The following is a 104,308-nucleotide window of genomic DNA, read 5'->3' on the forward strand; positions in this document are numbered from 1 at the left end:
ATGGATCACATATATCAGGGAAATAAATACTACTATTTTTATTATTAAGATCTCTTATTGGTTATACTGGCAGTGGCCTTGTCCTTATGCATTAAGCACAACCTATATTAATGTTCATGTTCTCCTCATTTGTACAGCAGCTAGTTTGGAGGCAAGCATAGCCATGAACGTACTGATGGCACCTTGATCATTCACTGGTCCTGTTGAGCCTGGATTATAACCGCTGCCTTTGTTTCTCCTCACGACTTATTAATGCTTTGTATTAGCTGTGCTGATTATTAATGGAGGAGTTAATTTGTCACACTGTTATTAAATAGCCTGGCTTCCTTGATGTGCTAATGAATCAGATACTTTCCCCCAGTCTACTTTACTATACAAAAGTCAAATTTCAGCAGTGCAAAGGTTTTGTTCCTGGAAAAGCACAGTATTTATTTTAAACTTTCTCCTGTTAGCCCAGCACCCAGGTCCCCACCACCTGAATTCACGGCTCATTTTCATAAATCCACGAAATCACAGCTGAGCTGAGCTTCCGCCAAGCAGCCGAGGGATGAATGCTCTGTCAGACGTGCCCGAGGAGAAGCGCCAGCCGAGCGGACGGACAGGGCATAGCCCCGGCGGCATCCACCCGTTAAGGTTGTCTTCGGGCGGGTGCTGAGCGGGCCCGCGGCGGCTTTTTGCCCCCCTCGACCGCACCCCTAAGACCTCCCTTCACCCGCGCCCCCCCGCGGCCCAGCCTCACAACTGCGGAGCCGAGCGGCCGGGACAGGTTTGTCCCCCGGCGACTCCCATCCCGCGGCGACGTCAGGCGCGGCTGCAGCGTACGCTTAACGACTGCTGCGCAACCACCCTTGAGGGGAGGAGGGCGGGTGCGCGGACATGCTGCCTGATTGGTCAGACGCTCTGTCCTTTCTGCTCTGGAAGAGGCAGCGGCGAGCCGGCTGCAGCAGGTGATTGGCCAGAGCGGCGGGCCGGGGGGCGGAGCATTGGAAGGCTGCTCGGGTTGGTTGCGCCTGCTTGTGGCGGGTGCGAGAGAGTGCGGGGGGAGGGGTGGGGGGGTCCTGAGGCGCCGCTGTCACTGTCGTCTTCCCGCCCAGGCCCGCGCAGCCAGGCCAGACCGGCCCAGCCCTGTCCGCCCGCGGCGCGGCGCGGCAGGACCATGTCGGCCACAGACGAGCGGGCCAAGGAGATCCTCCGAGGCTTCAAGCTGTATCCTCCCGGCGGGGCCGTGAGGCGGGAGGGAGGGGCCCGGACGGGAAGGTGTGGGGGGGAGGGTTATGGGGATCGTCGCCCCTCTGTGGAGAGGGTGAATATAGAGATCCCGGGGCGGGAAGGGGGTTGTCATGGAAACGCCTCCTTATGGCGTCCTCCCCTCCGGTGGCGGGAGGAGGGAGAGGTCCTCCCCCCGGGCTGGCACCGGCCCGGGGAGCGGGGGACGGGACGGAGCCCCCTTAGCGCTGGGGCCTGGCTCTCGGCCCTGCTCCGCTGTGAGGTTCTGGTGGGTGGATGTCCGTGTCGCGGCGGTGGCAGGGGGCCAAAGCCTCCATCAGCGTGGCGGCCGCAGCCGCTTCCCCTGCCCCTACCCCGGCTTGCCGGAGCTGTCCGCTGGGCGGCTGCTGACGGGCGGCCCGTGGAGAGGTGCAGGTTGGGAAGGCGGTGGCCGCTGAGCGGAGGGACTCCCTTGCCTCGGCGGCGGGGACGGCTTTAGAGAGGGCAGGTGAAGTAGCTCGGCGGCCGGTGCCTTCGGTCCCAGGAGGGACCTTCCCCTCTGGCCTGCACTATCTCTACTCGGAAAGGAAATACCTGGTCTTCAGGTCCGGAGGCAACTAAATACCTTGTTCCTTTTCATAGGTACTTGCTAGGTACTGGCACATCTCATGTCAGTCATACAATATTTTTTTATCACTACTGCTTACATACGCTAGGCGTTAATGCCTTTCCGTACAGTTAATTTCAAAACTTCATATTGTGCCTTTCAAAAAACACTCTTAATTTCTTGTCTGCATTGTCTGAATATAATTTAATGCTGATGGAATGAAAGACCTGAGTTTGGAAGAGAAGCAAGATCTGTGTGCACCCTTCTAACCCAGGATTTCAGCAAAGTAGAGAAAGGCTCAAGCCAAAAGCCCATGTTCAGACTGGGCTGGAAAAATATAAAGCTCCTATGTTTCACTGTAGTTGATTCTTCTAAGCTTGGAAGACAAATGTGAGCTTGCTAGTTTGACCTTTAGATACCAAAAGATTGTTGGTGGTGTGTTTGTTTTTTTCCTTTTTTACAATGAAGACGACAGAAGTGAGCAGAATACCCTCTTGATCTAATACTGTTATTTCGAAACATCTTTTTTCCCCAGCAAAATGTTTGGAATCTCTATGCCAGATGTAGCAGGATCTAATTTTCTAAGTTGGATTTAGACAGATAGCTACTATCAGAATATAAGCAGATGCTTTTCTTGACTTTTGAATCATTGTTCTCTCCCACAGCTGTTAGTACCACATCTGGTTCCTTTGCTTCTGCACTAGTGTTATTGACAGTTCTTTTTATTTATGAAGATTAGTATTTTAGCTGTCAAAACATGATTTAAAACCTTTTGTGCTGGTAGTTAGAAGAATAAGTTTCTGACAAGACCAGACATGGCTATTGGTTGAAGTGAGAAGTGCCTGGCAAGTTAAGCCTAGAAAACAAACTTCTAAGTGCTTATTGCATGTGTTTGTGTATAGTCTTTACTGGATAGCAGAATTTACATTAAGGCCTTTGTCCAGCTTTGGATTAAATCACCCATTTTGTTGTTTGTTGGCTTAAGCAGAAAATGCTTTTTTTGCTCTTTGAGAGGGAATGATGTTAGACAAACCTGAAGTAAACTTCTGTTATCTCAAGCAGCCATAGCATGGACAAAACGCCATAATAGAAATACCCTGCAGTTCCATGTTGAAGTACCTCAAGTTTAGTCTTCCCTTGCTTGTTATTGGAAAACAAACAAAACCCCAAAAGAAAAAAACACTGATTTTATTTCTGACAGAACAGTTTTAAGTAAAACCTTACTGTGCTTCTCCACAAACATGCTAGAATACTTTGATGGTTGCCACAGGGGCCAGGTATTATAAAGTCTAAGAAACAGGAATCTGTGCATTCCTTTAATAAGCCAGAAGAGCAGCTGAACAGATACTCCTCATTTATGAGAGGAAGCCTTGAGACACTGCACCATCCACACAGGAAGCTGCTCATGCCCACATGTGACCATTCTCTGTGCAAGGCAGCCATCAGCTCAGACTTCCACTTCCTTTTCTGAGCGCGAGCATGTATTCCAGAAAGCATTACATTTAAAAGAGATGCTTTATCTTCGACCCACTCTGCTGCTGTATGTGCTGATTTACTTTATTTACTAGTAAGAAAAACATATTCTAAAAGGCCATTAAGTTTAGACTTTGAGTACTTAAAGTTTTCCTTCTGCTCCCAGGAGGAAGCGAGTTCAACTCCACCAGCTTAAGCACACCCTGCAAACTTGGCACTTCAAACTGAACTTGCTTTTAGAGCAAGAAACCAGCACAATATTACACCTAGGGTCTGCATGTATTAGATTCCTTGTGTGGCAAGATCGGTTGATGAGGCAGAAAGCCTTGTTGAGGAAGCAGACTTTCAAAATACTTGCTTGATAATTTAACATAGGAACAGGCACTTTAGCTGAAAATTCATCTCACACTGAATTATCAAAGTTTCCTCAAACAAATTCTGTTTACTTGTGGTTCCTAAGAGGAGGTTAATTACAGGCTTTCCAACTGATTGGGGTATGCTGCTGTGGAAATTAAATTACAGCCCACATCCACCCTCCAACTTGAATGCAGAGATACGCTTTCCTTCCTCTATGACACTAGTGCAGAAATATGCTGTGGTTAGTGTCCCAAAACTCAAGCCAGAAATATTTACTCCCCCCCTTTCATGGACTTTGTTATTTTGAAAGACTGAAACCAAAGGAAAAATATTTTATGCTTGCCAGCAAATGAGGATATTCATTCTACCTTATTACACTTGTCCAAAGAATTTTTATGGCACCAGTTAAAAATTGAAGATTGACAGTCTGGTAAGTATAGTGTAGCAAAAGATCAAAAGCAGCCAGCAAAAGCTTCTATAGCTTGTTATTTCTTCAGAGACAACAGTTGTTAACAGAGCTTGTATGTTCATCAACTTGCCATTTTGAAGGCACTCACCTGACCAGCAGTTGTTGTACTTAATATCTAAAGGTAGTCTAGCACTAAGGAAATGGAAATTTGTTGTTTGACTGATAAGCAATATCAGTTCAGTTGGAACTGAAGATTATTTTCCCTGGAAAATTAGCAGTCTTATTTCTGCAAGTGTTTATGCACAGCTGGTTCTATAATCTCAAATGCATGAAATCTGATAATGCCTGTTTCTCCAGAAGATGGGACAGTTATTCTGTCAAGCCACAGAACAGCATTTTACTTGACGCTGATTTACCCTTTCAAGATATTCTTCAGGCTTCATTTTGTCATTATCTTTAGAGTTAGTGTGTACTATTAAATGTATTTTACATCCTTTTTCAGATAAAAGTAGCACTGATAACATATTTCCCTAACAGTCAAAATTCAGTGGGGTTTTCTTGATGGCTTCTCCCACTATTCCCCTTGATAATTTGTGGGTTGCCTGCTTATCTTTGTTCCAATATGAACTAGCATAGTTTTAGGCTTTTTTTCAATGAACTATGTTCACTAGAAGGAGGAGAGTTACCCTTACCCTATTTAGTTTGGTTTGCCGGCATTTGGAAAGCATACATGCTTTGATTTTTTTACATAGCATACATGCTGTAGATTAGAAATATAGTCATAGTTTGCAACAGCAGATTCACATCCAGCTTGAGGGACAACAGTTTAGCTTCTTTATGCAGTTCCTTCTGTAATGTTTCAGCCAGAACAGCAAGGAAGAGAAAACCCAAACAAGTCAGTTGGGTCTCATAGCATAGTTAAGGTGCTAAGTCTCACCTCTTAACATATGAGTAAGCACATCTGTTTTCCACTTTAGATGTTACAAGTCAAACAAGGTATCACTTGTTTTATTTGCTTTAGTACAGAGGAAGCTCATCAGAATCAGATCTCCATAGCGTTAATTGCTTTATGGATATTTATCAGTTTAGGATAATGGACTTCCATTTAAGGCTATGCAGTATATCTTACTGTACTTCAGAATTAATGATGAGCATTAGCATGAAGAGACATTAACTATAGGTCACAGTAATTATGGAGTTATGAAATTAGTATTTGTGGTCAGTATAAACAAATGCCTGTAGCTCAGGCACTCCAACATCTATAGGCAAAACTTCAGGTTAAAAGCTGTCCTACTTTGTGGAATCCTCAAAGTTCTCTGTGCAACATTTTCCTAGCTCCCAGAGTTTCTTCCAATCCGCACCACTGTTTTTCTGTCTAGGAAATAATTCTAGTAAAGCATTAACCTCTTAGAAAGATGGATAGAGCTGTAGTGTAAATATACCAGGAACCATTAAGAGCTTCTCTGAATTTTATTTTAATCTGCAGACAAACTTCTACTTCCACCTTCTACCTGTTTTCTCCTGTACAAACAGGAAGTATAGCCAATGGCAATCTTGCGTATCATTCCTAAGAACAGCCACTGAAGTTTTGAACTAGTTTGATGCAGCAATCAAAAGTTGAGAAATCCAAATGGAAGCTCCATCAAATTGAGTTTCCAATTTGTTAGTCCAGTAGGTCTTTAGCTGCTTATTTACTTACATTACTTATCTGTTGCAGTGTCTACAAAACTAACAAGGTTGCAGCTTTAATTGGCTTAAAAAAAAAAGAAAAAATCCCCCTTGTTTTAAGGTTTCCTCAGATTTCAGTTTGTTTAGACTTCTCATGATGGAATAAAAATATGAATCGCCAAATGAATGGGTTAAAAGGAGACACTGTCCAGCTAAAAGTGGGAACAGGGCTGCCCAGAAGCTGAGCAATATACTCTGTAGAGAGCCAATGGACTTTTAAAACACTCTAGAAAACATGAGTTTGTGCTCCCTTATCCATCTTTCTGATTTGTAAAAACTGTAACGTTCTTCCATCTATGATTCTACGATCTAATGCATATAGTTCCTTATTATATCATATGAAAATAAATGGTCTTTTGTTCTTGAACTTTACAACTTTCCTGTCTACAAACCTTAGAGTTACAAGTGAGAGTTCTCCACATTCCCAGTTAGTCTGACTGTAGAATAGGTTCCCACTCTGGCAGTATCAAGAAGTCTTTGTTTCAAAGCAGCCAGATTTTCACATAGAAGATTTAGCCAGGTTGTACTGGGTAGTTAAGTGTCACTGTGGTCAAGGTACCTTTACTATATCAGTATTTCCAGCATTGATAGAAGTTCTGCAGTACACGATAATCTATATAGGTCTAGTATGTCACGTCCCTTACGCATAAGTCATGAGCCACATACCTGCAAACAAAACAGGAACAATTTTACCAGGTTAGGTTTTACCTGCCTGGTTCTTCAGTGAGAACTAAAAACTTCATGCCCTCTACTTGTGAACTTTAATTGAAAAAAGTTTCAGTATTTAATTGTTTAAACAATGATTTGCATCATATATATGAATAATATATATGATATATATATGATTGAATGAGCTACAGTCAGTTTTCTGCATTTCAAGTTTAATGCAGTCCCCTGTCAGTGTTGGAAATGGTGCTGTGTGCCCTTGGCAGTGAAAGGGGAATCAAGGACTCCACCATCACAGGAAACAAGTGAGCTGCCAGGTGCTGTAGAAAATAGATCTAACTAACACTGATTTAAAAGTGTAGGTTCACACTGAAGTTCTGGTTTTTTATTTTAGTCAGCAGTATTATCTTAGCACCTTGTGGTTAGAGTTTTATTCTAAGACTTGTCCTTTCATCTCTCCAAGGCTTACCCATCCAGCATTTCACTAGAATTATGGTTTTAGTATTTTTAATTGCTTGCATAGTGCTGACCTAATAAGGTACCTAAAATAATGCAGAATAATTAGCAAAATTATTTCCCTTTATTTCCTTTATAACATATTAAGATAATGCGAGCTACTCTTTGAATCCTTGGAAGTCATTGGTGCCTTATGCCTCAGCTGTTGTGACAGAAATCAAGTTTCCACACAGCAGAACGCAGTAACAATCCATCAAGTGAGAATTGAAAGAGCTTCCCCACCATGTATCTTCACAGCCAACGTGCAGGAAAAAGCCAAGTTTACACAGATGTAGGCAAGCTGAGGAGGCATCTAAAAAACCTCAAAAGATACTCTTCTGAGTAGTCTTTTTTTCTTATACAGACATCTGATGTGTCACTGCAAAAACAATATTCTGTTAGCTAAAGCAGTCTCAGCGTGCAAGCTGATTCAACTTGCTCTTCTATGTTTATCCCTGAATTTGAGTTGATCCACCTGGCAATATTAATTTTGTCTTTTTCTGCATACTAGTGTAGCAGGATTTATCACAAGTTAGTTCTGTAAGCACATGAAAGGTGACTTTGTTGCTCACACATCTTAAGGAGCAGGTCTTGTGTTTACATTTGATGTGAAGGAAACTACAGTAGTGAGCACTGAATACAAAAGAAACCCTATAGCACCATTCTCAGGGCTGCTTTTCTATCCTGAGCCTGCATCAGTAGCACCCATAGAAACAAGAGCTTTAGCATCTGGGTAGCATCACTCTCAGATCACTGTTAAGAACAGATGAGTTTTTTGAGGGAACACTTATTGGGCCTTAGTATGAAGCTTCCAAAGCAGTTTCATTTGATATCATGTCCAAGTACATGCTGTAAACTCTTGGGAGGCTCTGTCCAGAAAACACATGACATTAACTGAGTTTGTGTGAACAGTGGAAACCACTTCTCAGCTGCATATTGCTAAGTCCTAATTGACAGCCAGGATTTTCAGTTGCAGTTATGAACTTGAGAGTCCATTGTCAGATTTCTCCTGAACAGAGTTCTCCCTCTGACAGAAATGTTAAGTATAGAAGAGAGAGTTAAGGGAAACAGTATCAGATTAATTCAGCCATGAGTGAACCTTTGAGTTGATTATGTTCATGACTAAAATATCAGGCAGCATCCTTCTGGAAGAATGGCAGGCTTAGGTAAAAAGCAAGAAAAATATTTTTTATTTTCAGTCAGCCTTTGGGATAACAGTGCACAAAAGCATCATGTTAAATTCATCCATTCATGTACTGAAAGGTTTGCCTGCCTAAGTAGGAGTAATATTGCCTTCCATTAGAAAAGTGAGGGTGCAGGGAATTTTACTTCTTAGTAATTCTATAGAGGAGTATTTATATGGGTCAGTCTATATGCTACACTGTTTACATAAATTTCATCTGCTCTGTAGCAAGTCAGAAGCTCATCTGGTTCTTGGGACCACCGATTATACCCTGTGGGAATTCTTAAAGAGCCAAGGCCACGTAGTGAGCGATCCCGATACCCTGAGCCTTGTTACTGTAAAGTAAGAAGATTTTTGGCAGGCATAAGCAAGGTCAGTTGTCTTGTTAGGCCTCTGTAATTTTCCACTGAAAACGTGCAGAGAATGATCTCTACCAAGGTTGTAGTTTCCCACTGTATTTTTAGAGTAAGGTATTTAATCGCAATTATAACAAGTTATAAACATTAGCTCTGTAAACGATAGTAACTTCTAGACTAACCAATTAGAGCTCAGTATCCAAGGCTGTTCCATAAGGGAGTAAGGGTATAAGAAGAGCACTGTATCTAATAAAGTTTGGCAATCGTTTGATCATATTGATCGTCTCTGCATTGTCCGGGACTCCTGTGTCGACAATACCCATTTTGTCCTAATTATTGTATCAAGAAAATTGGGAGGATCTTACACTGTAGTCACCAATGAATGTATACCCCACCTAAGCAGACTGCCTGCCCTCATGCCTCTTTCCTCCTCACTTCAGATGACTTGATCTCAGCCCTTTCTAAAGGCGAAGATCCAAAAAGCCAGAACTTCTAATCAAGGACAGTCTGCTGGGCAAGCAGAGAGTTACCATCAAGTCACTTTTGTTTGGAAAGTCAAATGAAATTCTGGTTTTAGGAGACAGTGAAAAAGTGGCTATTTGCATTGCTTTAACTAAAAATTATTTCTTTGTATAGGAAAAATCTTAGAGACCCTCACTAAAGACAAACTATTCTCCATACATCTGTTGGCATAGACTGCTGCTGCGAGCTTTGTACTTAAAGGCAGGTCTGCAACACCCCTAATTAATTTTGAAGAGGTTTGCAGAGAGAGAGGGTAGAACCACCACTGTCCCCATTAGTGTAGCACCACATGGTGGAACAGATGCACCCATCTGGAGATTGCACACCAAGAAATGCATACTAACTTTTAATGCAGAAGGATCTTCTGGAGATAGGTATTTGACTTCCAATTTTAAGTCTTTAAGGTAGACTCTAGTGTGTTAGAATGCTTAGCTGTTTGACTTCATTCTGGTAAAGTTACTTTCAAGTCCGTACCACTGAAACAAGAAAAAAGTCCTCCTGATTGTTATTTATTACTTGAACTTTATTAGCCTTTAAGTGACATTTAGAAAGCCCCACACCCTCAGTCTACAAAGTGCTATGGATTTGTTGCTTTTGAGGACAGAGGACACCTGAAAAATATCTGCCTTTACATTCTTGATGCATGTTTCTGTCACTGCAGCTGTACAGAGCACAGACTGCTATCCCCAGCTGCTTGCTACCTCATTTTCAGATTTACTAGCCGAGCTGCTCAAATAAGCACTGCAAACCTCCTATTTCCCTCATAATGAGCCATACTAGCTTGAACAACTTAAGGTTAAGGAACAGAGACCTGTGATGATCAAGCAGATTTGAGGGAGAAAGTAACAAGCAGCTGTTAGATTTGAGGGAGAAAATAACAAGCAGCTGGAGAGGGCTGCGAACAGCAGTCCAGTCCAACTCTGCCATGCCCATAGCCTCTGCTTAAGTCAGATGAGCTCGTTCTCAGCACACTCTCACACTGTCTTCTCCAACATTCAGCTGCAACTCACCCGAGGAGGCTTCTCACATTACCATGCTTAATTACCCTTGCAGCACCAATTCTAAAATCCTAGCTTAATATTATTACTTGAGCATTTAAGCTTCACATTGCTAAGTCTGTGGTCACATATCTTCTTTAAAATAGGACTAAATGCATCTAAGATGATTTTGGTATGGACATCATCTTTTCTTCTGCTTGTTCTTTACAAGGGGTCATTAACATTACTGTGCTGTATGACTTGCCCAGTCACCAGGCAGAGTCACAAATATGGACCATGTAGTAAATGCTGTTAGAGACTATTTTCCTGCAGCTCCCATTATGAGCCAGATGTAGGAAATCAGGCTGAAAATCCATGCAGCCTTGGAGAACAAATGCATGTTAATTTTAGAATACCTTTTCCAGAAGGAGGGAGAGAAGCTAATGAAGTTTGAGCTGTTCATTTATGGCACCCTCATTAATCCACAAGGAATCATTACAGTGACACTGTTGCCATAAAAATGCAATATTTTAACAGCTCCAGGACAGAGTTTTTTATGTGCTTCCCCCTATAATTTCTTCAAAGGGAACTGCATTATATTAATGTAACACTGACCTTAAAGCTTAGCTTCTACAGAGAAATATTTAGCTGCATACAAAGAAAGAAAGAAAAAAAAAACCAAAACAATTCCCTGGTTCTCCTAGCACTCTCCACTGTCATTAGAATAAGTTCCTTAGGGTTTTAGACAAAAGGGCCAACAAAACACTCATAAAGGCATTTTAAAGTAGCCTGAACTGAAGTACTACTTGCAAAATCAAAACAGATTCCCCAAGGAAAGCTGTTAGCTTACCACTTCAAGCCTCTTGATGTTACTCAGAGAAGAGAATCAAAACTCCTTTCTCACCACGTGAATAGCCTCCTTTTCCCTGTCTAACAAAGTAGAGATAAGGCATTAACCATGCAGCTATAGACCAAATCTCCACCCCTCCAAGACCTCAAACTATGGTACACCCATTAAGGCCTTCTTTCTTACTTTATAGAGTCCTGCCAGTAGCCAGGTGAAAATGTTTCACGGTTCATGATGATCTCTTGCATTTATTTAACTGAAAAAGATTAGTTCCTGGTTTTCCTAATTAACGTTGTTTGCACAAGTCCCAGTTTTACAGGCTCTGAAATAGTAAATACAATGACTAGGACAGAGAAATGCTTGAAAAGGTGCAAATTCAAATGAATAAAAACTATGGTTTAATGTAGGTGCACCTGTAAATGGTGCAGATCTTGCTAATTATGTAATTTTTGAGCTTTTTATGTATATCTTTACAACATTGGCATTCACCTTAATACAAATGTTGATGAAATTCATACTTTGAAATACCATAATAATATGTTTAAACTGTAGTATTTGTATTAGCTGTGGGAAAGCCTAGCTTTTTAATAACTAAATTTCTGTTAATTTTGTTGTTATTAACTAAATTGAAAAAAAACCAACAAGTTGTGAGCTACACCTAATTGCATTATTTATACATGCTGTTGCTTTCACAGCAGAAATAAGACATTCCATTGCTTCAGCTGAAAAATATATTAATAGATTTTTATTCAAATTATAAAAATGAGATTTAAATACTCTGGAAATATACAGCTACAAACTTCTTAAAATAATAAACATAAAAACTAAGTGTAAACATAGCTGTAGATTTTGTTGACAATGAAAGATGTAGGAGCTGCTTGGAAGTAATAGAGGCCATTACTTTTTTTTTGTCATTTCAGTGGGGATTTCATTATTGTATCCCCACTGTAATGTTCTTCATCTGAATTCCAATGTGTGCTAAAGCAAAGAGGTGCTGACTTGGGCACAGACCCTCAACTTCAAGAGATCCCCTGGTGACATGCTCATAGGTTCACATCAGTATAGTTCACACTAGTGTATGTGTAGAGGTTGATTAACATACAACATTCAGAATCAAGTACTAGTATTTTACCTATTCTAAACTCATTTGGAACTGATTTTTTTAATTTTCATTTCCATCTTTTGCTGTAGTGCTTTTCCAGTCTTTCAGACTGCTATACTGTCTAACACTGTATAAAATGTTGGGATGGTTAAATTGTCAAATCATAAATCCACACTGCAAATTTAAGCACTTCTTGTGTTCTAGTAGGCTTCTTAAAAAAGCATAGTAATTCTGATATGGAGTTCTTGTATTTTGAGAGTTCTGCCTCAATCTGTGTAAATCCCCCTTTATGCCTCTGCTTTCAGCAGCCTCTTGTCCATTTACAAGATTAGTTTCCTCACACAACTGCCAATCATTCCTTCCTGACTGTATTTTCAGTTTTGTTTTGATTCTCCACTTGGTCTGTATGCTTTAAGTTTTCCTCCCTCAGAAGAGATCAGATACTGAACTTGTTTTCCTTGAATAATCTTGGTCCTGTCAGTTTTAAGTGGAAAACCAAAAACAGTTTGTTGCAGTGTGTGGTCCTGTCTGCGCAGTGCTCCAGAGATACAAACTACTTTAGTGGCTCAGATCCATGACCCTTTTTTCTCTTGTCCCTTTGAGAACTACATCTGACTCTCACTGTAGTTTTGTTCTGTGAATGGAGAGCGACATTGACATCTACCTAAATGTTCATATCCTTACTTAGTCCGCCAGTTTGATGTTGTATTTGTAATGAGGTTTTGCCAGTTCATCCCTGGAAAACAGGGTAGCAGGTAGTAAAGGTGCTCTTCATGTTTAGTCATGGAGGTCCTGGCTGTAAGGGTTGTGTTGTAGCTCCAGTGAAATTCACATCAGTACTTTCTACACGGAGTGTCTATCCAAGGTCCCATTTAAGCTAATGTGAGGAAAGGGTGGCTTGTTTCTGTGCTGTGCCGCATCAGCAAATGGGACATTGACATTTGTCATTGTGGACTTGATGAAAGTGCTTGTCATAGCTGTTTCTCTGGCTGATTTGAATTTTTATTTTGTTTATTAGGTGAAGAGTGTTAGCACCAGGGCTAAATATTGTTCTACTATAAAATCTCAGTAAGATTATATCCCCTTGTGATTCTCTAATTACATTTCAAGGATACTTAGTTGCTTTCCCAGAGAACCTGTGGTGATCTCTAGCTGTATCCTTGGTTACAGAGCAATACTGGGTTGAAACATCAGGATATAAGGGGCAGCTGAGATACTTTGTGGCAGTTAAATGTGCAGAGGTTCAAAAAAGCCTGAAGTGCTTTGGATAAACCACCTTTAGTAGAACTCAGTGACTTCTGCCCTACTAACTCACTCAAGTGGCATGTTTATGCTGGTGCAGATATGCCAGGTATTGCTATGAGACTGAACAAAACAGTAGAACTGTGTTCGGCTGGTATTACTTTTGCTGCAGTAGTTAGTTTTCACTTTTGTCTTAAACACAAATCCTTGTAGACTAATTAACAGATGTACTGCAGCAGCAGCAACACTTGTTTCACCTTTTCCCTGAAGGCTGCAGTTGGCATTTGCTTTCAAATCTTGCTAAAGAGTATCTTTCACAATTTCATGCATTTTTTGTCATTTTTTAGCAGTACTTGAGAGTAAGGACATACGAGCACACCTGGAAAAGGAAGTTCAGTTGTCTGGCCTGTTTTCCTGAAGAGTGCACAGAGCTGCAATCCCACCCTGAGGGAATACACACTGTCTTTATGCCAGCTGGCTTGGGCAGTATGGAACTTGTTGGTGCCAGGAGTGTTTGAATGGGTGTAGCTACACTGTATAAATGTACTGCATTGACAAAAACCAGTATCTACACTTTTCGTCCCCAGTGTTAAAGAAGAGGTTGTTCTGCTGTTGCACATAGTTCTAATCAAGATAAAACTATGATTTATATACTTAAAATCTACTCCAGTCTAACTATTTCTGCTTGATTTCCCCATTGTGCGTACTTTTATCCCAGGATGAGTGTGCCCAGTTCCAAATCATAGAAGTCACTTCTGAGCTTTGGAATTGGACTCTCATGATGCAGAATGAGAACAGCCAGGCAAGGGTTAAATAAGGCATAGTTAGCTCAGCTCTTAAATTCACTCTATGCCTTAATCTGGATTGGCTCCTATGCATTGACAAACTCCTAATTAATTCAATTGCTGGTGAAAGGTACTGTTTAAAAATTAACATCGTGTTGATAAGGTATGGAGGAACAAATTCTCTTTTGGTAGAGCAAGGGGGGTTTAGACAGAGACAGTGTGAGAATGCAAAAGGAATTCAGTGCTTGACCTTTATTCGTACCTTCTCTGAGACTGCCAACATGAATCTCTAAATGCTCCCCTTACTGTTGATTGTGGTGCTGTGAACACTTGCCTGTTAACAATTAGAATAAAGCTCACATGCTCATTTCTTGGAAGGTAGGAGTTATCAGGTATAATGACTGAGGACTTTATTGATTTGATGGGGATTTGGTGTGCTAACAGTCTAAAGTTTCCACAGCCAGATAAAAATCCTGGAATCCCTCAAGCCCTTTGCACAAATGAATTCTTCCTCTTCTACAGACCTCTCCAGAATCAAGACGTGAAGACTGAGCTACAGATTTTCCCTAAAAGTTTTTACAAATAGTCTTTTTCAGTAGTAACATTTTGCTTTGCTCTGTATAGTCTCACTTGACAGTAACTCTCAAATCTCCCCTGGCCTACTTTCTGTTCTCAGCAGCACAAGTTAAAATATGCTCTTGAAGACAGTTTTATTTCTCCTCTTTCCTGACTCCCTTGAAAAGCAAGAGGCTAATCAACATCAACTTTATCAGAAATATAAAAACTTAAGGGCAGGACTTTCTGTCTAGGGACAACTGTCTGTCTCTCATTCAGAAGAGGTGGGTGAACTCTTGATGTGAAAGAGCCCTACTTTCATGTACCAAACACTGACCAACTGTATAGGATTGCTGGAGAACAAATTACCACTTAAGAATTCTTTAAAGTTATGGCTTTTGAAGACTTTTGTAGTAGCTGCTGTTGCTTTTATATCCAGAGTTAAGGATATCTGCCTTCTTGTGCATGGAGGAGTGTTTTTAGAGCCAGCTCAGAACAAGATCTCACCCCAGTAATAATGCAGTGGAATGGAATATGTATTTGTTCTGTGTGGAACATTTTAAGTAAAGAGTATCTGGGAGAAGTAACCAAGTTAGCAGGACTATTTCATTTGTGAACTCTCTAATCATCTCCTTAATGTCAATTTATGGCAGTACAGGAATGATTAATAGGAGGCTTTATAAACATAGATGCATAGTACATGCATCGTGTATGTGTGATCTTTGACATAGGCAGCAGTCCAAAAGAACGGTAGTATGAAGAACGAGGTGTTGCTGAACTGCTGGCATTCAGTGATGCTACCATACTGTGGCTTTTTATCCTTGGAAATTGAATAAATAAAAGTTCTCTAAAGAGAGGAAGCCCAGTTGAGCTGCTTCGCATACAGGCACAAAGAATCCAGAAGAGTTTTTGCACTGTTGGGGATGGCAGCATAGTAAAATAATGGGGTTTGGAATTAGAGCTCTTTTGGATTAATAAGGAAAGCCTTTATGCAAAATATTACTGTAATTGCAAGCTCATGTTCTGATTGCCTTATCAGGGAGATGCATCCTCAATGGCGTCTTTGTTTGCCTTGCAATGGAAAAAGATAGAAAATAAGCAATTAAAGCAGACTTGTTTAAATGAAAGACTGTTCAGATGCCACAAATCTGAGCATTCAGCTGTGCACTTCTAACAAAGTTCATTTTTCTATTAAAAAAACCCCTAATTTAGTGCTGCTGTGCGTACTTGCTTTGTAGTGAGGCCAGATTACTGACAAGAGATAAATTTTCTCTTTTTGTTTTAACTGTGATCTTATTTTTTTCTTCCCATTTCTCACCCAAAAGCAGTCTTTTATAAGCGTGAGTATAGAAATGAGAGGTTAATTACTTCTTTTATGTTCTTGGGTACCAATTAACCTGTAAAGAAATAATATAAAATCTGGTACTGGTCATTTGAATAGTAGATGGGCTTTGCCCTGAACATATATCAGTTGACATTGCTGCAGTATTCCATAGTAGTTTATTTATCGAGCTTTATGAAAATGAAAACCAAACACCTTGCTCCCTGACTCATGGTCTAAGTGCCAGCAAGGCATGGGCAAGTCCACCATTAAATCTGTATCTTCGAGGAACAGAAGATCCCCAGGGAAAATCAGCAGACATCTCTTATATAATGATAATATAATATTCAAAAGGAAATTGTTTGGGTTTATCCTGTAGTACCTACTCACAACAGCCATCTAATGTTAGTGGAAGATTGACATTATTCAGTCATTTAAATGCCAAATCTTTATGGCAAACTAGCAGAGATTTTGAGTTAAATCTCAAATACTCTTGCTTTCTTGTTGTGTATGTATGTGCATGTGCTGCTTAATCTCCCTGGCCAATATAGAGGATGTTGTTATCTCCTCGTTAAAGACGTCATACTGAGAAGATTGTAGTAGAGGAATAAATAGAACAAGTGTTAGGAAGCCAAGCAGCTCATCTTGGTTGAACTAAAATGCACTCCACACGAACTGCATTCCCCATAGGTTTGTTTCTTCTAACTTTAAGCAAGATTCAATTACCATTTTGCAAAGTATCTAGCTAGGTCACTTGAGGCTCTTCTAAGTACACTTGCATCTTTTTCTGAAATGTTGTTTTACTATTTGTGCAGCTAAGTAGCTGGTAGGTTTTAAAAGAAGTTATTCCTATTTTGCAGAGAGCAGACAAAGGCAGTGTCTCCCAAAGTGCAAAGAAGCTCAACATTTCACATGAGGTTCAGTAGGGAGCTTGAACACTCAAAGTTCTGCTCTAACTGGGCTGCTGTGTGCAGGCCCATCTCGTTATCATTAGCCTCTGTTCCTGTCCTATGCTGCAGAGGTGTGCAGTGCTGAAACATCAGAGTCGTTCTGGGTAGGGACTGCCAGACCTCCCCAGGCTGATTCTTTCTAGGTGCCAGCTATATAGTCACAGTGTGTGTCTTTGATAATAGGTCTGCTGTTACTCCTTCAGATTGGCCTATGTGGAGCAATCTGATGGGATAGGTCTATCAAATGTTTAGACATCCTTCACAAATTGAGATCCAATATATATATATATATGTTTCTGCATGGCATTTTGTGAAAGGAAAAATGATAGCCCCATGCTTAGAAGCTCGACTGTATTAGATACCTAAGATTTAAAAGATTTCCCACTAAAATGTTGAACTGTATGTGTTAGTAGATTGCATAAAAACAATAACCAAAATGAGCAAAAAAAAGAGTCCTTGCCCATTCTCAGCTGCATCTGGTGAGGCTGGAGCTACTACAAACTTTTTCAAGTTAAGCTAGGAAAAGCTTGCTGCTGGAACTTAATATTTTTTTCCAGAAGTTGTTTTTTTTTTGTTTTATTCCATGAGTATGCGCAGACATTGTTCTGCTCTGATCCCAACAGATTCTGAAAGAATGCAATGAAAAAAGGAAACAAGGCAAGATGCAACAGGGTGGATGCTTCCCACAGTGGCTGCCTGCTTGCTGTCCAGCTCTGGAAAGCTTCAATGGATATGGAAAAAGCTAATCCCACAATAGAGTTCCATTACAGTATAGGTCTATTCGTGGATCCTTGTAATATAACTGGTTGGGTGGCATTCATTTTGGAAGCATAGCTCTGCCAGGCAGGGAGAGTTTATTTTTAGTATTTTAACCAGACAGCATCAAGAGTTGGCATTTTCTCTAAGATTTAGACTGATGGCTCTGCCACTGACTGCCATTCAAGGAGTCTGACTCTGAGGGTGCTGATGGAGTGTTTGGACTTACTTAAGCAAAGTATGTTTATATTGGTTCAGCTCTTCAGAGTTCTTTAGCCAGTAATCTCTGAATGTCATTCTGTACAAAATGGATGGTCACTTTGTACAAAATGGTGCCTGCCTGTCCCTGCCAGCTGTGAGCAGCCCTAGGATTCATCCTGAGACTTTGTCCTTTCAGATTAACTGCTGACTCTGTTTTGCAAAATTATGACTACGGTTCCAGGAGATGACAATTTTGAGGACAATCTGAATACACGAGAAAATACATTTTCATTAGGCTCTCTTTTGCAGCTAATGAAATTCTGTGCAAGGAAACCTTGTATATTAGAGGGAGGTTAGAAACTGTATCAAGGACATCTCAAACTTTCAGAGGGGGAGAAGTTTTTTTAACTTAGCTTGCTACTTGTCATAAGCGAACAAAGAAATAACCTGTAATATTAAGCATGACCCACATTGATTGAAGCTTGATTGAAGCACTTTGAGCTCAAAATATGCTTGAGTGTCCAGGAAAAAAAAAAAGGGGGGGGGGGGGGAAATTATGCATTTTCACAGGAACTCTGTTTGAATTAGTATGAATCAGGAAAGGAACAAATGTGGTATTTTCCCCTATGACTCTCCTATTTTATATTTCTGGTGGTTTTGTCTTAATGAAAAAGAGTACGACTGATAAGTTTCAGAGATTTATTCATTTTCCTACCTAGAAGCATTTTGCTTCTATTGTCAGAGCTAATACAATAGCTCTGGTTTTTTTGTCCTGCTTAACATGCCATTTTAGACACTAAAAAATACTTATAATTCTACAAGCAGTCATCTTTATTTCCTTCCTGCCCCCTGACTTCCATTAGTAATGTTTGGCAGTGATTCAGAGCCACCGTGCTTTTTTAGTTAAAGTGAATGAGAAATCACCAAAAGCAAGAAAAACATGGAATGAAGGGAACAACTGGCACCAGCTCCATAGCATGATTGCAGCAATCTGTGCTACTGCACAGTCACTGCAAGTTAGAGTTTCCATTAGTCTTAGAGTTTCTGGCTGTCTAGAGGGGCAACACTGTCTATTGAAGCACAAGACTTGAAGCCAAACACCTCCTGAGATACCTTTCCATTTCTCTTACCAGTTCATTGTATAGCTGTGGGCAAATCTTCATGCCTATTTCACAGTCTCTACAATTTGCAGTTATTAAAAAGCTACTTTGAGAACATTATTTGTAGTTTTTGATATGCAGTGTAGTACTAGGAATTTTTCAAGTTATTACTCAGTTGTAGTGTACTGCCTATTCAGTGAGACATCCTGTCTTTCTAGTTCATTTATATATCGAATTTGTCTCCTGTCTGGGGTAGCCCAAGGTGGATAATAATTGACAGTATGAAGCTGTACAAAGTGGTAACACAATGAATTAGTTTGTGCCAAAGTCCCATCTCCCATCAATTTCCAGTCTGTAGATCTGTTCTTAGCAGTACATGATATATTACTACCTCTGGTAAATTACATATTCTTCTAAAACACATGAATCTGATAAACCTGTAGATTATCAGAAGAAGTCTTTGGAGCTCAATAGGCTGGTGTGCTAGAGAGCTCTGTAAGAAGAGACATGAAGTGAAGAAGTGAAAAAAATTAAACATTTGGGGGGGGGGGGAAGCACATAGTCACAACATAAGCTCTGGCAGTTGGAAGTCATTTAGGCTTTTTGTACTGTCAGTTGCTTACTTTACCAGAGGGACACTTTCAGATGAGATGCTACTTGGAGTTCAGAGGATAGATAATCTGAGCAGCAGGGGAACCTGCTGATGCTCAGCTATGCCATTTTCAATAAACATCACTGCGTACAACAGGGAAATTACTGCAGAGGCCTTCAAGGAACAAAGACATCGACTGGCCACAAACAGTGCTGTATAAAACTGCCTTTTAAAAGCCTTTTAGGTTGGGGGTTATTTTTACTCTTCACACAAGGCTACAGGTTATTCAAGTGAAACTATATGAAAATGCCAGCTAAGCAGCCATGTTTATCCCATTAGAAAATTTTGTGAAAGAAGTCTTTGTTCCTCTGCTCAGGTCTGTGCCCTGTCATTATGGGGAAGTGTGAAAGTCCTTTTAGATGTGCAAAGAAAATCCACTCCTGCAGTGTTGCAAAAATGACATGAAATCAAGCCAAGCTTTCTTTTATAAGCAAGCCAGTATAATGCATATTTTAAAGCAGTTGAATAATGGTGTAACATAAAGAGGCATATCAAGGTTCAAAATACCTCATTCCGTTAAAGCTAATTTTGCTGCATGACTATGGTGACATGCTGCATTTCAACTCTGTAAAGAACAATAGGCTGCAATGATTTACAGGGAGGTAAATTCCTCTGAGGGCTTCTGGTTGCAACCTCATCTGTGAAAATGAAGTTATTCACTAGAACCCCTTGACAGATTATTTCCATGAAACTCCCTCTAGTTCACTTACTGAAGAGAACCTTGGAATATCATAATAGTTCAGCTGTGTTTAAATGATTGAATGTTTGAAGTAGTTAAGACTACTAGAGTAGTTAAGTTGTTTCAATCACTGAATCGCTTTCAGAAGGGAAAATTGTTTGCTGTGCTAAAGTTAAAAGTGCGCAAACTTATTCCAAATTGTTTGGGGGTTTAAAGCATTTAACTGAATTTTAAGCATTCGGGATAAAAAAATCTATCCAGCCATATTTGAATTGCAGTATTGTTCTTTTAATTGCCTATCACTTATCCTAGCATTCCTTGGAGTGGCTTCTCCAGGTGTCCTGCGAGCTGCCTCACCTTTTGTTATAGGTGAGGCATCTTCTGTGAGGAGGTCCAGTGCTTTATGTTTCAATTGTGCTTTTAATTTCCCTTGGGTATGTGGTGTCTCTCCTTAGTTACATTCAGTTTTGTTCTTTCCATGAGCTACAAGAGGCCCGCTTTAAAATTATGTGCTGATAAAGCCCTATGGGTTTTAAAAGTCGCATTCTTTTCTTGTGTGAATACATCATTGCCATTGATTCACCTGCTGTTTCTGCAAACTCAGATATTACTGATGACATTAATTATGTTAATACTGGAAGGGTTCTTAGCATGAACTCAAGCTTTTCTAACATGCTAATTTTGGAGATCTATTTAAAATGCAGGGGTAGTGGGGAGGAGTTGAGTTTCACACTGGAAAGGAGAAAATAATTTTCTTTGTGCAACTCATGCTTCTGAAATGTTTCTGCAAGCAATGATGAGTTTTTCTAAGTCATTGATTGTTTTACTACCTGGGATGTAAAGCAATCTCCAGATGTGATTGCATGTTGTTTTTCCTGCTGAGGCATTGGTATAAAGGAATTCTGTCAAGCCTATTCAGAGAAGCCAAAGAAAACCTAAACCATAGACATCAGAAAGCAGCATAAAACCACTACATTGCTTAGGCTTGCTTTTATTTGGCACTGTTATCTGGACCTAGGAACCATTTTAAAATCTGTTTCTAGAGGAAACAAAACTCATTTCTAATAGTAGCAAAAAAAGTACTTCCACAGATCTGACACAGAAAGCAGCTTGCTCCCTCTGACAGGAGAACATGTCTCATAATTTGGTGATTTGTGTGTAGATTTGGTTTGGAGCTTACTCCCACTTAGAACAATATTGCATTCTATGTGTCACAAGTGCATGCATTTGGATTTTTGCTTTAACTTCCATTGTTAGGGATGTCAAATCTTTGTTGTCGGTTTCTTTATTTATTGGGGGTTTTTTTCCCCCCAGAGCTTAGAAGTGGTTAGTCTTTTTAGGTGGATCTTGGTTCCTACAGAAGTGCCTAGCATGCCCTTAGGAAGCGTTGTCTATGTGGCCTTTGCTGGTGCTTCAGGGTAACAGGGCAGTCTTCTCATCTGCTGCAGGCAGGAGCTGCTGAGGAATGTCATACGCTGTTGCTTTTGTCTGAAAAATTCAAAGGTTGCCTGCAAATGCCTAAACTGATTGCTGTTCAGCAGTGACAAAAATTCTAAGACAGTTAACCTTCTATACAGCTAGACTCACCTGAACAGAGACATAAACCCTGTAACAAGTGTCTACATCCCTAGTTTAGCTGTTTGCAAACCACTGTACTTTACTCTTTTTTCCCTTTTTCCCTCCTGATGACCCTTAGCTTCATCTCAATATGTCTGTAACTCTTTCCCTCAAAATGTACAGCCATTTGTTTCTTGCTACTTTCGCTTGAGGAAGAGAAGTCAGTGATATGGAGGCCTGGCTTAGTTTGCAATATTACTGGATATTACTGAAGAACCAAAACACGTTCTCCCACCCTGCCTGCCCATGCTGGACACTTCTCTTTCCAGAATCTCGGAGCTCTCCATCCTCATTCTTTTCGTACAAATACCTGCTTTTGTTAAGCCTTGTGTCACCAGTTCTGATGCAGATATTTAAGATCTGAAGATATTTCACACTTGTGTTTCTATACAAGAAATTTAAAAGAGTGAAAATTAAATGTAAACTAACTGAAAGTAGACCCTTGTGCCTTATTCTGCTATGTGATGTCACTAGGATGCTATGCAGTTGAGATATATGTTAATTGTTCATCTTGATGAAAAAGGTAATAATAATAGTATTATTCAACCTAAACTGTTTGAAAGGCACAGAAAATGTTGAACTGGATAGTTTACATAAAATTTTTATTAGCAAACATTGGATGTGGTTTTAAAGCATTTCCAAATTATGCAGAGTTAAAGGACTTCAGTATTTCTCTGTTTAATAAGTAAGAATCTCTTTGCAGCTGATCTGACTATGAATAGACCTATGTTGCATTTTTATTGTAGACTTTCGCAGTGTGCCTCAAAAAGAGCCCTGCTAAGGTAATATGTATTCAGAGGTTCAAGCAGGAAATACTTACACAATGAGAATATACCTAATTTTCAAAATGGTTTCCCAAGGTGGAGGGAGAATGTGGCACATAGCAATGAAATACTGTAGTTTTAACAACAGGACCAGCCTTACTGCATAGCAGAAATTATCTGAGGTCTACATAATATAATATAATACAGAAATACTAATTTTTGCCCTGTTAGCATATTTTTCTATTACATTTAAGGTAAGGTTGACATGTTATTCAGTAACATGTCTGACTCTCTTTCCAATATGGGCCAATAACGGCTTAATCCAGGACTGTCTGATGGACGTTAGATGAAAATGTGTTGTGGTGATATAAGATCCATATAGACAGCATTTGCAAGCAAAGATGTAAGGTGGAAAGTAAAAAGGAAAGAGCAAAGTATGCAAGTATATGAGTGTGGATTTTTTCCTGTGACGGTATAGCTGTTAAATATATCCCTCTGATTATAGAATTTGCTGTGAAATGATTTGTTGGTTGCTGAGGATTTTTGCTGCGTTTTGTCATATGGTTGACATTAGTCTGTGTATCTCCCCAGCTTCTCTTGCTCAGCAATTTGTTCTGTGCAGGAGACTTTAAAAGCTTTATAGTGAGTACAGGAGTGTCAGGAGTACTTTGAAGGGATAATTGGCTTCCTTCCATTTGAGGATTTAATAAAGCACCCTTCCAGTCCCCAGCACCTCCTGTCATTTGGAGAAACACAGTAACCTATATCTTGTGTGTCACCACAGGAAAGCTGATTTGGAATAATGGAGTTCTAAAAAATACCTGCTCCTGTAAGAGCTGTTTAATCATGATTTATGGCTAATCTGGAACACAAGAGAGTGCTGCTGTCTGAAAGCAGAAGTTGACAGTGCTATAGCCAAAGTCTCCAATAATGTTTGGGGAATAGCTTGCAGTTTGTGTTCGTTTTGGTACTTCTGTTACTAGAGAGAATGGATGGATGCTCATTCAGCTCTTTCAGATACAATTTTGCACTGAATTTCAGCCTTAGGCTAGGAGGAAAGGCTCCATGTCTCTTAACACACTGCCAGCGTGTATACCTAACACCAAAGACAACAGCATTTCTCTTGAGTGTGAACAGAGTGAACCACAAGGGCCTGATTCAGCAGAATGTGCATATGTTTAAATTTAAGCACACACTTAAGAATTCTGTGGAAGAGGAATTTGGGAGTTGCAATAAAAAGTAAGATTAGAGATTGGGAAATCAGAGGATGAATGGTATGAATAAAGTAGAAGCCTAAGGCTGTTTGGGCAGTCTAGTCTGTAATCCTGTAGTTTGGTAGTTATTTTGCATAACTTATTTTTGCTCCTTACTCCACCAACTAGATTGAAGCAACTGAGATGCAAATATTCTCCTGGGAAAATATGTCTATAAAAGTATAATCCCTAAAGGTTAATTTTTACTTATCTGTAACATTTTTCAAAGTAACATGCTCACCCATGTCATGAGTGCCTGGTTGTGTCTGCTTTTCACGACAGACAGTGTAAAATCAGGAGTGAAAGTTGGGCAATCCAAATCAGCTTTTCTGAGCCTGCCACAGAGTGTAAGTCTAAATTGTTCAGGGCTTTCAGCTCCACCTTCTCCACCTTCTCTCTGTCATTTGTTTCATAGGACAATTCTCATTGGCACTTAATTGTTGAGATCCTGTCTGCATCTGGCATGTAGTGAACTGGTCTTAAAGTTGCATTTATGTACAAAAAAGGAAAAAAAAGTCAGAGATGATGAAAGACCTTCCCTTCCAGGAGTGGTTAGGAATATTAGGTGTGCCTTTATTACGAAGAATACAGCAGTTCCTAAGCTTTTAGAATGGTGTAGAAAGCAAGGAATAAAATGAAAAATGGACTAGCTTAATGGAAGAGACGGCACCTACTGTTTGCTGCAGCCTTTGAGGTATTCAACAAGTGCTAAAATTACAACATACAAAAATGGTCAGGGAGATTGAGACAGAACTTCTTTAACTCTGCACTACTTTCATGATTTTTTTTGTTTGTACTCATTCTCTTCCTTCAAGGTTATTCTTAACTACCAGTGTGGCAATATGTGGGAGTCTTTTGCAATGCTAAAGCACTTAAAGTATGTATATTTTGATTTGTTTGAACAAAGTGATCTCTATGACAGATAAAAAAAGGAGAGAATTTCTGTTCTGAGATCAGAGGTATTCAAGACAACAAAACTTGGATTTAGAACTGCACAAACCATTTGCCTTCATCGGGCTAAGCAAAGTAGGTCTGAGAGGAAGATAATTCATGTCATGTATATAAAGCAAGTCAAATTCCAGCTACTACAAAGCTTTTATGTAAGACTTTGCTGACCCAATAGGTGGTGGAATATAAATAGATCAACAGTACACCCTTCCTTCTGCTCTTCTACCTAATCCTTCCTTGCCTTCAGGATAGAAGAGTGTTTGATCTATTGAGTCTTAAATCAGACATTGTTACCTACCAAAAAAAAATTAAAATAAGTCCAGGAGAATGAAAATATAATGGTCTTGTGATTTTGGAATGTTAGAACGAGGAGCTGAATTAGGAGTATACTATTGTTCTTTTTCTTTATTTTTTCCTGTATATATTAACTTCACAGAACTGTAACTGCCTGGCTCTACTTGCTCTCCTTAGCTACTCCTGCCAAGTGGCTTGACAAGCCTCTTCAAAGAGTAATTGTGTTAAACCTATATTAATTTACTTTCTCCTTTTCAATAATACTTAAAATGCCCTCTTCATCCTGCCTGCAGGTCTCCACTGCTGCTAGGGAGACAGAGCACTTTTTATTTATAGTAACAATATCTCTCATGCTGGGATGGAAGAATCTTAAACCAATTAAACACATTAGAAGATAACTCTGTGTGTGGGTTTCGTTCAAGATCACCATTTTCCTCACTCTGGGGTATGTCCTAGTACCAGCCTTTCTATCCAAGATGACAGAAATAGTGAGATAAGCTCCTAACTAGATAAGCAGTACAGGTGCTGCTTTTGTCAGGTGTTCCTTTGCCAAAAAATCACTTGTAATGGGTTTTGCCTGTTTTTTAAATTCCATTACAGTTAAGTCTTATAAATTTTATTGATTTTGACTGAGGATTTTTTTCAGATGTCTGTTTCTTTTTAAACATTTATTAAAAAAATACGAAGAATTAATCTCTTGAACGTGAAGTGTTTTTTCCAATAGAAGATAATTGTGTGTTTGCACGTTTAAGATTTGATGATTTATTCTTCCTTTTTAATGCTTACTTACTAGGAAGAAACTTGTGGACTGGCTAGAGTATTTCATCCCTTCAGATATTTTAACTGTGTGGATACACTCTGAAAAGCAGATTGATTTCAATTTTTTTCATTTGCAGAAGCTGGAACAGCATGTCCTGAACCTGCACCTGCATTTATCTAGGTAGCAAAGCTTTTGGCTACCCTGATACTAAACCTTTTTTTCATTTGAGAAGGAGTTTACATGGGTTAGCAATGCCCAGATTGTTTAAATACAACTGGGAACTGTGGCGTGCATTGCTGACCTGTATGCTCTCGTGAGCAGATATAGTCTTGAGCTTTTTATTTATTCTTCATCTCTTAATTTGACAGTCAGAGTGCAAAGCCTAGGTTAGGTTGTCCTGCATGGATTTATTCTTACAGTGGAAAGTCAGTACCAAATAAAGTCTGGCAGCATTTTACAGAAGTGTAACACCCCAAATGTTAGCAGATCTAGCACTGTTCAATGTGCCAGTCTAACTTTCATAATCTCTGTCGGACTGGACTGAGAGGTGAATCCTTGTAGGGAGAAGCAACAGAGATCAGTAGCCCACAGTAGTGTTTACTCTCACCAGAAATAGCAGGTGACTATCAGTCTATAACTATGCATTTCAACTAGGGATAATAATTAAGCTGTGAGGCTATATGTCCTCTTTGAAGGGCAGTTCTAATGTAATACTTTTGAAAATGGTAAATGTGATTTCAGAGTACTTTAAATATTATTAGAGAAGAGGGACAGGAAGGCAAAGCATGGCAGGGAAAAAGGAAGACAGTCCATTAGTTAGAGTACTGATACGGCATTTGGGAGGCTGGATCAGCTCTATTACTAGGTTTGCTATTCTGGTTAGTGTTTCATCTGCAGTTCAGAGGAACTTGTCTACTGCTCAGTTTGGCATTACACAGCCTATGGCTAGGCCTGTGAGCTCGGAACTCCCACTGATAATCGATAGTGAACAAATAGAATGTAAATAAACTTCTGAGGGGGATAATTTTTTAAAGGTAATACAGGTTTTGATAATCAAGTGCCCAATTTACTGAATTACCATACAGCTAATAGTGAAGAGTGTTTGCATCATGGGATGTTGCGGAGATAAATGAATTTGTCAGTGAGATGTTCAGACTGTCTCATTTGTTACTTTTCCCTCGTACATGGCATTTGACAAACAGCACACTGCTTTAAATGCAAATAGCTTCATCCTGGATGGTTTGTATGTGTGTCTATGGGAAGATGTCTTGAAAATGGTGGATTTTTGTTTTACATTTTAAAATACAGTTGGGGCAGTTCCATCCTGCAGGTTGCATTGGCTGAGGACTTTCAGTTTTCCAGCCAGCACCATGTGAAATGGCCAGCCCTGCTGCAGGTTATTCTTGTCATGCTACTGCTCATCTTCTCTCTCTGACTTGCCTGCCCACAGCCCCCATCTGCCTTGGTTTGCTAACTGCGGCGAGATCTCCACTTTCTAGTTTTCTGCTGGGATATGGAGGTTGTATATGTGGCCCTCCGAGAATGATGCTTTCCATCTTCTCCCCCTTTCACTTTTGTCTTAATCCCAGAAGCAATGGTAGATACTATGTGTTTCAGAACAAGTCTAGAAGGACTTGAGCAGACTGCCTCATGTTCCCTCTTCCTGTTGTTGCTAAGTTTTGGAAGCTGCAATGCCATGCCTGTGTCAAGAGACCCTGTGCACATATTCCCAGCTTTCTTCCCTCTCTTGCCCTTTCAGTGGGACATGGAAAGTCTGGCCAGCCTTTAAGAAGGGAAAGGCTGCTCACATCTGCACTGAAGCAGCCACCTTCCTTTCCCTCCTCCACACACATAATTTTAAAACAAATGTTACTCTGTAATGCAAAATTTGCTAAAGCATCTGTTTCTTCCTTGGAGCTCTGGAAAAATTTGATCAATGTGACTAGTTTGTGTGAGCCCGCTTGGAAACTGTGTATGTTAGAGGACGAGTTCAATATGAATATCTCTGACAGCTCCTGTTTATACCTACATCAAGGTCCATATTGTCACTCTTCTGTTTCTCAATCTCCCCAGTCAGTTCCTTCAGCAGCTGGCCTCTCCCCTTCTCCCAGATAGTCTCCAGTCTCTTGTCTAGGAAGTACTGAGTACAAAGGTTGCACTAAACCAGCAAAAGGAAACACCTGGAAAGGCACTGGTTTGCGTAGCTGTAACAGATCCTGCTGTATTCAGGCTGTTTGTGTTTGTACAAGTGACTCCTTGGAGCCACCCAGATGAGCTGCAGAGCAGGAGGCAGCTGTGGTACCTTGGGCTGTAGTCCTACTCAAAATGGCATGGGGCAGGTATGCAGGCTACCTGTCCTGATGTGTCCATGTCTGCATCATGAGATGGGAGAGATTTTTCAAAGGTATGCTTAAGATAATTATTAATTGTCCCTTTGAAAATACTAGTATTTTATGCTTGCCTATAACTTTAATGACTAATTCACTGGTCTGGGTTTTTTGAAAGCTGGCACTTGCTGAGAGTGAAAAGAGAGGATCTCACTTTGCTTAGCACTCAGCAGCTGAAGAATTCCTGTGAGTGGCAGTTACCAGGTCAACAGCAATAGAACAACCCTTGATATTAATACTTTGTAAGCTAGGAAAACAAACTCAAATGAGTGTTACTCTTTTTCTAATGCTCTATAGGAAGCATTTCTTTACTTAGCATTTTTCAAATGCCAGAGAACAGCAGCTGTTTGTGTAGAATTATCTGTTGTTAGCAATGTTCTTGCTTCTCTGCAGCACAGTGACATTGCCTTTATCCTTTAGAAGCAATGGAAAATGATAAATGAGGTTAACAATCTTCAGTTGAAGGTGAAAACTAGATCTGTGACTATCCAACTCATGTTGAATTCATTCTGGTCAAGGGTTGGTTTGTTCATTTATTTTCAGGGAAAAAAGCATCTCTTTTTCTTGGCCTCCTGAGAATCAGAAAACATGATTGAAAACTCAGCTGGAGCAGCTTATTTCAGGGCTTAGCGAAGAATACTAGGCATAGCATTTAGGGAATGTAGATAAGTTTCTTTTCCTTAATGGCTTCCCAATCAGAAACTGGATGAACCTTCGGGATGCAGAAACAGGGAAGATCCTCTGGCAAGGAACAGAAGATCTGTCTGTACCTGGAGTGGAACATGAAGGTACTGTGTGCCCTTATTGTGCATTTGGGGCTGGGTGGTGCTGCATGTCTAGATCACCAGAGTTGTGAGCATATCCCTGCTTTGAAGGGACAGATGTCCTGGCTTTGACCTCACACCTTCAGAGGCTTCCACCACAAAAGTCTGCAGACACACTCCACAAAAAAGGGTGGGAGTGAATCAGGGGCTGGCAAAGTGGACAAGTTGAACAATGCTAAGCATTGAACCAAGCTGGGTAAGGAGTAACTGGCTGACCTTTGCTAGGTTAAATGTTAGTTCCAAAATGGGAGGTATAAAAATATAGTAACTTTTCTCAGTATAACAACAGGATTTAGTCAAGGTAGAGGTCAAATGGAGAACCAGTGGGGAAGAAGCATGCATAGTTACTACCCTGCCTGGCCACACACTAAATTTGACCTGTGCTTTAAAGTGATGCACACGCTACATTTGCTCTGCTCTCCTGTCCTTCTACCACTGATAAAAGGCCTCTTGCCCTTCTACTCTGTCCTTGCTGATTAGCAGAGGACTTCACAGTCCCTTACTCTTCCCTATTTTTTTCTGACAAAGCACTGTGATAGGTTATGTCCCTTGCCAAGAGCTGTGCTTTTCTCTGGGAAGAGTCTGACCTCACTGACTTAATTTTGAAGACTTTTGTATTATGTGAGTACCGTAGCTGATCTCCAGTAAGTGGATTGAACTTGTGACATTGACTTACTTTTGGTTAAACATCAAGGACTGAGTTCTGCCTGTCACTACTAGGACTTACCTTTCCCATAATTTGGAAACTCTGCTGTATCTGAAGGAAGCATCCAGAATATAAAGATCTTCCCCTGCCCAGAGAGCATACAGAAGATCTGTGGCAAAATTCTGTGAGTCCAGTAGTCTTCCAGCAATATACCTGGTTTCAAAGCCTGCTTAAGGCACAAGAGAAACAAGTTACCTTCTCATTTGGTCCCCAGCCAACATTCATCTGCTTTATGACAACAGTTCCTTAATAGGACCAGTCGTATATCTCCGTTTAAGAGGGACCTGATGCAAGGGGTAGAAGATGCAGGTCAGAGCAAGAGGAAAACAGAGCTGTGACTCAGTGATTACTAAAAGCATTTTCCAAGCTGTGTTTCTTTCAGCCTTGCTAACCTGTACTCCCATTCTCCTACCAGCACTAACAGCAAACATTTCTGCTAATAGACCTTAGCAGATACTTACTTATGACTATTGTATAAGATACGTATATTAAAGAAAAACATTCCAACACCTACAACTGTAGGAAAGCAATTAAAATACATCTTTTAAAAGAAATGTGGTAATTAATCATCTTAATACAGAATTTCTTAGACTGCAGGTTAGTGGTGTTTTGCCTTCTAGAAATAACTGTGTAATAGGAGACCTAGGAGAAATGAGGAAACAGGCTCTAGAAAGCAGAAGAAAATCAGCTAAAAATATTCCCAGTCTTGCCAGACTTCGTGCTGTAAAAGCTTCTTCTTGGATGCATGGCTAGTCTTTGAATCCTCTTAACTCTGTCTTGACAGAGCACTGAGCTGCTGTGGTTCAATGCAAACTGCAGGAAGGTGTGCTTTGGGGCAGGAAGGGCAGCTGGAGCTGTGCCTCAGGAAGGGTTTTTGTGTTGCCTCATTTTTCTCCTGCCATCCTTCTCACTTTGGCAGATCATATCACCTCACTGTGTCTCAGATTTTCCTCACATATAAAACAGGAACCCTCACCTCCATTAGAGTAGCTTGGGGAATTAATTAAAACATACTCTGGCATGAGATTAATGCCCATGGTAGAAGGAATTGTTAAGACCTTATGTGGTGTGCAGTTCACTCATCCATTTAGAGGTTGGATGACTGCAAACTGGAACAGGTGCAGAGAAGAGCTATTAGGAGAAGCCACTGAAAAGATTACAGATGGGAGAACAGTCTTCCTTAGGAGAAGAGAGGAAAAAAGATGCTCTTGTATGGCTTAGTGAGAAAAGAAGGCTGAGATGGATAGATTATTCTCAATAAATACACTAAGAGCTGAGAAAAGGGAGAGGTGTCCAATAAAGGAGGATTATATGACTATGAATTAGAAGAAGCTATAGGGAAATGTGATTCTGGTATAGTCCTGTAACAGAAACAGTGAGGACAAACAGAATCATAGTATCACAGAATCACAGAATCCCAAGGGTTGGAAGAGACCTCGAAAGATCATCTAGTCCAACCCCCCTGTAAGAGCAGGGTAACCTACAGTATCATAGAATGGCTTGTGTTGGAAGGGACCTTAAAGCTCATCCAGTTCCATTCACCTGCCATGGGCAGGGACACATACCACTAGATCAGGTTGCTCAAAGCCCCATCCAGCCTGGCCTTGAACATTTCCAGGGATGGGGCAGCCACAGCTTCTCAGGACAACCTGTGCCAGTGTCGCACCCCCATCACAGGGAAGAACTTCCTAATGTCTAGTCTAAATCTCCTCTCTAATGTTGGCCATGTATGTCTCAAAGTCATTATATAGTATTTGTGTGTGTGCGTTCTGTGGCCATTCAGGGCAAATCAGAGTCTAGACATCACAAAGAATCAAATATATAGCAGGATTAATAAATTGTATTTCCTTGAAATAGGACTTCTGTTTTTTAAACAGGACTTATATTTGATTTAAGTACAAGTTTCTTTAAAAAATGAACCCTTAAGTTTTAAATCATGATACTGTATTACTACATAAAACTTACCATTTATATTAAATGAAAAGAATATTAACATGGTATTGGACTGCTGCTGAAGTCTGAACACTAAACTACTACAAATAGTGGAATTCACTGCCTGAGCACCTGAAACTGGTATTAACCTTCTAAGCCAGCTTTTGATAGCAGGAACTTTTCTATGTACCCAGTCAGCTCAGTTCACTGACAGTGCATTCAAAACTGGGAGGCAATCTGGGAGATGCAAATCCATGAAGTTTGTTTTCTTCTGCTATACAAGCACATAATGGAGTAAGCTGCTGAGGTCTAGCACTTGTAGAATTGCCAGTGTTGTTCCCAGTCACCAGAGCCAGCTTTCATTCAGAAAACACAAATAATCCTTTCATTATGTAAGAAAAGATGTGGTTTGAAATATAAGTTTGGCTAAGATAGCTTCCTTTCTTATATGTCCCAAATCATAGAATCATAGAATAGTTAGGATTGGAAAGGACCTCCAGATCATCTAGTTCCAACCCCCCTGCCATGGGCAGGGACACTTCACACTAAACCATATCACCCAAGGCTTCATCCAACCTGTTCTTCAACACTGCCAGGGATGGAGCATTCACAACCTCCCTGGGCAACCCATTCCAGTACCTCACCACCCTAACAGTAAAGAATTTCTTCCTTATATCCAGTCTAAACCTCTGCTGTTTAAGTTTGAACCCATTACCCCTTGTCCTATCACTACAGTCCCTAATGAATAGTCCCTCCCCAGCATCCCTGTAGCCCCCCTTCAGATACTGGAAGGCTGCTCTGAGATCTCCACGCAGCCTTCTCTTCTCCAGGCTCAACAGCCCCAACTTTCTCAGCCTGTCTTCATATGGGAGGTGTTCCAGTCCCCTGATCATCCTCTTGGCCCTCCTCTGGACTTGTTCTAACAGTACCATGTCCTTTTTATGTTGAGGACACCAGAACTGCATACAATACTCCAAGTGAGGTCTCACAAGAGCAGAGTAGAGGGGCAGGATCACCTCCTTCGACCTGCTCCTTTTGATGCAGCCCAGGATACGGTTGGCTTTCTGGGCTGTGAGTGCACACTGCAGCCGGCTCATGTTTATTTTCTCATTGACTAACACCCCCAAGTCCTTCTCCGCAGGACTACCATGAATTTCCTTTTTGCCCAACCTGTAGCTGTGCCTGGGATTGCTCCGACCCAGGTGTAGGACCTTGCACTTGGCATGGTTAAACTTCATGAGGTTGTCATCAGCCCACCTCACAAGTGTGTCAAGGTCCCTCTGAATGGCATTCCTTCCCTCTAGCATATCAACAGAACCACACAGCTTGGTGGCATCATCAAACTTGCTGAGGGCACACTCAATCCCACTGTCCATGTCAGCGACAAAGATATTAAACAAGATCGGTCCCAACACCCATCCCTGAGGGACACCACTCGTTACTGATTTCCAACCGGACATTGAACCGTTGACCACAACTCTTTGAGTGTGGCCATCCAGCCAGTTCTTTATCCACCGAGTGCTCCACCTATCAAATTGATGACACTCCAATTTAGAGACAAGGATGTCATGTGGGACAGTGTTGAACACTTTGCACAAGTCCAGGTAGATGACATCAACTGTTCCACCCCGTCCATCACTTTTGTAGCCCTGTCATAGAAGGCCACCAAATTGGTCAGGCAGGATTTTCCCCTAGTAAAGCCTATTTAAGGTAGTTTCATTAAACTACATGAAAACATGATACGGATATTTAATTGAATTTCAATTTCTAGGTAAACACGGTTGTACCCAAAATTATTTGCTTAGTAAATAAGAAATGTGTCATTCATCACTTTCTAACCAGAACTAAGTATCTGACTGAATGTGTGTTAGCGTAAATAAGTGTGTGGGTATAAGTATATACTCAAGTTAGAAAAAAAGCACTAGTAAATTTAGGATAAATTTGATGCTTACCTTCACTTCAGCATAGTTTAATATGAACCTAACTGATGAGAATCAAACTGCTTTCTCTTCTTCTGTCTTTCTAATGGAAAAAGAAGAGGTACGAAAGAAAAATGAGTTTTAAATAATTTCAATTATCATTTTCTGCTTGATGGCATAAATAACACTAACCCTAAAGACTACACAGTTCCAATTTTCTAAAGTAATCTTTTATTTGTAGTTTTACACTATTAAAAGAAATATTCTCAGCAGTCTATCTTGAGGATGAAAGAAATGTAATTACTAAATTGCAGAATAGTTTTAACAAGTCATTTTACACTTAACTGCAAAGGGATATTTATTCACAATAGGCTGTAGTCTATACTTGTGAGGGCAGTAAAGGATGGTGCCATGCAGATTTCTGTGCTAAGAAAAAAAAACCAACAAAAAGGATTAAAAATAATTAGAGACCTTTTATATTTAAAACTCTTTTCTTACACTTTTAATTTTCTTTTTACCTCTTTTTTGTTTAGTTTGTTTTTAACAGACCATGGGCTGTGTACTTCTCCATGGGACAGGGTGGTAGCTTATATTCCCTAACCCTCCAGCTCTCTAAATTGGTTTCTCATCAAAATCCTACTCCATTAAACTGTTCTACATCAGATGGATTTAACTGGGGTTTGGTAGACTTTTCCTTTGATTAAACAGCAGCCTGCTGTCTGCTTATGGATGTTTTGATATGCTTTCCATTTAAGAACAGTTTGGCTCATAAAGCACATGCCAGCTGTATTCCCTCCCCTCTTTATCCCTAATAAATTTACATGAAACATTTTCTAATATGCAAGAAGGAATATGTACAATCACACCACTGAAGCATGACAGGCTTGGCATATTTTTAGTATATTGACTCCCTCCTTTATTCTCCCTATTAGGACCTTGCAACATATTAATCAGTGCCCCAAACCGTCACTTCTCTTACTCCTCCACTTGTAAAAAAAAGCCTTATGAAATATCTACCAGGTACAGTTTGCCACCTGCTGTTGGTGTCTCACCAATTGCAAGAGCCCAGAAACCCTGGATTGCCAAATTACTCTCTTAAACTCTTGTTTGGTACTGACTTTACTGTCTATGTGGGTCTCGGTGTCTGAGGGACAGGCATTCTGTACACTTGTCCAGGACAACTTCCCAGAGCTGTGTGAGGTGGCTGAAATAGTGCTGCTGAGCTTCGGAAATAGCCCTTTGTGGTTTGCATGGGATATACAGTCTGAAAGGGAAGGAGAAGTGAGGAGGACTAACACACCAGCTGTACTACACAGCCCTTCAGCTGCTTGTGATCTTCAGCACACTTCCTGAAGAAAAAATTCAAGTTGCATCTCATCTTTTGACTTGAAGAGTTGTGAGGTTTAGTAATAAACAGCTTAGAACCAGGAATCTGAGAGATCAGTGATGTTCTGTCACAGCTTTCATCCCTGGCTCTAGGCAAGGTACTTAACCTATTTGCATCTTGGATTTCACTCCTGCAAATGTAAAAACAAAGTCGTTTGTGAGAGATCATGAGGGGTGAGGAGGGGCAGCCATGAGGGAAGATCATGAGGAAGGAGGCGGGGCAGTCGTGAGGGGAGATCCTGAGGGGACAGGAGGTCTGGCCATGAGGGGTGAAGGGAGAGCTTGAGGGGAGAGCAGGGGCAGCCATGAGGGAATATTATGAGGGGAGTGGTGGGGTGATTGTGAGAGGAGATCATGAGGGGACAGCAGGGGCAGACATGGGCTGTGAGGGGTGGCGGACTGTGAGGTGTGGCCATGAGGGGAAATGAGGGGCAGAGGCAGCCGCTATATAGTGTGAGCCATTGTTGGGGGTTAGATGAGGAGTGGCTGTGACTGGAGATCATGAGGGGGGATCAGTTTGCCCTTAGTGACATGGTTTAGTGGTGGGCTTGACAGTCCTGGGGTAACAGTTGGTCTTGATGATCTTAAAGATCTTTTCCAACCTAGTTGATTCTATGATTCTATTGTATCCAAATAATGCTTCTTTATCTGTTTCACAGCTCGAGTTCCTAAAAAAATCCTGAAATGCAAAGCAGTGTCTCGGGAGTTAAACTTTTCCTCAGCAGAACAAATGGAAAAATTCCGACTGGAACAGAAAGTTTATTTCAAAGGGCAGTGTCTAGAAGGTACGCATCTGCTCTGAGCAGTCCTGCTGCAGCACAGGGGGGGACCCCCAGCGTGGTGGGGATTAACGAAACTGAAACTGGTTGAACATGGTGATTTTAATTTTTCAGAGTGGCGCTGAAGCACTCCTCAGGACTAATGGGGCACAGCATTAGGGATAGCATCTCATAAGTGTATTAACACTTTGTTATGTAAGAAAAAAATCTGGGTAATCATGCTTCAGGGCATAAATCCACCTCAGGCTGCCTGAGGCAAGGGAAGAGGTTATTTTAGAGTCACCCATGACGAGGGTTCATGTATCTTCCTCAGAAGCACCTAGTGCTGGCCACTAACAGACTGGAGGCTGGACTAAAGGAGACTGATTTACTTTGCTTACAGCAGTGCCGCTGAGTATTGTCTGTGTGGCTCCCTAGCTGCACCTCTGATCTCCCTCACTGTGGTATTACTCTTGATCTGGGGTGGAGGAGGGGGAGATAAAACATTGAGCTCCTTGTCTTTGGGCAGCTAGTTGTACACTTAATCTCAACTGGATCCCAGGGATGTCTTCAAGAATGGGAGTGTGGTTTCCCTGCTCACAATTAGGTGTGATGTAGTTTCCACTGAATGCTAAGGAAATGGTGTGACTTTATAATTACCATCAGCTATTTCAGAGAGGGAGTATCTGCTCTCAGAGGAAGGCAGGGTTCAGTGCAGCTTAAGCTGTACAAAGTAATATAAATATAAAACGTTGGCAGCGCAGCAGGACAGTATAGGGACTTCCTCAGCTTGTCAGGTGAAAAGCAAAAGGGTCATTTGTGGATTTTATCTTCTTTCAAATACCTCTGGATCTTCTTTTTACTTTGCAGAATGGTTCTTTGAATTTGGTTTTGTGATTCCTAACTCCACAAACACTTGGCAGTCCTTGATAGAGGCAGCACCTGAATCACAGATGATGCCAGCTAACGTTTTAACGTGAGTGCCTTGGGAATACAGAATCTGAGAGCAGGCAGAGAAAAAGCAGTGTGTGGCATTTCCTTGGGGGCTACAGTGGGAATGAAGTGAGGGAGCTGCTACCAACTCTGGATCACCCTCACTACTGTTATCTGTTGAGAGATAAAAGGGGCTAAGCCAACCTCATTACCTTCTTTCCCATAGGTCCAATTTGTATTAATATAGTAATAAAAGTTTGACGCAAGTGGAACTGATCCTATATTAGAGTTGCTTTATTTTTTTGAAAGGTGAACCGTGAAAGGATTTTACAATGCTTTGCAGCTTAATACCCAGGAAAACCAGAACAATGAGATGTCTGGACCATTTTCAAATCTAGGTGTTCATCACTGACTTGTGTCCAAGGTGGCTGTTTTTCATGCAATATATCACCCATAAGAGCTGCTCTAGCATTTTGTTTCAGCTCCCTACCATTTTGCCAAGCTTTGTGTCTTTTACATTGGCTTGTAAACCATACATTTAGTCACACAGAGATGTATCTGGGGATAAAATGTTCTTAACAGATAGCAAACAGTCATTTTACAGTCACCTGTAATGGTATTCACGCACCTTCCTCAGAGACATCTGGTCCTGGCTGCTGTTTGCACATTGAGTTGTCAGCAGGTCAGTGATCCCGTGGGCTTGTGTCAGAGCGGTGCATCCTGGGCACCACTCTGAGTGTGGACAGCCAGGCACAAGGGGACAAATAGAAAAGGCTCCTTGAGGGAGGCCCCTGGGAAGCTGTAATCACTGACAAAAAGCCACTTTCCCTGCAGTGCTAGATGGGTGCTGGCAAGCACATGAGGAACACGTTGCCAGCAGAGACAGAAGGGTATTGGAATCCTGCTGCCAACAAGAGGCAGACAGGAGCAGCCAGTCTCACCGCAAGGTTGCTGAGTCCTCTGGAAGACCTCCCTCTCCAGCATTTTCCCTCTCATTCCCTGTCTGGAAGAAAGCCAGTTGCATAGAGAAGGTACCAGGATAGGAATTACCATCACTGATTTCTATTCACAGCACATTTCAAAGAGAGAGCGGTCTCAGAAGTCATCAAATAGTGCTCCCTAGAACAATCCCGGGAACAGTACCTGCTCAGAACCTCACAGGTGCTACACACGTCCTCAGCTACCAGAGCTGGTGGCTCTCAGTCAGTACAGGAGAAGGCAGATTTGGGAATCAGAGTAAAGAAACAAAGACAGCTGACAAGTTGATTTTGACCATCTCAGGAAATCAAGGCATTTTCAGGACTGGGAGTCATGAGAGTCCAGTTCTAACCCAAGTGCCCTTGAGGATTTTTCAGTGTCCCATTCTCTCCCTGGAGTGTGGACTTGTAGTGGGCAGCCAAGATCTATCTCTTATACATGGAGGTGTCTTAAAGTCATTCTTGAGACTTTTCAGTAGAATCATCAGCCCAAAGAAATCCAAAAGGGGTTTTGTGACACAAAGAAATCATCTTTTTTCAGCTGCCAAGACTTAGAGAACCTCACCTTCTGATATTTCTGGAAACCTTGTGTTTGTCTCAGTGTCTCCATAGCAGGAAAGAATGGAGATGTGATACTTGGTGCGTAAGATTCCTGAATATCAATCAGACTGAGAACATTCCCTGACATTTGAGTTTAAACTTTGTCCATGCCACAGCAAAAAACTTAATGCTCTTGCCAGGTCCAGCTTTGCCAGTGGTACAGATACTAAGAGCCGTAGTGGAGATGGTACTGCTGTGCTGATTTTCAACAGCCATGTTATTTAGACACAGTCAGATCACACTGCTCAGGTGTCCAGGTGCTGTAATGGCCTCAGAGTTCTTACTTTTATTCACCAAAATCTCAGAATCAGCAAGATAAACCACCAGAGCTTTTGTCACACCCAGAATTGCACTTCCATTGCAGTTTGTATAAAATATGCCTTTTCATTAGCATTTAAGCACTCTTGAGGGAAATGACACACTAAGTTGGTTGAAGTACCTTGCTGAGCACTAGAGGACAGAGTTGGGGAATAAAATAAGAATTCTCGTTGGTTTTCACTATTGACTGTGGGAGAGAGGGGCCTGAACGTGCTGGGACTGCTACTTTACTTTTAGCAGTAGAAGTGAGCAATGTTTGCTGTGAGCCCTCTGCAGCCTGTGGGGTACTGTGCCCAGAGAGGGGGTGATGAGAGAGGGAGGGATGGGGAGAACTGCTCCATGTGGGAATGCAGTGGGGAGCTCCTTCAGCCCCAGCCACCCCTGGATCAGGACACAGTGCTCATTGCATGTGGCTCTGAACCAAAGCTCCTGTTACAGGGGGTCAAGCGGCAGCCCAGGCTTGTGAGAGCACAGAAGGGAGCAGTCATTTTCTACTGTCATGCAATCTTCTAATACCTCTTCTCTCTCCTCTTTTCCTTCCACAGTGGTAATGTTATTATAGAAACCAAATTCTATGATGACGATCTTCTCGTAAGCACTTCCAGAGTGAGACTTTTCTACGTTTGAGATGGGGCTTTTTGGAGCTGTTTTAGTTTTCCTCCATACAGTTCTTGGTGCAAAACCCCCCAACTATCCAGTGGAAGACACTCCTGTAGGCGGTGACCCCTGGGGACCAGCTCAACGTGGGTTGTGACCTTTGCCCATCAGTTATTTTGCTTTCTCCTCTGACAAGACCAGACCAAACCCTCAGAGACAGGACCAGCTGCTCAGCGATGCACTGGGGAAAAGAGGCTGTCTCTGAACATGGGCAAACCAATGGTCATGGAGAACCAATACTGTAAATTATATTAGTCTCATCCTTTGTACTTCTCTGGATCCTGGTATAATCTCCCATTTCCACTCACACTAAACTCTCAATGCGTTTCATTTTTGGGGGATTAAGTTAACCTTTTCATTTTTTCTCATGTTGTAGGTTTTTAACCTTTTACTGGATTCCTGTGTAATTGGTCCACACATCCTCTTACCTGAACTTGTAAAATAGACTGTGATATCACCTAATGTAATTAAAACAACTTTCTCAATTAAAACATTCCTACCGTCCAAAGAAGGGAAGAAATGTTAGCTCTGTGTGTTTTCCTTTCTGTTCCAAAAATTACTTGCAGCAGCCATGAACTGCTATTGCTTAAGCCAGCAGCACAATAGGACTTCCCATGCCCCCCGATCCTTGTTACATTTCTCCTCCTCCAGCTGCCCATGTTGAAAAGGTTTCCTGACTGCTCTGAGCGAGGCTTCTCCTAACCCTCATTTCTGTCTGCCAGTCCCATAGGGCAGTTTGTGCTGTTTGCCTCTTGAGCAGCACTGAACACTGTTCTGCTTTCCCAACTTTCTAGGAATCCCTGCAGAAAACCTATGTTCCCTGAGCCCACCAGCATCAGTCCTGTGCAGGGCCAAACAAATAGGCACAGCTGTGACTGCAGTGGCTGAGCCAAACAATCCCCACATGTTGTGCAGCTTTAATGACACATGGCATCAGGTTAGCTACCAAAAACAGCCTCCTCCAGCTGTACTGCTACTCTTAGCCCCCTGTTGTTCGTAGTTCTAGCACATGCTAATCTTGGGAAGAAGGCATTTCCAGCTTCTGCTCTTAAACATCATGGGCAGCTTTATGATCGCTTAACACCATGGTCAGCCTGGGCTTATGATTCTCATGCATCAAGGAGAAATTAAATGCATCACCTCAGATCCTGAGTTCAGCCACTGCATGTATATGGGAGGAATACAGCATATTTTTTTTTGTAGGTGAATTGAAGCTGGACCATTAATCCCCATGAGGAGAGCATTAGCCATTGTAGCAGCTTCTGCACAAGACCTCGCTGATGGGTTTCAGCCTGCTGGACTTATGGGCCAGAGACTTCTCAGTAGCATGGCCCGTGCTAGGCCAACCTTTACATAGAACAGCTGAAACTGCCTTCTGCATCCAGCGTGAACGACACCCAGTGATGGTATCTCCATCACAGAGGGGAGACAGAAGGTATCGAAAAAGGGAAAGTATAAAAGGTGGGTGGTCTGGAGAAACGTAGCTCAATTCCAGGAGACATGTTCCAATAGATGTTGCCAGGATAGATAGTTCCGGCTGCCCTGGGAGAGGGCCCCGGTGGGAAGCGAATCCTGAGGAAGCCCGGGGTGGCCCCGGAGCCCCTTCCCTGCCGGCCCGCACTCTCCTGGCCTGGGCTGTCCCAGTTCGTCAGTCTCGCCCAGCCGGATCCGGCCAGACCCGCGTCGGCAGCTCTGCGGCGGGTCACTGCCGCCCTCAAGTGGCTCCCTGAGAAATAGCTGGCAGCTCACCAGCTCGCTCCTCGGGACCAGCATCTCCCAGCCCTCCCCAGCATTCCCCAGCGCGGGGCTAAGCCTCCGTTAAAGAGCCGTCGGAGCAAACGTCGGGACCCGATCTGATGGCAGAAAGGCCCCGGTAGGGCAGAGCTCAGCGTGCTCTGACCTGACACCACGCAAATCCGGGTGAAGGACCCCCGGGTGCTGGGAGGTGGAATTTGTGCTTGGCCCAGGCAGCTGCAGGTGCCCTCCCATAGGGCTAAGGGGCATTTGAGAGTGCTGAGAGAAGAGGCAGGAGGGTGCGGGCCGGCAGGGAAGGGGCTCCGGGGCTTTGCTGGACCCATGTCAATGGCCCCGTGCAAGGGAACTGAGAGTTGCCAGCACCACGCTCAGCCCCTGGGTATGGGCACACTGAGGCACCAGCAAAGGGAAAAGTGAGGCTGGAAGGGGGAAGAGAGGAGCAGGAGGTCAGGACCTGTGTGCCACCAACTACCCCTTGTGTCCAGGGTGGTTCTCACCACAGCATGAGGGCAGCCCCATGCCATCTTTTGTGCAAAGGCTAGTGGGAGAAGTGGGTGTGAGGAGCAACACAGCAGTTACTCCTTTCATTTACCAAAAAAGTCCCCACCCAGAAACCTGCAGCCTCAGCAGGCATCTCTGGGCAGGAGAACTTCCCCCAGCGGAGTCCACATGCCAGGCTCTGCGCAAGGAGGGGGCCACATGGTGGCAGAAGGGAAGTTCTGGGGGTTAGAACCTGGCTGGAGCAGGCGAGGAGCCTCTCTCCAGGCAGGGCCACTCCCAGTGCCCAGCCACTCACACAAACCCTGGCTCATCTGGAGATGCTGCTTCCCAGCACATGCTGGAGCTGTTGGCATCAGACTGGCCAAGCAGTGCTGGGCAGAGGGAACCAGCCTAATTCAGCAGCAGCAGCCATTGTTAGTGAATCCCAGCCAAGACCCGCAGCTTCCTCTGCTCACTGTTCACAGCCGGGGTGTTTCGGGCTCAGCAGCTCCCATGGTGGGTGCAAGAGCCTTCAGCCACCAGCATGCAGCAGGCATTTGTTTCTGCAACAGCCTTGAGCCAAGGAACAGGCCTGGGAAGCTGCTCCCTGCCACAGGAAGCTTTCCCCCCACACTGAGAGGGAACCTGGCAGCAACAGCAGGGTGGCCCCATGGAGCCCAGAAACACAGCCAGAGGCAACAGAGGCACATTGAAAAAGGGAAGAAGGATGGAGAAGTGGGAGCTGGAGCTGTGCACTGAATGGGAGACTGGCACAGACAGATTCAGGGTGAACCTTGTGCAAAGCAAGCTTGATCCTCACTGCCCTTCACCTGCAAGCCCTCAGAGCTGGGGTTTGGCATAGCTGCTGTGCAAAAGCAGCGAGGCAGCATGGGAGGAGGGTGATGCACAACAGGATCTTGGCTTTAGGGGAGATCTCTGCATGGTTTGGGGGTCCGTCACACCACAGGGGCTCCCTGAAGCATGGGCATGGCTTATGGCAATGAAAAACACCAGTAGGGCTGACTGCAAAGCAGGACCCTGACCCTGGGTATGCTGGGGTCTTGCCTATGTGCTGCAATGGGGGAACAGTGAAGCTCCTCCACACCACACTGCAAGCACTAGGCTCTTACGTCCTCGCTGCCAACAGTCAGCACCATCAGTGTGTTACCTACCCTGGCTGCCACCGGGGAATCTCGGCTGCCTGAGTGCCCAGCAAAGTGGAGCAGGGCTCCCACTGGCACGGTGCCCCAGATCTGCCCTGCCCGATAACGCTCAGGCAGGAAGCAGAGCCGTCCTAATGTGGTTAATGAGCTGATTCACGAGAAAGTTACTGGTGAACAAAAGGCACACAAACAGCCCAGGGCCACGTTATGTTCGGTGCCTGCTTTGCTACTCTTACCTTCCCGCGGGTGCAGGCAGCACAGGCAGACGGCAGGCAGCACGTGGCAGCAGGCAGCCAGCAGCAGCAGGCAGCCAGCAGGGCCAGCACCTCCTGTTCCAACTCACCCAGCTCCATCCTCCCCTAGCAGCACTGGGAGGGTGACAGGAGGGCTGGGAAGATTCAAGTCCCTCTGCCCCTTTTGAGGGGCACAGATCCTGCTCTTGGATCACTAGGACAGCGCAGCCAGTCATCGAACTGCTTGGATAAAGGGACTTCAGGGCTGCCAGGTCACTTGGGCACAGCCCCTTCCATCCTCAAAGGCAGGAGGGCAGCCAGGGCAGAGGCTGCCAAAGGGCCCATTTTCAGCTGAAGGTGCCAAACTCTTCCTGCCCTAGGGAGCATCAGGCCACCAGCCCATCGGGGCTATGGGATCTGGGTGCAATCTCTGTTGGGACTCAGCACTCACCTCACTCCACTGCACACCCAACATCCGCACCAGTGCTCCCCATTGGTACCCCACACTGTGGGAGGCGAGTGGGGCAAGCCATCGCCACAGCCCCTCTTGCAGAGCTTCCCATTCTTATGGCACCCAGCTCTGTGCCAGCTGGGTGGGGATGAGCTGGGATGCAGAGGTAAGGAAGGAGAGCACAGTAGGACTGTGCAGCAGAAAGCTCTCCAGCTGTCCCAAAAGCCAGGCTGGAAAGGGTTGGCATTGCCTCAGGTGTGTAAAAGGGAAACGGTGACAAGCTGTGGGAAGGGATCACACTCACACCAGCTATGGAAGATGGGCACCAGGAAACTGTGGGAGATGCTATGAGAATGAAGACTTTGACAATGAGGGGCTTACAGAGCTGGGGTCATCCAGCTGATAGAGAAGCAAAAGTGGCACGAGAAGAGGGCAGAGGCCTTATATCCATTGGAGGAAGTGGCAAAACCAGCAGCTGAGGCCAGATACATTAGGTTTAGGAACCAGGAAAGTCTGCTCCTCTTGATGCTTCCTGGGATCCTCGCAGGAAATTCCCTAACATAGAGCAGGGCACGGGGAAAACAGGCGAGTTCTGGCTGCCCCAGGCCAGGGGACGCTGTGCCACCCGTCCATCCTCACCAACAACATATTTGGGTCTCCTGGCAGGTTGGCCTTGGCCTGTTCCCACGGTGCTGCCATAGCTTCCTGGTCTGATGTTGGGGTGCTGGGCTTCCCCATCCCACAGCACTAGATGGTGCTGCAATACAGCGATATGGCCTGGACCGCACAGCGCCAGCACAGCGCCGGCAGCCGAGAGGGAAGGACTCTGGCTTTAGGCCACCGCGTCAGCTACGACTTCAAGGGAGCCACGGAGGGACAGCTCTGGCCGATCAGCCCATGGCAGGCAGGCTGGGGGGCCAGCCGGGATGGGACATGCCACCAGCTCTGTCCCAGGAGAGTAGCCCTTGTACTGGACCAGATACCCCGACCCCTCTGCCAGCCCAGAACCCCAGGGTTACTGACAGGCACAAAGGGTGAGATGCGCCAGCGTCTCCCACAAGACTGGCACCCCCATGCCTTGCTCCTGCCTTTTGTCCCTACTTCAAGAAGCCTTGAGAACCCAAGGTTACAGCTAACAGCACTATGGGGCTCCCACAGCTGAATGTAGCCCCCAGCCTTTGCTGGGACCAGCCTACACTGTGGGGTGCCCCACAGCCCCCTCATGGTGCAGCAGTTCCAGTAGGTGCTTCTTGCTCACCCCTTCCCATAGCAAAGTTGTGCTCCCTGTTCCTGCCTGCTGCTCACATCCTACCCCCCTCCCTCCCCCCGGGAGGTCCCCATCCTAGAGACCGGCCGTTGCACTGAGAGCTGTCCACAGGGAAACAGCATCCTCACCTTCGGGGGATAAGCAGGGGTGGGAGGGGATGTGCCCCTACAATGGCTGTGGTTTGACTCACCAGAGCTCAAGGCTGCTGGCTCTGAACCCCACAACAGCCGGGGGCCACTCCAGGGCCTCATGCTGCCTTTGGGGTCACACTTGGTGGTATACCAAACCCTGGGCAGCCTCCACAGGCTCCCCAGACCCATGCAGGACCACACTGCCTGCCAGGAAATTTGGAGCCACATCCCTTCTCTGCCTGTGGACTCAGGGTCTAGCAGTGCCTCGGCTACTCGCCACAGAGGGGATGGATCATACTTGCTGTGGGTTGTCCCTTCAGCAGTGCCCATGGGTCTCACACCAACTGAGCATCCAGGTCTGCAGCTTTGTACACAAACTGCATCACCCCTTGCACCCCCTGCCCTAAGTCATTAAAGAGGGGTGCTGGTTTCCAGCTCTCTGAAAGACCAGGGCCAGAAGCCTACTCTGCCTGTGGCAAAGGAGAGATTGGTGCTTGCAGAGCTTGGAGCACCCCATGGCCAAAGGGAGCTGGAGGACCCACATCCCTACCTAACACCCAACTGGTATGCAGGGAGAGGCAGAGCCCCTCACCTTCAGGCCTCCCACCTGGGTGGGAAAGGACACATGCAAATACCCCATTCCTCTGAGCCCGAGATCCCCATCCCTGTAGATTCTCTAAGGGCTAATTGGATTGGACGTTCTCACTACCCAGGTGTTTCCTTTGCATTGTGCTTTCCTACAAAAGGGGTACAAGAGCTTCTCCAGATCCACACTCTGCTCTAAAGCACAGCACTCACCACTTCCTCCCAGGTCTATTCCTGGCCTCCAAGCCTACTGCCACTGGCTGCCCCCCACCAGGGTGCTCCAGCTGGCCGTGAACAGAAGCTATGGCCCTCCTTGGCATTTGCAAACCTGAGGGTCCCCCACAGCCCCTTTTCCTGTTCTCCTGCCCTTTGAAGATGGTCAGCTCCACCAAACAAGATGGAGCAGCCATTGGCACAGGGGAGGATCAAGGATTCCCAGTGTCTGTGTAGGAGCCACTGGCAGCCCAGCATTGCTCCCCCTTTTGAGGCTCCCACCCCAGAGCATAGAACTGGGGTGGTTGTCCCAGTAAGATCTGGCAGCAGGTGTCAGCATCCAGCTGGGTTTCAAAGCTTGAGGACTTTCAGCAGGCTGGGGACTGCCAGTATTTTCCAACACAGTTACAGTACCAGAGCTGCCCTGGCTCACTGAGGGGAATATGGCAGGCAGGGGTAGGACAGGAGCTAGATCTCCCACATCTATTCTTCAGCATGGGCTGGGCTTTCCTGCTGCTATGTGGGATGAGACAAGATTGTTCAATGGCCCTGGGCTTCCCCAGCCTGTTCCTCAGGGGTCTTCCCCCCTGGGACACCTCACACCCTGAGCCTGGTAGCACTTCTTCTGCCAGAGGAACAGCTCTTCATGTTTATTTTCAACAGCTATGCCCCCAAAGCACTTCTGTGTTTGTGATCTTGAGGATTTGTGCCTGGAAGGCAGTTTCACTCATTAGACTCTTAAGTAGATGCCAATTATTTGCTCAGACACAAACTGCACTAGTAACCCTGGCCATGTCTAATTTGGAGTCCAAGTCCTGCATTCCCTACAGACAAGTGCTCCACCAAGCCCTCAAGGTGCTCCAAATTTCATTAAAGTTGTCAAGATGCAACAAGAAGAGTTTTGAATGAGGCTAACAATGCTACAGCTGGTGCAGTTACAAGCTTGAGCTGATGAAACAGGCCCTAACCTAATACAGGCAGGAGATCAGAACTGAAGATCGGTCCAGACCCAGTCCAGTTGCCTGCAGGGCATGAGCTCAGCCCTACCAGTTATACTGGCTATGATCTTTATTTGTACAGCTCTTCTCGTGCATTATATTTTGGGCTAACCACATGGATGCTCTCTCAATTCACCTGAACACACACCGGACATTGTTGCTCCATTAAAGTGCCAGCCACAGCAGAGTCCTTGGGAAGGGATGTCCTTGGTCAAAGTAGTCATCTCAACACATCACACAGCCTAAATCCTTCCAGGCTTGTATGAGCCACCCTGCAGCTTTTCTGACAGCTACATTTGGGAGGTACTTGGGCTATCTTCAGTGCTCAGCAGCCAGCTAGCACACCTCAGAACAGCTTCAATTATTCTTATCCATGATCTCCAGGACCAGTGTGATCAGCAGTCCAACGAGGATTCCTGCCAACCATGACACATAGGTCACATCTTCAGGCAAAGGACAGCACAAGAAGTTTTTCTGCTCCACATGTTACAGCTGAACGTGCAACCTGCGAAGTTCTAGGTCAGGGACCCAGCATCACAACACTATGCCTAAAGGCACACAATGGCCACATGCTCTTCACCTCCAGTCCCATGGGTTCAGCACCCTGCAGAGCCTGACTCTGGTCACCAGGCAGTGGCGGAGATCATCTTCTGCACACCAGAGGTCCCTGCAGGCAGCCTCCAACATAAGGCTAGCTCACCAGGAAGGCCATTTCTAAGATCCTCAGGGATGTCTTCAGCAGGAACAGTGCCTGCAAGCCTTCCCCTGTGGAGGGATACCTGCTCCTAGTTCCAGGCCAAGACATCATCCAGGCAAGCAATCCCTGCAGCATTTTGGAATACCCCAGAAGGCCCCATGTAGCATCAGGCACCAAATGAGATGCAGACCCACCATCAACCCCCTCTAAGACCTCACAGACAGGAAGCTTTCAAAAACACACCACTCCACCCAATAACAGCCTCACACACAGGCAGAGTCCAACCACTGAGAGACCTTTATACCCCTTAGAGGGGTGTGGCTGTCCCTGACTGGCTGGCACAGCTTACAGGTGGCAGCTCCGGATTGGCTCAGTGCAGTCTCCCTCACACTGCGATTGGTGAGCTGCTGCTGTGAAGGGTGAGGCAGCAGCAAAGACATGTGGAAGCACATGGTTGGCTGACGGGAAAAGTCAGGTGGCAGGCTGCGATTGGTCAGGCCTTGGTGCTGCTTGACTGTGGTTGGTAGAAACAGCATGGGGGGGGAGAGGGAAGTGTTGGGGCAAAGGGATGAACACGTCGCAGCATGGGATTGGCTGCTAGGCTGTGCTGGAGCGTGGGGATTGGCTGGGATTTGATGACCAAGCAGTGGGGTCCGGGGATTCCTGCCGTGGCCCATGCACTGAGCAGCACCCAGCCTCAGTCCCCAGTGCAGGGACCAGCCTGTCCCCCTTCTCTGCTCTGCAGCTGGGATGCTTCTGCCCTCTGCACTGAGGATACGGAAGCACATCTAGAGGGCTGCCTGACCTTCCTGACACTGTCACAATGGGATAAAGACAGGGTACGGAAACACCAGGGCTGCCTTGCACAGCTGGAGGTGAGGGAGCCAGCCTTGCCCTCTCCATCAGCAGTGGCCATGGGACACATGGCAGCCAGGCAAGGACCAGGAGCTGTGGAGATGGCAGACTTCTCAGCCTGCTCTTGCCTCACCCCCCACCGCGCCATGCTCTACCCACCACCAGTCTGTCTGGCTGCAGGCAGCCACGGGTTTTACCCATGTGCCAGATCCAAGAGGACCCTACTACTCAAGACCCCCAGGTTTTGGGAGGCTGCAGGCCCGGTCCTGCTCTGCCGTGGGGGCCAGTAAGGCCACTGGTCCCCCAACACCACTCCGCCCAGGGTCCCCATGTGTCAGTGACACAGAGCTGGTTCTCACCAGCCCCTCAGCTGCAGAAACTTATTTGAATAATTTGCCTCACAAATCTGCAAGCACCATCTCAAACCGCACATCACCGGAGCCCCTCATGGTGCACAAGCCATGCACCACGCAGCCATGGTGAGATAGCACAGCTCCCGGTGCTGCACAACCAAGCAGCAACCAGCAGTATGGCAACACTCGGCAATGCTCAGCAGCACAGTTTGCTGCTCCTGTGCTGTCATATCCCATCAGGGACATGAGAGTACCTGCTAATTGAACCTAGTGCTGGCCTCCAGAGTGCTAAGAGCATCCCATCACCCAGGCAGGGCTGGAGGCTGCCCGTGAATTGAGGCAGTAAATCTGATAAGCTATCAGCTAGCACCACGATTAGTTGGGTAATTAGGGACAAGGAGTGAGTTTTTGAGCTTGTTTGCCACCGGTGCAAATACAGAGTAAGTGACCTGGCTGCTGCTGGGGCTCAGGAGGAGCTGTGATCAGCACCCTTGAATGCACAATTCCTCTTGGGGTTTTTTGAAGGGTTTCTTCTTTAAGTAAAAAAAAAAAAAAATCACCCTCCAGGATCTAAATGTTAACTGCCAGCAACCACACCATGAGAGAAAGAAGCAGGTCAGCAGGGCAAGGGCAGTCACCAGCATGAGGGTTTGGGAAGCACAGGTACAAGGCAGGTTACATGCAAAAAGCCTCCAGACAGAGCCAGCTGAGCTTTTCAGAGCTCCAGTGCCCTAGAGAGAGGAATGATGAAATTGAGGGAATATTAGGAGCTAAGCAGCAGAGATCTAGGTGAAGTTACAGCACTTCTGGTTTAGTTAAAGCAGACAAATCCCAGCCTGCCTCCCAGGATCTCACCACCAAGCCCCTGCTAACTTGGCATCCCAGCTGGGCAGCCAGTGCAGGCTGGAGCAGCCCTCAGGGGCCAGCTCTGGCCGAATTCAATCCCTGCTGAATGCTGCCTCCTCCAGCATGCATCCTACCCTGCTGCCAAGGATGCTGTAAACAAGCCTGTGCTACCTCACACAACCCAGAAGGGGAGGCATTTCATAGAATGGGTTGGAAGGGACCTTAGAGATCATGCAGTTCCAACCCCCTGCCATGGGCAGGGACACCTTCCACTAAACCAGTGGCTCAAAGCCCCATTAATCCGGCCTTGAACACTTCCAGGGATAAGGCAGTCTGATCCAACACTTCACCCACCGCTCTCACAGGGTCTTCCCAGTATCACCCACTATCCAACTAGAGCATAATTCACAGCAGACACTGAAAAGATTTTGGGGATGGGTTTCTTGTGCCCACTGCTCCAGCCCAGCACAGTCCCCAAATCCAGTTGTAGATGGACAGGATTACTGAGCATCCCATACCCACACACCCCAGCTCACCTTTATAGAGCCTGCATCTGCAGTGGTTTCCTGGCCTGACATGTCCCTACCACTCTCCAAGACCAGCCAGACCCTTCAGGAGCATGCAGAAGTCATGCTGGAGCACCGCTGCAGCACCCCAGAGTACAGCTATGAGAACACATTGCCCCTGGGATAGCACAGCCCTGTGCTGCAGACACCACCTGGGCCCAGAGCCCCCAGACCCACCCCATCAGCACTCTGCACCCCTCTACTCTTGCTCAACCTAACTTTTCAGCTCAAGTCCAAAGCAAAGAAAGGAAGGAAGGCAAGAAAGAAATAAAAACCAAAACCAAATGAAAACTAAAACAAAAAGCAGCAGTTGGGAGGCAGCCTTGTTAGGACAACTCGGCAAAATAAAATTCCGGTTTATTGTTGGACAACATTGTTTCACACATACATCAAACAGGCCAAAAAAATAAAAATAAAAAACCAAAACAAACAAAAAAACAGCAACTTCATAGACAGAAAAAAAAATAACACCCCCCCCAAAAAAAACCAAAACAAAAAACTTTTTATCTTTGGCCTTGCCACCTCATACAAACCACGATCTATGGTACAGCTAAAGTACAATACACAAAAAAAGTTACTGGAATGCTCAGATAAGATTGTAAATTCTTTTTTTTTTTTTGCATTTTTGTCTCTTTTTTAATTTTTTTTACAAGGTTTTGTTTTATTCTCCTTTGAGATAATGGTTTGGGCCTGGTCACACCACAAGTAAAGTCAGAGATAGGTAACAAGAGAGATATACACTTCAAAGCCCCCCTTTTGGTCAATCCGAGATCACTTAAAAATGGCGGACCTCCTAACAATATGTACAAAAATATAAAATGTAAATAAAAAATACAAACAAATTCTCCTTTAAAGTACTTTTAAGAAAGAAAGCAGGGCCTTGAAGTTTTGGTGCTTGGGGGGAGGGTCTATGGGAAAGGGGGGTTCTCTCCCCGCTAACAGGCGAATCATTTCTTATGGTCATTGAGTGGCAGCGCCGCGCCGGGGGGCTGGGGTTCACTCTACTTGGTGAGGATGACCATGGCAGAGGGGGGAGGAAGGGCTGTGTGTGTGTCGGGGAGGGTAAAAAGGGCTGTAACGGGAGGGAAGGGGGTCCCAGGGGTAAAGAGGATGCGCTGGCCTTTTTTTGTTGGTTTGTTTTCCTCCTTATTTAAAAAAAAAAATAATAAATTTGCTGCCTAGTCATCTTCATCGGTTTTCTGCTTCTTGGGATCAACGTCGTCATCCTGGAGGGAAAACAAAGCCATCAGGAGAGGTGAAGGGGAGCAGGGCTGAGAGCCCTCTGGCGTTAGCCACAGCAGGGTAGGCAGCCTGGTTTCAGGTCCCTCCCCCTCCACAGGGACACGGAAATACAAGAGTACTTTCCTTGTGCAAAATCCTCTTTCTCAGCCAGCTCAGGAGGCCCTGAGCACCGTGGGACTTCACAACCAAAGCCAGCAGCTCGGCACAGACAGAGCCGACACCCCCACTAAGCAGGCCAGCATATAAACAGAACTGGGCCACATCCCTGGTGAGGCACGGGAGCAACACAGGCAGGGTGTTACAGCCTGAGAGCCCAGCCTGGCTTCTGACACCACTGAAGCTCCCCTCCAACTCTCTAAAGACAGGTGGCTGCAGGCAGCCAGGTGCTTTTCCTACCTCATCATCCTCAGCTGCCCGTTTGCCTGTGGCTCCCTCAGCTTCATCATCTTCATCACCATCCTCTTCCTCACCTGCATGGAGAAAGGGAAAAATGAGACCCTCCTGAAAGACCCCCCCCCGAGACCTTCCTCTTGGAAGGTTACAGGACCACACACCTTCCCAGTGAGTTTAATTCTGGCTCAGCCCCACAGTGATGCCCAGGCGTTTCATCTTCCCAGCTGGCACAGACAGCAGAGCCTGAAGACACAGGGGATTTCAGGGCATCCCCCACTGACTTGACCCACCCAAGGGGAAATAAGGATTGACTGTCAAGTCTGGCTTACACTGTACTTGTAGTACAAGCAATGGGACAGCAAAACCAGCACCTGCCACAAGCACCAAGATCACACATGCACACTGAAGTATAAATTGCTTTCCAGTGGCTGCTCCTCCCAACTGCTCCAGATTACTTCTGCTTCCCTTCGCAGCTATTAGTTCATCTTTAATGAGTTAAGAGAGCCAGAACACATTAGTTCTGAGTCAGAACACTTTCTAATTATCAGAACAGCAGACAAATGTTACTGACTTATCTTGCAGCCAGAGAAGAGAATGAGCAGAGCTCTGGGCTTTGACCCACTTTGAGCTCAAATAGGCCAGTGGATCAGAACAACCAAGTCTATCACCTTTGTGCAGTTTTCGGGAGTTGGGGGCAAGATTAAAGGCTGCAGAGGAACAACCTCTTGGCTGCCAAGATGAGTCCCTTGTGTAACAGGAGACCCTACTAAAACTTAGAGCATCAAGGCCAGTAAGCTGGCTTTAAACCACAGGCACAAGCCACACATATAGACAGCTGGGGGGATTAAGGTCAGCCCATCCTCCCTTCCCCTCTCCTCTCCTCGGCATGTGCCCAGTGGCAGCATGGCCCATGCAGGGGGAAGGTCCAAGATTAGCTACCAGCAATGGATCAACACCCCGGTAGCCATCACATGCACTGGGCCAGTGGGCAGGTCAGGTGACAGTGCCAAGCTGATTGGGAGCATTTTTAGTTCTTTGAGCTGCTTTAAGCAAAGCAAATGAGATGGGATGGGGACAAGGGTGAGAAAAAACACACCCCCAAGCTCCCCTCTGCTGTCAAATTCTAGAATGGAGTTTGGCAGCAAGTGTTGGACAAAAAATACAAAACAAAACAAAAAAACCACAACCCGATACAAGCTGCACTCACTGTTCTGGAATCTGTTTCCTGCAGCATTCAGCTGCTCAGGTGCAGCTATCAGGCAGAGATCACCCAAGGGCAGCAGGCACAGACAGACAAGAGTCCATGCAGAATCGCAGCAAGGTGTTAACACCTCCAAGCACCATGTGCCAAATTGTGCCTGTGCTGGGAACAGCATGCCTGGCACCTCGGGACTGAAGCTCCCCAAGCTTGTCACAGCAGTATCCAAGCAACACTTCCACCCCACACACACATGCCTGTGGCACGCACAAATCCCCCTCCTGTCCAAGGGGAGGTAAGGAGAGGCAACTGTTCCTCCCCCTAGGGCAGGAATGGAGGTAGATGGGTTCAGGATAGCACATGGCAACACTGTGCTATATCCCCAAGGGTTAAAATCCCAAGTATGAAGAGGACCAACCACAATTCCCATTTTTTTCCCTAGTGAATCAGCAGACAGAAGGCTTCTGAGAGCAGAGTGCTACCCCAGAGGCAGCAGCTTTCCCTGCTTACACTGTCTGAATAGGTGCTGGCCTAACAGTCATTACATTTCCAGCCTGTCTTCCAAAACTAACCAAAAGGTTAGTAGGTCAGCACATAAGACTGAAAATTTACAGGGATTACCCACTAATAGCTAATCAAGGGCCCCAAATTCATTTTGGCATAAGAATGGTTTTCTCTCAGCCTTAACGAGTGATAAAAATAAACATTATTCATCCAAGCAGATCTTGGGGGGGAAAAAATAATAGCAGGGAGAGCGAGAAGTGATTCGGCAAATCACTGCTGGATCCCTGGTTGCTGCTGCCAAAACCCACTTCCAGGCTGAGTCAGGTCAGGAAGGAGGGGAGAGCAGGAAGATGCAGAACACCACAGACGGAGAATGCTCAAAGCAAGCCTGTCAGCTCCTGTTGAAGGGAGAGGGAAGAGCCACAGGTTCCTCCACTAGCTTTCACATGGCATCCAGCCCAAGAACTGGCTGGGAGAGCAGATCACATCAGCCCCTCAGCATGTTACTCCACAGCAGCTGCTTCGTGAACAAGGACGGCTGTATCTGTCCTCTGTGCCTGGACCAAGACACTATCACCACGGCTGTCCTCGTCCCACTGGCCACCACTTGCTTGTGCAGCAGCAGCCTTTGTGATCACAGGAGCTAAGGGCACGTTTTGCTACTCACACGGAAGGGCTAATGCACTTATTCAGCACCACAGTACGGTGCCGTCTGGCTGGAGGAGGGAGGAAGGAAGGAATCTGCCCTCAACCTGCTGGAAGGGATTCAAGACTGACTTCACTCCCAGCACTGGTGGCTGGGGCAAGCAAGGAAGGACTGAATCCAGCTGTAGCCACGAGGGGGAGATGCTGCTTTTGGTTTTCTGCTTCCTGGCAGTCGGCTGTGCAGGGCAGGACACAGCCATGCCATGGGGCACGGGGAACAAAGAAAAGTTACCATCACCCTCTTCTTCCTCGTCCTCTTCCTCACCACCTTCTTCTTCCTCTTCATCTACTTCGTTGTCAGCCTCCTGCTCTCCATTTTCCTCGTTCTCCTTGGCAAGACAAAACATCACTTAAAAAAATGCACTGGGGAAGGGAGAAGGGGGAAGAGATGTTCAGCACAAGTGGGCGTCCCCACCTTCCCTGCCTAAAGCAAAGCTCCAGCCCATCAGAGCTCCAGGCACGCATCCCGTTTCCTGCCTGCCTGCCTCCACATAAGGCAGACAGCCCAGGCATGAAGAATCAAGTCTAGAGTAACTTGTGGCTGCAGCTGAGGCTAAGCAAAGGCTCTTCTGACACACTAAAATGTAGCAGAGTGAATTTCCCCAGCACCTTAAAAATAGGAAACCAACCAGTTACTTGTACACAATGTGTGTCCCCACTCAACTGATTGTAACACTGTAAATATCGGATTTGGGTTGGCTTTTTTTCTTCTCCTCTTCCAGCGCCTATGAAGGAGGTGGCACTGAACATGGCCTCACCCGCTCAGGAATGTCTGTTGACCCTGAAGCACCAAATGCTGCAGGGCTCTGCACAGTGCTGCCATTTGGAAGGGTCCCCTCTCAGCAAGGCTGGGGACAATTTCACAGAAAAAAAGTGAGGAGAGGGATGTAAATAAAAAGAACTACTGGAGCAAGGGCTGCCTCTCCCTGCAGACTGTAGCCATACTCACAGCATTGCCGTTGGCCGGTGCATCTCTGCCATTTTCTGTTTCTTCAACAACTTCCTTCTTCTCTTTTAGATCCTGGAAGAAGCAGAAAAAGCACACAAGTCACTCTGATTCTAGCTGCCTGGGTCAGAAAAGCAAGAACAGGGGTGAGAAACAGTCTAAGAGAGCAGGATCTGGTTTCTCTTCACACCCATTTGTTCTGCAATTTGGTCACTGCATTCTGACTCTTCCTTGGGAACGGGAGAGCGTGGGGATGAATCTCAATCCAAGTCAGCCTTGCCACAAAGCAGCTATCTATAAAAGAGTCAGCTCCGTTTCATGTCTGAGCTCCCAAACACACAGCACGGGCCACCTGCATATGCTCAACAGCAGCAGAGCTGCCTGACTGCCCATCTTAACACAGTCCACACAAGCTTCTGCCATACCACAGAGAGCCAGCAGCCCCCTTCAACACATGGGCTCAGCTGCCCCAGGGCTGCGGATGTCCATGGCTGCTCCGTACGCTCACAGCAGGAACAAATCCCAGGGACTCATTATCTGAGACTGCGGTCTCTGCCTTGCCTGGGGAAATTTAGACAGCAAATACTACATGCCTGGTCTTCCTTGCAGAGGAAGAAAGGAGACTCCAGGATCCAGCTCGCAGCTGTAAGTGTAACAGGATGGGGTGGGGGAAAAAGTCTATTTTTACACTGAACCATGAGCCATGCCTGGCTGGTTTGGTTCAAATCACCGTGAGCAAAGCGAGATGAGAGCTTGTGTGTTTTTGCTATTGATCACTGTCAAAATGTCATGCCAAGTCGCTCAGCAAACAGGCTGAGAGGATCCAACTTTATGTTCCTGCATAAAGAACACTTGGATTTAACACTGGCATCTCTGCTCACATCCTCCTCCCCTTCTGTTCCTCCATCAGCTGGAGCAAGATCCTTCAGCACAAGAAGCATTCACTCAGCCAAGGAAAGCAGAGGCCCTTCTCCAAGGCTAACCATAGAGCCGGCTTCTGCAGCAATTGTGGTGTTTAAGACACCTCGCTGCCCTGCTGCAGCAGGAGCAGCTCTGACCCCCTCCCGCCTGCCCTTCCCAGCTGCCTTGCAGTGTTGCAGGCACTTTCACTCCTACTAAGACATTACCACTTCCTTGTGGAAACACTGTGGGTAACAGCACGGCCCTGCGCCTGCTGGTGTGACTCTCAGTCTGTTTTGGGAGGGTTTCTACTACCCAACAGGCTGCTTAGGTGGGACAGGAAGAAGTTATTTAAGCCACTTGAACCCAGAAGGGTACACAGAATGTTGCCAGTGGTGCCCAGCCTGCCAGGACACTGAGGATGCCCTAAACTCTGGGGTGACTCCACCTGTTGATCAAGCCTCACCTAATCACATCAGCACCCCAGGAATCTGGAGTAGAACAGAACACCCAAGCTCCCTCCTCACACTCAAAACACAGGCCACTTCCTTGACAATTCCACCCTGGTCTTACACCATCAGTGGCTCCTCCATTTCCTGAAGACTAATGACAACCCTGTAACTTCTCGTGCACTGTTGCACTGCTGCATTCTGCAGCCACGACCTCACATAAGGCACATGAGCATAAGGGCAACAAAGCATTTCCCTATTTAAACACAGCACAAAGCAAGTAGTCAGTTTCCATATCTTGCTATGCCTGCTGGTTCTGTTCACAAAACATAAGCGATTCTCCCAGCAAAGGAACAGCTCATTCTGGGGGATACCAGCTGAACAAGTCTCTGGCACTGACCCTTCCCACACCACTGAAAACACCCTCAATTTAACGACTGTGAGGGTGCCAGGTCACGAAGTTTGTGCTAGCAAGAGGGCTGCTGAGAGGGCCACAGCTTCTCTCTCTCCCCTGGTCCAGTCCAACACAAACAGGCAGATGTTTGCAGCAGCCTCCAGACAGAAGGCTGTGCTGCTGCAGCTCCAGAGCTTTGACAGAGCCTCTAATTATAGGTGCGGTGAAACTGTTTGTCCACAAGTCTCGTTTAGTCATGCACCGACCGCCTGGGCAGCCTGTCCCTGCTCTGCTCCCGCAGCGCGAGGGCCAGCAACCCTCCGTGCAGCCGCAGCAGAAGGCGGGATCCCAGCAGGAAGGCCCAGGTGTGCCGCTGCCGCAGCAAGGAACCGCGGCCATGCCCCTGGCACACACACGTCCCCTCGGGAGGGCGGAGCAGCCGCTGCCGCTCGCGCCTCCCGCCGGCAGGGGGCTCCCTCGCGCTGCCACGCGCCCGGCCGCCGTTCAAACCGCGCGCCACTCTGCGCGCCCCTCTCATTGGCCGCCCGCCAGTGCGCCGGCCCGGCGCCCGCGGAATGACGGGAAGTGTAGTCCCAGCGAGGGCGTCGGACTCCCGCTCCCAGGGGGCGTCGCGGGCAGGGCCGCACGTGGTGGGCGCCCGGCGGCGGACGGGGGCGGTGCTCGGAGCGGAGCCACCGCCCGAGCGGGGCGGGATCCCCCCCTCCCCGCCTCCCGGGAGGGCTCTGGACGGTAAGGAGGGACGAAGGCGAACGGCCCCTGTGCCTCCGCGCTTCCCCACCGACATCGGTATTGGTAGGGAGAAAGCGGGTCACCTTGCCGCTGTGCGCGCCTCCGCCCGCCTAGCAGCGTGGATACTCGTACCCCTCCTGTGAGGGCGAGCCAGGGACGAGGCCCCCTTCCCCCACGCTGTAAAGGGCAGGGGAAGGTTAACGGCAAACTTGGCCCAGTTCCCCCGGGGACGGATGGGGATGGACCCGCCTCACTGCTTCCCGGCTCCGGGGGAGCCGAAGGCAGCGGGGACCGAGCCGCGGACCCTGAGCAGAGGCGGGGAAGGGGGAGAGTGTACGGCTGCGGGAGCGGGAAACAGAAGTGAAATCTAGATTTATAAGAAACGATGTTTCGTTGGTGTTTTTCGCAAATCCTCTACCGTGAGGGATTTTTTCCGCCAACCTCGCTTCTCCGGTAGCGGCACGGCCAGGTGCCGGACGGGGCGCAGGGCCAGGAGGCCCACGGGCACAGCCATCCTATCTCCCGCCGTCTTCCCACACATACGCACGGGCCGAGTCAGGTCCCCAAGCAACTTTCCCGGCCGCGGCCCCGGGGTTCGACGGAGCGCATCACTGCCTGGGGCCCGAAGAGAAGGCAGCCCGCCTGGGAGACCGGCGCCCCCGGGGGACGCTCCGCGGCGGCTCGCAGACAAAGGCGGGCGCCGGGAGCCGCAGCGGGGACCCCGGGGAGAGCCTCTCCCGACCGGCATCAGCGCTCCGCAACCGCTCACCATCACCTCCAGCACTGACTCGCAAAGTTACCCCTCTACGAGGAGTTCGGCCCGGGGCCGGAGCCCCCAGCGCCGTGGGGGCTGCGCCCGCCGGGGCAGCTCCGAAAATATCATCTGTCCACCACCCCTTATCCCTCTCCTCTCCCACAGCAGCACTGGTGCAGCCCCCTGCTTTTCCCCCACCTCTGTGGGGGGACTCCGAAATAGCGAACACATACACACACACACCCCCTAACCGGGGCAGCTCCGACACAGCTACTGCCTTCCCCCCCTCTTCCGGGGGCTAATTCCGAAATAGTGAGTGCTCCCCGTCCCTCCGGGGGCAACAACGACCCAGCGATTAACCTCCCCTCATCAATCGGGTGCAACTCTAAAATAGTAACCGCCCCCACCCCCATTTTCGGCAAGAACTCCACAGCAGTCACTGCCCCCTCCCCCCCAGTCCCTCCGGCGCACTCCCCCCAACACCCGCGCAGGGATCGCGGCTGAGAGGGACCCAAGTTTGACGGGGCTGTCAAGCTCCCGCAGTGGATTGAATGAGACGAGCGCCGCCGCCATCCCCCGCCGCACACGGGTGCCGAGCCACAGCCATGCCCCCCCACCTACCCGCACACACACGCACTCCCCGAGCTCTATCGTGGCGGGACGGCACCGCGGCCGCCCTCGGGAAGGTGGGAGGTAGCGGGCCGCGGAGCCGGGCGCGTCTGGCGACACCAGCGAGGGCAGCGAGCACGTTTCCCACACGCTCTAGACAAAGAAACGGCGCAAGCGGCTCCGCGCGGCGGCCCCGCGCAGAGCGCGCCGCGAACTTCCACCGGGGGCGGGGGAGAAAAGAAAGGGGGAAGAAGAGGTGAGTGGAAGGCGAGGCGTAAAAGACAATTTTTTAAAAAAGGAAAATATTTAAATACGTGAAAAAAAAATCCCAGAAACATTCGGGGAAGAAAAATCTCGCAGCCGGTAACGCGGAGCGGGGGGAAGCAGAGGGGGGGCGGCTCACCTTGGCGGAGATCTCGGCGCTGGTGTCCACGGCCGCGTCGGACATGGCGGGGGCGCGCGGGGCTGTGGCGGGGCTGTGGCGGCGCGGGCGGCGGCGCGGGCAGAACAATGCCAAGATGGCTTTGCGCGAGTCAGTGGGGACTCACGCGGCTCCACGGGCCCTCTTATAGATCCGGGGGGCGGCGCGCGCGCTGCTCCGCGCCGCGCCCATTGGCCGCGCGCGCCGCGGCCGCCGGCTCCCATTGGCCGCGGCTCAAACAATGGGCAAGGCCGCTTAAAGCGGCAGGAGCCGGCGCCCGACGACACTGCGGCGATGAGTTCGGGTCTGGGCTCAGCATTATGCTGAAGAGCTGGTCGGTGGGAGGGAGAGCCACGCCTCCTCCGGCCACACCCCTCCGCTCTGCCACGCCCACACCTCCTCCGCCCCGCCCCGCCGTGTGAGGTGGCGGGCGGCCAGGAGGGAATTCATCACCCCTCAGCGTGTGTGTGTGTCCGTGGTCCCCGCTGCAGCCAGTCCGCATGCCTGCAGAGGGGCGGGAGGCGCGCCCGCCCGCCCGTGGAGGGGAAGAAAATAATAGGAGTTAATAATAACAATGCGGGAGAACCGGTGCTGCCCCCCACCGCCTCCCTGCACCCCGCCGTGCCGGAGCGGGCGGGTGGTACCGGAGAACCGTCAGGGGGTAGCCGCGCAGGGGGTTACGTGTGTGTGTGTGGTGTGTGTGTGTCCGTGTGTGTCCAACGCGCGCCGTGTTTTCAGCGCCGCGGAAAGTTTCACCACAACAGCCGCCCGCGGGAGAACGGTGGGAAGAGGCGGCCAGCCGAGCTCGCCGGGGCTGCTGGCTGCCGCCGCTCCGAAACGCCAGATTCCCACCCGTACGTTTATTTCACAGTTAATAAAAACGCACTCGGGCCACCCCAGCGCCCCTTCCCACCACCGCCACCGCACACCTTTTGCACCCGGAGTTTCCCCTCCCGCCACCGCAGCCTCTTGTTACACCAACACACATCCACCCCCCTTACCCCGCGGGCACCGGGGCCACCCCGCACACCCCCCAGCTAATGGGGTAACGGCGCACCGACACCACGAGCGAGAGAACTCTGCCACACTCAAGATGGCGCCGAGAGCCCTTCGTGGGCAACCACGCTTTTTTTTCCCACATCGGGAGCTGCTTCGCCGGCCGTAACGGCCCCGCGGGCGAGGCGGCTCCCCGTGTAAGCGCCCCTCGATGCGGAAGGTACAGAGGAAGGAGCGAAAAGATGAGAAAAAGCACCTCTAGACGGAGCAGCACCTCTGCCACACTCAAGATGGCCGCCAGCATGGGGCAATAGTCGGCAGCGCTTGCTCTCGGAGGGCGGGATATAGGGATCGTGCGATGTGGATTGGCGGACAGCACAGAGCGAACGCTGTGCTGACGCTTTGCGGCTTCTTACTGGCTGGAGCTCCTATCTCTCTAAAGCGAAGTGGCTTTGAAAACCCGGAGCGGGAGCGGGGCGGAGCGCTGGAGCGGAGCAGGAACCACCTGGTCCGGGTATCGGGGTACCCCACACGGGCGCTACCTCCGCCGGCACTGTCACGGGTGGCGTGTGCGTTTCTCCTCGTTGCCGGGAGCCAGGCTACCCCCGAATTGCCTCCCACAGTTTCAGGAGCGCTGCGGGGAATCCATGGCAGCCCCGTACCGCCTGGCACTAGGCGTCGCGGCACGAGGCATCATGGCGCCGGTCTCCCTCATTGCAGCCTCTTAAGTCCCCGGGCGGCTGGGCACCGAGGGAACAGGGCCGCGTTTCCAGGACAAAATATCCCTTCCACAACGCACAGTAGCATTGAAAACAGGCTGGTCCTTGCCTGGTGACACCATGGAGTATTTTTCTCCTCAGCGTCCTGCCTCTCGTGGGAGCAGCCGTGAGGTGCCAATGGGGGGTATGGGGGCCTCAGGGAGGAGGCAAGAGCGGGAGCCCGAGAGCAGAGCCCTGACACGGGAAACTCGCTTTGCGTCAGAGACGCTTCCGCACAGCGGTGCCCCGATCGTGGCTTTCGGGCGCTGCAGCTGAATCGGTGTTTAGGCAGGAGGGGCCTTTTGGGGACAGCAATTTCTCACGTTTGGATGTCCCGCTCTGACCTGGTGGCGGAGCTGGGCGGGAGTGGGGCGAAAGCCTCCCCACTCACCACGGGGAAAGAGCAGAGGAATCCGGCATTTCTGGTCGCTGCTGGCTGCGCCTATCGCTCGGTGGCAGCTACTCTCTACTCCCGGAGACGGCACCCGACAGCGGCTGGGGGTTTGGGGCAGGTTAGAAACACGGCTGGAGGCAGGAGCGCCCTCTGCCACTGTCCAGCCTGGCGCTGGCGGACAGCGAGTCTCTGCCTCCGAAAGAGGAAAGAGAAATCCCACGCAAGCCTAGCTCTAAAATAAAGCACTCCTGCTGCAACTTGGCTTTAGTGCGTGCCTTTTCAAACTAGGGGTGTTCCTTTGGACTTGGGGTTACCACGTTTCATGAGCAGTTAAGAAAAAGAGATGTGGGATATTTGGGAAGAAAATTAGGAAGTCTCAAGGGATGGTCACAGCAGGATCCCACTAACGGGGGGGGGGGGGGGAGGGGGAAGAAGAACGAGCTGAAAGTGGAAGCAAAATTCCCTTAAACCACTCAGCTTCGGAAATCCTTGTATAGCCCTTGGTGCTGTCCCTCTGTGCGGCGGGATAACCCAGCTGCTGCGTGCTCCTGCGTGTAAGGCAGAGGCACAGGCTCAATCCCGCGTTTTACGCTTCAGCAGTCCAAAAAACAAAACAAAACAACAAACTGTTGCCTGTAAAAGGCAGCTGCTGCGCTACCTCTTCTCCACCCCTCTCGGCGGCTGCGGCTGGGGAGCGGCTCCGCAGGGAGCGACGAGAGGAGGAGAAGGAGGGTGGAAGGAGACTTCTCTAAAGTGCCCGAGCATCAGGAAGAGAAGTTTCCAGGGCTGAGCTGTGCCTGGGACCTCACTCCGTCTGCGGCAGCGATCACTTTGGCAAAGTAGGTGCCAGAGGAGGCGGTAGGAGTTTTTCCTCCTCATAGGCTGTTTCCCTGGCTCAGCAAGTAGCAGCCTCTCTAATCCCCGGCGAAGATCCTGCTGCTCAGGCGATTATTTCATCGCGGCAAGCTGCTCCGCGGAGGAAATTCTCATTACACTCTTCGGAAAGGCAGGGGAGGGGCGACTGTCACTCAGCTGCTCTGGAAAAAATAGAGGGATGAGCCTGCAGCATCCCCGGGCTCCAGCGCACGAGATGTGGTGGTGTTTCTAGGTCAGGCTGGTGATGCGGGACGTGAAGCTGGCAGAGATGACATCCTCACTGTGTCACCTTCTGTTCCTCCATTGGCAGGGTTGCACATGGGGGCCATGGCTTTGTGGACGTTTGCTCCTGTGGGGCCTGAAGGAGCATTGCCGTCCTGGCTGGAGGGCAATGGGGAGGTGGGAAGGGGCTTTATGGGTGCTTACAGGAGGGAGTGGAGGTGTGTAGAGCAGTGGGGTTGGCTCACGGGCACAGGAAGTATATTTGTGGGACCACGAGGAAGACGCTGAGACTTCAGAAGACAGATTGTGTTTGGGCAGCACCAGCCAGCACTGCCTAGAGGAGTGCTGATGAGGCCGCCCTCCTCCCCACATCCCGGGCTGCCACTGCTCCATCCATCCCTGTGAGCCACGTAAACAGGAGGGAGCTGGTCCCTGTGGCACACTTTAATTAAGGGATGGAAACATCGACTTCGCCTTTCCCCGGATGATTGCAAAAGGCCCAGGAGGGCCCCACATTTCAGCTCACGGCCATCCCTGCTCCGACACGCGCTCTGCCCCCTGTGTTACAAAACGGGACTGACTCACCGGCCTTTCCCAGCCCATTGCTCACCAAGCCTGGAGACGTTTGCAGGGATCCCTCAGAGGGATGCAGGAGTCTGGCTGCTCTGCACCCTGCTGACGGCCCCCAGGATGGGACACTGTGTCCCTCCAGTAGTCCCCTTGGGCCTCTGTGTGGAGCCTGGGGTGAGGACAGCTTTCTAGGGGGTTATCCCCTGAGACTGGGGGACATGGGAAAGTGAGTGTGGCTTCTCCAGCTCCCCTGACCCTCAGCAGGCAGTAACACCATGGTTCCTTGATGTCTAAGATGTTTGCTGCCTTTTCCACTACTCTGTGAAGGCACTGCCCTAGCTGGCAGGGAGGAGTTGACAAGGGAGCACCCTCTGGCTCCCTCAGCTGGGTTCTGGCAGGAGCCAGGGCCAGGTTGAGGGCAGCAGTACACCCCAGTGCTGCTACTAATCCTGCTCTTGCCTATTGGCAGGCAGGGACGCAATGGGGAGACAAGGGAAGCCTCCAGTTTGGAATGATGGCTTTTCCAGGGTGCCCACAACAGCAGGAGAAGACCCAGCATCACCTCCCTCGCTGCTAGGCACCAGTGCCAGTGATGCCACAGCCCAGGAGCTAACCCTTTCCTTCCCTGCCCGAATGCCAGGATGACCACAGCTCAGCCCTGGCAGGCTGCTGGGGGCCCACAGCCTGGTTTGAAGGCAGCAAAGTTGATTATTGCCTTTCTCTAAAGTGAAGGTGAGGAGGGCATCAGGGCAACCTGCCCCAGAGGCAAGGGGAAGAGACCTGGGCCCCAGAATGTGGGCTTGGGGAAGCTGGAAAAAAATTGTTTCAGTCTTAACGAGTTTTCTGGTTTGGGTTGTTTTTTTCCCCCCTGGTTTGAAGGCTGGTTGTGACTATGAGCCTGAGTGAACAGTGCCATGGATCAGACTCAGGGCAAGGGCCTATCACACACAGATTACACCCACACCCTGCCGAAGGTCTGGGCCTTGGGCCAGAGACATGGTTTCACTCCTTGGGGCTCCCGTCCCATTGCTAAAAGTGATATGTGGAAGAGAGAGCAAGAAGGTGGGAGGGAGGAGGCGAGGCAAGGTTGTCTTCCCTCCCTGCCTCTCCCAGTGCTTTGCAAACACACCGTCTTTACTGTGTCCTCAGGAGGACAGAAAACACCCCCTGCACGTGCTTGAGGCTGGATGCATGTTGGGGCAGGGATCGCTGCATGGTTTAGCCAGCCCAGGCACATGACCCCAGTCCTGCCTTGCTCTCCATCTCCCTTCCTCTTGCTGTCCCCAGAACACCTACCAGGGCCACTCCATGGGAGTCTCCACCCTACCAGGGCCACCCTCCTGCTCCAAGCCAACTATGAGGTGCTAATGGCCATCATTCTGCAGGGGCATCTGTGAGGAGACACACTACTCCTTCGTCCTCATCCTTCCTTGCCACATTGGCACACCTGGGAGAAGACAGTCACAACGTGCACACACATACTCACAAAACCAACCCCAAATCTGGATCAGTATCAGAGAGAATTAATTACTAGCTCATGCATATTCAGATGAGAAACTCAGCTGAACCTGGCGGCAGTTCGGTGCCTGGGGCAGCCCTGGAAAGGAGAAATTCTCTGGAGAGATATAAATCACTGCTCCCCCTCTGTTGCTTCCCCCATGGAGTGCTACCTCCTGGGGAAGACTGAACCTTGATTTGCTTTTTTCCTCCGTCTTCGTTTTTAATCTGCGCGGGGCCCCTGTAATTACAATGGGCTGCTGTAGGGCTTGAGTTATTTATTGGGTAACAGCGACACACCCACCCGGCTCCAGCCGCCCGCCTGCCCGCCCGCCTGTCGCGGCTTGTCCTGCCTACCCAGCGGCGCCCACCACTCCGTGCCATGCCGTGATGTGCTGCGCTGCTGTAGCTTGAGACAGCAGAGGTAGCGGCAGCAAACACAGAGCACCGGCCTTAAGTGATTCACTAAAGATGTCCCTAGTGGTGTAGCCCCTGCGAGCAGGAGCAAGAGGCACCTTCTTGTTTTGTTGCAAAACACCGTCTCACACACACGTTTCTGTGCTGGTACGGTGAGTGGTAGAAGCCTCCTAAACTCACACCGATTGTGCAGTCTTTAGCACCATTTTACAGTTGGGGAAAGCGATGCACAGAGTGGGGAGGCGATTTGCCTGCGATTATCTCAGGAGGTCAAAAAAGAACTCATCCATCCAGCTGATGTGTGGCCGGGTAAGAAGATGCTGGCTGAAGCACTCAGCGCTTCGGCTGAAGGGACCTGTCTCCCTGCCTCTGCTTTCCCAGCAGGGGTCCTCTGCCCAGCCTTTGCTTTACATCCTCCTGCTCAACCCCACTCTTCCCCCACCAGACTGGTGTCTTCCAAGGATATGAACACCCGGGGCTGGAGACCACATGGCTGGAGGGAATTAAATAATTGATGGGCCAGAAGTTTCGAGCAGCTACCAAACCTCCAGAGGCGCAGTGCGTTCAAGAGCAAAGCAGAGACCTGGACAAGCCCCTTCTCTCTGATACAATGCCAACGCGTCTCACTGCTTCCTGGAGCTCCTGGTGAGCAGAAGATGGGGTGCCGGGGGTGGGAGTGCTCCCCCGCTCATCTGGCCTCCCAGCTCCGCCCCCCGCCCCGTGCTGCTGGAGCACTAGAGGGACTGGCCGCCTTCCAGCTAGGCAGGGAGGAGCCAGGGGGAAGGAGATTCCTGCTTCCAGACTAAAACCCTACTGCACGGGATGGTTCCCACAGAGAAGCAGCTTCGGAAAGAGCAAGCTGAGCGGTGAGAGGGAAGAAAGCCTGCAGAATCAGGGTGGGTGCCCAGTTCTTCCCTGCACAAGAGTGTGGGGCCACCAAAAAGCAGCAAGCACCACACCAGCGAAAGGGATAGCTTTTATGCCATAGCCAAGCTGTGGCCTCCGTTGCTGTGGAAGGGTGGAAAACGGCTTAAAAAATTACAGACAAAAATCAACTGGATAAATTCAGCATAGAAACTGGAAAGAGTTAAATCCCATTACTTCCCATTCCGGAGGTCCCTCAGCTCCAGAGCCTCGGCAGCTAGGAGAGGGGTGCAGTCCAACAGCCCCCTTTCTGCTCCCTGCTCTGAGCATCACAGCAGTGGTGCCAGTCACTCACTGTTGGCACAGCCACACCGGGCATTCGTGGGTCACCAGGTGAAAGGGGCAGCTCCTGTGTAACAAATGCAGCTGCATGGATCCCAGGAATCAGCCCTGGCAGGGTCTCAGTAGTGGGAGGAAGAGGTTTTCCCACCTGAAGTGCTGATCCAGCGCTGCCATGGGATTTGTCAGGCTGCAGCATGAAGCATCTCCCTACCTAAACATATTTGTCAATATTTAACCCACCAATAAAAGCAGTGTGTGATCAAATTGAATATTCAATTTGATATACGCTAACCAGGAGCTGGTTTGACATTTCACCAAATGGGAAATGTTTGCTGCCCTTTCTCCCTTTCTAACACATGTTTTTTCATGGAAAGTTGTTGATTTATTTTTTATTATTTATCACTTTTTTTTTCTTTTAGCTGATAATGTTATTATCTGAAAATGACAATTTTCATTTACTGGCTCTGGAGTTTAATGAACAAGCTATTTCAATAACCATTTGGACAAATATTTTTTAAAAAAGAGAGCAGAATCCATTTCAGATCCTCAGAAACAGCCCCCCCTCCACCAACCTCAGTAATTTGCAGAAGAGCAGTTTCTTCTATTTTTTTCCCCCAGCATACTACATGAAACAGTTGAAAGTGTTTGAAGCTGGCAAGAAATGCATTTCTAGCTACTGATGTCATGAAAATATAAATTGGCAGATTTTTCACGCTGGGTCAATGTGTAGCGATAAGCACAATGCCATACCTTTAAGGAGCGGTTTTTGTTGGTAAACAGATGGAAGCAGCCTATAATGTCCGTAGTCAATAATGCATAGCCAATGTGCATTGGCAGGATTGCTGTCAGAGCAATAAATTGTGCATCTTCCTGGCGGAGCCTGGATCATCCTGTGTGCAGACACTGTTGAGCCTGTTGTGGACAAAACACATATCGTGAAGAATCACAATGAATAATTTAGAAAGCACCCTTGTTCTTCTCTCTTAAACTGCCCATTGAATAATTTTTGCAGCTCCCATTTCAAGTGGCCAGAGGAATCCTTCCTATTTTCCATGCCAAATATAGCATTTGTTCCAGAAATGCTGAAACACACAAGCCAGGAAGTTTCCCTTCTCGGTGTGAGTCACTGGAAGTTCAGGCTGCAGTTTCACGATTGCTTCAAGCTGATCAAAATCTGTGCCGCTGCCAAAAGGAGACATCCAGCCCTGCCCGGTGAGCTGCCTCGCTCCCTCCTTGTGCAATGACATTTGGTTTAGGGAATGGATCAGGCTGAAAACAAATCCTGACAGGGTTTTTCCTTATAGAGGGAGGTTGGTTTTTAAGCAGATCATTTGCCCAGCTCATCACATGGCTGTGAAGACTCAAGAGGAGGCTTGTCTGATCTCAGATACGTGTCACAAGGATGCTCCTTACATCAGAGTGACTGAATACAGAAGCGAAGGGATATGAGGGGAAGTGCCCATGGGGCAACAGATGGGTGTGTGTCCCCTGTGGCACACAGCTCAGCTGCAGAGGTATGAGCTGTGTTCACACCCCTAACCCCAGGATGGGAACACAGGGAAGATCTCTACCTGCAAGGGATTTTCTTGGGTGCTGTTTCTCAGATCCAGGACAAGGATGTGCCATCGGGATAAATCTGTTTGGGACTGCCCCCTCTGGAGCAGGATGCTCACACATCCTACTTCAGTGGAGACACCTGAAGTAATGTGGTGCCTCCACACCTACTTCAGGGTTTGTGAAGTAGGTGTGGATCATCCCTGTGGATCTGCAGGGTTTTGTAGAGGAGGGATATTTCAGCCTCCTCTCTTAGGAGAAAGATGTCTCTCTTCCTACTTCCTTCCACCCTCCCACATCCCCCCAGCATTTTTTCTAGCTACTTTTCACACTGGTCTCCAAGGAAAGGGAGCCTTCATCCCAGTTTTGCTTCTCATTCCCTTCTAATTGTTGCAAACTTATGGGACCAATTTAAATTAATTTGATGGGAAGCTGAAGGGGAGAGATCCTAGTTCTTCTTGCAAGTGAGCTGGAAACAAGTGACAAAGCAGAGGGAGGATGCTCGCTGCCAGGCCTGGGGTTCTGGGTGCAATCCATTCCATGGGCTTCCACATGGGTAAACCAGCCAAGTTAGTTACATATTTCCAGTGGACTCAAGAGCTGCAGCTTTCACGGTTGGGGGATCCCCATGGCTCCATGGACTGCTTTTAAGGAAGAGTAACTGAGGCCACCAAGTGTTTTGCCAGGTGGTGTGGACAAAGGAACTCACATCTCTGGTGGGATATTTTTGGAGATCAGCAAAGTAGATCAAGTTGAAACCCCTGCTCTAGAAACCTGCATTATTTTTTTCCTCCTCCCAGTGTTTGTTCAGGTATTTTTAAGAGACATTGCTTGCCTCTTTGTGGAGAAGCCTTGCTTATGGGCAATTTCTCTGCCTCCTTTGGAAAGGCATCCCTACTAACCTCCAGTCTCTCCCTTCTCCTCCAAGGGAGCCTCATGGCCAGAGTTTGCTCCTGCTGGCTCCGATCCAGACAGGCACTTACAGAGGTCACTGCTCCAACTTGGAAGTTGGTGGATCTCTCCCAGAGTGCCCCAGGGACTAACAGGTTTTCCTGCTTTATCTCCTGGAGAAGCTGTATAAGGGAGGAGGGTTCCAAGCTAGGGCCAGAGCTCACTGGTGATGAGGTGTTGGAGGTGCTGGGATAGTTTTTCCGTAGCCTATGTGATACTGCTGTGCCCAGGTGCTGGCATTGCAGGGTGGCAGAGCCACCAGGGTGGGGCATGGCACCTCCTGGGCAGTCTGGGCTTGAAGGATGCCCACAGGAAGCTGGACAGCTCCAGTGCCAGGTGGGACAGTCCCATCACAAGCTGCTGGCTGCCACCAAGGAAAGTTCCTCTTTCCAAGGACGTTGCTTCCTATCTCTGCATTTTCCATCTGCCAGCAGAGACCAGAACCAGGACTTGCCCTTGCTATGAAACCCTCTAAGCAGGATGTGCCACCATCCCTGCTTATCCTCCTTTTTCCTGGGGTCCCTGGATATGGTAAGGAGCAGCCACACTTAAACTGCAGTTCCCTTCAGACCCCACAGCTCTTGCCTTGCCATGGGTGCAGTTCCCCATACAGGGAGCTAGCAGGCATGGGGATACTGATGGTTCCTCCCCAGATCCAGGTGATTAACAATATAGGGATGTAGTTAGAGGAGGACAGCCCACAGTGCTTCCATCTCCACTGCTTGCCTGCAGGAAGACCCAGCAGCTTAGCTCAAGCAGGCACCTTGGCTGCCCTGGTCCAGTGAGGATCAACTGTTCTATGTCCAGGCCTCTGTGATGTGGGCCTGGGCGAGACTCAGGCTGGACACCTTGCAATGTCAATCTGGGCTGGGCAGTGGGTGCCACAGGACAGAGCAGAAATGAGGTAGCCAAGGCCCTGCAAATCTATTTATCTCCACACTACTCACCCTCAGTCAGGCTCCAGAAAAGTAAATCACCCTGGCCTTCCCCAGCCATGCCATTTCCACCCTGGCTGGGACAACAAGGTCCTCACCAGTGCTTCCTGCACCCCACACTTCTCTCAGCCAGCAGGGCTGGGCTGAGATCTACTTCTTTAACATAGCCAGGACTCTGCTCCTGTTCCTGGCTAAGCTGCATGGGCTTTGCCTCAGGATGTGAATTTGGGTGCTGGAATTTATCTGCGGCTGTTTTGGCTGTGGCTGAACTCCACCTCCGGGCAATGACATGTTGTTTCCATAGTAGCTAATGGACTGGAGATGGAAGGGGGGAAACACATACCCGAACTAAAAAAGGACTCGTGAGTAATGTGGTTGCTCCCAGCGCAGAGTAGGAACAACTTTCTAGCACTTGACCGAGCCCCTCCTTCACCAGGCGCCTGTGAAGCATCAAGAGGAGAGTGTGTCTGTGCAGAGCATGGGGCAGGAGGACAAGGGCATCCCTCTGGGTGCTCGGTGGCTTGGGGGTGCATGGCACTGCAGACGGGTGCGTGGAGGCTGTGCAGGGGCAGCCTGTGCAAGGAGAGGGGGGACATGGCAAGCACAAGAGCTTATGGGAAGGTGGTGGGGACACACATGGGTGGCACATGTCTGCAGGGGTGTCCACATCCTTTTGCATATAGAGGGCTGTTTTGGAGGGAGAAGGGAGCAGCCCTGGGCAGTCACACCATGGTGGTCCCTCAGTGCAGAGACTGTCACAGGCAGCAGTGTGGCTGGGACAAGGCAGGCCAGAGGAGTCCAAGGGCTGCTCTCACCCATGGGACAATAAAGGGTGACAAGGACGAATTCTGGAAGGTACAAAGAGACAATGGGAAGGGGTGTGTGTCGGGACCCATTGTCCCTGCTGACCCCTGTGCAGGCACTGGCTGGGTCTCAGTGTGAGAGCAGGGGGACAGCCACAGCTCCACTGCTGACATGCTCACTTGCAGCCTCCCACCATCCTTGAGACTCATGGCTTTCCAGGAACAGAAATAAGTGTATGTTCCTCTTGTACCAATGCATCCCTGAGGTCCTCCCTGGCCAGCTGGGCACAACTCTGCTGGGTCACTACTTTTGGACATTTCCATCACACTCTGCTGCACCACAGATGAAATCTGTCCTTGGGGGAGAACAGCTCCATTACTCCATGTGGAAATGGAGAACAGCTCCTGGGGTCATCTTGTGCCCATCTCTGGCTGCCGGCCCTGGCCAGATCCCTGCACCCCAGCTGCTGTTACAGCATTTTTCTTCCAGTTGTACGTTCCCCAGCTTGTTTGGTTGTGTAGCTCCTGCCATGTCCGTCTCTTTGTGTTGTTTGCTGTTAAGTAAATCACTGGCAGCTCCCCAGAGCGCTGGGTAATGGCAGGATAATTCCCAGCAAGACCCTGGTAATTCACTTGAAGGAAAGCAGAGCAGAGGAAAACAGCACCATTAGCCATTATCCTGGCCTCTCAAAGGCCTCCTTGCCTGCAGAAACACTGTGTGGTGCAGCAGGCATGCCTGCCACAGCTCCCAGACACTGTGGGTCATGAGAGGGCTGCAGGCAGCAGAGGAGGCCAGGTTTCAGGCTTCTCTTGCCAGCCTGGACCAGCAGAAAAAATGTGGCTGAGTGCCTCTGGCTGCTGTGGGCACAAGGAGGTTGGTGTTAGTCCCAGGAAAAGAACCTTGAGGACAGGAGCCAGGCAAGGGGAAAGTGCCCATCAGGCCTTATGGACCCACAGGATTCTCCAGCTTTGGGTCTTCCACAACAGCACCAGGTGCATGGCAGTGCTGACGTCTCAAGCTACATGTGTGACCCCTTAACCAAGAGCTACCAGGCACCTGCCCTGCTCTTGGCAGGGGTTCATACCCCAGGTGGGGAGGAGGACAGATGTGATGCTGGGGCTGCCATGGGCTGCTGGCAGCTCCTCTGGACCTGGGGGAGCTTTGCCACCTGTATCAGCAAAGATAACATCATCACCTTCCAGAGCCTCAGCACCTCTCACACCTCCCTGTTGTGGGGACACAAAAACACGTGGCATGGTGTGGGACACTGGGAGGGCAGACCCTCCAAAGAGCTTGGAGGTGGGCTCAAGGTGACACACTGTCTGCAAGAAGGTGCCTGCTTCCTTCCAGCTCTGCAGTGGGGCACGGAGCTCCTTTGCAAACCCGCCCATGAAGTGGCTGCCGACGTCTGTAAGGGAGGCCTCTGTTTGCAGAAGTGCTGAACTTTCCCCCCAGAGCCTACCGGCAGTGGGAGGCAGCCTGCAGCCAGCAGCAGCCCCCGGCCTGGCTCCCCACACCAGCACCCGGGGCAGGCGGGGTGCGCTCCTGCTCCACACAAACCCCTGATCATGCCCCTTGGCACATTCACAAGCACACACACGGGCACCCACACATGGAGGAATGCCTACACACACAAAGGTGCGCGCATGCTTATAGATACTGGCGCAGGTTTTCTGATGCTTCCCATTGGTTGGCTTTAGAGCAAAGTCCTGGCTGTGTCGGGAGCAATAAAAGCTTCCAGGCCAGGCTAGTAGTAAAAGCAGTAAACTTTAAGGGTTCTCGGACTGTTTCCACAGCAGCAGTCACCGTTGCCTCACAAAGGCTTTCCCTCTGTTCACTTTATGCATGTGCACATTTGGTGCTGATTAAGTGTGTGGGACTGCAGCTCGAAGCACATGGGGCAGCTCTGCTCCCAAGCACCCGCAGAGGCACCCACACTCACCCCACATCTATTCCCATCCAGGTTCCCCTTCATAGCACCCAAGTGGGGTCTACGGTGCCCTTCCCAAATTGCCATGGCTTTTGTTGATATCTCACATGCTCCCTGGGAGCGTAAGTCCATGGAACAGCATTGTGTTGTGATAGTCAACACCTGCACATGTGTCAAAGCAGGGGCCTTTGCTCTGTACTCAAGCAGCAAGAAATGAACAGCCCAGGAAACAAGGGGGTGCAGGGAGACTGGGAGCAGCCTGTCCCTTTTGGATAAGTGGGTTCCACTGTTTTGGCCTGTCTCCTGAGGAGGTCCTAGAAGCATTGTGGTTGCCTTTCTAATGTTTTCTGTCAAAGGAACAAATGATGGCCCTAACCTTGCCTTTCAGGCTGTACCACAGCCTCACATCATGGAGCATCCAAGGACAAGGAGAGTTTGAACTCACTCAGGATGTCAAAAGTCCATCCTTTCAGAAATGTGGCAACGCTGCATGCTCACTGCTTGTCTCCTCAGGGAAAACTATTCATATCCAGGGTACTGTGCTGCTATGGGGCAGCCAGAAATGGTAGTAAGGAAGGGAGGAGCTAATAGGGATGTGAACATGTCCAGAGGGATAGTATGGAGTCTGCCAGCAGAAGTCTGGAGCAAAGCTTGACTGAGGGATGCTTCAAGGTGATACCTGAAGGTGAAATTTTACTACCCCTGATGTAACTAACTAATACTGGAATGCCCATTACCATCAAGCAGGACAGAGAGCCACCTTCAGTGCACAGTTCATCCTCCCACCTTTCACCCATTCCATTATGCCTTCCACCACAGAGAAAACATTGTGTCCTGAGGTACTTCCTAGTTAATAAGCCATCACAAGGTAACTTGTGAGAAGACAATCCTGGCATAGCTGCTGTAAGGTTATATTAGCAGCTCTGATCTAATGGGACTTCCCTCCAGCACCATGAGCTGTGGGCTCAACCTCAGGGTGGGAGCTAGGATTTTGAAAAGGAACAAGTTCCCTAAGCTGAGACCTCAGAGGAAGGCCCTGTTCAGTCTTTCAGGTTGGTCAAAGTTCTAGATATGTGCCAAAGATTTACATATCAGAGAGGCTCACAGGCCTTTCCTGACCCTGGGCTGGGATTAGCCACCCTTTGGCTCTCTGCTCCTGACTGTTTTACACTGCATATTAAGGGATCCCTTGAAGGCAGAGAGGAAAGCAGGCTGGATTGAGAGCTTTCTCCCCAACTGTGATTTTAGGGAGCCCATTCACCAACCCCCAGGTCTTGGTGAAGCAGGTGGAGGTGCGGTATGTTTGGGAGGATCAGACAAGAAAGAATGGCTACCCCTCCCATGTGGCTTCTTTACACCACAGGCCACTGTATTTCGCCCACTTCTACAGTGGATGCCAAATCAAGCACTACTTCTAGAAGGTAACCAAGTCTTGACCTGGAGATGAAGCCATAGATTTTAAACTCAGCCTCTTATTAGCTGCTTGGGTCGGATGATTAATCATGCTTCTCATTGAAGAAGCTTGATAATTTCTAATGTGGGTTTACCCTGGCTTTGGAATTTAGCCATTGGTTTGTTGCCTATAGTAAAATATTGAAATGGAGGTAATTAGGCTCCTGAGAGCATTTTAACTTCAAAAACTTTAACTCTTAGTTAAGTGCTTTGTCAGTTAGTATAAAGAAAAGAGTCGTAGGACCTCTGATGAAGACTAAGGTGGATGATTTTGTTAATGGAGCGATAAAACAATAAATCTCTCTATGTGTAAAGGTGCTAGATTAAAATGGGTGTAGACAGAGTTGTAAGGGCATCGGCTATCCTCATAAGACATTAACAAAGTCAAGCTGTATGAGCACCAACTTCTTTAAGAAACTTGTGAGATCAAGCACCGATAATAATACATTAAGTGGCCCTAATGTTTCAACTAACATGGAACTGATAGGAATGTAGTTGTTAGCCAGCAGTGGTAGGTATCCCAGGTATGTGCTGTGGGATACCTGCTTGGGGTATGTTGAGATGAATATGTACGTTTGGATTGCTGTAGGGGATTGAAGGGCGTGTCTGAGAGTTTTGTTTCCCAGGGTGAGGTCTCCGACACCTGTGGTGCATCTTCCTTCTGCCAAGCCAGAGAGACTGGGAATACAATGAGAAATGGATGGAGGTTTTACTTTGTCAGAACGTGTCCTTTGTGTCAGCAGCAGGCTGTAGAGTTTGTGTCTTGTTGGTTTCTCCCCTGTAAATGTTCGGTGTTACCTACAACAACTGAAATTAGCTTTCCTGGCTTTAAGAAAACACTCATATACCTCTTAATCTCTGTTTCATTTAGATAACCAGACTGGGCATGTGTGCTCTCGTTCTCTCCCATGCTTGGCTTTCTTGTAGTGATTCTTTTCTACATCTTCTCCCACATTTCAGCCTCCTGAAAAACAAAGCAAGACAAACAAACCAAAACTGAAAATCATAGGCAGGACTTCCGTGTCAGCCATGTTAACTGCTATTTGAACATCCAAAAATTTTGCTACTCCTTTTACTCCCATATCACAGTGGGAGCTTTGGTTGAGTTTGTTTACCTGAACCTTTCCAGCCTCCCACTTGGTACATGAAGTCCACAATCTGTTCCATGCTTCTTACATCTGATTTGCTAAGATGTTTGATTTAAATGGGTTGAGTTCACCAAGGGAGCAAACCACTGAACAGAACTGTGATGCCCTTATCTCATTACCCATCCTTCTGCCATGTGCCAGCGTTATCAGCAGTAAGGATTCAGGAACATCCATCTTCCAGGGGAAAACTCCTCTGTGTCAACAGAAAATTATTTTGAAGGCCCACCCTGTAGGGAATACTTTATCACGTTGTATCGCAGAGTTCTCAGTCAAAACCTTCACAAAAATAATGTGGTCATTCAGTGACCTTCACTTACCAAAACCAGGATCACTTTTATGTACCAACCAAATTTTGTTGCCACAAAACCAGAGAAATTTATTATTTATATTCTCGCCTGTTAGTTCTGTGTTGGTTAAAACTCAGATTCTCTTCCACTCTTTTGCATGATGCCAGGTTAACAGGTCTGATTTATCCAGTGATCTCATTTGCCTTCTTTGGAAATTATGGCAAAACATTAGCATTTCTCTGATCTTCTTGCAAATAAAGATTAGTAAGACAGGACACCTCTGCCAGCTCTCTAAGGACTCTTCTGGGCTTGTGAGTTTGCTCTTGTATGTGCTCTAATATCTTTCCAAGATTCCAGTGGTCTGTATGATATCTCATCTAATACAAGTATATCCCCTTCCTGCTCTCCAAATACTTACTGAGCACAACAACTTTTATATATCACTCTTAGTTTTATCATCTCCGTGGTGTTAGGTGGATACTGTACCAGTGCTGTCACTTCTTTTGTTCTCCATCTACCTGCAAGTCTCTCCTGTTGTCCTCACCCTGCCCAACATGGATTTTTTTAACTTGTTCTTTAACTTTCCCAATCAATATCTTAAGTTTCCATTTTATTGATTGATTTTTAATGTCTTCCCTCCCCTCCAGTTCTGATGTGTAGTTCTTTGGTTTCTAATTTGCCAGGGAATCAGAATGGGCCCATAGCCAAACCCATTTCCTCTCCATTTGCACTGTGACCTGTCAGCTATCAAAAATTCTTTCTGAAGAGCTCACAGTATTTTCTCACATTTTTTCTAAATTATTCCTCCCATCCAGTTTCTCTCCTACTTTCTCTCAGCTTTGGAATAATTAACCCTATGGAGTATCACATGTAAATGAGCCAGAACTGCCCCTTTTCACCCAGAACAAACGGAATCAGGTCATGCTGACTAGTCCCCCGGCAACCACTGCCTTCCAGCCCAGAGATTAATTCATCTGTATCTGTCATAGCAAGGTCTGGAGTAATGTTATTTTGTGTCTTGTGTGGTTCCTTTCCTGTCAGATTATTGCCTATAGTTCTGGCAACCTCCATTCTTTGTTTTTTAACTAGTGGATGTGTCAGGCCTTCAGGATGGTCTTCACCCGGGTGTAGTTTCTCTGAACAACCCAGTGTTTTATACCAGTTTCATCGATGGCAGGGCAAGGAGTAATGAAGTGCTTCTGCTCTCTGGTTCAGCTGCCTGGTGCGGAGCCTGGCAGGCAGGACTGCTCTTGGGTGTTAGCATTAGCACATCATTCCATGTGCAGTCCAGATCTCGTACTTCACAGTTATCAATAATTCTAAACGGAAGAACCAGCCCGATCATAAAGTGCTCCCTCCCACACAGCTCTCACACAGACTGTCCTTAAACAGTTCCCCTCACGTGAACCATACCAGTGGCTTTTATTCCTACCAATGGCATCAAGTTGTTCCTCATCAGGGAAGGCTTCCCATTCCTTTGGCTTGGTAAGCACACATCTAACCCCAGCAAATATGTGACCAAGATCCCTCCCAGTCGTGTCCTCTCCCACATGGGCTCATTCAGTTGATAATACATTGTGTTACAACTGCTTTTACCTCCTCAGCATCTCTGCCTTGCACTCTCAGCCCAGTCCTTTCCCATACTGTCACCAGCTCATCTCAAAGCCATAGCAGTAGCCAATAGAGCCCCATTTCCATATGTAGCTCTGCTCCCTGCACAGCCCAGGGTTTCGAGTGACAAAACCAACTCACACCTAACACTTTCTTCTTTTTCTTTTGGGGATGGAAGAGGTTCTACATATCCCCTTTGGACTTTTTCCCATAGGATGTCAACTGTACTGGTATGTGTTAACACCAACAAAGATTTGTCAGATGACTTCAAGCTCCTACCCAGCCTCACTGCTACATCTCCCACCCTTTCTTCTAGGAGAAAGCACAGCATGTCCTATATCTCCTGCACTATTTAAACATCTCAATTTGCTTTTCACCTCTCAGCCCCAGACTGTAATTCTTTTTCACACCATGACAGTGTATAATCCTTCTCCTCCAAATGCCTGAGGCACCACTTGTCCGTGAAGTTGGGCTGGGGCAATTACCTCCTGGTTTGGAGCTTTTCCTCCATCTCCTGGGCTGTTTGTGGGATCCTCAAATTCATGAGCTCCCTGGGGTGTCTCAATACCATCATGGGCACATCGTGGCATAGCAAGCACAGAGGGTATGTGGTATTTAACCATCAGACTTAACTTGCCAGACTGTGGGGCAAGAAAAGGGGCAAGGTAAAGGTGGCAGTATCATTTCCAGAACAAATCACAAAGCCCCAGGAAATGTCTGAACCCTGCAGCTGAGAGGTCAAGGTGATGGGCTCTCACTTGGAGCTGCAGGCAGTCAGCTGGGGAGGAAAAGATGAAGGAGAGGAAAAACTCAGAACAACTCCTGTCAGCTCAGAGAGAGAATGAGAGCAGAAAGAGCAGCACAGCAACATCCTTCACTTTCCCTGGTGTGCACAGGCAGATGGGAGGCTGTTGTGATTCACATCACAGCCTGGCCAGACTCTGTGTGCCTTGGCTTGCTGGGAGAGACCAGGAGCCCCAGGGTTGCTGCCCCTGGTTGTCTTCTGGAAATGAGATGGCAGCATGGGGCACCAGAGACCATACACAGGACATTCTGCTTGTCCTTCTGTGGGCTCCTTCCTCTTCAGGATGAAACAGCCCCTGGGAGGGATGCCCCTCATCGCTCCCTGCTCCTCTGGTGAGTTTCCCAAGGGTTTTTGTAAAGTTTCCTGCCCAGCAAAATTCTTTGCCAGTAGTCCTGCAAGAAAAATGGCAACAAATCTTTTCTGTGTCCCATCCCCAACAGGGGAGACAGGAGGACAAAGGGGGTCTCAGAGCAGAGAGGGCTCTTGCCCAGAAGGCACACACAGCCCATGTTCGGGTCTGCCCATCCCTTTGCTGGGACACCAGCCATCGTCCTTCCAAGCTCTGCCATCAGCAAAGTGGCTTTTCCCATGGTGTCCTCTGTCACCCCAGTCCTGTCCCCAGGGGACCTTTCTTGCTCCTGAGCAATGCTGGTAACTCCTGGCCTTCAGACAACCAGCCAAAGGCTTGCCAGGGTGCCTGGACAGCACAGGCTGGCAAGGGATGGTGGCTTAGCACAAAGCTTTCTCTCTCCCTGCCCTGTGCACTTCATTGCTGGGGTAGGTGAGAAACAAAACATACAGCCAGAAAAGCTAAGCTGGAAGAAACTGCATCCATAAAAGCAGGCATCCGGTGCATTGGTTCTCCCTGGGCTGCCTTGTGTGGGCACCAGGCTGTGGAGTTGGAGGAGAGATCAAGCTGCTGGTAATCAGCTCAGCGAGGGCCCTTGGGATCTGGCCAATGACCAAGGGCTTGGTGCCAGTTCCTTGTCTGCTTGTTTTGGTTTCTTCCCTAGCTTTTCCTTCCCTTATGCAGCAGGGACCGATCACATCACATAGGACCAGCAGCAGCTATGACGGGCTGCTGGAGGGTACCGTGCCAGGATGCCAATCCATCTCACTACAATCTGGAGCTAATTCTTAATCTGGCGATGAGCTTTGGGGATTTCCCAGAGCTGACACACTCTAAAATTGCAAGAGCATCTGAATTACAGCTCTGATCCTTCCTCTGCGTGAATGTGGGCCTCTGTCCCTGCAGCGGAAGGGGGTGTTTTATAGTCTAGATCCTATGACACCGTCTTCCCCTAAAGCCACCTCCTTTGTGTATCCAGGCTTCCCAGAGAGGTTCAGCTGCAGGCAGTAATTTTTATAGTCTGTTTCTTGGTCCTTTGCTTGTGCAATGAAACAAGTGACCCAAAAGCCAGATGGGACAGGTATTCTTGGGTAGGAGCAACTCGCCTCTTTTAGGGGCAAAAATAAAAAGCCCAGAAAATCAATTAGATTTTAAGGTGGAGGGAGGCTTGGTAGGACATACTGCAGCATGAAGTCCATATTGTGTGGGAAGGAAAGAGAGGTAGAGCAGGCCAGCCAGAGGTCTTTCTCCACCACAGCCAGCCTGGATGTCTCCCAGATGAGCAGGGAGAAGTGCAGGAGCAGGAACCATAGGATGGGATTGAACAGGTGGTTCTCTGTCCTCTGGCCACCAGTAGCACAGTTGGAGCATTTATATCTAAGTGACTTCCGTGCTTTTTTCTGCCATGATTTTGTCCACTTGTTTATCAGCTATGTGTGAACCACTGAGCACCCAGAGCCTCCTGCAGCAGGGCAGCCTCATGTGACCTACACTGCCCGTTTCGCATCTCCACTTTCAGTCTCCATGTGCTGCCACAATCTTCTGTTGCAGATGTTAGGAACAGTCACCCTTCCTCCCCTTTCCTTGCCTTTTGTGATATTTTAACCTTCTATCATATCCCCATGGTGTTTCTTCATCCTTGTGGGCATTGCAGCTGTTCCCTATACAGAGCATCATTGAAGTGCCTGTCTGAGACTGATCCAGCTCTAGGCAATCCTTAGTAACTGGGAAGACCAGAGTGGTAGGGGCAGGACGTGGCATGGGCAGGGACGCAGGCTGCACACCACCTTGCCCTCCATGGGGCAGGGCTGCAGAACTGCAGGGGTTGCAGGGCTGCAGGCTGGAAACCACCTTGCTCTCCATGGTGCATGGATGCAGGGGTGCAGGTTTCAAACCACCTTGCCCTCTGGAACAGGGTGCAGGGCTGCAGAGCCGCAGGGCTGCAGGCTGCAAACCACCTCGCACTCCGCGGGGCAGGGGTCCCTGTTTCGGGGCAGGGTGCTTTGCTCGGGGCTTTGGGAACCGGCCACCCCAAACCCGAACCTCCTCGCTGCGCCGCGCCTCGCAAGCGTGGAGCAGGGTGCCCTCTGCTGTAGGAGAGAGGGACTGCGGGGAGCTGGGGCCCCCTCGCCGCCCAAAACCGCCCGCCCTGTTCCCGGCAGACCCTTCAGGACGGAGGTGAGCAGAGAGGCAGAGCTTCCCTTCTCTCCACCGCAGCAACAGCTTGGAAAGGCTGTCCCCCACTTACCCCCTTCCTCATGCTCCCCCCAAGTCCCCCATTCCGCACTAAGGAAGCCATTACAAGCCCCCACGAGTGTCCTCCTCCAGGTGGGGTGCAGCACCCTGCCGTGGAGCAGGAGCTTCCCTCAGGGGAAGGAGGAGAAACGCGTTTGTGCTCCCCGGCTTTTCCTCAAAGGCTGTTTTCAAGCGGCGGCTCCCAGTGAGAGGTACTTTGCAGCGTGTCTGGGCTAGTGAGTTTGGCTGCCGAGGACTTTTTTGAGTGCTTTTTGTCTCGTGTGGCTCCTTCCCTCACACCCTGCCGCCTCCTGACCCTCCCTGCACACCCATCTCGCTCGGATCCCTCCTTAGAGGGAGCTGTGCATTCTCCCGAGCATCCCCAAGCTGTTTGGTGTACCCTGGTCTAGCAAACCGGCTCCAGCAAAGCTGGCGGCAGTGAGCTGAGAAATCACAGCGTCCAGCTGGCTCTTCTCCTTCACTGCCAGAGGGCCATGTGTGTCCCTTGCATGTCCCCAGTCCCTCTTCTGAACCTGAACGTGGCCGTGGATTCGTACTCAGGCCCCGAGCTGCAAACTCAGGCCTGGAGAAACATCCCCTGCGGCTGCCTCTGCTTCCCCAGGGGAACGTCTGGCACAGCCCAACACCAGCCACAGGCTGATTTATGCTGCCGCCTGAAATAAAGCGTTGCCCATCCTGCTCTTCACGCTGGGTGAGCTGAGCCCGTTTAAAAACCAGTTTCAGGAGGAAACTTCTGTGATCCCCTGGTGTGAACCAGGCTTATGCAGACAGGTATGGGGGCACACTGCAGCCCCTGGGCAGGGCATGGGAAGGGTATTCACAGCAGGGATGCAGGCAGCTGCAGGGCAGATGCCCTAATCCTATGAGGGACCACCGGGAGGGGCTCCTTGTGGCTAGTTTAGAAGAAAGGAGGTGAAGAGGCTTTTATTAAGTCTCCAAATCCCCTCCATCTAGACAGATGGGTGTTACTGCTCTCAGGGTCCAGCATCCCACAGCACCCAGTGGGAAGCAGCACAGGGCATGGGGCAGCACCTCACCTCCTCATGCCATCCACTGGGTGCTTGGGACAGAGACCTGTCTGGCCCCAGATTGCAGCTGGAACATGTGACTGTCCCCTTCATGCTCATGTCCTCAGTGATTTCCACTGGCCTCCCCTCAGCAATGTCCTGCTCTCCCATCAGCTCCAAAACTGCCCTTTGGGGAAGGAGGCAGTGGTCTTTGTGTGCCTTTAAGATATGACGATGATTTGCCAATGCCAGCTGCTCCCCAGCCACACACACTCCCCTACAATGCCCTTTTCATGCACAGAGAGTGTCTGAGCAGTGAAATGCCCCTTCAGAGCAGCACCGTGCCCGTGCCAGCTGTGACTCTTGCAATGCGGGTGCTCTCTCAGCATGGCACAACATCCTTGCCAGCTCTGCAGTGAGTGATGCCAGTGAATACCCCCGGAACACAGGAGCCTGCTCTCACTCTGTGCAAACACGGCATCAGCAAAGGTTGCTGGGCATCATAGCTGCCTCATTGTCCCGGAATCCCCAGGGATATGGGTCCTGGTCTCTTTTCCTTTGCATTAAATGGCTGTCTCTACTCCAAGTCACACGACAGCACTGCAGTCATAAATCCTGGCCACCTGCCCTCAAGGGCTGGCACAAATGCTGCCTTGTTAGGTTTAGCTAATAAAGCAACAACAACAACAGAAAAGGAGCTAATCCTCCAGCACTGGTGCTGGGCAGCATAGTGCCATATTGCACCAGGGAGGAGCTGCGAGGCAGCCGGGCCAGGCAGGGTGCAAGCGGCGCGGAGGGGAGCCCATGGCCATATGGAACTGACCTCGGCTCTGCTGGGAATTACAGCACTGATGTTTCCAGGGAGGAAGCTGGTGTCCCAAGCCTGGCGGGCTCATTTGCAGCCTCCAGAGAGGCAGCACGTCCCCAGGGGTGAGGAAGGGGAGGAAATGGGTTCAGGAAGAGAAGCAGCATCACAGAGGATGCTCCTAGGTTGGAAGGGTGGATATCAGCCCCCCCACCCAGCCCCGTGGAGCTGTGGCTGTGGGCAGAGGGCTATAAAACACAGAGCCAGGAATCTCTAAGGCCTCCCTTCAAAATGTAGAGTGTGGCTCTCAGCCCAGTTTTGCCCCCATTAGAAACCCCCTCAGCCCCAATGCCAAAGCACTTCCACCCCAATATGCCCCAGCCCAATGTCTCTTTCCAGCTCTGGTCCCTCCACGGTGTGGTGGCATCATGCCAAGTGCCACAGCAAGTGAATGTCCCATGGGTCACAGAGGTGCCTCCTGTCCCAAGGGATGCCTGCAGCAGTGGAGAGCAGATCCCGTGGGTGATGCTGCTGTCCCATCACTGCCCCTAGCTGCCCTGACCACAGCTCCCTGGACAGCTGGGCTGAAGTCGGTGTGAAAGTTGCACCCCACTGTAGGGGACCTCGCTCTCAGAGAGACTCCAGCTTCCCAGGGATGGGCTCTCCATGTGGTTTGGTTGCTTGGACATTTTGGGAGCAAGGTCCCTTTCTTAGGATCCTCCCTAAAGCCTTCCAGATGTGATCAGCCCAGGGGACTGCACCCATCTTGGGCTGTGACTCCTATCCCAACTTAAGCCTGATATGAAGCTATGCAGATGTCCTCATTGTGTGCCCCTACCTTCCTCACTGCCACCTTTCCCTTCTCTTGGGAAAGTCCAGTGTGGCCCATCTCCCTTGCTACTGAGCGCTGTGCTCATGTCCAGCCTGGGAAGCAGAGCAACCTTAACTTGCTGGCCGAGGTGGAGCATTGCATTCAAATGAGCCACGTGTGCTTGTGACAAGGCTTGTCGCAAGGGTGCCCCAGCAAGGAGAAGATGCTCTCAGAGAGAGCAATGTTGAATAGAAACACTCCCTAGTGCGACACGCTGTTGGATGTTGGGATTCACCAGCCAGTTTTAGGTGCCTTGAATATCAGTGGATTTGGGCATGAAAAGCCATAAGGAAGCTGGTACATCATGTCTGTCTATTAGGGTGTCTGATGAGCCCAGCCTGATGAGGGTGTCTGATGAGTCTGATGAGCATTCAGCTGCAATGCTTTGCAGCCCTGAGGCAATCCCCCCTTCCTTGCCATGGACAGACCTGGCCACCAAACTCCATCGCTGGCTCACCGAAGGCAGCCAGCCTGAGGCAGTGTTGCAGAGGAGTGAGATATTCAGCATCTTGGCTTCTCCCTCAAAATGCTGCCAGCCTCACACAGGGGCTCTTCTGCTCTTGCAGGCACATTTCCCAAGAAGTGCATGCTCACCACTTTCTCCTGAGCTGCAGCCCAGGTTGGTCATGAATAATGTATCGGATGCCTCTGATCAATGTGCCTCACCCGGCCAGACTCGACTCCTCTCCCCCAGCCTCCCCACAGTGCCTTTCTCATTCTGCATGGCTGGACCCACTGACACTCTTTTGCTGGTGGCATCGTGTAAGGACAGGCAGGGCTCACACCAGGTGGATGAGTGGAGTCAGAGGCATCAGCAGCCAATGCCAAGCAGGGGTCTGACTCTGTGGATCATTTCATATCCTGTTTCCAAGGGGAAATTTGGCAGATCCAGAATCTTCCACCCCACCAAGGGTTTCCCTGCGAGGCAGAGCTCAGCAGCAGCAAGAGGTAACTCTTTCCTCCACAGCAGCAGGGATGGGAGATTCATATCCAGTGGCCTCAGCTGGAGGAGAGCATGAACCTGGGGATGCAGGACCAGCTTCATGAGGAGACAGAAAAGGCACGATCAGCCCCTGAGGAGCTGCATGTTCTTCATGAATGGGAGACCAGTCTCTTGCCACCACCAGGCTATTTGCTGTGGGGACAAATGGGTGATTTTTATTATGCACCCCCCTTGGATGCTATGCCACCAGGCACAGCTGCCCAGGTGAGGGGGAATAGGACACAAGCCGTCTGTAAAGTTCTCTGAGAAGACACCACTGAAGCCTAATGGGATTTAAATATAAGGGATCTGAGGCAGGAGCAGGACCAAGTGCTGAGACAACCTCGAGTGAAGGGGTATCAGCACGGATGGATGCAGATAAGGAATGGCCCCTCCTGGGGGCACGTGTCTGAGCACACACACAGCCACTTGCCCAGAGTTTGCAAATCCAGACTGATTTATCCTGCCTCCAGGACTTTAGCCAAAAAACATCTTGGCAGGAATTTCTTGGCCAGACACAAAGTCAGATCTGGCCTTGGCAAAGCCAATGCTGAACATTTCAGAGAGGCCAGGATCAAGAATGTCTAAAATTGCCTTAGACTTCCAGTGGGATGCAGGTACCAGGGCTCCAGTCATCCCCGTTAACTGCCCAAGCATCCTTTTCCTCTGCAGCATGGGACCATGCAGTTCATAGGACTCTCACAGCACCTCTCAGATAGCTCCCAACCAGCAAGGAGAGCAGAGGTATGCTCCCAAGTGTCCCAGCCTTGAAATGCTGTGCTTCAGCTGGTTCCCCCATGGCATTTCCAGAACAATCCACAGGTTGTTTTGTGTCAGGATGACCTCTGTCTATCACCCACCCAGTCACTACCTTCACCAGTTAAACTGCAGCCTCCAGCCTCACCTGGATGCAGTCAGACCCCTGACCCCCACTGTGTTCTCCAGGAGCTCACCATCTGGCTCAGAATCTCAAGTTCTGTGTTCCTAGAATGTTTTGGGATCACATCATTATCAGCAGGGCCAAAACCTGATCTCTTGGCGATTCTGGAGATCAGCGCCAAGGCCTTGAGTTGGCAACAGAAAGAGAGGCAGAGGCTGCTTGGGGCTGTTTCCAACTGGGCCAGGCACACAGTCAGCAGTGGAGGTAATCTCTCCCCAGGGATGCCCCGACACTGCAGCCACAGGGATGGCGATTGCTGACGATCACAGAACAGTTATGAATGCACAAGCCGCACAACCTCTGAGGATGAGACCTTGTGGTATCCAGACATCATACCCATGTAAGCTGGCCGTGTCAGCAGGCAGGGACCACAGAGCCAAGCTCAGGCAGCCATGCTAGCCTGTTGCTTCTGAGTGCTTCCTGGGATATCAATCCTGTGTAAGGATCTACCTGCATCCAGGTGATGCTCTCCAGTGATACTCCCACAGCCCCACCAATTCAGAGCTAGGAGCAAACCCTATGGGCTCACCCCTTCCCAGGGAATTGACCTGCCTTGTCCCACTGTGCCTGCACAATTTAACCCATTGCCTGATTCTCCCTATTGACACTGCTTCACTCTGTCTTTCCAAGAGCCTTGGCTCCCTGCCTCTCGTTCTCCTGTCTCACGAGAAAGTTGCTCCCAAGGTGCTCAGAGCAGCAAGGCCAGAAAACCAGGGCACTTCTCCAGCTCACCTAATTGCTGGTTACTGCCCCTCTCCCTCAGTGCCTAATTAAATAGAGCAGGAGGAAAGCCCAGGAGAAGCTGCTGAAGGTACAGGAACATGTGTGCACATTATGAGGAGGCTGGTGAGGGGCCTCATCCAGACAGGCTGCTGCAGAAACAGCAGGAGCTAAGTGATGCTGGGAAGAAGCTGAAGCAGAGACCAGACTTGATGTTCAGGCCTGGATGCACACATACAACACTTCATACATGCTGCCTCCTAAGTGATCTGCAAGACAGCTATTAGGTTAACAAGAGCAGAGAAAAGAGCTCATCCCACAGGCAATGTGGTAGGAATGAGCATGCCCAGGGTTAGTGGTCATGCTCCCAGCTTTTAGGGCTCCCAGCTCTCAGCTGGAGAATCACCTTCCTTGTCTCCTATGCCAGACTTTAAGCCAACCCTTTTCTGCTGAATTTTCATCATGGCTGGCTTGAACCCAGCAGCAGGAGTGCATGAGACATGAAAGACCAAGACCATCTCCAAACTGATTTCTTGCTGCCTCAGCCCTGTAATCCCTCAGAATTGTGGGTGGGTGTATTTGAGCACTGGCCCAGGGTCAGGCTGAAAATCCCTGAGCAGACCTGACTCCTTGCCCCATTGCTTTGAAAGGATTTCAAAAGACCCATTTCAGCTTTGAATGCTTGACTCAAATTTGCTGCAAGCCAGGGCTGCCAGCCCCAGCTGTGGTGTGTTGAAGGGAAGGAATCCCTCTCCATCAGTGCAATAACTGCAAAGCTGAAATCCCTGGGAAGATGTCATTGCAGGCAGAGGAAGAGCCGAGCCGTCTGTCCCAGACATGATGCTGGTCCCAGCTCCCTGCTGGATCTCTACACTCCCATGGCCAAACCAGCTAAGGTCTAGTTCCTGCTCTCAGCTGGAGATAAGCAGCCAGACTGCCGAGTTCACCCATGGTGTCCCAAAGGAGGTGCTGTATGTGTGTGCATGTCACTGCATGCAGGCAGAGACACCCAATACACACCCAAGCTGCACAAGAGCAGTGAAGGCAGTAGCAGGCAGCACACGGTGCTGGAGTACTGCCTGCACTCCTGCCTGCCAGTAAGTGTGGGACTAGCTGCCTCATGCTTTACTGCAGCCTTTGGCTCTCCTGCTGCCTCCTGCCAGCAACATCATGTGCATTTTTCATGGTGACAAATAGCCCCTTGATGTCACCAAGGGTCACGATGCTGTTACACTTCTTGCTGAAAGAAGCAATAAGGTCCTTGGTGGGGTCAGGCCTTTCTGACTCCATATCTCCCTCCCACAGCCAGCCTGATCCCACAGGGCTGCTCTGATGGGTGGTAAAGCAAACTCACCAGGACCCCTTTAATAAAAAGGGGGGGCTTCACACAAAAGGTGGAAGAAATGCTAGCAAGAGTATTTACTTTGCCAGAGTACTGCAGCCAGCTCCAGCCAAACTTTCCTGCTCAGTATTTGTGTTTGCTTTCTCCCCATTGCCTGTGCTGTGGGAGATTTATCTTCAGGAGAGAAAAGGTAGCTGGGCTTGGTGGCATGCCTCTCCTTCAGGATCCAGCCCATTTAGGCCATTTCCAGATGAGGGGAACTTAATATGTATAGCCTGGGCTGGGCAGCAACTTCCATCAGCCTCAGGAGGGCTCAAGCAAGCAAGGTGAGCCCCAGGGATAGGCAGGCATCCCAGAGCACCTTGTCACCCTTCACCACCTGCATCTCTACCTGAGCAAAGCCTAGGACCATTCAAACCTGAGTATCCACCATGTCCTGCCTGGTTGTGCCATTGGCAGCAGCTTGGAGATGGAGACCTGCCATAGCCACAGAGGAGGTTTTCAGGTGTGCTTCAGAGCAGCTCTGGTTTCACACACAGGTGCTGCAACAGGGCTGAATGGTTTTATATACACGGCAATCTAAAAGTCTGGGTTTTAACAAGTCTTGAGGGTGATGCCGTGTCACCATTAGAGCTGTCTGTAGGGGAGCCCCAAGTATTGGGTCAGATGGTTCATCTCCAGGGTTAATTCCTGTCCCCAGGAACACAGCCTGATCAAAATCCCTCTCTGGTTTTACCTACCTGCAGAGCAGCATCAGAAATCAAAAGCCAGGTCAGGTTCCCTATAGGAAAAGAAAAAAAGGGATCAAAGAAACAGAGCCTGGATACAGCCTGTGTATGATGTGGCCTTATTTGTTTTCTATACACCCGCTGATCACCAAGGTGGACTTGCCACAGATGGGGCTGCCCCTGTTTCAGCAACTGCGAGAGACAGTTTGCCCTCAGTGTGGGTCTCACACAGCGTGGGCATGAGCCTTGCTTTGGGAACTGGTACAAGGGCTGGAGAGGAAGAACAGTGCTGAGGGTCACTGCTTCGAACTAAAATCTGGGGGATTTTACGTAGCTAAGCGGGCTCAACACAGGTTGACTGCTGCCTTCCTGGCTTCTGTCCCTCAGTTTCTCCACTGAAGGATACCAGCTGCTCAGGCAGAGCTACCCACAAGTCCAACAGGAGATGCATGGAGAGGGGAATGACCATGGCATCCAACTCCATCTCTGCTGGCTTTGCCTGAAGGAGTTCTTTATGAGTACATGAGATGACAGCCACAGAGCACAGTATTCAGAGAGGAGTCACTGAGTTAATTTGGCTGCCCAGTTAACAACAAGGGCAGTCTGAATGGCTCATGGCTCTCCGTCCAGGCAGAGAAAAGCTTGGCAGCCACGTAAAGAGGATAGGTTGGGGGCGCCAACGAGTCACTTGCCCACTGCCCATGAACAAAGCCCTGTGCAAGCACTGCTGTTGCAGAAATTCAAAGCAAAAGGGCCTGGGATTGGCGTTCTCGGCGGCTTCCGCCCTCCTGCCTGCTCCAGAACCACCACCCCCAACCCCCGCTTCCCCAGCGAGCCCTCCACTTCCTTTGGCCCTTCCAGAGCATCCATTCTACCTGAGCAGGGCCTCAGAGTTTCTCTGCACTGCAGGCACCTGCACATATGCACACACACACACGTGTGCATATGCTTCCCAGCCACACATGGACACTGTTTGGTGCTTCCTGTTTCTCCTGTAGCTTTGCTCCTACCAGAAGGTGCCCAGCACCAAGAGGTGATGTTTCACATGTAAACCCCAGAAATTACTAAAAAACAGGTCATGAACACTTTAAACTCAAGCCTGGGACACTTTTTAAAGCACCCAGGCTGAAGCACAATTCGGATGGAAACTTTTCCCATCAGGATGGGATTTTGTAAGGTTTGGACACCATAAAAGACCCATTTGTTTTCCCACTACTGCTCTTCCTCTCTGCACAGTCACAGTTCAGGGCCCAGGGACAGGAGAGGTAAAAATGTTCCCAACCCAGCTGCTGGGACGAACACCCCAGAACTCTTTGGTCCATCTCAAGGCTGGCCGCCAGCACTGCTGGGGCCTGGATGTGTGCTGGTCCTGGAGGCTCTAAAATAAGAATCATAGAATCCCAGTTTGGAAGTGACCTGAAGGATCATCTGGTCCAACCTTTCTAGACAGAGCATGACCCGGACTATACATCCCACCACCTTGCCCAGCCTCATCTTAAACGTGTCCAATGCTGGGGAGCCCACCACTTCCCTGGGCAGATTATTCCAATGGCTGATTGTTCTCAGTGGCTGATTGAAAAATTTTCGTCTTGTGTCCAGTAGGAATCTCCCTGGGTTGATTAAAGTGGGGACATGGCATCAGAGGTCTGTGAGGAATACAGGTCTGTGAGGAATACAGCTCCGCTCCAAGCACTCCGGGCTGGAGAGGGATGGCAACAGGGTCCTAGTGCTGTCCTTGGCTCCATCTGTGTAAAATTTTCCCTGTGCCTCAGTTTCCTTCTCTGTATCTGGGTCATGTGCCCAGAAAGCGTGACAGCAAAATAACCCTCTGCCAAACACACATTGCTACTGAGAAGATGTGAGACACCAGCACAAGCAGCCCTGACTGTACGCGCTGCAGCCCGGGACTGTGCTCTGCCTCTGTGCAGGGCTGTCCTGCGACCCCCAACCATAAATGTGCTCTGCCCGGGCCACCCAGCCCCAAAACATCCCCCTTCTGCCCAGTATCCTTTGCAGCAGCACAGGTGGGCTCGAAGGTGCCTTCCCAAGGGAGGGACGGAGTGAAGAGGATGGCGCTGCTCGCCCGTCACCTGCGGGGTGCACCCAGCAGCACCTCAGCTCAACCGTGGGGTGGCGGTGTCTCCCGGGCTCTGCCTGCCCCGAGGGCAAGGGATGGGACCCGGGATGGGGGCTGCTTCCTGGACAAAAGGGCTGGATTATTCGATGCAAGCATACCCCCTGCCGACGAGTTGGAAAAGCACAGCTCCTCGGACACCCCCGCAACAAAAACCCAGACAACAAACTGACCCCGGGGGATAACACCGGGGGCACAGGCGAAGCCGAGCGCAGGCAAGGGGCTGGAGCCGGGCGCTGCCCGCAACACGCGTGAACACCCGGCATCCGCCCCCCCGCGCCTCGCCAGGCCCGGCAGTGCCCAGTGTTTTCCACAGGAGTTTCACGATTTCCAGCCTTTCCCGCCCGGTCCCTCCGCGCCGCACAGACGGCCCCCTGCGCGTCCCCGCCAGCCCCGCGGGCAGCGGGTGCCCGGAGCGGGGCACCCCGGGGTTGGGCTTTCCGGTGCTTGAGGTCGGTTTGCACTTTCCCCTCGGCGTGTGGCTGGGGTTGGGTTTTTTCTTCTTGTTTGTTTTTTTTGTTTGTTTGTTTTTTGTTTTTTTTTTTTAATTCCCCTCCCTCGCCATCGCTGCCCCGGCCCGACCAATCCGGGCCCTGTGGGGTTGGGGGAACCGGGCCATGGGCTTTAAAAGCGGAGCCCTTTGTGTACCGGAGCCGGGTGGGGGCTTGCACCGGCTGCCGCGGAGTAAGGGATGCGGGGTTGGGATGCGCTGCCGTTGCCGCCGGGAGGAGCCCTGGACCACGCTGCACCGGTGGGCTCAGGAGCCTACCACCCCGCGGCAGGTATTGCCTCCGCTTCTCTAGCACCCAAATAAACGTGTGGTGGCAGCCTAGCTTGCACTGCTCGCCATTTGCCCGGTCTGGGGTGGCTGGGGTTTTGTTTGTTTGCTTTATTTTCCTTTACCCATGTTTGCTCCCTCCTTTGCACCTGCTGGTGTGTTATGGCAGGCCCTATCGTACCCTACGGTAGGGCTGTGTATGTTGTGTTGTTGATGGGGGGGGCAGAGCAGGCTGGAAAGATGGGGCTGTTGGTGGAACTGGGGGTGCTGCTAGCCGGTGTTGGTGCTTGGCATCAGATTGCTTGTGGGGATGGGTGAGCGTAGAGTGGGTCCCTGGGGCCTGTTACAGTAGGGTCACTCGAAGGGGTGGGACCAGTGCTGCCTATCGCTGCTGCTCCAGCTCGGGTGCTCTATGTACACCTCCAGGCTCTCCTCCCAGTGACCAGGCAGACCTACCCCCTTTGAAACCCTTTGAAATTTGGCCCTGAACAGACCTACAACCCAGCTCTGCTCTTCTCAGGTACCAGCTGGGGGGAGGCTCTGACCTGGCCTGGGACATCCTTGCAGCTGCCTTGTCACCAGGTTGTGCCATAGCTGGTGGCCCTGGGCAGCAGTAGCAGCCCTACTCTGTCCCCAGTCAGCCCTGCTGCAGTCCTTTAGCCCCACTTTGCATTTTGTCCAAAACCCTGCTGCATTCCCAGAGCTGTGCCATGTCCTTGACAGCAGGAAAGCTTCCTACTAGGCTGCGCAGTGATGATGTGAGCTGGCCAACAGCATCACAGGCACTGAACCTGAGCTGTCACTCTGTGCCATGTCCCTGGCATCCGTGCTGGGCTGGGAGGGACCATGCTGATGGCCCAGGCTGAAGCTGGGAGATAGAAAGGTTGGGTAGGTAGTGGTCAGCCATCACACCTGGGTTTGCTCTTTGTTCTTGATGGAGATCCAAGAGTGATGGAGAAGCAGCACACTCAGCTGGGGAGCATGAGGAGTGTCAACCTTTGTGCTGTGGAAAGTTACCCTGCAAACTGCCAACGAACTTGGATGCTAAAGCAGCACTTCTGTGCCAAAGCCAATGGCTTTGCGTGAGCAGAGGATGGAGGAGACGTCAGTCACAGCCACCCCATTGAGCCACCTCTCCTCAACCCTGTTGTTACATGGATGCAACTGCCCTGATTGCTGTCTGGAGTGTGGCTGAGCACCCATGCAGTGTGATGAACCCCACAGGGCTTGCAGTCTCCCCTGCAGCACTCAGGATGGGGATGAGCCCTGGCTGGGGACCAAGGGCAGGCACTCACAACCCCCCCCCCCCCCGGCAGCCGTTGGTGAGGCTGTTTGCATGAGCAAGAGCTGGGTCTGACCACAGGAGCCTGCAGCTGCTGAGGGGCCTGGTGGCCCCAGGAAGCAGCTCAGGGGCTGTTATGCAAATTGAGAGGAGCCAGGAAACTGGTCAGAGGGCAGAAGAGTGAGCCTGAATTTCTCTTATCTGTGTCATCAGCATTTACTCCCCTGGCTCTGAAGTGCTGTGACCGGGCCTGCTGAGAGCCTTTCCTGAGCTCCTTCAAGCATGGCATCTGGTACCTGGGCACCAGCTGGTGCTTGTCCCTGTGGCTGAGCAGAGCTGGGCACTGAGCGTCCCCCTGCTCCCAGGTTTGGTCCCTATGTTTGGCTCAGCCCCATGTTCTCCATGCTGGCTCTGTGGCTGCTGCAGCCATAGGCAGGACATAGAGTTTTGGGAAGGGCTGGGAGCAGTGTGGAGTTATGTCTGGCTGGAGGCTGGTGGTGGGACAGAGTGAGGAGGCTGTGTTCAGCAAAATCATTGTTCCTGAAGTCCTTCCATGCATGGCCTCACAACAGTCTCCAGGACAGTGGGACTGCTGCAGGGGAAGGGAACTATACTATGGGATATGGAAGGGAAGATAAGCCTTTTGGCAACAGACAAGAAAAGGGCCACTGGTGGCTAAAGTATGAAATGTCCAAGGATGTGGTCCTGGTATAGTATCCTGAAAGTCATCCTGATTCCTTTCTTGTGGCATGTCACTGGGAATTAGTAGTGGCTGCTCTCTGCAGGGGGAATGCCCTGTAATTATCCTGAAAGCACCTTTAGGTGATAGAGGCTGGGCTCTGTGACTCTGCCTGCAGACTGGCAGTGCTGCTCCAGTGGGATGGGGTGACTGCTCTTGCTGCCCTGAAGTGGGGTGCTCTCTGGGCTCGGGCTCCTGCTGCAGTCATTTGCCCCTGTGCCCTCCTTCCCTGCTGCCTTCCTGTGCTGCAGGGAGGCAGAGCACAGCTGAAAATACACCCTCCGGGTCCCCCTCTTCCTGCCTGTTTGCTTCCTCCCCTCCTGGCCTGGCTTTTCAGTGTGGCTTCCTAAGAAAACAAAGGTCGTGCTGTCACACTTGGCGTATATATACACACAAACACACACACACGTGTATGTGTGGCTGGCGCCCTGCTAATAAACTTTGACCACATTTCCATCCCAGTGGACAGAGGGGCGGTGATCTGCAAATATGCTTAGGTTAATGGGGCTGGCAAGAATGAGCAACTGGGGGCGGGAGAGAGAGGCTTTCCTTTCCTTTAGTATGGAGGAGGGCTGCTCTGCCACTCAATGGGGCACCCAGCATGCCCCACCTGCAGAGAGGTCTTTGATCTAGGTTTGCAACTGAGCTGCGTTGCTGTGGGAGCTCCCTAGGGATCAATGCATGACTGCCAGCCCACGCACCTGGCTGAGCCCAGCACACTCATCCCACAGCTGGGGAGGAGCTGAGGTGCTGGATATAGGTGTAAAAGAGATCGGTTTTTCTCTGAGGGGGCATCTGCTGATATTTAAAAATGATGGTTTTCTTTTGTGGAGAATGGGAATATGTCTCTCCTTGCTCCCCAGCCGCCATATGAGCCCCCCCCCCCCCTTGCCTGCACCAAGAGCCTGTCCTCTTCCTGCATCCCCTTGGATATGTTTTAAGCACTGGCAGGATAAAAGCGCTGTGGGGCCATGCCCCTGCCCAACCTGATACAGAAAATCTCCATGTCAAGCTCTGGAACAAGACAAGTGGACTCCAGCTCTGAGGTCAATGCTGGTGCCACAGCCTGGCTCCCAAACCCCTGGCAGCCCCAGCCTGCACCATGTGCACCCCAGCGATGCAGCTGGAGGCCACCAAGCTCCATCAATTCTGAGTCAGTAAATTGCCATCAAATGCAGTCATCCCGCAGCTCCCTGCTCCATCCATCTTCCCTCCCAAAAAAAAACAACTGCCAAAACTCACTGCAAAATCCACCTGTCTCTATTCAGGCTGAGAGCACAGGGCTTGCACTGACTTATCTGCTGTTGTTTTCCAGAAGCTTCACCTCTGGACTTGGCATTTCCCTGTGGTCTTCAGCAGCAGGGCACCAGCAGGGACAGCAGAGCTCAGGGCAGAGCCTGAGCTGCCCACAGGCTGTGTGCAACAACTGGGTAACCTGTGGTGCCCTGTGGGCCATGCTTCCTTAGCCCTGTTCAGTCTAAAAAGTGGTTTGATTATTAAAATACACTGTAGGAAGAGCTTTAGGTTGAGCAGGCAAAGACAAAACCCTCCCAGGCTCTACAGCAATGCTGAGTCCGGAGGATCAGCGATCTGTGGAGGTGTGACACCTGGGGGTGACTCAAGGCAAGTGTCCCTTTCTGTCCCCAGGCTGCAGCTGGTGCTCAGGGGATGGCAATGGACAGAGGCCAGGCTCCTTTTCTCTGGATGCAGCTCCTCTGGGGCTGTGCCCCCCACTCCTGGGTAAGCAAAGGCTTTCAGGCACAGTGATCTGTACCTAGCCCTGGCCCCCAAAAGCTGCACTACACACTGCAGACTGGAGCCATGTTGCCCACACCTTCCTGCATGCAGGGCTGCCACACGTGCAGCCCACAGCTCAGCATGCCAGTGCTCGCACCATACAGCAGCTGCCCTGCACAAGCCAGTCATCCCTCCGCCCTTCCCACTGTCACACGGGCTCCAAATGGGGTTTTATTGCATCCTGTTTCTCCACAGCGTGGGGATGAGCCCATCACAAGGCTCTATCAGGCCATGTCCCCCAGACCCAGCAGAATGGGCTGAGCTGGGGCAGGAGGAGAGGCTGAAGCCCTGCTGGCTCCCAGCTTTGGCTGCTGACCGTTAACGCTGCTTTTTTTACACTCAGTATCACCAGGACATGGGTTATTCCCAGGAAGGAAGCCAGGCAAAACCACGCTCTTAAAACGCTCTGGTGGCCTTTGCAGCAGGAAGCCCTCAGGCTTTGCTAAGGAGCTGAATGAAATTAGGGGAGATGGACACAAGGAAGCAGCCACTGAGCACTACAAGGCTGTCCCTATGCCCTACATCACCTTGTTCCCCTCACCCCAGCCTGGAGGATCCCCTGGGCTGAGCAGTGGGGCTCGGTGCCCCCTTACATTGTGTGAAGGCAGAAGGGGCCAGATCGAGTTCTCTCCTCTACTGGGGAGGACTGCCGGTGGGTGCAGCTTTGGCATCCAGCCCAGCAGCAATTACTCCAGCAACACCATGCACAGCGATGATGCCATGCTGCAGGAATGGCAGGGGTGGCTTGCCTCTGCTCCTGCTGCTCATGGGAGCTGCCAGGCTGGGATGGGGCTCATCTGGCCATGCCCGTGTCAGGTCCTCCCACCCTCTTGAGGGGTCCTTAAATATCCCAGCGCACCCCCCCGCCCCTGCCACAATCGTGCTGCCCCGGGTGTTTCCCCTCCTGCTTGCAAATGGGAAACTTACGCTTTGCAGTAAGGAGGCTCATGGAGTGCACCCTGTGCAGACACTTCCATGACCTGGTGTCCTGGTCCCCTGCATGATTTGGGCCTGTAAGCAGGATCTTATTTGGGTAGCGCACAGCACATTCCTGGTCTTTGGGGTCACAGAGGGAAGCTTGAAAATGGACCTGAAGGCAAAAAGAAAAGGAGCCCCTTCATCTGGTGCTTTCTCTTAGGGGTTTGAAGACAGCCATGGTGGTGGGATCTGGCATGGTGCTTTCCAGCCTCTCCTCAACCAGAATTCATTCCTCTTTCTCTAGCAGTAACATTTATTTCTCCCTGAAAAACACCCCTGCTGCTGTTGTCACCCTTGGCCCTGCTGTGCACCCAGGCAGCAGAACACAGTGCTGTCCCACTGCAACAGCTGCTGCTTCCCATCACCCTCCCTCAATCCCTGCTCAGCACTGATGTCCTGGGCTCCCAGTTGCACCAGCAGATATTGGGATAGCAGCTCTTGGCCTTTTGGCCCTCCCTGTCAGCCTATGGTGTTAGCTTGGGCTCTCAAAGTTCACACCCCATCTTCCTCCATCCATGGGCACTCTCTTCCTGTTTCTCTTTCCAGCCTTCATTTGTGGCTACTCTGCCCCAGAGATGGGGACCACAAGCCCTGGCACTTGTCTAGTACTCAGAGCTAATATCCCCCAAATAATATTTCTTTCCTCACAGACCCCCATTAGCTCTGCTCCCAGCACCTGCTGGCCATCCCACAGGATCTCAGCAGGGAGACTGTCATCCACCACCCAGCCTGCTCCTGCTACGGCACACAGGGAGCCCTCTTCTCCACTGTGTGACCTTGTTTGGGACCCAGTGTTTATTAACCTGAGCTCAACAGGCAACTCCTCTTGGTGAATGGTCCAGCTGGTACTTGAGGGATGGAAGGGAAGGAGGGTAGGGAAGACAAAGCCAAACCTAGGGGAGAGATGCAGGGAGAGCTGGACCCTTTGTTTCATTAAGTGCATGCACAGGAGAGCAGCTGGCAAGGAGGAAAGTGACCCTGGTCCCCAGGGCATCATTTGGCTGCCTGCTGGGGGATGTGGCTCTCCTCTGCTCCCAGCCACTTCTGCAGGAGGCTGGCAAGAAGCATCCACCCAGACACATCCCACCAAAGCAGGGCACAGGCAGGCCAGCAGGTTCATTGCAATGCTGAACTCCTTCACAAGGAGGGGATGAAGAAGGGAATTGAATATTTAATGCCAGCAAAGTGCCTTAATGCTGGTGTCTGGAAGACACCGTGGAGGGGATGGGAGATGTGATCAGAGTACTGCTCACCACAGGTAGTTCGTGTGGCAGCCACTCCGGGGCAGGGTGGCACCTGTACACACATTGTGTCCTCTGCCCTGGCTTTTAGCCCCTCTGCTGATGAAGACATGAGTCACCAGCCCTTGCCTGTCACCCAACAAGGGCGCCATGGGATAGAGGAGAGGGGGCACACCAAGGTCTGGGGGCACGTGCATGTAAAAGCAGAGGCTGAGGATGGTCCAAGCCTGTTTACAGATGAGCTGTGCCCTGCTGCTGCTTGGGTTGTTTTCTCCTTGGAGGGCTACGGGGGAAATTGGAAGGGGGAAATACAAACCCTGTGGGGATGTAGATGTTTTTAAGCACATCCAGCTTAAAGTTTAAAAGCTTAAGCCAAAAGACAGGGGAGAGCTGGGAAAGACTCCTGTGCCCTGGGAGGTAAAAGAGACACGGCTATCATTGCCAAGACAAGATAAACCTGAAAGAGGGAATGGAATAAAAAGCGGATGGAAGACGAGCGAAGGCGCCAGCAGCTGCGCCTACAGGAGGGTTACAGGCGACAGCATCAACCGCTCACAGGCGGGGAAGGGCGGCCAGGGGCTGGGAGCAGGATCCCACCCACCTCCCGTCATTCCCCTCGCACGCCCTCCAGCGCTGCCGCTCCCTCCTCTTCCATTTCCCGGCAGCCGCCTCTAGGTCAGTCTCGCTGACCGCTGTCTCCCCGCGACACCGGAGAGTAGGACGGGGCTGGGGATCCCGCCGGCTGCCCTCCCGCCCCGGGCTTGATGCTCGTTTCTGTGGGATCAGCAACAGGGAGCACGGTAGAATCGAGCGCTCCCTCCTGCCACCAGGAGGGGACGGCAGCGGGAGCACCCCACTCTGCCCGGTCACCCAGGATCTGTACGCCCGGGTCGTTCTCCTCCTGTGGGGCACAGCTATACCCTCTGGTTGCCCCCCACCAACAGCACCCAGCTCTGGTTGCCCCCAGCAAAACAGAGGCCCCCATTGGTTGTCCCCCGCCCCAACAGCTCCCCCCTCTGGTTGCCCCTCTCAAACAGCGTCACCCTCTGGTTGTCCCCCTACACCCCCCCCCCCTCCCCCCCCCCCACTGGTTGCTCCCTTAGCAGAGTGCCCCTGCTGGCTGTCCCCGGGACAGCACTGCGGGGACAGGCATCCTTGAGGGTCAGAGCTGTTGCCCTGAGAAGGCATGTGCACATGTTCACACACATGCACACACATATACACATGTTCACCTCAGTGTCCTCACACTGAGCCCTCACACACACACTGCGGAGGAAATGAGGGGCACGCACTGGACACACAGCGTGGGTGCCACATGTGGGACCCCTACATGCACACTCACAGAGACCCCACGTACAGTGCCCTCACTGCTCATGCACATGCGCGTGCACACTTGCACACACTTTTGCTGTCACACCCCTGCAGCCTGGTACGTACATGCAGGCACAGCCATGTGAGCACAGTGTCACGTGTGCAGGCTGTCGTGTCTGTCCCATCAGCAGTGTGTCATGTGTGCAATGTGTGCACACCGTGTCACACATGCAAACACGGTGTCATACGTATGCAATGTGTGCTCAGTCACGTGTCTACAGTGTCGCATGAGCAGACCGCCATGTGTGCAGACACATGTGCACAGCCACAAGAGCACATGGTAGCGTGTGCTGGCTGTCACGTCAACACACGCCCATACACCTGATTCACATGTACGCAGAGTTCCCCATGCACACAAACTGTCACACGAGTACCCAAGTCACATGCACACACGGCCATGTGTGCACGCATCACCACTGCAGCCCTCTCCTGTGCACATGCAGCACCTCTCCACGCCTGCCTTGCGCATGAGCCATGTTCCTCAGGGACCACCATGGTGCTCAGGCAGTGCCCTGTGCTGGGCTGCGGTGCCGAGGCAGGATGAGACGTGGTGTGGCGACGGGAGAGAGGGCGGAAGGAGGGCACGGCCCCCGTGTTCCTTCCACCAAGCTGAGGCCTGGACAAACTCATCCCACATGTGTGCGACCCAGGTCTGAAATAACACCTCTCAGTGTTAACACGGCTCGGACACGGCGGGGCGGTGGCTCGGGAGGGGCCGGGAGAAGACACGCGTCCCACGTCCGCGGGGCACGGTGCGAGTGGGGTTCTTTGTTCCTCCCGCCGCTGGTCCTCCATGATGTGGAGAGGGCGCGGGCGACGCCGGCTCTGCGAAATGGCGGCCGGGGGAGGCGGGGATAGGAGGAGGAGGAGGAGGGAAGACCGGGCGCCCTCCTCGCGCACGCCGCCGCGCACACAAAAGGCTGCAGGGAAAACACGGAGGGTAGCGGGGTGTCGTGCGGAGCGGTGTACCCGGTGCTGCACCCGCCCCTCCTCGGTACGGGACTGCCCTTCCCAAGACCCGCTGCGGCACAGGTCGCAGCAAGCAGACCCGTGGGAGGGGGTGGGCCCCCATCAGCCCGTCCGGACAGCCCCGAGTAAGGGATGCGGTGGTAATCTGGGGGTCGGTGGGGGTGTAGGGACTGGAGCCAGGCGCCTCGCGGAGGGGGCAGGCCGGGTTCGAAGGGCTCTATTGCCTCAGTCGGTGCTGGGGAAGTGGCCCCCCTGCTTCTCTGGGCACGTCCTTTGGCCCCCCAAGGGCGAAGGATTCGTGCCCGGCTGGTTTGTGTCCCACAAGGCGAACGCCGCCGGGAGCAGGAAGTGGAAGCCCCTGTCGCTCCCGCACCCTGGCCCAGCGGGAACCGCCGTTCCTGTGTTCAGCACAGCAACCGTGTTATGCTCGCGGGCCCGCCCCGCTGGGGAAGGCCGAGCTGCGGGACTAGCACTGGCGCATCGTGGCAGCGCAGCCGCTGAGCGGGCGCCGCCGGGCACCGGGACACGCTCGTGCCCGTGCATGCCGCGGCCTCTCCCGGGACAAAGCCGTTCTCTAGCAGGCAGGGAGAGCTCGGCAAGCCCGGGCACAACGCAGCTTTGCTGGGCTCTTTGTTTGAAGGGGCGCAATGGCTCCTTCCCGGTGCCCCCTCACAGCCCCGGGCGTTGCTGCAGCAGCTGGGCTGCAGCATGCTGCATGGGATGGGGCCCTTCCTGAGGAGAGGCTGGCGGTGCAGAGGTAGGGGAGCACCGAACCAGAAAGCCTGCGTCTCCCAGCAGGTCTGGCCTCCTCAGCAGGTCCGGCCGGTTTAGAGGAGCCGTGGGGCTAGGGTGGTTCCTGGGCGGTCCTGAGCCTCCCACCTGGACTGATGGCAGCTCCCTAAGGGGGAGCTGGTGGGGTAGCTGGGAGCGACCCACATACATGGGGCAGACTGGCAGTGCGGACGAAGGCACATGGAGCTGGGATGGAGATGGACCAGAAATTGTGACTACCAGCTCTCCTTAGTCTCGACTTCACCTCTATTGTGCCCACATGTGATGAGTCTCTTTCAGTCTTGTCCTCATGAAAATGAGTATTGGGGCCAGGCTGCAGCCCCTACCCCACGCATGTGGTGTAAAACTAGCATCTCCTGCTGCGCATGGGTCTGGAGTCACTGCAGGCTTGGGGCAGTGACACCCAAAAATGCTACATGTGTCTAAGCGGCAAGGCTGGACACAGTAGGTGAGGGAAGAGCTGCCCACCCAGCCAAACTACAGACAGACCCTGCAGTTCCCAAGCTCTGCACTCTTCCCTGCCACGAGGACACCACCCCATAGCAAAGCCCTCTCCTCCAGTGCCACCAAGGGTCTGGGCCACCACTCTAATCACCTCTGTAGACAGCATTGGCACTGACAGGTGTCCCCATGGATATCACCCTCCGCTCACTGTGGTGGGTGTTTGCCTAGCTGGAAAGCCGAAGCAGCCATGAGCCAGTGCCAGGCAGTGTTACCACCCGATGGAGGGCAGTGTCCCCCCACGTCCCTCCACAGGGTACAGGCCTGGGTCCCCAAGAGGTGACATGGAAGCAGGGCACCATCTGGTGGTGCCTGGGCATAGCACACACTAGTCCACATGTGTGCTGCCCACCCACATGCTCCCACTCACTTGTGCACACACATGTGTACTGAGCACACACGTGTACACCCAACCCCACAGGTAACACGTGTTTGCACACCCAGTTGTGCACACCCACAGTGCACACACGTTCACACACACATGCGGGTGAGTGCACAGGTGAGGCCATGGTGGCATGCACAGGCATGGGGTGAGTATGAGGCTTGGTGGGACACCTGAATCCCTGCATGGGCCATGTGTGTGAGCATGCACAGACATGCAGGGCGATGGTGCATGCACGGAGGGAAATGGTGCTGTACACTCTGATTTTCAGCCAGGCAGGCAGCATGGATAGGGTAAGCATGTGTGTACAGCATGCCTGCTGAATTTGCTGCTCTGAATTTGCTGCTCCATCAGGAGAGCAGAGCTCTACCAGGCTGGGATTTCCCTACTTGAGCCTGGGGTAGTTATCAGCTCTGCCAGTTTCCCTGGAGGCACCTTGGGCATGTCAGTTACCCATGACCTCCTGCTTGTCTAGGGCAAGGGCTGGGGTAGCCACAGGTGTGAGGCATCACAGTGCTGGGGGGGCAGCCGTGGAGAGCAAGGCCAAAGCATGGGTCCTTCCTGGCACCCTGCAGACACCCAGGGCTGGTAGCCTCTCCTCAAGGGGTGCACAGGGCTGCAGAGGTTTTGGCTGCCAGCATGGCTCACACAACTAGAGACAGAATAAGAGCTAAATTAGAAGGTGTCGAGGCTGGCAGGGGGGGATCGGAGGAGGCCGCCTGGCTCAGGGCTTCTCTCTGGCCGCCTGTGTGCAAGGCGCTGGGCACGGGCATGTTTTCTGCACCACACCCTTTTTTTCCCTGGGGAGTTACAGGGTTGGCAGGGAGAAGTGCCCATTTCATCAGCAGGAAATGATGCTGGTGATGAGCTCCAGTGGTGCCTTGTGCCACAGTTGGGATGTCCCTTCCCCTGTGTGACCCCAGCCTGTGCACAGCAAGCACCCATAGACACCTGCACTGTCTAGCAGCCCCACTGTGCACACACGGCTGCACTCTCACACAGCTAGGCATGCATGCACATACACATCTGGACACATGCACACAGCTGGCCGTGCACTCGCACCCCATAGACCTCCTCAGCTGGGGTCAGACCCCCCCGCCCCCTCCGCAGGCCTCAGGTACACACATGCCCTGCTGTGCACCCCACAGCCCTTGTGCTTCACCACTCTGGGGTAATAAAAGTACCATTTGAGGGTGCTTGCAACTTTTATTTAAAATCCCCTTTCCCAGATAATTTTCAGGGCTGTAAGCAAGGCACAAAGTGCATGTGTGAGTCTCTTGCAGGCAGGGTGAAGAGTTAAAAATGCCCCACAGCTGAAAAGTGGGGCCTACATTGGGTCCTGAAAGCTGCCTTTGGCTGCACTAGCCCCAAGAGCCAGCAAGGGTCAGCAAGAGCACTCACATTTTGGGGAGCAGGGAGCCATCTAGCTGGTGGGGTGCCTGTGATGCCACCCCAGCCCTCACAAGCTGCTACATGGGTGCTTCTGCCCCCTCTCCCTCCAGCCCCAGGATCCGGCAGATGCAGGCAGGCCTGGAGCTGGCTAAAATGAAAACAGAAAAAAACCCCCAACCATGGGACAGCATCCAGAGCTGCTCAGTGTTAATGAATTCGTGCCCGCAACGTGAGCTGCCCTCAGCCACAGAACATCCTAACATCGTCACGGCCGTGGCCGCCACCCGAACCCCCCTGCTGGCCACTGCCTGGCTTTAGGGAGGAGACGGGGCGGACACTTTCTTACCTCTTCTGCACCACTGTGAGCCAGGGGCTTTGGGCTGTGGGTGGTGGAGGGAGGGAAGCTGTACCAGTACCAGAGTACACAACTTCTGCTGTGGGGCTACAGCCCTATTTGCCCCACGGCGGCCTGCCAGCTCCCTGAAAACCACCCCAAAACCTCTGTGGTGGCTGGGGCAGCACAGCAGTGGTGCCACAGTGAGACACCCCATCACCTCTGGGAGGTGGGATAGGATCCCCTGTGCATCCCTTTCTCCCCCCATGAGGTGGGATGAAGGCATCGTTGTGCTGAGTCTGGCGGGTGCCTGGCACTGACACTCCCTTGGAGGCAGAGCAGGGCTGCCTTGTTCCCCCATGTGCCACCACTGCTGTTACCCCCAAATCCCCTTCCCTGCTCACATCCCCTGCTCAGTTGGATGAGGGGGCCAGGCACAGCACCCCAGCCTGGCCCTCACTTGGGGTGTGAAGCAGCTCTTTCTGGCTCTGCCTGCTCCTGCCTGGCTATTTTTGTCTCTGGCAGTGGGCAAGGACTCTGCTGTAGCTGTAGCCACCAGTGGGGCTGAGAGTGAGGGCTGAGGCCATGCTGGCAAATCGCACACCTCTTGGAGCCAGGCTCTCTGAAGTGGAGAAGCAAGGGAACATCCTGATGTTACAGGGTTGGGGACAGCCATGCCACCATGAAGTTTGCTCCATAAATCCCCAGCTACTGGAGTCTCGGGATGGGGGAAAGCAAAGCCAACCCCGAGTCCAGCCCTGGAAGAGGCAGTGCCCCATAAATGGGAGCAGGGCTGGCTCGGGGGACGCCAGCTATTGGGTTTTGGGGCTAGGGGTGGGAGTGAGGGGGAGACGGGCGAGAGGAGTAGGCTGCGCCGTGACTCAACCGGGGGTGGCAGCCCGTGAGATGTTTGTGTTGTTTCTAACGTTACGGTTTCCACAGCACCGGGAAGCAGCCCCAGAGGGCCGGGAGGGGGGGTCGGTGGGGAGTCGGCAGCATCGAGGGCGGGATGGGGCAGCAGCGGGAACGGAGGAGCCGCTCTGCCGCTAGCGCCACAGCAGCTAAAAATAGTGCGGGCTATTGTCGCCGGCAACAAAGCCTCGGGAGTATTTTTAGCGTTATCTTCACCACCATAAGCTCTGCTGCCCTCCCAGGAAGCGCTGTGCCCGCTCCACCCGGGAACTGCTCCCTGGGGAGCCAGGCAGAGCCTCCTCTCTAGCCCCGGACGCAGCCCCCACAGCCGTCGTGCCTCAGTTTTCCTCCTGCGCACTGTGCTATGGTGCCATCCCCATCCCACCGTCATCCACCTCCACCCCACAAACGGCCCAAAGCTGCCACACGTCCCCTGCATGAACACTGTGTCCCCTACCCCAAAGGAGTGCTTGAAGACTCATGGCACGTAGGGCAGCCGTCTCCATCCAGGCAGCTCCAGTCCAGCCCAGACAGCTGGAAAAAGAGGGCAGAGACCGGATGCAATGAGTTGGCCAAGTGTCACCAGGAGACCGATGATCATCCCTCCTCTCTGTCGGGGCGCCAGCCCTTCTCCTCTGCTCGTTCCAACAGGCAGAGCCAATCAGGCTGTTAAACCGCCCTGTCCAGCCCTACTCAGCGGGGAGCTGTCATTGATCGCCCTCGGTGAAATGAGTTGGTGTGGTCTCAGCGCAGCAGGCGGGTGCCAGGGGGGCAGCAGGGAGGGCTGTGCCAGGCTGTGCAGGCTCTGCCAGCAGCTGGGCACAGCCCAAGCCTCAAAGGGCCAGGATAACTTTGGGTTTGTGCAAATTTCCCCACGTAAACAGGGAAAGAGGGAGGAAGGGAGGGAGGTTTAACTTGCCTTTTCCCTGCCAGAGCAGCTCCGCTTTCTGTCCTTGTGGCGTGTCCATCTCCATCAGAGAGAGCAGGTCAGAGTGTCTTGTCCGCAGCAGCTCTGGGGCAGGGATGAGGTGGTGTTGATGATCCAGAGCTGGGCTTGGGAAGTGTGTGGCCAGAGACAGGTTGGATCCACAGGTGGGCTGCAGCTGCCAGCACAGCAGCCCACGGTCACTTTGCTAGGCAGGGGGCACAGCCAAGGCAAGCAATGAGCCCGTCTGTCTGGTCGTGCTTGGATTTCACAGCACATGCCTAAGCTGAGGGTGCTGTGGCCCCCCA

At 49.8% G+C, this 104,308-nt stretch overlaps 2 protein-coding genes and 1 long non-coding RNA gene across 6 annotated transcripts; 1 reads left to right on the top strand and 2 right to left on the bottom strand.

Moving 5' to 3' along the window:
• The first annotated feature begins 1,038 nt into the window (after positions 1 to 1,038).
• Positions 1,039 to 39,727, top strand: PDE6D (phosphodiesterase 6D). The gene is made up of 5 exons (XM_031043053.2): positions 1,039 to 1,206; positions 28,892 to 28,980; positions 35,619 to 35,744; positions 36,588 to 36,693; positions 39,091 to 39,727. Exons 1-5 carry the CDS (start codon positions 1,157 to 1,159, stop codon positions 39,170 to 39,172), a joined length of 453 nt encoding a protein of 150 aa, XP_030898913.1. The 5' UTR covers positions 1,039 to 1,156; the 3' UTR covers positions 39,173 to 39,727.
• A 10,391-nt stretch (positions 39,728 to 50,118) lies between these two features.
• PTMA (prothymosin alpha) lies at positions 50,119 to 59,189 on the bottom strand. 4 transcript variants are annotated; one of them, XM_005142303.4, is made up of 5 exons: positions 59,043 to 59,189; positions 54,787 to 54,858; positions 54,076 to 54,163; positions 51,434 to 51,507; positions 50,119 to 51,021 (listed from the first exon to the last, which is right to left on the bottom strand). In XM_005142303.4, the coding sequence occupies exons 1-5, from the start codon at positions 59,085 to 59,087 to the stop codon at positions 50,974 to 50,976; spliced, it is 327 nt and encodes a 108-aa protein (XP_005142360.1). In that variant the 5' UTR covers positions 59,088 to 59,189; the 3' UTR covers positions 50,119 to 50,973. The 4 variants fall into 4 exon arrangements, with proteins under 4 accessions (XP_005142360.1, XP_005142359.1, XP_030898859.1 ...); XM_005142302.3 differs by having other exon boundaries at positions 54,070 to 54,163; XM_031042999.2 differs by having other exon boundaries at positions 54,076 to 54,166.
• Positions 59,190 to 73,926: 14,737 nt separating this feature from the next.
• On the bottom strand, positions 73,927 to 103,986 carry LOC115945355 (uncharacterized). Its single transcript, XR_004079716.2, has 3 exons — positions 103,533 to 103,986; positions 87,486 to 87,526; positions 73,927 to 74,586 (listed from the first exon to the last, which is right to left on the bottom strand). It is a non-coding gene; the product is annotated as an uncharacterized lncRNA (long non-coding RNA).
• Positions 103,987 to 104,308: the final 322 nt, after the last annotated feature.

This window comes from Melopsittacus undulatus, chromosome 6 (assembly GCF_012275295.1).
Source record: "Melopsittacus undulatus isolate bMelUnd1 chromosome 6, bMelUnd1.mat.Z, whole genome shotgun sequence".
NCBI lineage: Eukaryota > Metazoa > Chordata > Aves > Psittaciformes > Psittaculidae > Melopsittacus > Melopsittacus undulatus.

Coding starts and splice junctions, on each gene's coding strand:
- PDE6D (XM_031043053.2), top strand. CDS start 1,157: ATGTCGGCCACAGACGAGCGGGCCAAGGAGATCCTCCGAGGCTTCAAG. Junction 1,207..28,891: donor ATCCTCCGAGGCTTCAAGCT/GTATCCTCCCGG, acceptor CTTCCCAATCAG/AAACTGGATGAACCTTCGGG. Junction 35,745..36,587: donor CAAAGGGCAGTGTCTAGAAG/GTACGCATCTGC, acceptor TTTACTTTGCAG/AATGGTTCTTTGAATTTGGT.
- PTMA (XM_005142301.4), bottom strand. CDS start 59,087: ATGTCCGACGCGGCCGTGGACACCAGCGCCGAGATCTCCGCCAAG. Junction 54,167..54,786: donor CACCGGCCAACGGCAATGCT/GTGAGTATGGCT, acceptor TGTCTTGCCAAG/GAGAACGAGGAAAATGGAGA. Junction 51,508..54,069: donor CGAGGAAGAAGAGGGTGATG/GTAACTTTTCTT, acceptor TTCTCCATGCAG/GTGAGGAAGAGGATGGTGAT.